We start from the raw sequence: 144179 nt of genomic DNA on the forward strand, positions 1-144179 counted from the left end.
GCTGTTGGAGGTGGTGAAAATGATGATTCAGGATGTGCAATGAAAAATGTTCGGTAAAACATTTGCCAACTGTGATGTGAGAAGCAGATCATGAAGCAGAAGTGAAGTGATGGCTCTAAGAGGAGGTGTGAGAAAGAAGGATGTTAATAGTGTGTTAATAGTGGCAGCATTTGATAGACTGTGATGGAAAAGAGATGAGCTCTGGGAAGACTTGGCCAGTTGAAATGCAGAAATAATGGAAGAACTCTGAGAAAGCCACTCGGCTCACAAAGAGAGTATGTCACCCAACTCCCATATCAGAAGTGGCCAAGAAGGGTAAATAAACATGGAAAAGGAAGACCCTCTCAGAGGACAGGCCCAGGGGACAAAGCGGACAAAGAACTAGGAAGCTCCCTGTACAGAGGGCAAAAGCAAGGCCTAGTCAGTGAATGGCCCCTCCTCAATAGGGGCCCCAGAATATTCCCCTCATTGGATGTCAGAGTTGTCAGTTCCTTCATTGTCCTTGCCACCGAGTAGTATTTATATGTGAATCTGCTTCTATTCCATGATCGCATATTGCCTTTTCAGTATTGACTTTCTTGAGTCTTCGAATCAAGAGAAAAACAAATGCTCGAACCTAATATAGGAACTGCCATTCATGCCCCTGATGTCATGGATGTTGACATACTTGGGGTAAATTGATGAGACTTTGGGTTTTCTACTGTGGACAGGAGGGTAAGGGCTTTCTGTGTGGGAACAAAAGTGAGGCAACCATTCGATGGCCAGAGGGCAGATGTTGTCAGAATTGCTAGAATTGACTGATATTTGGTCCTTTTCCCCTAAATGCACAGGGAATTCCATTTATCCTCCTTTCAGCTGAGGAGGGCCATGTGACTGTTTCTGACCAAGGAAACATGAGAAGTTAAAATTGTCACTCATTGGCTAAAGCCAGGCAAAGGCTGTGTGAAATTATCTAGTTGTTCCACTTCCACAAAGACCTGGGAAGGGAGCCTCTGAACAGGCACATCCTTGGGCTGATCAGGGTCCCCCTCAGACTTGGGTTGGACACGACAGGTGAGCAGACAAACATATCTTTGTTGTCATAAACCCTGGGGTTTCTGGGATTACTTTGTTACTACTGCATAATTCAAGACTACTTTGACAAACACAATGTCCTTTCCACAGGAATTTACAGAACAAAATCACTCATCCAACTCAGGCTTAACTGCCCAGTTCCACGTGGATTAAAAACTCTTTTTTTCTAGGCCCCTCTGCCTCTTGTTTCAGGTTGGCCAAGGGCAGCACAGACTATAGAGATTGTCACTGATGGTGAAGGATTGGCTTTTCTTTTCCAGGACTCTTCCATTTAACTAATCCAATCTGCTGGGCTAATCTTAAATCAGGAGATGCTGTGATATGAGTCATTAGTTTGTAATAGAGAAATATCAAGCAGGATCTGCCAAAACCCAGGAAACCGGCTGACTGAAACATAACTCTTTGGAAGGGATAAAGCAAATACCACTCCAATCAGAGTGAACTACAAAGAATACAATATTCCCTACTCCCTAGCAGTAGACAGAGAGACCTCAGAGAACTTAGAAGTGGCGCTGTTATCAGGGTGGGCATTGGGGGCATTTGAAAGGAAGGAATGGTTATGAAAATAAAGGAAAGGAAACTCAAGAACAACTTTATTGTCAGTGAAGCAATCACTTAGTCAATGTGCATTTATTACTTATTATGTGTCAGTAATAACAATATCAAGTGACTGAAATACATGATGTCAAGTTGTAAGGATTTTTTTCTGACTGAATTCAGAGGCCATTTTTAATCAGAGGAGAGAACTGTCTGCAAAAAAAAACCCAAAAAGCAAAAACAAAAAAAACCAAAACAAAACAAGCCCTTGATTATTTATTCAAAGAAGGGCAAAATTTTCCAGAGAAAAGAAATAGGATGGTTTCCTTCCAAGCTCAAAACTCACGCTGCCTGGAAGTTCTGAAAGTGATTTCAGGAACTTGTTGGAGATGGTGCCAGGTGGTCTCTTGACTTATCGGAGGTATTACTTTGTAAATTATGGAAATGTCTAACCACTAGGCTGTACGCCTGAAACTAATATAATATTGAATGTCAACTGTAACTAAAAAATTAAAACTTAAAAAGAACCTTTTAGGAAAAATAGGAGCAAAAGAATCAGGCCTTATTCAGGCTACATGCATTAGCAAAGGTCTGGACTTGCTTGAGTCAGGAATCATTCAAACTGGCAAAAATCCATATGAAAATGTGATTCTACCAATGAAGCTCTAGTTCCTTGTCCACAGCCTAAAAGGGGAACTGAAAAGCAGAGGCTTGCTACATCAAAGTCAGCGGGCCAATAGACACAGGGCAGCTGGGAGGCCGTTCCCTCAAGATCCCCACCACACAGTGGCCCATCCCTTCTGAGGCTGGGACCACATCCTAGGAAAACATTGCCTAGAGGAGTCACATACTTGCTGGATGAAGCCACTTTTGCAGACCGAACACCCACTCACAGATCAGGCCTTCACCGAGCACCTGCTAGGGTCCTGTCTCTACTCCAAATAGCAGAAAAGGGCACCAGCTTTCTACTCTGCAGGACACATGGGGAGAAAAGTCAGAAAGAGACATCCACTCTCCAGGGACAATCATACAATCATGTAGCAGTAAGGGAGAGGTCTGCTAGTACCGTTCTTATCCCCATAGCTACTGACTGTGGGTTTTAGTTCCCCTGTTCCTTAGTCCCAGCCCCAGAGTGTCTGCTCATGCTGGTCCCTCAGCATCCATTGCAGCCCCCACCCACATATGTATCAAAACCCCACTTGTCAAGTCATCGCCACACTCCATGCCATCCCCCTCGTCAGGATTCTCTGGACTTTCTCCTGCATTCTCTCTGCCTTTTACTGCTCTTGTGTGCCTCTGTCTAATCCCACCAGAATGTGAACTCCTTGGGGGAAGGGACAATAGGCTCTGTTTATATCATTTTTGTGTCCCAACTGCTGTTAACCAGAGCTCAACTAATGACTATTGACTGCACTTGTTATGAGGAAAGGAAGTGAATTTTTTCTTGGGGGAGGAGAGGAGGGACAAAAGGGTTTGAGGTTATCTAAGGCTCATGGGTGAGTGGGATCGCCAGGCCATGAGAGGTAAGACAGGATTGGGAAGGTAAGACAAAAGCGGCTATGATTGTGTGGCAGTCTCCGCTGTGGAGCTTTCACCAACGTGAGAGTGGGAATGAGAAGCGCATGCGGGGGCTGGAAAGGCAGGCTCTCAGATCTGAGCCGGGCTACTCCAGGCAAGTCAAAAGCAACAGGGTCAACGTGACCATCAAGCAGCTGACTCTGGAAGGCAGTGGTCCCAAAAGGTCCGCCATGTTTGACTCTGTGGCATTTTATAAGTCTGTGACAAAACATTGTCATTTCCTGAGCAAACTGTCAAGTGTCTATTCATTGGAAAGGGTTACAAATATATGCCCTTGGGGTAGACGTGCCCATGGGTCCTGAAACGGGGACCTGGGGTGCTGCTCAGTGTGTTCGGTGCAGGGGTTGCTGCCAGGCACTTGCTTCTCACCCAGAAGACCCTCCCACTACTCGACCCCACCTGGTGCCCATGCTAAGATCTCTAGGACCCATGTCACAGCATGATCTGCCCAGTCACATGAGCCGGCTTTATCGCCACACTCCCATGCCCACCCTGCTCTCATTCTTATGTGATTACTATTTACGTGATTACAAATTACAGTCATTTGACCACCCAAATATTTTGGGGACTTGCCTCCATGAACATAAAAAAAGAATACTTAGAGTACTTGTGGGTTCAGGGCTAAGTTTTACGTGGCATCTGTCTACTCCTTGATTAGCAATAAAGGCAGTTTTCTGTGGCTCTTTCAACACAAAGTGGGTAAGAGGTGGAATGATACGTGATAAAGGCATAAATACAGGTAGAGCTATCATCTATATCAAAGATCATACATGGATCCCAACCACCCTCTCCCCAGGCCGCCCCTTCCTCTGCACTAAGTTGTCTTCTGGCCGTCAATTGTCAAAACATTTCCCCGAGGCCTCCCCTCCAATCATTGCTGCCTGGTATGAGCAGGGCCCAAGGAGCCCACAGATTCCTATCATATTTCCTACCTAGGAGGTAAGCTAATACCAGGCAAGTTGTAAATGTGGTGCCAACCTGCCCACAGGGCCCCTTACACCTGGTCATGTATAAATAATTTTGGCTGGTCAAACCGGGCAGGGGCCTGGCCTGGAAATCATCAATAGCAACAAAATTCCTTGCTGATGCCAATTTGTCCCCACTAAATAAGCATTGGACAAATAGTTTTAAAATATTGCTTTGATGGGGAGCCCATTATTGGTTTCCCTAGAGAACCCATGGGTCTCAGTCTGGCCCTGGATGGAGGCTTCTTTCATAGAGATAATAAACAAGGTCACTGACAGCTCCCAGATGCCCCACTCGTCCGTCCCCCCCCATATGACTCTTTCCCTCTTGTTACCCGCTCTGAACACCTCCCGGCCCCTTTCCTCACTAGCCCTTCTCTCCACAGTTCTCTCCAGCCAGCGAGTTCTGAGCTGGAAGCAGGAGATGGATCACAGAGTCAGGGGGATGCATTTCTCAGGGAAGCCTAATGCTGGCTTGTCATTAGGAAGCTCAGATAACCTAGTGAAAGAGAGGTGTAGTGAAGCCAGGTGTTTCTATACTCTTAATTTAGTTCAACAAAATAGTTACTGAGTGCTTACAGTGTGCTAGGTACTGTTATGCTTTTTTGAAAACTATATCCTTCTTCCTGGACCTGGACTCTCTCATTTTCTAATGTTCCTAAAATTTCATTCAAACAAGTATTGCTTGATTGACTGTTCTGTGTCAGGCACTTTGCTGACATTTCCTCCCACACACGTATTATTCTATGTCCAAGGCAGGGTCAAACTCAGTTTATTGAACAGGTTTATAGCATCGCTTTGTGAGAAGCTGATTCTATTATTGAAAATGATTTCCTGGGTAAGTGACAGAACCCAGTTCAGCCAACCTAAGTTAAAAAAATTAAAGGACAGGGACAGAGTGGAAGAATTCTGGCATAGATTTCAGATCCAAATGAAACACAGCAGGAAGAAGAGCCGCTCTCAGAGCCTCCTGTTGGGGACTGAGCCCGAGACTGTTTTCCCTGACCGTGGGCTTCCTTTCCCCAGTCTCCTCTCTGTGGTAAGTAAGGTGTGTGACTATCAAGTTTAGTTCATACCTTTAGTTCGTCTCCACTAGTAGGCAGAGACACTCTGTAAGGGTCAGTGTGCCATGTCTCAGGGGAGGACTCTGATTGGGCTGTTTTGGTTACGTGTCCACCTGAACCATTCCGAGCACATTAATACAACCTGGTTCATGTGCCCTGTCAGAGGCACCAGGACAAGGTGGCAAGGGATCTGCCTGCCAGTCTACCATAGCCCCATGTTTGGAGTGGGAGAAGAGCAGTTCTCTGATAAGGTGGTTGGTTTTATGTGAGGCGTGCATTCCTATAACAAGGGGGAAATGTACAGTGTAGGCAAAATGTAACATGTGTCCACACACTGATTGTGTTAGCTAGGTCCTCTGAGAAACAGACCCCACAAGGAAGATCACTGTGCAAGAGATTTATAGAGAAAACTCCTATGAAGAAAAAGGGGAGAAAGAGCAGAGGTTTCTTCAGAGTAGGAGGTGGGTCTGACACCTGATCAAGAAGAGTAGGGACAAAGGGGGATGGTGTAGGAAACGCCTCAGGCTCCAGTCCAGTCTGAGTGTGCTGGCCAGGCAACAAGAAGCCCCAGCAGGCCTACTGCCCAACAGAGGATCCTGTGCTGGGCAGGACGGCCCTGCTCTGCACCCCGCTGCGCCCAGTTATGTCTGAGCATCCCAGGAACAGCGTGGGCTTGGCAAGAACGCTGTGGTGGGTCCTGACTGCCGCAGCTGAAGGTGTCAGCCAATCATCAATCCTCGCGGGAAGTTTTCTCCCGGAGGGAGATGTGAGTCCCACACACCACAGCGGTCACATCGATGCCCAGAGAAGTCCTGGCACTTCCTCAAGGTGAGTCACATCGTTAGCTCAGGGATGGGGCCGAGTCCTGACCCTAGTATTTTTCATTCTTCGAACTTCCCACTGCTCCGTATTTCCCAGAAGCTGGTGCTCTGTTGCCACGGGATCTGCTGCTTGTTCAGCCCTGGTATTGATGTGCTTTAAGGCCAAGCTGTATGCTGGGAAGGCTCCCATTCCCAAGAGAGAGAGACCTGTTCAAGAAACCAGAAGAGGAATGGATCCAGCCAGACCAGTAGGAACCATGGTAATTCCCCTTCAGCTGAAAGGTGACATGTGAGCAAGTTAAAAATGCATCGTTCTTTAGCCGGATGTTACCGTAAATCTTGAAATGTTTTCCAGCCAGTATGGACTATCCAGAACCATAAACCTGTGACACAAACAACTCAATACTATTCTCTTTAAAAGCCCCATAGGTATATTCTTCCTCGACACAAAACCTCCCATCTAACTTGTCTCCACCATAGGATTAGATTTATAAACTTTACATTACCAACTGGTCAGGCAGCAAGGAATACATCACAGATGACACAACCACCTGCAGAGCAGAACATTCTGGTATTTGCTCCTCCAGTGAAACAGGAGCTGCACGCTCCCCCACCCGTGGGCTGCCCCAGCCCTGCCTTTGCCTACCAGCAGGGGACCGCCATCAGGTTGGGCATGCCCATGTGTTGACAAGGAGAAATATCATCCTTCGTTTTATTAGTTGGAATCAAAAGCATGAGAAGAAATGCCTTTGCAGTGTCTAGGCAATCTGCTCCTCTGTAAATACACCTGAGACCTGGACTTTGTCACACAGGTAAATCAGAATATTGAAGTAGCTACTGACCCTGAAATTTACCCAGTTTACTGTGTTCCAACCATTATCTTGTGGTTCTTTGAGAAAATTTGTTGCCTTATGGACTGTGAATGGAAAGAAAAAATAATTATGGTAAGGGGAATAAAAGGAAGGCGATGTTAGTACCCGTGTTAACATACAACCAAAGCTTACTTATTAGGTGGACATATCCATTATCCAGAAAACAAAACTTTCCTGTTATCCAGATATAGTTATCATAAAAGTCAATTGGGAAAATAGATGCATTTAGAAGATAGACAGACCCATCTATTTAATACTATTTTGTACGTAACCCAAATAGTCTTGCACGGTATTGATTTCAAGTTCATAGTCAAACACAAAGTGCAGTCTAGAGGGAAACTTTAGGGGTAGGGAGTAGCTCATGGCTATAGCTGACTGGCTGGCAATGAAGGGAGAGGACAAAGCAAAGTGAAAAACCGACACAAGAGTTTAATAAGCAGTAAGATCTAGAATTTATAGCAGGAGATTAAATTCTGAGCATTCCAAAACTCTTTGGCATTTCTTATAGTGATGAAATTACCACTAGGAATACTACTAATTCTAGCAATAATTATAAAGCTGACATTTGCAGAGCCCCTACTATGTGTCAAGCATTATTCCCCAAACTCTTTTCATGTGTGAATTCATGCAATCCTCATAAGTTGGAGGAGTAGGTATATCAGTACCCTTGTTTTACCAATGAGGTAAGTGAGTGGAAGAAAGTTGAAGCGACTCTCCCAGGGTTGCAGGGTTCCTGGAAAAGCATATTACATTCAACCAACCTGACCTCAGCAGGAAACTAACTGTGCCAATTGCTTTAGATACATATCTACCCAAGATATTTTAAACTCATCCCTACACTCTCAGACTTTAGTTCACCTCGATAAACTGTTTTTAGAGTCCATGATCTGGGCCACACTCTTTGCCAGGCACCAGAGATTCACAGGTGTCTAAACTCAATTCCATTCCTCTCAAAGGTCATAATCCAGCTCAGCAATCTTCAGCCCGCGTGCTGCAAGAATTTTTAACACATGTAACACCTGACTATTTAATCAGGGGCACTGACCTCTTTTCTCTTAGACTGTCAAATAGAAAATGACAACAGCCAGCACAAAAATAGCCATTCAGTGTGAATGACTCAAAATTCTACCTTTTTTTTTTTGCCATATCAACTAAAAATATTTTGTTGGTGTGCCGTGGAATTTTAGTAAGTACTTTATGTGTGCTCTGAGATGACAAATGTTTAAAATAGCTGATCTAGTAGAATGTCTTCCATGAGCAGTGCGACCCATTGATATGGCCAAAGCACTCTGCACCCATGTGTATGTGTGTGTGCTGAACTTAATGCTTAGAGTGATATCATGATGGGCACCTGTGCTTATCTGTACTTTTTGTACATCTATATAGGTTAATTCTATCTCTTTCTTATATAGTACCCTATATTTTTATATGATACCTATGCAAAATTACAAGAAAATAAGACTGACTTCATGGAAGAAATGGGATTGAAAGAAACTTGAAGAGGCCCCCTAAGTCCACCCCTGAACTGAAAATGAGCAATAGGAAAAGCTGTTGCTCACTCTAAGTCAAGAAAGACTATACTGCGTGTGTGGCATGACCCAGAGCCTCGGTCCCAGCTGTGTATCCCTTAGGTGCGGTCTCTGCCGCAGGGTAAAGGACATGGGGGAAAAAGTAAAAGAAGCCATTGGAGTTGGAAGAAGGGGAGGAGTGAGTTACTTTCCCATTTCAGGACATATGCTTGGCCACATAAAAGCTACATCCACATGCACAGCCTGCACCTTTGACAAGAAGAAAGCTCACTGTCCCCGAACAATAGCATCTCTGAGGGCTGAAATAGGGGTTTCCACCTAGAGTCTATACTTTGCCCCAAGGGAATCATGGGCAGAATCAATGGATTCTTGAACTTCGTTGAGATTTTAAAAAAAACAACAAAGAAACCTCCATTTTTAATAAGTTTACTGGAAGTTAACATTTCTTTTCATTATAAATGCAGGCAGTAAGCCATAGGAGCATTAGCAGTACTTGTGACTTTTCACCCATAGAAATCAGGTATTGCCTCTTGCCTTATAGTTGTTGCAGATATTTCAAAATTCTCTTAAACCCTGGTCATTATTAGGTCACACATAATCACTGTCTTCTTGTGCAGTGTTGCCAGATGACTGTCAGGCAACCCAAGGCCAGGTATCATTCAGCCACCAACTACTGGTTACACAGACATCTGCAAAACATTCTCGATCTACAGTTGTTTGTGGATCAATATGTAGAAGGGGATGAGTCATTTTCATTATGTGTTACTGAACAGCATCTGATATAAACTGTATCAAAGATGTTGATCTAGCCAAGTATGAGCTCATTGATCACAAAATTAAAATCTTACTGCACTGGTATCTAACTCAAAAAATCCTTGGAGAATTTTGGTATTTCTTGAGAGAGGAGTATCCTGCCCTTGTAATACTATCTATGGAAGCTTTCATTCCAAATTCCTCAATTTATCTTTATGAATTGGTATTTCTACATTTGTAACCATCAAAACAAAAAACCCAAGTTGACTGAATGTCCAACATGACATGTGGGTGGCCTTGACAGAGACTGCCCCACAGTTTAATATCCAAGACAAACAATACTAGCCAGGCTTAATATTGATATATCTGTAAAAAATAAAAACCACTTCTAGCTTGCTTACATTTTTAACGTGTTGATTTGCTCTTTAACATGTGAATAACTATAATAAACTTTATTTTTTAATATTATGGTAACTGTTTCAATAAAATTTGTAATATGTTTCTTCTGTATTTGGGTTATTTTAAGCATTTAAAAATATTTTCTTCCAGAAGGTGTCCATAGGCTTCACCGGGCTGCCAAAGGTATCTGCAGCACAAGAAAAGTTATCCCCTCATGCTAAGCCATGTCACAGTGACTAGGAAGCCACAAGCCATGGGGGATCAAAGTAACCAGATGTTCTTGAGAAACACCGTGGAAATGGCTAATTTACCATTACCTCTTATATAACTGTATTAGTTAGTGAAATGTCAGCTGTGATAACAAATAGCCCCCCAAACTTCAATGACTTGGAACAGTAGAAGTGTTTCTTGGATATGTAGCTGTACTGGGAGGGGTGAACAGGTCAACAGGGAAACTGTCCTCTATGCCATTTGTTAGGGATTCAGGATGACAGAGTCTCTGCTGTTTTTAATACATGACTTCCAAGTTGTCCATGGGTGTTGACTCAGCCAACTTAAGGAGGAAAAAAGCACAGAGAAGTACAAACAGAAGGCTTTCATGGTTACATTACTTCCACTCACAGGCTAGAACTCCAACACACAGCCACAGGAAACTACAGGGGAGTTGAATGTTTTTGAAGTAGAGGAAGTAGGTTTGGTGATCAACGAGCCAGTGTCTGCCCCTTGGTCCTGCTAGGAGAAGGATGGGTTTCAGACATATTATAGTATACATACTATTTGTAAAGGTAGTACCGTCTTGCATTTGGGTATCTCACAAATTGTACATAAAATAGATTTGCACAGACCCCTTAGAATGAAGAGCTAAAAATATAAATGTTTAAAAAAATATAAATCCCAGATCTACTGAATAATAAACTCTCAGATATTTCTTAGGTACTCTAATAGAGAGTGATGAGGGAGATTAGATAACATATTTATTAGGAAATAACGTCACTAAAGGGAAGAAGGCAGGAGAGCCAAAGCAAGAACCTTACAAAGAAAATGACTCAAGTAATAGGAGGTTACAGGAATAAAAGAAGGAGTTCCAGGAAGGAGGCAATGGCCAAAGGCTTCAAATGCCTCAGAGAATGCAAATAAGATAAAGAATCTGCATAGTTCCGTGACTTCAATAAGCTGATCATTTCAAGCTGGGCTGTGTATTTTATTTGCTTTGAAAGACACCTGATATGGGTCAAGCCTTCAGGACAATAGCTCTGGAGTGACGCAGATATGGTTTGAGTTTTAAAAGACTGGGTGTGATGACCATTGACTAAGATACCAGGAAGGAGCAGATACGGCCTTTGGGAGAACGTGACAGGTCGGTTTTGAAAACATTGTGCTTGAGGTGTCTCTGAGGTAATGAGGTATAGTTACCTCTGCAGAAGAGATTAGAGCTCTCAAAGGAGATTGTATCTACAGGGCACAGGTTTGGTTTTATCATCCTACAGGTGGTGTTGCGCTAGGAGAATAAAATAAACAAGATTATCCAGAAAGAATGTGTGACTGGAGGGAAAAAGAGGGAACTGTCTGTGTGGTTCAAACAAATGTTTTTCATACAGAGTGAAGGTCCAAGCTGGTACCTAGACAACATGAAAAAGAATGGGACAATTAATCAACTGGGTGGGACCTTTCAAAACCTCTGTTTCAGATGTCTGCAGATATTGTCCAACTACTTGCTTTTTCTGCCCTTTTGATTTCAAAGAATCAACTAGAGATGCTTTGGGAAATGTTGGCTTGTATGTAAATCCCTTCCCACTAACAAGTAATTCTTTTCTTTTCTGACTTCATTTCTTAGTACAAAGCATCAGTTACACCGCAGGCAGTCCCTGCCATATTATTGTTTCTTTTCCTGGCTGTCTCACCTCCAGGTAAGAGTCAGTGTGCCCAGTGGACAATGGACCTGCCTTCACTCTCCCCATGGACATCTTCCTTTCCACCAGGGAGGCAGCCATGGAGGAGGGGCAAGTCTTGAGCAATCATGACAAACACATGACTTATTTTTAAACTAACAAACAATCTTTCTGACTCCCCAAGGAGACAAATTCTAATATTTCCCAAGGAGAGTCAATGCCACAACCTGGCTCCCTGGGATACACTGTAAATAGCCTCCAAATTAAGAGTCAAGAATGCATCTCGGTTGGAAGGAAAGAAGGCAAGACCCAAAGAAATGACCACATTGGCCTCTTAGTTTTCTGAATATGTCCACATTGGCACTGCTCAGCCTGAGGTCAGCAGAACACATTTATCACCTCCCACAGCCAGCCTCAGTCATGTAGAATCAGTTGACATCTGGGAGCTGTTGCAAGTTTCTCCCCTTTATCTCATTCAAGCATTTGGAGACATCAGTTATTAAACCAAGCACGAAGCAAGAAAGCACGGATGACTAGGTTATCTTCTATATTGCACTGCACATGGTAAAGCTCTCTTGAAACAATGAAACCATTCATTCATTCATTCACTCATTCGTACATGTATTTCTTATCTGTTTGAGTCTCATATGGAGGCTGGTCAGAGGGTTGCTCTTAAATTTTACTAAAAAGAAGAACTTAGACAGATCTGTGAAAATGTTCCGAATATCAGGTCTTGGGAATGTGATAGACAATGAGGTTTGTTTGCTTGGTTTTTAACCCCTTTCTCATGCCATGCCTGGGAGTGATAGGGGGGTTGTTATTAACCACTTCTTAATGTGATTATGTCGGGCAGGGGTCGGTGTGTAGAGTTGTGGATCTCCGAGCTAACAATGAAGGAGAGGAGGAAGTCCCATGTCTCTCACATGATCCAAGAGCCAGCCACGACGGTGGACAGTGATCTTTATAATAGCCATAGGTCCTTGTAGCATCATGGCTGGACTGCTAAGGAGGCCAATTCCTGATGCATAAACTTGTTTCAAGAATTTGAAGTTTAAGAGTAAGGCTGAAAATATCTGAGGGTCTATTTTGTTATTAGAAAATATCCACGTTTATAACCTTGAATCAAACATATCCTTTTTTTCGGTGCCTGACTGTCACTCCAGCTGAGATCTACCGGCTTTTTTTTTTTTTTTTTTCACTCACACCTAGAAAATTACATGATGCATTTCCTCCAAAAGCTATTTATCACTAATTTAATTCTTTTCAATCTTTTCCCTAACTCTACCCCAGTCATTTTCTAAGGATAACTTAGACTCCTCTTTTGCTAACATTGAGGCCCTCTGAGGGTGAGTTCCTTCTGCCTCTCTCTTCATATAACAGAAGTCTGTGTGGTTTCTCACACCTTCTTCCCTTCATCCTTGGAGGAAGCCATGGCCTGCCTTCAGACCATAGCCAGACCCTCCATTTTCCTATCACTTCCATCCTTTAGGGTCTTGCTCAAATAACTAATCCCTCCCTCCATTTGCCCCTTCCTGTATTAATTATGTTTCTAATTTTATGATATTTTGACAACTTGGGGACTTATCTGGTTGGGGAGAATCTGCTTCTCCCAGGCCTAGCTAATTCCTAGAGATAATAATAAAAAAAAAAAAAAAAAAAAAACTTGCCTGTAAAGAGGACTTTTACATGCAAACCAACCAATCCTGTGTCCAGACCCCCAGCCTTCTCCTTTACCTAACTCATACACAAAACCAATACTTCCCCCGCCCTAAATAAGCACAGGGCCGGGTGCCAACAGCTAGAGACCACTCATTTATCCCAGACTCACCATCACTGCTCCACTAGCCAGTCACCAACAGCTCCCCTGCCCCCCACCTGTCCCACCCTTCCCCGCCCCTCCCTGCCTGCCCTGCCCACAGACAGCCCAGAAGTGCTTCTCCTGGGCATACTCCTTCCTCACTGCTGCTTCTGCTTCCTGACCAATCCTGATACTTCCTCATGTGGCTCCTTGTCTCAAAAATTGTGAGTAATAAGCTTTACTTTCAAATGTCACTGACCACTCCGTGTCATCACTCTGTCACTGCCATAGATTAAAATGCCACAGGTGCATTTTAATATACCTCCCTTCTCTCCCTTCCCTCTTGTCCTTATCCTTCTCTTAACCCATTTTGTACATAGCATTTGAAAATGGCATTGTTTTGGCAAAAATGCCTTCAAAAGTTTAAAAATTGAAACAATGAAGAAAAATGCACCAGAAATCTTACAATCCAAAGAAAGACACTGGCAACATTTTGGTGAACATTTTCCTAGACTTATCTTGTATAGAAGAATATACATATGATAATACTACATACCTTCATGCAATAATATGCTGTTACCAGCTTTCTTCAGTTTTATTGAGATGTGATTGACCTACCGAACTGTTTAAGTTTAAGGTGTACAGCATAATGACTTAGCTTACAAATACTGTGAAATGATCCCCACTGTAAGTTTAGTTAATGTCCATTCATCACATACAGGCACAAAAAAAAAAGAAACAAAATTTGTAACAGCTTCAGTAATTCAAGGTCTATGTCATTAGTTTTAGTAGCTAAAGAAAGCTACAGTTATAGCACAATGTATTATTTCTTTCCAATTTAAATAATACTGCAATAAACATCTTTATCTACCTATATTTTCACATTTGTGTATTTATCTTCTTACGGTTAATTCCCAGAAGTGGGTTTGATAGGTCAGAGGACCTATCATTTTTATATACTGATATATATTACCAAGTTAAATACCAGAAAGACTGTCATATTTTATATTTTATCCCCACCGGCAATACATAAGAATGATCACTTCCTAATCCTTTGTTAAAACATTTTTTTTTAGTCTAATTGAACCTAGTAAGTACAAAATAAAAAATGCTTTATTTTATTTGAATGTGTTTGATAAAGATTTAATTTTCTTTTGTGTATTCATTATTTCTATTTCTTCTTTTATAAATTACTCATTCACATTCTTGGCCTATTTTTTTACTTGACTACTCATTTGTATTTTTAATTATTCTATAAGACTGCTTCCATATTCAGAAATCAACTCATGTCAGTCATATGATTGGCAAACTACTTTCTCTCCCAGTTGGCTATTTTTCTTCTGATCTTATTTATTATTTTGTGTCAAATAGAAGTTGTGACTTTGGATGCAGCCAAATTTATTAATATTTCCCTTGGTCTCTAGCTTCCCTGGAATTCTTAGATAGAATTTCTCAACTGCTGCATTATAAAACATCTCCAGTGGTTTTCAATTTACGGTTAAATATTTGATCCATCTGGAGCTTATTTTGAGGCACCAAGTGAGTAGTCACCTCCTCCCCTCCACTTCCCTTATTTTCCATCATGTGACTCTCCACCTTCAGAGTCATCCGGGTTCAAAAACCTGAGGTGCATCCGAGATTTTTCCCCCCGTGGGTCCCACACACTCAGGTAGTAACTGGAATAACCACAACGAGCTTCTGAGGGTTTCTCAGACTTAATGAGGTGTTTCCACATATATTACTCATCTGAGCCGTGCCAGAACCTGGGAGGGATTAGGTGAGCCATTCCCCCACATCGTGCCTTCCATAATAACACATGCGTGGGTGCTCTGCTGAGGATGAAGGAAGCAGGCACAGAAGTTGTGACCTAACTCCAAGAAGTTCTGAATGTGAGGAAGTTCATCCCAGAGCCTGCCAGATTCCAAAACCCATACTCCCTCTGCAATGACACCTGCCTTCTGAAACCTTACCGACCCCTCTGTTATACACCTCTGCGTATCCATGCTTCTCCATGCCAGTCCCTCTAGTGCAGGTTTTCATTCTCTGTCACTTGCATTTTTTCAGGGGTCACCGCTGTCCATTTATTCATGGTTCTAAATTAATCTTCCTAGATTACAGTTCTGTTCACATGCTCACAGTCCTTCAGCCAACTCAAAAAGCCTTTGCCAGGCACTTAAAGACCTTCAAGACATGGCCTAAGCCTGTCCCACCCGACTCTGTCTCCCTTTATTCCGCCGTAGGAACTATGTTTCTGGGTCACGGAGGATTTGCCAATAACATGCTTCGTGCTGCCCTATTCCCATGCCTTGTTTCAGATCACCGCTTTCTTCTGCAATATCCTCTCCTCGTTGTCAACATCCTATCCTTCCTGAAAGCTGAGCCCAAATTCTGTATCTATCCTTCATGAAACCTTTTCTGGAAACTTCCAGTGGGCATTTTTTTCTTTCCCCTTTAACTTTCCACAGTCCTTTACCTGTGACTCTCTCCTCATTCATAACTTTCTGCTTTGGATTTTGTTTGGGTGTCCCACTGTTCTCATTAGACTGTTGACTTGCCAAGTTAATGAACTGCCCCTTTTTCACATTTTTATCACCCATCTATCAGTGTGTCAAACAGACACTAACACGAATACTTGAAAAATGAAGTGATTAGTGACTGAATACATCGATGAAGAAATTTTCACCCTACCCAGAGAATGTCATGCGGCCCATTTATGACACTGATCTAGGTAAAATGTTGATGTCCCAAAAATCAGAGTTGCACATTTCTCAGAGAAATGCTCCACCATCTATGATGAATGAAGGACCTGAGAGCAGGAATTTTCCCCAAAGTCTGGGGGTACTTGCATGTGCAATAGAACAATGGCCCAGAAGGCTGCAGGAGTGGCCGCTGAAGGAAGAAATGGGCTGATTACAAGGAGCTGACCACTGAGACAAAGACCCAGCTGCTTTTCAGCTCTGGGGGGCTTTTACAGCCCTCTGGGTTCTCCATTTGATCCTTTCCTTCTTTATGTCACACTGCTCACCTGTGACAACCTGGCTGCCTTCCGGGCTGTGGCTCTGGGTCTACTGACTGCGCGGTGAAACAGCAGAGCATGTCACATATCCCTGCCTGCCACCCTTCTGCCCAAGGAAGTTGTCCCTGATAGCATGGTCATCTCTGAGATTAGAAGAGCAGTCATGTGACATGTATGCCCTGAAAGACAACTGACAAATAACACCTTCTTGCCCCAAACACAAGACATTACATGAGAGAGAGGGCTGAATGCCAGTTTGCTAGAATAGAATAAATCAGATTTCTAATGTTTAATAACAGATGTTCTGGCTACAACTCATGAAATCATTTAATATTGCTTTATGCTCCAGTAATAAAAAAAAAAAGTCATCTGGCTTCACTTGGCCCAGGTCACATATCTTCCTCAAAGGGTCGCAATGATTTGATGCAGCTCTTGGATCAAAAGGGCTGTTGCTCTCTGTATGTTTCAGGCTGTGGAGGGGGTTTGCTCAGAGGATAAGACAGATGCTGGCATAATACATACATTACCTCCAATGCCCCGAGGTGGGCGTTGGGCCCCCAAACTTGCCCTAGCTCTGGACCTCAGAGGATCAGAACACTCTCTGGGAGGCTCACACTTTCCACCCTTCACATATCTCCCATCTGGCAGTGCAAACATCTGAGGAAGGCTCACAGAGGTTGTCCAACCTCGCTGGATGGGGCTGGCAGGGTACCAGAGTTTTATCTCCGATTTGGCCCATTCAGAAAGAGCTTCGCAGATGCGTTTGTGTCTCTCTGCTGAGGTGGGGAGCAAGGGGACATGTGCCCCACAAAGCCTGATAACAAATCAAAAGAACTTGCAACAGGGCTAAATGGTAAAAATGCCAAGATGACTCAACTACCGAAATAGCCAAGTTAATCAAAAGATCTTCTAGAGATATGGCAGTCCCTCTTTTCTGGGGTTTCACTTTCCACAGTTTCAGTTACCTGTGGTCAACCATGGTCTGAAAATAAATTTCCCCAGCCATCAACAATGCCATCTGACCGTCGACATCGTCATGGGTCCGTGATCCAAGATTTCCTGAAATAGATGACCCTCCTGCCTGCCTATCACCAGAAGGCCAACAGCAGCCTAATACTTTGTCACGATGCCTACGTCTCTCCCCTCATTGCATCTTACCACGTAGGCATTGTATCGTGAGCACAGTACAATAAGATATTTTGAGAGAGAGAAAGAGACCACTTTTACATAACTTTTATTACAGTGTATTCTTTAAGTTATTTTATGTTATTATTAGTTATTGTTTTTAATCTCTTACTGTGCCCAGTTTATAAATTCAACTTTATCATAGGTAAGTATATATAGGAAAAAACATAGTATATATAGGATTCGGTACTACCTGCGCTTTCGGATATCCATTGGAAGTCTTGGAACATATCCCAGGTGGATAAAGGAGGGCTACTAGAATGACAAAATGAGGGGATTCCTTATCCTCAGAGAAAATCTAAGGGAAAAACTGAACAAATCAAGCTCAGAAGTCAAAGAGGGAGGTAGTGGGATAATCGGAGCATCATTCCAGAACTCAACGGAAGGGAAACAAAGGCGAATCTAAGGGCTATAAAGAAAGAACCTTGACTGCAGCTTCTCAAAGAGAGTGATACTTCCTTCCTGGGAAACATGGTGTCAAGACTTCATGAACACTGAGCTGTAACATCAACACCATGGAGGATAAAGAATTCTAGAGTAGTACTCCCCACAGACTCACGGAACCTGGAGACAAGGCCACCAGGTAACCCTCAAATTAACACATGTGCACATCCACACATGCACACACCAGGATCCCGCGAGAGGAAGGAGGAAGGCAAGCAATAGCGTAGAGGCCCCCTTCCTTCTTTCCACAGCAGTGGCCCTGTGATGCCTCCCCCGAGGAAGCCTCTTCTCGTCCTTTCCCACACAGGAAACCTCGAACTGAGGCACTCCTGAATTCCTGCCTCACAATGCCAGCCACGGCCACAGAGTCTTCGGACACAGGTACATCAGGTGCATCCTGGACTCACAAGCAGCTAGCAGCCTGGCTGGGGAAACCGCTGTGTAAAATAAAGGACTGCACACATGGGGGTCGAATTGTGTGTGAGGAGCAGTGAGACCCCAGAGGAACGAAGAAACTGGCGCAGGGGCTGGCTTTGCGGGAAGCACCTGGGAAGACACGCCCCTGCCCCTGAGGTCAGCCCGGTCTGGAGAGCTACGACAGGGAGCTAACCGGTGGTTCCCATTCCCAAGCTGCCGGATCAGGACATTTGTCAAGGCTGTGACAAGCATAGACGGAAAGATACTCAGTGGTCATCTGGGGAAAAGCACAGCGACCAGGTTTTCTGGAGCAAATGTCAGGGCACATTGCCTGAGAAAAGACTTCAGGCTGTTTCAAAGTTCCAGTGACACCGTGAACGGTGTAAAAATACTGTGATTCTCGGCGCATTTTGGTTTATGACAACAGAGTCAAAATGCAGTAAATAATCATGACACCCAAACTAGTAAGGAGAGCAATGTCTGAGAATCAGAATGTTAGGGCTGAGGATTAGAAATCATATCCAGTGAAACTCCCTGGGGAAACTGAGGCTCAGTGAGGAGAACAGCGTTGTCAAGGGGATGGTGCAGGCTGGTTGGTAGAAGAGGAAGTTAGATTCAATCTAGCCATATTACCTCTAAGAGGGAGTGAAATTCCATACCCACTTTTCAATTTCAGCAAACTTTGTAAGAGTTAGAGGAAACACAAGGGTACAACTTGCTCTGTTTCTCTAACGACGGTGTTTTGTGTTAAGAAAGCCTCCCATTTCTTCCCATTGAAACATCCTATTGTGGAACCTGCCGGGGGAGCTCTAATTCTCTTTGTGCCATTTTACGAGTCTTGAGGGAGCTGAAGCAACTTAGTTCACGGAAGAGCAAAAGCCAAAGAAGGAAACTTTGAGCTGAGCTGAAACGCTAGGAGTCAAGTCGAATCTGAGAGTGTTTCCAGTGCCAGATACTCAAGGAGAAAGACAGGCTTGTATCCGCCAGAAGATAAGGGATTCTACGGTGCCGAAAACCAACTCGATCACAGCCCGATCTAATTGCAGGCTGCAAGCTGATAACAATAGTGCAATAATGAAATCATTTGTTGGACACTCACCATCCTTCAACGACTTCAGTCAGCACCAATTAAGCACTCGGCAGCTTCCGCCTTCTCCTCACCTCTAAAATGCCCGGCCACCGGCGCTCTTGAGCCAGCCTTGAATCTGTCTGGCCTTCCATGTTCAGGGAGCTCAGGGAGGCATGGGGCGAGCTGTACTACAAGCTGGAAGAATGTCAGGGCTGCCCCAGAGCAGCAAGCGGGGCTGCCAGAGGAGGGCAGAGCTGCTTGGGGCCTGGCTCTGGGTATGGAGACTGGCTGACGAGCAAATAGGCATTGACTTAGAGACAGATGTGAGAGTCATCGGAGATCCCTGCATTCAAACTCTGGTTCTGCCATTAACCATGTGTGAGGTCGGACAAGTTCCTTACTATATTTCATCAGTTTTAAAGGCACACTTGTTCTATACTTTAAAATCTCTGAAATTCAGGCAATGGGTGGAGTCTTATAGTTATAATCACACCAGATTTTTATTTCCTTTGGTTGTAGTATATGAGGGAGTAACACCCAGTGAGATTGTAGATTTGATGACATTTGGTGTAGCATTTTCAATCTTCTGTTCATTTGTAAGATAGAGATATTAAAATCTCCTTTGATGTTTACTGCAAGGGTCATATTAGAGAATGTAAAGAAATCATTTAGGAAAGTATCCAATATTTAACAATTGCCTTGGATGGTAAATGTAAATATTGAGTGATAATTTCCTCTCCTGAGTCCCCTGTCCTTGGCTCAGAAAAAAAGTTTATCTGGCAAAACCAAGCAATAAACATAGCTAATATTGGTGGATTGTTTATTTGATGTCAGCACTGTGTAACATTTCACACACAGTTACAATGCTCTGAATACACAAAGATCCCCCTACTTGGAGACCATGATGCAGTTAATAGCAAAACCAGGACTTGGATCATGTGTCTACGACAGTGTCCCATGCTTTTCACCACAGAGTGGGTGAACAGGGTTCATTGCTGAGAACCCTAGGAGGCCCTCAAATTCTTCTATAGTCTGTATACCACACCCTTTCCTCTCGGTTCTAATGAAGGTGCATGATAGGCTTCCTATCCATCCTAAGAAACCGATGGGTATGTCGGAACAATGTTGCGAGCGGGGGGACAGCCACTTCAGGCATTACAGAGAAGAACCCTGCCAACCCACCTGCCCCTGACCACCGACATCATCGCCAGCTCCTCCCGGTGCAGAGCTCCGACCACGATGACCTCCACTTGAAGCAAAGGGGGCGGAGAGACACCATCAGAGTCTTGTTACAATGGTCTGAACTCAAACAATCTCCCGATGGCTTCTCTGGGCCAAGGCCAACCACACTGGTGTGCTCCTCACAAGTAGTCTTTTCCCATTTTGGGGACTCCCTGAGGTGTATTCAATAATGCTCTCCTCATTCTGAAGCAGATGGAAAAGTGTTTAAAAAGGTGCCAGGTTTATTTATGGAAGCATGAGATTGAATTTAAGAGATGCGCTTTGCCAATATGAAATGTGAACTCTCAAAACAGGAAGTGTGTTTTACTGCCTATTTATTTTATTGCCGTATCAGCTGCCCAGAGCTGAAGAATCCTTCCTCTGAGGAATTATTTATTTTCTAACTTCTGAACCAGAACATCTTGACCATCAGCCCTCGAGCTCCTGGCTGCCAGATTCCCAACTACAAACATGTGCCGTGCTGTCTTTCAGAGAGGAGCCACTGAGATTCCAGTGAAAAACATTTCGACTCTCATATTTTGCACTGAATCTTTTGTTTGTTTAACGTAAGTGGAGATGTTTCCAATAAATTGAATCAAAAGACAGTAAAAATTTCAAAATACCTCTTAGAAGAGTGGAGAAAATTCTTGAATTTTCTCGTCTATCTCAAGATGCCCAATAATCAATATCCTGTCATTACCATTTAATTGTAGAAAGAATTTAATGGGAGAAAATGAGTATCTAATCATATGTAGTTATCACTCTGCGACAGGTAACAATGAGGAAATGGACCATAATTTAGTGAATTGTTCAGTGTAGCATTCTCCTCCAGCACCAATATTTTCATAATTGCAGATCTGAAAGTTACTACTCGAGTCTTCATTAAAAGGCCAATAATAATTTGTCAGAAATAGCATTGGATTTTTGAAGAACTAGCTTAACGTATATGAAGCCACTGACCTGCAACTCAGAAAACTCCGGCCTTATTCCAGCTCTGTGGACCCCAGCACTGGCTCTCAGCCCTGAACAAACTCTTTTTATCCAAGTGCCAAGTCTTCCAGGTGGTGCTTGATACAGGTGAAAAAAAACAGGCTCTGGGAGGAAAATAATAATATAAAGAAAGACAGAGCTACCGTGTAAGAGTTCTTTCAGTTTTTAGGAAAATCTATTCTAGTCTAGTCCACTAGAATGACCTCGACCATTCTAGTCTGAATCCTTCAAAAAAGGTACATTTTACACGTGGACTTGACCCGCAAAGCTCAAGCTGCTGGGAGAAACTCTCAGGCAGAAGACGCGTTATCATGGCGCCACCTGCTGGATACCTATGAGGCACGTGTTCTCTCGTTTTTCTCCCACTCAGCTCCTCAATGGCTCCCTTATTGCTAACCGAAAAAACAATCTACAATTTCTGATGTTGAAGGCCTTACATAATCTAGCACAAGTTTATTTTCAGGTATCATCTCTCGACACTTTCTACATATGCACTTTGTGTCACTCCACAGTATAAATTCAGTTTCCTGCCTCCTCAATCTCAAACCCAGCATTCGCTCAGTGCAGGAAGCCAGAGGAGAATCACAGAGCAGCTGAGGGGGTTCAGGGTCAGAATCTCAGTGAGAAGAAAGCCATAAGGTATGGGGTGTCCCAATACCCGCATTAAGTGAAACACCAAGGGCTCGCAACAGCCTGGCAAAGGACTTGAGTACACACATAAAACATACCTGCTGTGTTAAAATGAATATAAGGGAACAGATGGCTAAATTCTCACTAATGATCAAGAAATGCAAATTAAAATCAAGGAATATCATGTTTTTACATCAAGTTTTAAGTGATCATTTTTAAAATGTGCTGTGCCTCACAGGTGAGCATCTAGAAAATAGATGATTCACCTGCTTTTGCAGGGCCACATTCGTGAATATTCATCACGAGCCTTAGAAATGTGTTTACACCTTAATCCAGAAATTCTACATTAGAAATTATCTCTAGGATAGTATTACAGTTTTGTGCTAAGATAAATCTACTAGAATGGTAATTATCACACATTACTTGTAATAAAATGTTGAAATAGTTACATGACTAACCATAGGATATTTGATATATTTATATGACAAATTTAAATAGTAATTACAATTGATAATGTGAAAAATGTTCATTATGTGCATGTTATTTATATTATATTATTTAGTGAAAAATAGAAGGTTGAAACCCAGTATGTTCCATTTGATCCTATTCTTGTCCTTAAAACATATGCATAAAACAATAATCAGAAATAATTACTCCAAAATATCAGCCCAGTCTTATTCTTTTATAATATAATATTTTTAAGAAAGAAAGTAATGATAAAAACTCAATAAAAGCAAGATCCATATTAGGTTGTATCTGCACATAATTTTCAATTTGGCTGAGTTTAATGTGTCCTAATTTGGGCTTTTGGTCTCTGCCTACTACAGTTTGATATCTCTGGGATGCCTAATATTTCCCTCTCTGCCAATGCAGTGTCAGTGTGGTGTAACAGTACCTAAAAAAGGCCAGGTAAATACCATAACATACACACCTCTATCCAGGGCCACAGAAATAGTCATGTGCTCCAACCTGATAATCCAATTAGAAGAGTTCCATCTTTATGACATACTTCTTTGAAAAAAGAAAAGTATTCATGCACAACAATGTTTATTGCTGAGTTATCATTCATAGTGAAAAGTTTGGAAACAATTTAAATATCCAGTTATAAATGGATTGTTAAGATACTTCTAGACCATACATTTAGTGGAAACTTAAGTAGTCATTAAAACACTCATGAAAACTACATGGCAGGATTTAAATGCCTGTGGCATAATGTTAAGTGAAAAATAAGTGGAATAACATGTAGCTGGCTTCTTGTGATTATGAGTGCATATAAAGTCTGCAAGCAAAGGAAGCAAAGAAGAAAATACGTAAAGAAAGATATTGCCATTAAAAGTCTTGATTTTCTTTGCTTTTTATTTGAAAGAAACGCAACCTATGCTCTTTTTAGGTTGCAAGTCCCCACCCAGGATGGGAGGCTGGGGTGCAAAATTCACAGTAGTCCAGTGTGATTTGAACCTGTGAGTATCTGAAGGTGTGAGCATAGCAGAAGCATGTCCTCTCCATAGACAGCTTCGTCGGCAAACCTGCTCATGGAAAACCGCATTCTCTGGTGGCTTTCTCAAAGGACGTGCCTTGTCTATACCCCCCACCCCACCACACACACACATACACACACACACACACACACACACACACACACACACAGCCTTTTTGCTCTCATGTCTCAGAGCAACATACATAGCTCTGACCTCTCAACTCTCACTCTGTATAACTCAATGACTACAGATTTTATAATGGGAACTTGGATCTTCAGTTTATGTAACTTAATCTGTTTGTAATTTTCTCTTACGTAGAGACACCCTATTTTGTCGAGCAGTAGACCAACTTTCCCTAAGTGGCCTGTAGCACCCAGTTCCAAACACGGCAAGAGAGATTTCAGAAAGAGACAAATTAGCCTTTAATTGAAGGAAGAAGGAGCCAGCTCAGGGCAGTGTTCTCCGGAGCGGCAGACCCTCTGAAGACATGCTTCTGCTCTCAAAGAGGTTGGCCTGGCAACTCGCTTACACACTCCACCTGGGGAAATTTCTTTTCAGCACTCGCCAAAATGCCGATCCAGGTCCTTTTGCCTAGCAGCCTTGAAAGCTTGCACACATTTAGAGAAAATACTTTCAAATGACTCTGGAGTTCTGCTTTATGTTTCATGTTCCTTTGAACTTATTACCTCTTTACAATGTCTTGGACTATTAGTTTGGGAACATTTAAAGTTAATGACTATATGGAAAGTAAAACAACACTTTGATGTTGCCCAAGTCATTCGTTTCTCTCTTTCATACACAGGAGGTTATAGAAGGCTGGGTGATGCCAGATCAAGTCATTTCAGGAATAAATAACTTATTTGGGGGTCTACATGGATTGTTGCTCAGGGGGAAAGGGGGATGGATCAGCTCTGGAATGTCTAAGGGAACCGGAGCCATGATTAATGGACATCAACTTAAAAACCTGAGCACACACAGATAGGATTACTTCATACAGAGAGCAGAGTCTGTCTGACCCAGGCTACCCCAGCACAGCCTCCTGAGGTACATTGCTCACAAATCTTGGTGGTTTCAGGGAGGCAGTGACAGCAAAAAAAGAGCTACGGAGAGGACCGTAAGTAGACAGAATCCAAAGTACCATAAAATGCATTGGTGATGGCCGTGAAAGAAAGCTGGCAATGTTTTTAGAAGGTCAAGATGGAAGCGTTTTGGTCTGGTATCTTTCCGTTAGGCACAGCATGCTCTTCCAGATAATCATCATGGCTATTACACTTGTTTCTTATTTCCATAGATAAGAGTTTGGAAGCTGCTTGTGGGATGGATTTCTCTGCAATGCATAAGAGACGTAGAGGTAGAAGCAGAACCAAGGAGAGAGAGGCAGAAAGATGAGGGGAACCAGTTTCTACTGGATTTTTCGGAGGTTGGCCCAATCTGAGCTTGCTGAAGAAGAAACTGAAACCATCCACGAGAAACTTTCTTATTTCACTGAGTAAATGGCAAAAAATAGACCAGGGAGAGAGCCTCCAGTCTTTGAGAGAGATTCAAAGGGTATTCAGCAAATATCCTAGTCTTCCACCAACTTCAGCCATTTATGATTTTTTCCCATATCAAATGTATTTTTATGTAATAATTTTTCCTTCAATTGAATTCTCCTCTTTTTTATTAAGTAATAATGTTTTAAAAAAAGAATTACCTTACCAAGTAATTGATGAACTGGAGCTCCTTGAACACTGCATTTAGTCACTTTAACTCCATCCACCACCTTACTCTTAAAACTGGAACTGGGCACATTTACTAGGACTCATTGCCCTGACCCAAACATTCTGTTAAATCATCTTAGTCTTTCCCAATTGATTGGAAGATCTATATAGAGAGAGGTGTGCATGTTTTCATTTGTTTTGCTCCTGTGTGGGCAAGCATGGGACAGAACCACATAGTTTTCATCTCTGTTGTCTTCATCCTTGTCTAACTCGGAGCCAGTAGCTTCGGGGACAGAGTGAGCCCTCAGCAAACGTCAGTCCAGCCAACGACTCTACATAAGTTATTTCATGGTCCAGATTTCTGGATTCCAACTTCTTGATCCCAATCTGTGGTAGATTGAATGGTGACTCCCCCAAAATATGTTCACCTTTAACTCATAACCATGACCTTCTTTGTAAAAAGAGGCTTAGAGATGTGATTTAATTAAGAATCCCAAGATGACATCATCCTGAATCATCTGGGTGGGCCCTAAATCCAAAGACAAGTGTCCTTACAAGAAGAGGAGAATATGGAGACAGAGAAGGTCATGTGAGGACAGAAACAGAGGTTGGGCTTACATTGTCACAAACCAAGGAACATCTGGAGCCACCAAAAGCCACCCAGAAGTGGGAAAAACCAGAAAGGATTACCTTGTAGGCCTGCTGACTCCTTGGTCTTGCACTTCTGGCCTCCAGAATGGAGACAATAAATTTCTTTCATTTTAGCCACCAATGTGATAACCTGTTATGGCAACCCAACGAAGCAAATACGCAGTCTTTATGCCCAGTTCAGTTAAGCTCTCAGTGAGGAGCTTCCTGCCCTTCTGGAGGGCTAGGACGAAGGTGAGGTGAGGGAGGTGCCTGGGCACAAAATTTAAGGAAACTCCAGCAAGCATCTGCATGTCTCCTAGTCCTGCAGCCTCATGGATTTTCCATGCTAGTTCCCAGAGGGAGTAGGCATTTAGAATTCAAGGCAAAGTTGCTCCTACACATACATTTTCAACCAAGAGAGTTAAGATATTCTGATTGGAGAATATCCAAACATTTTAGAATGCCCCCAGAAGTGTTTATAGTAGTCTCATTAGAGACAAGAAGCCCCCAAGAGAGTCCTTTCAGAGGGTTGGCTATGTTTTCTGAACATTCAGACACCTCATTCTGAGAGAAGAACAGAAGGAAACAATGTCAGGCTGAATGACATTTTTTTAACCATTCCCTTTGACTTCCTTGGGTGTGCCAGACTCAGGGAGGAGAGTGGAAGAAAGAGCAGGGATTTCTGAGTGTGAGAAAGAAAAGCTCAGAAAAGAGTAGGATGGAGAGAAATTCGTAGAGGGGAGCCCAGCAAATGCAGAGCATCCACAGCAAGCACGGTTATCAGTCCAAGTGGTGACTTAATCCTCATTTATTCTTTTCTACCATCTGCTCCCCAGTAAAATACAGTAACTGATTCCTGTTTAGACAAATTATTCAGACAAGCAAGCTTCTATTTCTTGATTTGAAGAAAGTCAGAAATTCTAATTTCCACGGACCTACAGTTGCTGTTGCTAAAACATTTGTGTTTTATTAACAATGAATTAAAAAAAAACCCACCCACATTTACTCCTGAAGAAGCAACCAGTTAAAAAGGCAGCAAAAGAAAACAATACATAAAGATCTTAATCTCTGATTAATTCATACAAAATTTTAAATGGCTAACATTTTCATATTTGACTTCCAAAGTGTCCCCAACTGGATGACTGAGAAGACTTGCTCTCTTTGCCCTTAATTCCATGATTAAGCAAAAGGCAGTCCCTTATCTTTTGCCTTCAGTTTATTTTTATGAGTTCTTGTTTTATGAGGAGAATGTGCACAAGTCACTATTGAGTGAAATCATTGTTGTCCAGCATGTGAGTTTTCTAGCTGGCAATGACTTCCAAGACCCTCAGTTGCTCATTAACAGAAGAGGTAACTGAGCCCCAGCATGAGACAATCACTTGCCATCAGCAAATTGGAGACAAGGAAGATTTGTTCGGCACTCCTTTTGCTAGCACTTTATTAAACATTTTATTGACTTTTTCTGTTGGAATTGCCTGATAGTCCTATGAGATGAGTAGCATTATTGTCATCTTAGGAGTTACAAGAACAAGATTTAGGGAAAGTATATCTTGCTTCATGTCCAGCCTCTTTCTTTGTGGTCCTTTCCTCCTCATCTATCCATCCATGTGCTCATCACATTGGAAATCAGAGCCTATGGAAAACAGATGTTAAGGAGGCCTCCTGGATTCTTGCCTTCTGGTATCCACAGCCTTATATAATGCCCTCCTCTTGAGTTTATGGGGGACCTGTGACTTGCTTCTAACCAGCAGAATATGGTAAAGGTGATGAGATGCTATGGATATGATTATGTCATGTTATATAAGAATCTATCATGCTAAAAGACTGACCCTAGAAATGTTCCCCCTCACTGCAATTAAAGAAGTAAACTGACATATAGCATTGTGAGATGATCTATGGAGAAGGCACAAGCCAGGAACTTGCAGACGGCCTCTTGGAGCTATGAGTGGCCCCTGGCTGACAAGACCACAATTCTACAATGATAGGAGATGAATTTAGCCAACAATAACATGAGTAAGTTCAGAAGAAGAATCTTTTCCCATTGATCCTTCAGATGAGATGCAGCCTGACCTACGTATTAATTGAGGCTGTTAAGACCCCGAAGAGTCCAGTTCAGCCATACCTTGACTTGACCCACAGAAACTGAGAAATAACAATAGACATTGTTCAAAGTAACTAAGTTTTTTATCATTGGTTACTCAGCATAGAAAATCAATATAGCATCAAAATATTATAACTCAGGTCCTGTGGTAGATGCTAGAGATTCCAAAATTTAATAGGACACAGCCTCAATGCTCAAGTTGGAGAGGGCATAAATGGGTAAATAATATACAGTTATAATGCAGGGTAACATGTTCCGTATATGGCAGTGAACAGAGAAGAGAACATGAGGAAGTTGTCCAACAGTGCTTCCTTCTCTCTCTCCAGGTCCACAGCCTCCTTTTTCCAAGACCCTTTATTCTCACTCATGACAAGCCAAACTAACACTTTTACTTTTAGTGAGATGCAGCAGAAAATATGCTCACCAGTGTCTATGAGTTCCCTCTCCTTGGACAGGCAGTATAGTAAGTTTTGCCAGCTCTTCAGACATTGATAGGCCATGTGACAGAGTTCTGGTCAATGGTGTGTTGGTGTGGTAGGGTACAGACAGCACTTCCTTGCCTGGCTCATGAAGTCCCCCACAAGGTCCTTCAGACAGATTGATTTCCAGAATGAATGAAGAGGATCTGGTAGAAGACTCCAGGGCTGTGGAAGATGAAAGGATCCTGGGTCCCTAAACTAGGTTGTGAAAGGGTACCTATAACACAGCCATCTCGCCTCGGTGTGAGCAAGGAATAAACATTTAGGGTGCTAATCCACAGAGATTTGTGCTGTTTATTACTGCAGTTAGTTTATAGGGGAATTGAATTTAACTGGTCTCAAAGATAATTAAAGGGACAGAATCAATGGATGAAGACCTTTTTCATTGTTACAGTTAGCTGTCTTTGAGATCATCAGGACCCTAAAATTAAACATCAGTTGACATACAAGGTCTGACCAGAAAGTATCCAGCCGTGTTATATGGAAAAATAGAGACATTTATTGAAGAAGATACAAGAAATGTTGTACATTGGACAATGATGCCTCAGTCCCTTTCAAAGTAGGCACCTTGGGACCTCACACAATTCTCCCATTTGCCATCAGCTATCCCATGATATTTTCCTGAATCTCATTGACAGTCTGAAAACTCTTCCCTTTCGAAGGTGATTTTAGTTTTGAGAAAAGCCAGAAGTCACAGGGCACCAAATCTGGGCTGTAGGGGGGCTGAGTTACCTGTGTGATTTGATGTTTCCCCCAAAAAGTTCTGTGATGTGCTTTTTGGGGAGACAAGATGTGATGCATGAGCAGGCACATTGTTGTGATGAAGCTGCCAATCACCAGCCTCCCATAGCTGTGACCTTCTGAATCATCCAAATAGGTTCCATGGAGGACTGTTCAAGCTTAATGCAAAATATGATGCAGATGCATTGCTTTACTTGCTCAGTCATTTTGAATACAAGGACCACACAGTGCACATGCTCACTCAATGGCATCTACCACCCCCACTGACTAGTACAGTGAAGTCATCATTGTTCATGCATGTGCATTTCAGTCCACTCTCCTTGGCTGCCAAGTTACATCAATGTCACACAAACCTTTCTCTTTATACTAACAATGGCTGGACTTTTTCTGGACAGACCTTATACATATCATGTGATGCTCTGAGAGTGGGGACAAGAGCATGAACTCCATAGATGTGAATAGCTCTTTGCAATCTCTTCCCAGGCAGTAACAGGACCAAAGGGGCCAACCTTGTTATCGGCACAGATTCTCCCTCCATCACAACTCTGCAGTCCAGACTTCCCAGTTCATTTCTAGATGATTTCTAGGACTATACTTGGGTGGGGTGTGAGGTGGGGGAAGGCCTTTTCCAAAGGCTATTATAAACCCTGGGAAAGGGGCCAGAATGTTTCATATTGTAATGGAAAATAATCCTTCCACCTTCAATCTGCACATTTTATTTAAGGTGTGAAAAATGTTTTTCCAGCTTCAGCCAGGAGCATTCGGGTCTCCACGGGGACCTGGGCTAAGAGGGGTGGGGGGCAATGATTAGGTGAGGGAGAGAACCCTCCCTGCAGCAGTTTCCAAGGGAGCAGCAAGTATGTAGTCAGAGGAAAATAAGACTTGACCTCCAGTCTGGTTCATATTACATGTTTCTGCCTCACCCTGGTGCCCAGAAGCTCCAGCTCACACTTGGCCTGGGACCAGGGGGAGATGAATGGAGGGAGACCCCTGCTGTGAACTTGGAGCTCAGAAGCCACAGTGCTGCCTTCAGAGGCTGACGCTCTCACCAGGCCAGGTGGGGGAAAAGGGACCAGGTACTGGTTAGTATTTGGAGACAGTAGACTCACACTCACAGATCCTCAAGGTGAGAGTTGTTAGGGAAGCTAAAATCAAGTCATTTGTCGAGGGGACAAAGAACAAAGTAATTGGCTGGTTGATGTGTGCATATATATAAAGTTTAATTCAGAGTTGTGGATCCTTATTCAATTATTTCATTATTTTATTTTCTTAGGTATTTGTGATTAATATATGATTTTAAGTAATGGTTTCCAGGTGACTAGATATAATAGTTAAAATTACAGAGTCCATCAGACATAATGCTGTGATATTGTGGAGGCATTAATATGATGATCCTCCTCTGGGTATTTTTAATATCTTTCAAAAATGTAAATAAATCATTAGCAAAGCTCTAAGAAATGAATACATTTTTATATATGATTTACTTCATAAACACTAATTTGCAACAGCTTTTTATTTTTCAGGTAACCTTAATATCTTCAAACATAATGACCTAAAGTTTTTTCATTGAATGTCTGTCTCCAGGTTACAGACTAACTGGTATAATCTTCATTTTGCTTATAAGACAACTGCACTTGAGAGAGTTTATTTCCCAAGTTTGAGGTCTACTAGGACATGGCAGATTTGGGATTATCTAACATAGCACACCTTAACTGACTTCAGGCAAGGTAGTTAAAACTTTAGGGCTTCTTATTTCTTACCAAAATGAGGTCTTACTCAAGTCTTCTACACACACCCCAACATTCACCTCAACATTCACCCTACCAAGAAATGTTTTCTCATCATGATCTACATTGATTTTCTTTCTTTCTTTCTTTCTTTTCTAACATGAGAAGGGCAACCCTCACCAGTTTCTGTCATTTGGCCATTTAATCAGATACTGCCCAATTGCTTCAGGAACATATCTTCATCTTGGTAGGGCTGATACCTACCAATAACATCCACTGACTATTTACAGTATGCCAAGCCCTCTGGAAGCCATTTTCCAGACCTTATGTAATTTGACCCTTACACTAATTTATGAAGAAAATAACATTAGCTTCACTTTGCAAGTGAGGAAATAGAGACTCAGAGAGATGCAGTTGCTTCCTGGAGGTCACATAACTAGAGAAAGTCCATACAGGACCCATCACCGCCACCCAGAGATTCAAGCCATTTGTTGCCTGTTCCAGTCCTTGGACCTACTAATCTCTGCATCTAATCCATCATCCAGTTCTGCTGGTTCTCTCTGAGAACAGATCCTGAATCTGGACGTGTCATGCCATCTTCTCTGTTAGGATCCAAATCCAAGCCACCTACATTTCTTGATGGAGTTAGACAACTCATTCTCCACACAGCAACCAGAATGATCTAATTTTAGAAGTCTTACTATAATGAACTTTCAATGGTTTCTTATTTCTCTTAAAATCCTAACTTTGTCTCATAGCCTATGATGTCTGATGACACAGCCCTTAACTAAATGCTACATATTATAATAGAAAATAATCCCCCTGCTCTCAATAGGCACATTTTATTTAAGGTATGTGGCTGAATTCTTAGGTTGAAGTCCTAACACCCAGTCCTTCAAAATGTGACTGTATATAGAGATAGAGTTTTTAACTAGGTAACTAAAGTAAAATGAGGCCATACTGGTGTTCCATAACCCAATATGACTGGTGTCCTTATAAGAGGAAATTAAGACACAGAGAACACAAATAGCAGAATGACCACGTTAGGACACAGAAAGAAGGCGGCCACCTGCAAGCGTAGGAAAGAGGCCTCAGAAAATAATCAAACCTACTTACACCTTGGTCTCAAGATCTGTGAGAAAATAAATTTCTGTCATTACAAGCCATCCAGTCCATGGTACTTTCTTATGGAAGCCTATATAGATCAGAGTTCACCATAGAAACAAAATCAATAGTAGATAGATAGATGGATAGATAGGTGTATGAATGGATGAATAGATGGATAACAGTCATTATAGGAATTGGCTCACATGTATTTGAAGGCTAAGTCTGATGGTCTGCTGTCTACCAGATGGAAAACTAGATAAGCCAGTGGTGTATTTCAGTCCAAGTCTGAAGGTCTGAGGTGAATGAAAAGGGGGAGAGGCCAATGGTCTGCATCCAAAAGCCTGAGAACCAGGAGCACTTATAGCTGCGGATGGGAGAAGATAGATGTCTCAGCTTGAGCAGAGAGTGTAATCTCACTCTTCCTGTACCTTCTTGTTGTGTCCCAGCCCCCAGCATAATGAATGATACCAACGGACATTGGTGAGAGCTATTTTCTTTACTCATTCTGATTCATATGTTAATCTCTTCCTGAAGTACTTTTACAGACACATCCAAAAAATAATTGTTTGACCTGGGCATCCTTTAGTCCAGTCAAGTCGATACATAAAATTCACTATCACACAGACCTAGCATATTGATACTATCTGAAATATGCTTACCCATCTTTAGCCAACAGCATTCAGGTGCCCATGGGGAAGTGGGCTAAGAGGATGGGGAGCAATAATTGGGTGAGTGGCAGAATCTGTTCCCTTGAAACATCCATCTTAACCAGCTTCCCTCCACCACAAATGTTCAGACTCCCCAGTTGCTTTTCTACTCTTGAGCTTGCCCAGACCATTTAGAAATTGTCTTTTTATGGAAGGTCCCTCTGGCTATAGAACTTGGCAGGAGTGTCTTCCTCTTTTAATTCAAGTACCAAAGAGATCTCTCCTCTAATCCAATCAGCTTCCCATCAATGTTTTACAAGTATGATTGATGTAGCTATTTGCTTAACTCTCTCCTCTGACCAGTTTCACCAGAGCAGTGCCTGATTCATAAGTAGAAACTCATTAAATCTTTGTGAAATGAATGAATAGATGGGTTAGACTCTAACTTTTTTACTGGCATATTGACAGTTTATTTATCTGTACTCCCATTCCTGAATGTAGAGCTGTCACAAAGTAGATTCTCAATAAAAGGCACATACATTAAACAGAATCATTAAAAAATACTGTGTGAATGGTGAATGAATGAAATGAAGAACATGTTATTTGTGTGTATATATATAGTACTTATGTCTCTTTCTTTATGGCTTTGAAGTTGGAAAGAAATATGTACGGAAAGGAAAAAAATCTGTTCTTAATCAACCAGAATATTGAATTTTTGCCCAGGGTGTCAGTAGATATGTGAGAAAGTGATCTGGAAGGTCACAGAGCCAAACGGAGGTCCTGTCTCCGTCCTTTCTCAGTCACCAACACCATCCCAGAACATTCCTAGAACAATTTGCTGATCTCTTTTTAAAATTGGAAATTGATTAATTCCTTATTTCCAGTATAAAAAAAGGAATCTGAACTCCAGAAAAGGCCATTGATGTGCTCAATTTCTTAATGCACCAGACTTAAGATAGGACTATATGCTGACTTTTGGGCTGTACCTGTATTCCCAGGCCACCTCAACTTCTGTGAGGGTTACTTCTTTGCTACTGACTTCAGTCTTTTAATTCTTTGTTATATTTAAATACTCATTTAATGTACACAAGTTTCAGAATAAAAAAAGTAGCTATAAAAGTTGTGATGGAGGCTGGGTAGATGATCACCAGTCATGCTTCTCCTTCTGGGCACACAGATAAATCATATCTCCTGGTTCTAATGTAGAAAAGATTAGGTATGTTATTAGTTTTTGATTATGGAATCTGAGTAGAAGTGTGTCACTTCAAGACTGAGACAGTCGAGAGCTTTGCAAAATTCTTCTTTCTCGCTTCCTTTTTCCATGGGGATTTTAGAGACCAAGTACAGATGAAAATATTCAATAGTTACATACAATGGAAGATATCTGGGTCCCAAAATGACTTCATGGAACACAAATGGTAGTCAGTAAATATTAGACTGTTACACATCAGCAAGGAAAACATTTCTATTATTTTAAGCCCCTGAGATTTTGGTATTTGTTATAGCAGTTTTGTGATAGTTGTTCTTACTAATAAAGTAACTTGAACTGAATTTCTTGGGTTGTTTGCTACTTATTGTCCAAAGTAAACCATATGGTCTAGGCATGTTGTCAGTTTGAGCACTACCAGAAGGCATGAATATTGAAAAAAATGAGAAGAAATTTGGATTATAATTATAATCAGCCCACAACAAGAACAACAATCACAAAAGTTCTTTACTCCAGGCATTGACTATATAAATGTCTTCAATTTCTTGTTTCATTTAAAAAAAATAAAAAAACTGAATATAATAAAAATATAGAAACAGTTTATCCAATACATGTGTGTGCATGTGTATAATGTAACATATTATATACAGTAATATAATATGTAATAAGTAACATAATATTAGTAATTTAAGATAATAATACCATCTCACAAAAAGCATAATTCAAACTGGGAAAATACATTCGCCAGACGTGAAAGACAGTGCTCTTCCTATGTAATGTGGCCTTACCAAACTTTTTTTCACATTTTCTGTATTTAGTTTTTAAAATTATGATAGTAATTCGTGGTTGTTGAAATAAGTGACACTATACAAATGCAACATAAATCATTTCTCTAACCCTCATGTTTACTGATGTATTAAAGTATTCCTGGTTGCTTCTTATTAAAATATAATTATACCATACATATTAGTTAGCAAATTACTTTTTCTACTTGACAATATATCATAGCTATTCCTACAAGTCAGTGATATGAAACAGTTATTTTTTTCTAAAATTTTATACACATACATTCATTTTATATAAATGGTACCATACACATGCAGAGTTCATTATTCATCTTATTTTATCTGGTGTGATCAAATATGTGATGTAAAGTTTACTACCCCACCATTTTTAAGTGTACAATTTAGCAGAAGGGGGCAGAGGTTAGGATGAGGGCAGGGCTGCTTTTGGTTAAAGCTGCAGTTGGTATCAGTGTTTGGGCAGTGTTTGCTGGATAGCCTTTAGTTCCAGAATGGACCCTATTAGAAGGATTTTGAAAAACAACAGGATTTTCTCATCGTTCTTAATTCTACTAATGCTTGTAGCTAATCGCTTGTTTTGAAGGAGGCAGAAACATGAGTCACCTGGAATAAGATCCACAGAGGGACAGTCTCAAAACACCAGCCACTTTGCAGTGTCAAACTCAGGAGACATCAGGAGGAAACTGTGCCTTTCTTTTCCTAAACTGGAGGCAGCTTTCAAGGCCCATGACTCACCTCTGTCAGTGAAAGCTTTCTGGCAAGTGTGTTTGCGTCGGGACGCGGGAATGAGGGATGCTGGGGCCCTTGGCTTCCCTCCCCTCAGTGACAAGTTATCCTCTTGAGATTATTTCATTTAAAGATGTTCTTTCTTATCATTTGCAGAAAGTTTTACAACAGCCAAGGAGAAAATGTCTTAGACTCAACATTCATCAATAGTTTGCTTACATGAAAAATTGTATTTTATAAAAGGTGACTCATGTGTTTATGGAACAATACGTGAGTTTTTACACTGTCCGAGGTGGCAGTTAATGATAAATCCTTTGAACAAATGTGTTTATGCATTTCTACACATGTAACACATCGAGTTGCAACTGAACTAATAATTTACATTTTTAGATGTTTCATCGTTCTAAGCTGATCGACTTCCTGAGCTGGGACTGTGCTGAAACCCACTGAGCCAAGTTCTCCCGGTGCCAAAGCAACTCCCCAGCGGGGTGAGACCCGTTTGGAAGTTGCATTAACATTTATTCAGGCTTCTAGGCAGTGACTGTTTCAAGAAGGGCTCAACGCTACATTAGAAAACTCAATACATCTTGAAATACGAATATTTTTGACTTGAAATAAAAACATGTGTTAAGTTTTCTTAAATGATGAACTGAGAACGCTCCTTTGATGTGGGGGGGAGAGAGAGAGAGAGAGAGGTTTGCTAAATTTTTCTAATATAGGCTAGACATTTGTGTGATTACCAAACTAGACAAGCTAATTGTAAAAGAAGCTAAAAAAAGAGGGGAGGTAATTAAAAATGTCCCCAGTCTATGGATGAAAGAAGGTGAAGGGATTAGCCAAAGAATACATCTGCATGACTCCTGGTCGCCCACAACTGGGGTGAGGATTGCCGGCGGGGGGCGGGGGCGGGGTGGGGAGCGGTTGCTGGGTAGAGGTGGGCAATGGGGGGCAAAGCAGGGATAACTGTAATAGCATAAACAGTAAAATATAATTTAAAAAAGGGAAAAAATGTTCCCAGTTCAATACCGTTGCTTTGAAATTTAAATACTCTTTTTTCCCCCCAAATAAGCAAACTCCCCCATAATACTAAGCTACTCAGCAAGTTCCTAAAGGACCCATATTAGCCACAGAATCAAGAAAAAACAACATGGAATAATGTAAGTGTGCATATTTTCTCAATAATTCTATGTCAAATTCCACTTTTACCATTTAGCAGCTATAATAGTGCTTTTGGGGAAATTTCTTAACTTCTCTGGGCCTCAACTTCCACAGCAGTAAAACAGGAATTGTATTTAGTGAAAAAATATGTGTAAAGAAATCATTGAACAGTAAATACTCAAAAAGCAGAAGCTATTTTGACATATCAATACTGACAAATGGAGTAGAGTGGCATATTTAAACTAGTTGTGAAAATCTCAGGCATCACAAACCCATTAGGAAATGCGTTGTTGTGTTGAGTAGGTGAGAGTTAATATTTTTAAGCACTCAAATTTTTTAAAAATATATTTCAAACTTAAATCTTTCTCAAAAATGTTTTATACATGTTTGTTCCTTCATAAGCAGAAGATACTGAAAAGAACCTAACATTTTCTTAGTGACTTTATAACTTGTTGGATACTGATACTTTCTAGGTCTTTCTGAGGTTTGCAATGCTGTGTTCCTGCACTAAAAATCCCTTACCCTGAAATTTAGGCAGTGAGTGCTTTATATTGTTTTAAAATGTTCTTATTAGTGGTAATGTGGCTTGAAAGAGTCCTTTTTTATTTCCAAAGCAGACAGTCTTGCATTGAGAGAATGTGATGGGCACAGGGACAAGCCTACAGTGTCATGTGATAAACTTGGGAAATTTGCTAATTAAATATATTTTGGAGGAAAAAAATGTCATAATAACGTCAGAGAGCTGAAATTCAAACTTTCCAAAGTTTAAATTATACTCCAATCTTTCACTTTAAAGAGAAAAGATCATTATCAAATGTTAATTGCTTTGAGTTACCACCATACATATTCCTCCAATAATGACTCAATATTTTACATTGATATGCATATTTAGAAACATGAGCCTAAAATACTTTCTATGTAATTAATCATTCCTTGAGATCATATAGGATGATGTACTTATAACCTAAAGAAAGAGTAAAATAATTTTTCACATTTTGTTTTGCTTTTCTAAGTATGAAATCCCTATAGATTTCTTATGATGAGAATCTGACCCAATAGAATTATTTCCAAAACGAGGAATTTTTCCTACATTTTCCAATGATTTAATCAGAGTACATTGGCATATTCACTCCTGCAAGAGCCAGGAAAACCTATATGGATTATTTCAGTGCCATAGAAATGAAAACTAGGAGGTACTTAGAACATTTCACAATGATTTACTCACTCTGTATGATAAAATTTTCCAACTTCAAGCTTAGCTAAAAGTAATTTAATTTCAACATTTTACTGAAATGCAAAGCCAGATTTTCTCAATGGCCAAAAGGCGCAGCCAGCTGGAATTCTGCAGCCCACAGAGGGTGCCTTAATACCCTCAGGCCACTAAGTTTTTGTTTAGAAAGTTTCCTGGTCTGTAAAACTAACCTCCTCCCTTCTAGCAAGTAGGCAAATCAAGCTAAGTTAGTGTTGAAGCATGAATTGGGCAAAGAACATTTTAGTCATCCTGAGAAACAGAACTCAATTTACTCCTCTTCAAGAAGATGGAATGTCACTGGACTGAAGGGGTCATAGGAACATCTAGTAATGTCTTGGATTAACTGGCTTTGTGTCTTTGCTTCAAGCCTATAGTCCTTGCTACTGGCCTGGGATTTGGTCCTAATGCCTCTTTGAACACTATGGAAGGGCAGAAATAAGAGCCTACGTCAGTCAAGATCCCACTGCAAGGCAGGAGCCACACTGTGGAATTTCAACAGGGAAAATTTAATATAAAGAATTAGTAGCTATAAAAAGAGATTGAAATAATGAAGAATTAGCTAATAAGAAGTAAAGAGAACTCAAAAGAATACAGGAATAAAGGACAGAAGCAGCAACCTTAGGACTTCAGCCTTAGGACTGAAACAAGGGGCCCAAGAAGAGCCTCCCACCCGCATCCCCCGGGCAGAGATCCATCCTTATTGGAGGTCACGGTCACGGCTCACAGGGTGGTACATTCCCATCTGCTCTCTAGAGAGCCAGGGAAAGCAGTTGTCAGCTGAGTCCTGCTGGCTGCTGGTGCACTGGTAGGGTCAGGTGCTGGAAAATCTGTGCGTATTATATTTTAGAAGAATCTATGCACTGAAAGTTCCAAGCACTGGGGGAATGTGTGCATTGCCGGAGCTAGGCATAGTGCAGGAGACTGCAGAGAGAACACACTAGAACCAGGAAGGGAACCCCCTTCTGCCTACAATATCTGACCAAGCTTAACATTATGCAAGTTAGCAAGAGAAAAAGCATTTCTCCATATTTTCACGAGAGACAGCGGAGGGTCAGTCTGGAGCCAATATGCAATAAACTGGTAATTGGCAAAGGACTCAGAGAGGAAGCTCCTTCTGATGTTGTGCCGGCAGCCAGGTGACCTGCACCGTGGGGAGGGGACACCCTGGAGTAAAGGAGACGGTAAGTGCAGGCAGCGTCAACAGTCGATGCTTGGAGGCTCTCTTTCTCTGTCCTTGCACCACTAAGTTATTGTCATGATTTTCTGTGGCTTCTTCTCTGCTCTTTTTTACAGAAAGGCCGGGACCTCTGTCAGGAATAACACATTCAGTGGTTCCCACTGCGGAAGGACCGTGCCCACGAGTGCTCTGATGGAGCTCCCTCCGCGGGCAGTGCAGCCACATCGTGCCTCCCTCATGTGTCAGGTGCTTTTTATGTCTCATGTTATTGTAACACCAAAGACTGCAGGTAGTTCATCCCCATCTTATCAATTAGCATAGTCAAGATTACTCAGCTATTAACAATATGTTTAATATTTAGAGTAAACATTTATTTCCATTTGTAAACTGTGTAACTTGTAATCCTTGGATGCCTCTGTTTCCTCTTTAGTATGGAAAGGTAGTACTGACCTCGTAAAATTGCTGTGAGGATTAAATTATATAATACCCAGTACAAAAATGCTTAAAACCACGCATGGCGTATGTTACGCACTCATTCCACAGGAGCAAGCAGCAGTGTCAGTGACGGTGGGCGGGGATGAGCAATCCCCAGACTTCCATCTGCAGAGCCCGTGGCCCTTCCCTCAGGCGTCGCTGACTTTCCCTGTTTTCCAAGAATCAGTTTCCCCAGGAACACTTGTTGTCTCTTGTGTTTTTGATGATAGTAAATGTGTAACTACCAGCATTCTGGAAAGCAAGCCTTGTTTTGTAGCATTTGCCACTTCTCATGGTGTAAATGCTTTCACCATGGCCAGTTTCAAGTCACCAATGTGACATGACTGAACACCGAGCTAAGAAAAGATGTGCCTTGTCCCTCCTTGTGGGCTCATGAGAGTCAACTCCACCACCCTGGCAGCAAGCATTCCCTGACTCATAGGGTACAAAAAAATTAGTGATTACTGTTATATTGTTCTATAGAATAAATATTTAAAGAAATCAGTAATAACTGATGGAATACAGATTTTTGACAAAAAGAGAAGACATTGTCTTTTCATAACCCTGAATTCCTCTTTTGGTTGGTTGGTATTGCTTTATGGATATTTGTTTTTCTATATAAGTACTAACATTCTGAAAGAAAACAGTGATAAAGAGATTTTAAACTTTGTCTAGTATATTTTGAATCCTCAGAAAACATGAGATGTAGTTTGCCCATGCGCATTTCTCATACACGCTTCTCCTGGAAATGTGCCAATAATTACCCACAAGACAAAAGCAAATAAAGGGAGAAAGGCCCTGAAGTCTTCAGACCGCAAGGAAACCACCTCTTGCAGCCTTCACTTTGCTGGCTTCTGAACGAGCCTTTCGATTTCTTCTGTTTACTCATCTTTCTGGATTACAGATTTGTTGAAGACAGACACACATGCAGGAGTCCGTGACATCTCTCCTGCGAGTACACAGTCCCTAGTCAGGCAGCACATCACCTTCAGAAATTTACCCTTCCATGGCTTTATCAGGGGAAATCATCTGCTTGAATCCATTTATTATTTTCCTTATAGTATGGTTTTTCATAATGTTCAAAGGCTGATATTTTTAAATTAAACACTCTCATCTATTTTCCACTCTCATGTTGGAAATGATCTTCACCAGTGGACTTTTTATTTTTGTCAGCCAAAGTTGAGCCTACAGAAAAAGCTGTTTCATCTTTGTTTTACACCTGTTCATCAAAGTTGGTTGGCATCTGCAGGTTTGTGATCACTGTGGCTCTTAAGAAAAATCATCACACTTGCTTGCAAAGGTAGCAGATTAAACAGCTTCCGTCTCTTGCACTGGAGGAGTTAGGCAGGTTGGGGGCGGGTTCTCCAGGAGGGGTAGGTGGACACTGAGTGGGCGTCCAGGCCTGCTTTGGGTGAGCCGGACTGAAGATTTCCCAGGAGACTGGCTCGAGCAGCGTCCTCCCGTGCAGAAGAGAAGACAGGAACACTTCCGGGCGCCTGCGGAGTGGGGGCGTTGTATGAGCGGCTGTCCCATGGCTGCCTCATTCATTCCTCATGCTAGCTGCATGCTGATGATAATATCATTGCAGCCTTATAAATGAAGTCACAGGTGAGAAGTCGCCCAGGGGCACAAAAGCTGAAAGTACCAAGCAAGGATTTCAATGCTGTTGTGTTAGAATTCAAAGTTCATTCTCTTTATGGCATACCATTCTTCCTAGTAGGCTAAAGAATCAAATCCCAGTTTTCTTTTTGTATTTAATTCCTAGGAAAAGGGTTGCAAAATTTCCCTTGGACCAAATAACTGTGAGAAAAATAAATTAAACATCGCCATGTTGGTACAAGTATACTGGAACGTACAAAGGTTCTTTCCCAGTAGGTTCTTTAGGTAAAAAGGAAAACATCTAAGGTTTTAAAAACTAAAACATCTCAAAGTTCTGATCAGATAAATTATTTAATTTAAAAAAATCTTGACTTGATTGACTATTCATATAGGTTTGCTTTAAATAACCAAATCTTGTAGCACATTAAAAATACTACCATTGATGTTACTGGCCTGGCCTGAGTGGGTCTGCCTGGGGCCAGCTGCAGTGTGTGGCTTCTTGACTTTGTGCAGGAAAGATTTCACCGCATGAGTCCAGGTGACTCTGAGGGTACAGTTATTAAAGCCGGGGACAGTGAAAAAGGAAGGGCTTAGTTTAGCATGGAGGAGGCAATAGGAGAGAGTCTAGGCTGGGCTGCCCTAGCTCACTGGGAAGTCAGAGAAAAAGGGGCTTTGGGGACAGGTTCTGGGAAATAGCCTGTGACAAGCTGCCAGAAGCCCATTGCCTTAGAGTTTAGGAGACATGTACCTGTGAAGAAAGAAGTGCGGGGTTGGGGGGAGCGGAGGGAAAGAGTTTGCACACTGGGTCCTTTGTCTTGAGGCTTGTATCTCTTTCTTGCAGGCAAGAATCTTAGGGGAGCTCTCGGGAGGGTTTCAGTAGAATATTCATCATTTCCCCAGCTATGTGTCCTTTCAGGGTCACGGCCTCTGCTTATTGGGCAGTGACAGGGCAGGGGGTCCTTAGTCATTGCTGTTGGTTCTGGCATCACCCCCCTGGTTTTGCTGCTTTTCTGGACCTGGAGCTGAGCTACATCTGAGGCCTAGATGTTATCACTAGGGAAGTGGATCTTTTGTATCTGGCCATAAATTGTTCAGCCACTGTGTTCAGATCTTTGTCACAGTTTCCCTATTCCATTTGCCAAGGAATTTTCCTGGCTTCTTGCTATCCTGTCTGCTTGACACAGTGTTGACTAGAACAGTTTTCGAAAAATAATGTTAACTGTGGAGAACACCGTGATAGGCATGTACCCATGTGCATGAAATTTCTCTATTAATTTGAAGAATACAGACTAATAGGTAATTTTAAATGCCATTTACAGTCCACTGTAAACACATAATAAATTTGACATGGATCTTGATTAACCTACTGATTCAATGATGAAGCTGGACCAGGTCAGGGTTTTGCAAACTGGTGTGAGCTGCAGAGGCCTGGGTAGGCTTGCTATGGGCAGCAACAATAAGCAAAGCTACCCTGGCTGGAAGGAAAAGGGGACACCGAGGGATGGACGCGGTAACCTCTGACATGCCAGGATTCTGTGCTTTGGGGAAGAGGAAGCTTGATCATGTAACCTCTACTCAAAATCTACCACAAGAGCTGCCGGAATCATGTTGTAACAAGAGCTGATCTTCAAATAACACTTGCCTAAGTGTGGCGGCCTTGCGGTGCCCATGCTCGGGAGCTGCCAGGCCAGGCCTTTGATGGAGCCCAGCGGACTAGTCATATGACAAGTATCTTATGACGTAGGTATATCCTCACATTTAATCCTCATGGATATTATACCCTCATTTTCTAGATAAGAAAACAGAAGCTCAGAGAGTTCAGGGAGGTCTTCAGTCACCAGGTAACTAATACAGGTCTTGGATTTGAAGCCAAACCTGTCTAACACCACAGTTCTTTTACTTTACCACAGAGCCTCTCCCCATAACGTCATTAATTTTATCACCTCAACACTGCCATTGCCCTGTTTTCCTAATGGCGCCGGCAATAAGTCCTATTTACATTCATGCTCCTGCTCAAACTAACCTCCTACAAAGCCTCCTCCTGTTCCTGCTACCACTCTTCTAAAAATTCCATATTTTCTTTAAGTCCTGCCTCCCCCAAAGATCCCATTTTGGCTACTTTAAACCGCAAGAATCTCTCATCTCTGGATTGGTTTGGTTCTATTGGTACCAAAAATTTAGTTTCATTTTTAATTCAAATTATTGATCTTCTTAGTCATTAAGTTTTTTCACTTTTAATCTTAACATGAATTATATATTTAACATGAAGTAATTTTTATATATTTTTGCATCCCCTGCTTTGAGGTGTATAACACACAGAGGGCCAAGAGGGAATATATTTGCTCAAGTGTCAAATAAACAGATGTTAAACAAATATTATGTAAGTATCAGTAAATATTCTTGGTTGCGAAATCATCCAAAGCACTCACTCAATGCAGACTTCATTAATTTAGTCACTGGTCCAAACAATGATGATTGAATGCCAGCCATGTGGCATACATTAGCACAGTGCTTCAATGTACAAGTTATAAGTAGGATGGGCAATTCCAGGCAGTTAAACTAGGTAACACATAATGCTGATCTGAACTGAGGCACCTGCCAGGGATGTGGTGAGGGGGGCACGGCGTGAGCAGCTTCCTAGACCTGATGAGTGTTTAGTGTGGAGCTTTAGACTACACTAACGTCATGGGAGCCATTCCCTGGGGACTGAGAGGAACAACAGGGTTAATGGATGGACCATTAGTTTAATTTAGGGTAGGACGCAAGGAATATCCAGATGGAGTTTGATATCCAGGAAGCAGGTAGATTTGTATAGCTGAAGCTCTGTGGAGAGGCAAGTCTGGAGATCAAGACTGAGGTCACAGATATACAGGTAGCAGTGAAAACTGGACATGAGGGTGAGATTATGCAGACAGAGTATGCATGACCAAAGAGAAGTGAGTCTATGAAGGGATCCAAGAGAACACTGTTACTTAAGGAACAGTTACCGATTATAATTCAATAAAGCTAGAGGATAAAGGAGGACACTCGAAGAAAGAATTGTCAGGGAAAGAGGCTAAGAAGAAATATTGCAGAGATAAAAGAAAAAAGTGTTCCTAGACATATCTTTCTTATACCACACGACAGATGTTTGAAATTTTGTCATTCTCTTCAACAGCGACACTACAGTCATACAACTCTAGGGGGCGCCATTCATGTAACATGCAACGTGAATGGACCCTGCAGGAGTAGGGCAGCCCTGCGATGGCTTCCCAAGCCCCTTTTCCATTGGATCTCATGCTCAGCACATAAACATTTTTCCTAAACCACAGAAAATATCCAGGACAAGTTCCTTGCTTCTACCTCCCTTTCATTTCACCTCAAAATCTCCAACCACCTTAACCAAGGGTTCCTTTGGGTCATCTGCACATCATGGAAGCCAGCTCCTCTATTTAATGCTGGCCTTTTGATATAGTCCAGTTCCACACTCAGTCTGAACAGAAATTTTCTATTTATAGAAATGGATTTAAAAAAAAGAAAAAGCAATGGCAATATACCCCAAACAGTCATTTCTACAAAGGTGTTTTGTCAATTTGTTTAGGATCTGACATGACTGGGGGCTATTTCATCTACTGTAATAATAAAATGTTCAAAAGTAGCATTAAATGGAGAACTCCGTGCGTGCTCCATATGAAAAGATGTTCCCTTAAAGATGCAGTTCTTAATGCACAGTGTAAAATGCTTGTAGCTTTTATTATGTCTTAGATGAAAAACATGTTTTACCGCATACCAGAGTAACAGACGTCAACTCACTTTTCAAATTGGGAACAGCTTTTCATTTTGTGCTATTCCACCATTTCTGGGTCCTGATTCAACCCTTCCCACCCTCTCTCCTACCTCCCACTACTATGCATGTGTCTTTGCTCTAGTAGGACAATGTCACAAACTGCCTTTTCAAATGGCAAGGACAATGTGTGCAAGGTGACAGGAGGAGGACTTTCGGGATAGGGACTGACCACGCTCTTTCCCCTTTTATTCAATAAGAATAAAAGAGGGGAGCTGTACGGTGAACTATTTACTACCTCAACATTGCTGACTGAACACAATCCACAGGAAACCCAGATGTCCAGGGTAGTAGATCAGAGAGGGGAAATCATGCAGCTGTGAAGCCAAATTTTGATTTCTATCCTCCTGTGTAAGGAAAAAAAAAAAAATGACCATCTGTTATGCTATTAGAACCCGACATAGAAGCGTCTATCACAACCCTCTTCCAAGGGACATTTCTTTATTTACTGATGAATAGTGAAACAAGTTCATTCTTTATACAGGTCAACTCTAGCTGAAAGTGTAGATATGATTTCTGATGATAAGTCACTGTTATAAAATTTTTTTCAGTATTAATACATTGGTAAGTTTTACGCCTTAGAGGGAAAAATTCTGACCTCATTTCGCTTTATAATTGAACACAAACTCTGGCCCAGTGTTAGTCATATTTGTTAAATAGGAAGTTCAGAGAGCCTAGAAAAGTTATATCATGAGCAGTCTCATCACCTGTGTTCTCTGCTAGTGAGCACAATATTTTTGGTTTTGTTTCAAAAGAGAGTGGAGCCGAGGGTCTGAACATAATTTTGAAGTCAGGAGATCTGAGTTCTAATCCTGATCCCCTATCTGGACAAGTCTGCCAACCTTCTGTACCATATTTAAAATAGGAAAGATGCACTACTTGCCGCCTATTGTTTCAAAGAGCTATTACCAGCAGAAGTGAGGTAATCGGTGTGAACGCACATTAACCTTTTCAAACAAAAGAATGGTGCAGAAAAGCAAGACAACAAAATTTTCTGAAAAAATGTATGATTTTTTTTCCTTCAGCTTTTTTTAGATAGCTAAGTTTAAAGTCAGTGGTGCCCATTTAAAAAGCAAAATCACAGAAACATGCAGGAAAATTTGGAATCAATTTATTTAAAGACATGTTCTTTGCAGCTGTTGTTCATTAGGATACTTTTATTGACGTGTCCAGAAATCTTTCCTAGTAGTTTAGGCACGCGGGGGCTTTGAGCCCTATGAAGTATAGCAAATTGCAGATGAATTGGTCCAGAAGTGTAGGTTTGTTTTTTTTTTTAAAAAAAGAAATGCTTCGTAAAATAGAATATTCTCAAGGGAGTGATTGGTGGGGGAAGGGAAGTATGTACTGACACTTAAAACATCCTTGACCTTCTGGAATGCACATCTAAACGACTTCTGCAACAGTAGCCCAAAAGAACTGAAACTCAGTGTTCAAAACTACTTAATAAAACCCGCTTTCTCCAAGGATTCCCAAACCAAATGAACCAGGGATAATTAGTTTATAACAAGGTGATGTTGGCTTTAAGAGAACTGCTTTACCAAAAAGCTTTTGTATTGGTGCATTACAAAGTCTCCAGGTCTCGGGAAGAATCAGAGTTTGCCAAGTGGACTTGGCAAAAGATGGATAAGGAAAAAGAGTAGATGGGATAGAATAGTCATGGCCATGGGGGATAAGAACACAAAGCAAGTTTGGAAGAACTATACACATTAATTTGTTCATTTATTTGTTCATTTCTTCTTTATTTTTAAAAAGGTAAGTAAAGCTCCTACTATAGGCTGGGTATCATTCTGGGTAATTAACAAGACCCATCTCTGGCATCAAGCAATTGACAGTCCAGTGAAGGTTACTGACATGCAAATAATTTGTTAAAAGTTTAGGAAGAGGGAGTGAGTCCTGTGGGAGCTCAGGAGTGCGGAGACAAAGAGACCGGGTGTTCTGTGGGGCAGGAGTAGTGGGAGGTAGTGTCAGCAAGGAAAGACTCTCCAGGAAAATGTACCACCTGAACCGAGTCCTGAAACACAAGGAGATGGTCACCGTAGGGGAACGGGGTTGAAATGGTCTTCCAGATTGAGAAGCAATCTGGGAAACTAGCCAAAAGCTAGAGAATATTTGGTGGTATGCAGAAACTGCAGGAAGTCCTGGCTGGAGTTCGGATTGTGTAGGAGGGGGCGGTAGGAGGCAGCAGAGGGAGAGGAGGTGTGATGATGAAGGAAGCAGATGAGATAGGTGGGAAGAGGGGACATTATGGAAGGCCTTGAATACCATGCTAAGCTAAAAAATTTGGGTTTGGAGTTCCATTGGAAGGTGAGGTGATTAGAGTACGGTGATCGTGTTAGCTTTTCAGGGGGGTCAGTCTCTGGAGGGTGGGGTATGGGCCCCAGAGAGGACAACCAATAAAGGCTGGTGTTCAGCTACTATATGGGAGCGACACGGAAGGGGAGACCGTGAGGCAAACGCATCCTTAGTGCCAAGAGCTTAGCTATGCTCCTTTGGGAAACCTCGCTGATTCCCACAAGGCTCTGTCCACCGTTCCCTGGGCACACACGGTCATAGCACACGTCTGCCTGCTTCTGTAAAGAGGGACTGTACCTTGGTCACCACTATGCTTCTAGGGCCAAGATTCTTCAAGGATAGTGGTTCAAAACAGGTGGAGGGAAGCTGTCACAGGTGGTATAAAGTGTGCGTGGAAGTCAGAAGCCTAACACACAATAGGTGGTCAGAAATGCCTGCTGAAGTCAACTGATGAATGCACTGTTAACCCTTCTCTTGCCAGGCATCCTCCTTTGGTAGCGAGGCTGCAAAAAAGCACGGACTTTGAAGAAACACAGGATCTTACTATTATTTAACCATGCTGAGACTGCATTTCTGTCAAGTGGAGGTAACAGCTGCCTTGTTGTTGGATTGTGATTTGGGTAATTAGATACAATATATGAATTGGACCTGAATACATTGTTGATCTTCATAAATAAAATAATGAGAAGAGATGATAAATCCCTTTAACCTCACTGTTGTGCAGATGAGTTGTTTTCAACTCTATTTCCAGTCTCCCTGCTTCGCCATCTCCCTCTTTCTTCTCCATGACCTGCCCCATATTCACTAACGATGAATGTTATTAGAGGTGTATTCATTTATACAACAACTTCTCACTCTCCTGTGTTCCTCTCTGTATTCCTGTCACCTTAGAAGTGTGCCTGTCCCCACACAAGGGGAACACTTTGACCTGTGTACCAGTTGGCTAATTAATCCAACTCCCCACTTGGCTAATTAATGTCTTTTCGGCAAATATTCTCTCCCTCCTGGACCATCAATTTCTCTTCACTACAGCGTCATCCTCATTCTTATGATCATACTGCAATTTCTCCCATCTTAAAAAAAAAAACCAAAACCCCAAGCTGTCTTTCACCTCCCTACCCCCATCCCATCTGCTCCAATTCACAACCATTTTACTTAACTGCATTTTCCACCTTCTTCCTCGCCTCATTTTACATCATTAAGCTCCTCTGATTGGGATCCTGCCCCACCATACCATGCAGGTTGCTTTTGTCAAAGTCACCAGTGACATGATGTCCATGCTGTCAAATCCAATAGTACCTTCCAGATTTTGTCTTACTTGACCTCTCCGAAGCACTCAGAAGAAATGAACTCCTTATTGAAACATTTCCCTCTCTTGTTCAGTGAAACCACTTTTTCCTGATTTTTCTTCTACCTCATTCCTTGTTCCTTGTCAGCATCTTTTGCCAGATTGTTCTCCTTCACCAAATCTTGAAATGAAGGATTGTCTCAATGCTAAGGGACCTGTTCTTTTCTCTATCTAAGCAACCTACCTAGTTGATCTCCTCCAGTCTATAGCTTGCAAAACTACCCATTTGCTGATAGTTTTCAAACTTATGTCTCCAGCAACGACCTCTCTCAACTACCATGTAGATGTACATGACATCTACACTTATATGTATAATGAGTATCTCAAAGTTTACATGTTCCAAGAACAGAAACAAAACAAACCTCTTTCATACACTGTTAAACCTAATTGTTATCTCAGGGAATGACCCCACCATATCTAGTTGATATCCAGCTCTATCTTTCACTCATTCTCTGCAACCACTCCTGGAGCATGGTTCCTGCTTGTTCATTACCATTCTCGCCTATGCCCCCACCACCTCCCCTCCGGACACCGGAAGCGCCTCGGAAGTAGCCTCCCCTTCACTCCCACTCGTGTCATCGTCCACTCCGTACAATTCCAAGGGTGATATTTTCAAAACTTAAATAGGGATCTGTCTCCTTTAAATGTCAAGTCTTCCGGGGACTTTCAATAGCATTTAGGATGAATCTCTTACTCTGGTGTAAATACCCAACATGATCTGGCCACAGACCAGCTCTTTTACGTCCTCTAGGACCACTTTCAACCTCGCCTCAATACCCAGGTCTGTTTCACTTCATGAAGTACCTCACACTCAGTGTCCCCAATGGTTTCCCCAGATGGAACACTTTCTGCCTGATCTGGACATGGCTGACTTGTAGCCTAAACATCACTCAGAGGCAGCCTTTCATGTTCTTCACACCCTCCTCTCATAAGTCTCCACACAGCAGCCATTACCATCCAATTGGTTTTATATTATTTGTCTGTATGTATGTCCATTTGCCCACTGTGCTCCCAACTAGAATATAATTTTCATCAGAGCAGGTTCTTTGCCCATCTTTTTTCAATGCAATATCCTCCTGACATTGAATAGCTCTGAGCACATAGTGGGAGCTCCAAAATAACTATTGAATGAATGAATTTGTCTCTTTATGATGCTGGAATATGAGATCACCCTAATCCAACATCCTGATTTTACATATGAGGAAACTGAGGCCCAGAGACATACAGTTATTTACTCAGAATCACTTAAATTAGCAGTAAGAAATATCATCTACATTGGTCCCTCAGAACCCCCTCTTTGTTTGAAATAATACCAGAGAACTGCATATAAAAACTCAGTATACATAAAATTCTACTCTATTTTCTGTGAGTACACAGACATAGCTGCAGGCTGATCTCAGGAATGAATTCTGATGGGATGTATGTCTCCCAGCAGATAATGTCTAGTATCTCAAGAAGTCCCACAGAATAAAAAGCTGGGCTTCTGGAAGCCTTGGGAAACCATAGGCTTCAAATAGGTAGTTCCCACATTTGTTTGAAGAAAGGACAAATGCTGAGTTTGGTTAGAGTGATAGAAAACACACGTGTTTTCTCACTTCATATCCCGGAGAAGTTAGCTGTCAAAGACTGAGTTTTTAGCTCCCATTTCTTCCACTCTTCAAAAACTAAATATGAGCCAACATGGCTGCATCCCAGACATTTGAGCAATATGAGGCTGGAGAATTGGGCTGGGCCAAAAAGAAAGGCCTTGGATGTCATTCGAAGGTACTTGGCTTTTTAAATTTCTTTTCTCTGAAGTCAATATTTCACCATTAAAAATTTTAAGCAGAAGAGTGACATGACCAGATCTATATTTCAAAGGGATCACGCTGGCTATATATGTAGAAGATGGATCAGAAGAGGACAAGATTGAGAATACAAACACCACCATATTTTGCTGTGCATAATGCATACTTTTTTGCCCAAATTTTTTAGGGAAAAATAGGGATGCACATTATACATGGGTAGTACTAATTCTATATTTTATATCTATATAAATATCTATGAAATATGGACATTTTATATAATATCTATATAAATGTTTTTAGTTCTCTTATTTATGCTTATGCATAAAAAGTATAACTCTAGAAAACAATAACAATATCTGTATGCAAAATAATACCTTGGAATATGATAATCAGTTTTATATATACTGTTAAATAAAAAATTGAATTAAAAAATTAAAACAAAAGGTTTTTTTCCTGAAAGTTTGGGTCAAAAACATAGGTGTGCATTATACACAGCAAAATACGGTAATTAGAAGGTTGTCACACTAATCTAGGCAAGAGATGTCAAGGGCCAGAAAGAAGGCAATGGCAGTAAGGATAGAGATAAGTGAATAGATCTGAGGTATAATCAACTGGTATAATCACATTAAGGACCTACGATTAACAGGACTTGACAGCTATTTTTCCTGTTGTTAGATGTGGCCATACGCTGATTTCCAAAATAAAGAAGTGACATGCACAACTTTCAGGTCGTCTCCTAGAAATTTCCACTCTGAGTTTCTCTCTTCCTCTCTGCTCTCTCTGCTTTTGGTAGCTATCTCTGATTAGGGCAATCTTAGAAACCGCATTGACAGGTAGGTAGGGCTTCCTTATTATTTCAAGATTTTTATATGAGAAGGAAATATCCCTCTATCTCACTTAAGTCTCTATAATTTTAGATTTCTTGTAGCACAGTAGCATTAATTCAACCCCAAGAATTGTGGGAAAGAACCTCTGCACAAATCCTGAAGAAATGGTGTTTAAGAAGGATTCGTGCAATAGCTTCCAAAGGCCAATGCACACAGGAGCCATCACACGACAAACCCCTGTGATGATTTCATCGAAGGAGTTTATATTGATGTTACATTCATATCCTTTGCTTCACTTGTATTATTCCAGCCAAAATAAAGAATCAAAAGTGTACAGAAAATTTTAGAGTATTATACTTTTTTTTGTATCAGCAAAAACAGGACATTAACATACATGTCTAGCAACATAACACTAAGTGATTAAATAAGTGATGGCACATTCAAAGAAACACAATAGTCAGTGTCCATGTGAATCATAATCCAGAAGAATATTCAAGGTCATGGGAAATACCTTACTGTATAATATTAAACAATATAAATGTCATTCTGATTTCTGTGTATTGATTATGCCAAAAAGAAAAACATTAAGTACATGCTTGGGTTGCCAAAAAGCAATGATTTTAAATAATCAACATTTCCCACTTTTGACTAATTATTGTTGCTGTCTCTTTAGTTTATTTTTATATTTTAATTTTTCTTTTCTATTGAATGTATTGGGGTGACAATGGACTTCAACTAAATCTGTTGTAGTTATTCTCTCAGTCAATATAGTGACAATCTCGCACGCCCCGCTGTTCAATGCAGTAGCCTTTAGCCCCATGTGGCTACTCACACTTAAAACTAATTAAAATGAAATAAAATAAAAAATTCAGTTCACGAGTCACACTAGTCACTTCAAGTGCTTAACTCACCACATGTGGCTAGTGGCTACCAAGTCAGTCACCACCAATATTCGCATTTCCATCACTGCAGCACTTCTAGTTGGCCACCTTGGTCTATGGTTCACCAGGCTCTGGGCAGAGTGCTAGGGGTTCAGCAAGGAAAACAGCACAGTGCTGTCCTCGGGGTTCTCTCGGCCAAGCAGCAGAGACAGGCACACAAACCCAGTTAGAGTGCCGTGTCCTACTGTGCTTGCACAGTGGGGGCCAGACCTAAGCCCTCGTGCCATCACTGACCGCCTACAGCTGGAGAGCTCTTGGGAAGAGCCTCCTGGGTCTCTAGGAATCAATGTCATAGAATTATCACTACACCATGGAAATAAATAAGCTATGATTGACCAAGATTCTCAGGGAATGGTTTGCATCCTAGAAAATTAATGTTATTTCTTCATTCATTCAGCAAGTGTGTATTGAGGGCCTGCTACGTACCAGGCGCGTTATAAGTAAGAGATATGAACTGATTAAGATGGCTAATGCCCCCACCTTTGTGGAGATTACATTCTTGGGGGCTGGGGTAAACAAAAGAGATAAAAACACATAAAATACCTGGAATATCAGATGGTGATGAGTGCTGTAGAGAAAACTGAGGTAGAACAAACTGGGGAGAAAGGTAAGGAATGCCCGGTTGTCAGGTGAGTTGGGGAGTGAAGAGGGAGGGGAATGTTGTTCTAAACAGGATGATCTTAGAAGGCGTCACTGATAAAGTGACACTTATGCAGAAATAGGAAAGGGGTGATTCTAATTGGAGCTTCCATTTGAAAAAGTCCTTTAGAAGTCTATGTATTAAGGAGTCAAGATAGTATAAACCTAATTTATAATCTCTACTAATTTACTAAAGATTTTATGCAGCTCATTATTCCTCTCTGGTCCTTAATTTCACCCTTTTCACACCAAATGTTGGAACTACATGGTATCTGAGGATGCTTCCAGTTCCTAAGGCTTCTAATCTGAGCACAGTACAATGTGGGAAGCAAAATTCCATGTGCTCCTACACTCATCCATTTGTTCAGCAAATACTAATTGAGAGCCAAATGTGTACTGGGCTTGTGGTTGACACCATAGATAACAAGGTGAGAAACCTGTTTTGCCCTTCAGGGTGCTCCCAGTGGAATGAGAGACAGGCAAGAATTGTCACTATGACTCGCAGGCACTGCCTACGCTTCTCTGCGGCTGGCCGGGCAGCGAGGGCTCCCAGCCCTCCACACCTCCCAGCCACGCTGCTCAGTAACACGGGAGAGGCACAGAGCCAGGGCCATCCATCACCAGAGGCTGTCCAAAGAGGGCTGGCCATCACCACATCCCCAGGAGAAATGTGCCCTAGGTGGGGGAGCCGTCTCCATGGATGTGATGATGATGATGGATGGCCCAAGGAGAGCATTTTTCATCTCCAAGTGGTACACGTGTGCATTCTCGCTCTGGGGCCAGGTTCTGGCTGCGATGCCTGCTGTTCTGTGTTTTCTTAGCTGTTGTCACCTTTTCCCCTTTACTGACAAATGGACCCATTTCACAGCCTGTGTGACTCTGGACTGCTTTAGGAAGACGAGATTAACTCAGGGTGGCATAGGAGGGAAAAAAAGACAATTATTTTTAACTCAAGATCTTAAAGCTCCATCTTCATCTCAGCGCACTCCTGCAGAAAAACCTATAAAAAGGTTTGTCTTGTCTGTGGGATGCAGTCCAAGGTCTATTTCCATCTGGCTCGGACACCAAATTCAACCTTCTCTCCACTACTAAATTATGCAGGCAGAATTCTCACTCACACATGCTATATCCACATCCATGTTACATGAAGTATTCCTACCACCCCTGGCCCAACTGTGTGGCCTCTAAGAAGCTGTCCGTGATTGTTCCAGGACATTGCACAACCTCTTGTCCTTTGAATGGGCATTCAGGACCAGCTGCCCAAAGACTGTGCATGTGAGCACTTTTGTTCACAGATGAAAGTCTGAAATTCCCTCTGACTTCTGGGTCCCAGGCGCCTTTTCCTAGCCACCCCCTCCTGTCCTACAGCACCAGGCTGAGCGCCCAGCACATGGAAGTCATTGTACAAAATCGAGCTAGCTGATTGATCCTTTCAGTGGCCCTCTCTAATGGGCTCTAATTCCATCAGCAAGTGGGCAGGAGACCAGGTTTCAGAGCTGAAGCCTTGATCAGCCTAAGAAGAAGCTGGGTTTTACCAACCTGAGAACGCAGCACATGCACAGCGGAGTCTGGACTACTAGGCCAATTTCGACCAACGACTCTGGGGGTCAGGCTTTACTGAATCAGAGAAAGCAACTTTGTAAACCAAAAATATCCCAATTATGGGCGTAATCAACAATTCAATTTTGCCTGTATAGATCTTCCTTCTGTAATATTTGGGTCTCTCTCATCTCTAGAACTCTACAAGCTGTGTAAAATAATTGTATTTATAACACACCATAAAAAGATTTTTAAGTAGGAGAATCTCCAATGTCTCTCTGCACCAGTGGTTCTCAAACTCTAGGGTGAGTCAGAATCAAGTGGGTGGCTTCACCTCCAGAGTTTCTGGCTAGGAGGCCAGAGGTGGGCCTGGGAATATGCTTTTTAATGAATCTCCAAGAGGTACAGTGCTGCTGGGCACACTTAGAGACCACAGCCCTCTCCTAGCACCTTCCTCTTGTTGATTCTTCCCAAACCTTTGTCCGCATAATGTCAGAATTTATATAGCTGTCCTCCTAGCATAGATTAAATTTATACATTTTCATTCTTTAATTTCTGAGTTAGCTCTGTTCCCTGTCTGTGATATAAACTTATAAGTTTGCATAACTCTGAGATAAAATTTCAGCAAGTAAAAGGACCTGGTGGAATTTGGGATGAGACGGTGCCCTAAGAACCATGGTAAGAATTGTTTAACTCTTGTGCAAGAATGGAGGGGTTAAGTGACTCAATCAGGAAATTAAGTAGATTTGGGGTTCAACTTCTTGTCTGTTCTGTTCATTTCTGTATCTTCAGCCCCTGCAACAATGGCTGGCACTAGAAGGCATTTGTTAAACACTTGTGGAATGAACAAAAAAATTTAACAAATGTTCCCTTCATATACTTGGTAATTCAGACATCTAGAATGGGTATAAGTGCAGGCAATTCTGGAAAGTTCCTGTAGCATTTGCTGAATACTTTCCTCAAAACAAGCCACTTAGCAAAGAAGAATCATAAACCAGCTGCAATAGGTTTTCATGTACTGCAAGAGATTTCTACCTGTACCCAGCATTTATGTACCCAGCAGGTACATGCTCCATTACCTCTGGAGAAAGAACCCAGCACCCAATGGTACACTCTGTGTGGTTCATGGGTCCACCCTAATGCTGGTCCACAAGGTTTTCTATTTTCAAGTAGAAACACTTCAGTGCATAGATAAGTTCAGGCTCAGAAGTTAGACGCAACATGGGAAAATTATGAGGGAGTCTGCTTCCTACTGTGTGTTACAGGAAAACACGCAGCCTTTTCTTTTAATGTCATTCCAATTAAAGCCAATAAGCTAAGCAATATTGTTGGCCAGCCCAGTGTGCTTTTACCAAAACAAAATAGGGTTCTCTGGGTACGTGGTTTTTAACATTTAATCAATAAACTGGAATGATTTGAGGGTCTGGCTGTCTTAATAAGGGGATTGTGAAAACACAGGGCAGTAAATTAGATTTAAGAAATTTTCTAAAATGAGGGAAAATTACATTATAAAGGTGATGTTAACATTCCAAAGCACTAAAACTTTGGGACTGCGGAGTCCCTGAGCCAAGCGGGGATCTACGCAGAGCACAGCCAACACCCAGGCCCCTCTTGTGATGTGGAGCCCCTTCCACAGGAATAGTGGCTTCACCCCAAGCCGCGGGAGAACTCTCTCTTTTCCACCACTGAGCAGTCGCTTTGACTAACGCCTTTGACAGATTCTGACAGCATTTTACCCCCTGCCATCCTTGGGCAAAGAGCCGCGGAGTGCGAGCTAACGTAGTGTTCTCTCCGCTACCTTAACGACCCACCCATGAAACTGCTTGCTGGGTGCCTTCTCTGGCGTGGTCATCACAATATTTCATTCTTTTTGCTTAATTTCAGGCAGTGCTTCCTCCATACATAAATATATCAAGCTATATAAAAACCAGAACTTCTATCTGCATAGTGGGCTTTGCAGAATTCGATTCTCTTGCTCTGTAGGACAAGAAAAATTGTTGTTTCCCTCTTTGATTTAGAGATGTGATTTATGCAGGTTTACCTTTCAAGCTTCTGTTTCAGTTGTGCTAACTCTCAGGTTTGGGGGCATTTGCTTGGATTTACTGACCCGAGTTTAATTCTTGATTTATAATCTGTAGGCTTCAGAGGAAAAATAAATTTTAAGTTAGAGAAACACATTCTCTATAGCTTATATTTTCCACTCAGAGTCAACTATTAGTTGGTTTTAGTACAACTGAATTATGACTCTTCCTAGAAAGCCCTTTTGGACAAAATTAAGATAGATTGAAAACCAAATATTTCCCACATAACTACATGAAATAGGGTTTCCTCTCCACCTAGGTTTCTCCCCAGGTCACCTGATTGGCGCTCAGACACTGGAGTCCTTGGCCCTTCCTTCGTGGTCATAGATTCATATCCTCATTCATTCATTTTCAAAAATATCTCCAAAGCTGCTTCACAGACTGACACATAACAGGATGAGCATACCCTTACCCTAAAAGTTCCCTTCCTTTCAATGCCTTAATGGATACCCAATGTTTTGAATTATCCAAAACAAGCAAGCAAACAGAAGACATCACATGCTAGTTTTGATGTGCATACTATTTAGTACACTCTTCTGCTTGGGTCGTGGGGATCTACAGTCTAAGCGTAGGCAGCTCTCAACACCCAGGTCGCGACAACGATCCGTTCTCCAGGCACACTGGGGTAGCAGGCGATGGTTCTCAAAGTGTTAAAAAATAAATACACCAACAAGTGAGGACTTCTCCCTTCTACCTCTTGCAACTGCATGTGAGCTGACAATTATTTCAAAATAAAGTAGTTTAAATTTTTTAAATGTATTCCTGTAAGCTCAACAGTCCATTGCCTAAAAATGGACGTCAAGCCAAACTAGTGTCCTGATAGCAGGTGGCTTGCTAGATTTCAATAATGGGGTAAATAAAAGTATTACTGGCCCCCATCCCCTCAACCTTAAAAATGTACGACGGTCAAACTTCAGAATGACATTATCCCCTTTTGAATATGCCGCAGGTAGATTAGACAAATAGGTCAAGTATTGGGTTGGCCAAAAAGTTCTTTTAGCTTTTTCCATACAATGGCTCTAGTGCTGCTTAGTTCTCTTTAACTTCATTCGAAACAATTTTGTTAGATTGTACTGTGACAGTTGTCATATCAGTGTGCCTTTAAAAAAATTATTGGAATTGGTGAATTTGTGTATACCCATTTTAACATTGAAAATGGACAAAGATACACATTTTCAACATATTATGCTTTTTATTATTTTAAGAAAGGTAACAACACAACTGAAACGCAAAAAAAAAAATTAAAAAAAGATTTGTACAGGGTATGGAGAAGGTGCTGTGACTGAGCGAGTGTGTCAAGAGTGGTTTGCTAAGTTTCTTGATACTATTGATATTTTGGTCAAATAATTCCTTGCTGTGGGGCTCACTTATGCAGTGGGAAATATTTAGCCACACCCCTGGCCTCTACCCACTAGAAGCCAATAGTGGGAGGTAGGAGGCAGCGGACATACTCAAAATATCCAAATCAAAAAAGTTGTTGGTGAAAATGAAAAATGAGCCTTTTATTTTATGGAAAAAGCTAAACGGACTCTTTGGCCGACCTGATATTATATTTGAGGAAACATGGAAGGCATTTCACATACTCGGTGTCATCTTCATAGAAGCTAAGAGACAGGAAGGATCTCAGTGAATTAGGGGCAGTGCCAGGAAGACGGCACTCCCTTAGATCATTTGGTAGAGACCGAGGTATCTGAAGAGACGTGGAGCTTTACAGGAATGGGCTGAATTACCAGACAGGCACATGCAAAGCAAGATCAAGTTAGTTATCAAGAAACAATGAAATAATGAAGATATACTTTCTTTGCATATTCAGTTACAACTGTGAGTATACAGCGTGGGGAAAAGATTGGTTTACAGTTGTGAGTATGCAAAACACAGAGTCTATCCTTATATTATTATTTGTTAATTATTGCATTATTTTCTAGATGGAAAACTATAAACCTATTTTTGCCCTACCCTGTACTTGTGGCTTGTTGTGATTACTTAAGTCACTAATCTCCGTGTATATATGTATTAAAGTGACTTATCAAAGTCACCCAGTACTCATAAGCTTTACTGAAAACTCTCAGGATCATTTTGTTGTAATTATGTATATATGATTTGTCATTACGGTATTTAATGACTTGATTTATTTGAACGTTCATTTTTACTCGGACCTTATATGTATTGCAAGTCAGCCTAGTCTTCCATTTACAGAAGAGAGAGATATTTTTCCTTTTAAAATAAATATACGTTTTAAAAAGTGGCTCATTTTTAGAATACTAAACAAAAAAATGGTGTAGTTGGATAGCATGGGCGGCAGAAATTGTAAAGTTGGTATCGGAATGTTTGCAGTTTGGGAAGCAATGCTCCAATGCAGATTCTCCACACGGGGAACTTGAGGAATAAACAGACATCCGGAAGCATCGAACTGGGCTGGGCACATTAAAAGAAGGCTGGATGGTTTAGAAAATAGCCAAAAGAATGCAGGAAACTCATTTCTTGGGCCCTTACTATGTGCCAGGTGCCTTGCATTTACTGTTCTGATTCAATCTTCACAGCAGCTCTGTTTTTAAATGAGTAACCAAAAGTCAGAGTTAAGAAATGTACCAAAGTTCATGCAGCTTGTCAACGGAAGAGCTGAAATCTGAACCCAAGTCTCACCTACTCCCCAAGAGCTGAGATAGGACTAAATCAAAGAGCCTGAAGGTGGTAATTGAGATTCATTTTAAAAACGGTCCACAAGTCAGGAGATTCGTTAAAAAGCTGTCCTAATTCTGTCTCCTTTGAAGTTTCCCAAACAGCAAGTGGATGGCGCTGCCCCATGAGAAGGGAAGGAAGGAAGATTCCCTGAGCCAGCGGCTGAAGGAGACACAGAGACCTAGACCTCTGAACCCAGGCCAGGGATCCGTAGTCAAGTCACCAGGAAACGGCGCCTCCCAGTGACGAACGGCCCGTGAGGGGCGCTTGTGTGGCCATCCTATGGCTGAACTGGAACCCTAGTACTGAGAGATGCAGTGACAGGGTCTTTCAGATTACACTTCACTGAAATACTTCAGTCCCATTCTTTGGGATAATCCAGGGGTAGATAGTTTCCCGAGTCTGTTACGGATTGCTCAAATGATGGGTTTCACAAGCAAATACTCCCCCCTAGTGGCACCTGCTGGTCATTGTATGTAGCTCCTTAAGGGACTCATCACCGCAGAACTCAAAGGAGTCAGCAGCTTGGGACCCCAACAATCCTCCCTCAGTCTCCTACCCCAGTCATTCCCCACCCAGCCATTGAAGTCAGAGAAAATACTCAGCGTGTTTCGAATTTTTTAAAGTTCATTTATATTTGCATATAATCTTTCTTGGTTAATGTTTGACATGCTTTTAAAAATAATGTATATCTCACTATTCTTGGTCTATTATCCTCTGAATATCATAAAGACAAAATGTTTGATGTGTTCTTCAGGGCTTCTAGAACCTTACTGATTTTCTGTCTTCTTGTTCCACCAAGAGAGATACCAAAAGCACAATGAGAAGGAAAAGCTTGTTTTATTTCAGTCTCTTCCTTTTCATCAGGGAAAACATCAGTTTGATTGGAAGACTTCTACTGACAGTTCATTAGCTGGATTGTGTGACGTGGCCACCCTTGTTGCGAGATAAGTGAGAAATGAGCTGGCACATTGCACTGTAAACAAGGAAGAATGGGAGAATGTGTACGCAGTGGGAGCCTGGAGGTTATCCCACACCCTGGAGTCACTAGAATAATAACAGTTGTAGATACATATTAACATGTTTTCTTACTCTGGGCCATGCACAGTGAAAAACTGGATATGATATAAATATGCAAATAGATCCGTTTCTCAGCCATTGCACTATTGATATCTGAAGCCAGATAATTTTCTCATGTGGGACAATCCTATACGTTATAGAACATTTAGCAGCATCCCTGGTCTCTACCCACTAGATGCCAACAGCAGCCTTCCCCCCCCCCTCCCCGCACCCCTGAGGCTACGACAACCTAATATGTCTCCAGACACTGTCAAATGCCCTCTTGGGTTGTGGGTGGGGAGTGTAAATCACTTTTAATTGAGAGCTACTCATATATATGTTAATACAGATGCAGATAGAGATATTCACATGCAAAGGCATATACAAACACAAGTGTGCACACAAAGATATGTAATAAAGATATAGTATATATAAAGATACATCTATTTATCTTTGTATGTATATACATAGTGAGATTTATGTATTCCTCATCCCTAATACTGAGGTTGTAACCGTTCAGGGTTCCAGATTTAAGTGGGTCTCTTACATAATTTTCATTTCAATAGTACGAAGAAGGTAATATTTTATTTTCCCATGTGCGTGGATGAGCAGACTGGAGCTCTCAGAGATTAAGTACCTCGCCTGATGCCACACAGCTAGTCAACCACAAAACTGGGGACATGGACAATCTCCAAGACTAACTTTATGTTTCTTTGATTCGGCTCAATCGTACCAGCTTTCCAGCTTGCCGTTGCCCTTCCCAACAATTACCTGTATGTCCAGAGTCTTCCTGTTGCAAAGATTGCTCGGCAGCATTCTGCCTCTGCCCCTTCAAGTCCCTCGCCTCTGTTTCCCTTCCTCTTTCGGAGCTCCTGTGCAAAGGCCCCCATCTCTTCAGGCTCAGCTCAGAAGACACCGAATCTACACAGAGAACATTCAGACCTCACACTGGAAGTGAAGCTCTCCCAACTAGAAATCAAAGAATTCTCAGATTCTGCCATCCTCTTACCAAGCAATCCTCAGTGAGCAGATCCCCTCTTCAGGGCCAAGGGACCTTGGCCTCAGCATCTGGAAACCTCAGCCGCTGATCATTTATAATGGTAAGCCTGGCAGGAATGACCTTTGGCTGTAGAGGGCTACATTGTCCAAGGTTACGCCCTTCACAAGGGGTAGCCTGTGGCCAATAGTTAGCCAATAGAGGGATGCAATGCCTCATCCCCCTTTACTCAACTTGGACAATTCTAGAAGGTATCTCAGCCTCAGACCTCCCAGAGCATTGCCCGAGGCCTGAGTGGTAACTGCATTATTGCTCTCACCGCCTCTCGCTGCCCAGTTCTGCCCACCTCTCGTCTCTGCAGGTGTGTCTCCGGAAAATGATCAAGAAACTTTCTGCGTGCAACTTTTGTCTGAGAGTGGTTTCCAGGTAATCACTCAAGATGGTTGGTGTCAGAAATGGATCTAAGAAGTGGGCCATGGAGAAAAGGGTGGGGCAGTGACAGTTTTCACTATAAAAAATATTAATAAGCACATCGGATTAACATTTTAAAATCTGGGTGGTGCTTTCTCATAGGGTATGTATTCTTGTGTTAACTAAAACTTCTTATCTAACATCTATAAAGTCCCTGGAACTTTCCAGAAATTCCTTCTCATGCCATGTGAGAATGTGCAAGTCTATATCACTTATGCCAGTGTCCTGAGCAAGAGCCAACCTTCCCCTCCTGACCTTTCCAGGCCTTTCCCTGGAGCTAAGTGCCTGGTGGCTGAAATCTTCCGAGGTGAAGCATGACTCCCACCTAACAGCAGAGGGCAGCATAGCCCACATTCTGATCCCAGCCAGGGATTCCCCCCGCCCCCCTCCCCCAGTCTTAGGTCTCTTAATTTCAGAGCACTTTGCCGCTGGAGACTAGATTCAATTAAGTCATTAGTCTAAAGTGAAGATTATAAATAATTAGTAAAAGAAACATTTACAAACATTGAGAATAATGACTCCTGGTATTACCAAGGTTAAACTCTGGGTGCGTTTTAGCTCTCCCACCTCAGTGCCTCAGTCTCTGAAATCTGTCTCTGAGCCAAGGAGCTACCTGCTTCTCCTGGAGGTGAGGCGGCTGCCTGCAAGGGCTTCTCCAGTCATCCTTTGCTCCTCTTCCACTCTTTGTTCAAAGGCTACTAGGAAGCAAAGACAGACCACAATCATGACTCCGGATGGCCTTAAGAAATAAGGAAAGGACACCAGGCTTTGTCATGGTGTAGAAACTTTATTTCTTTAATCTGACCTTTTTTCTTTTTGTTCCTTTTGATTCAGACTGACCTCATCCCACACCCTGACTCACCCGCCTCCTTCTCCCTTCTGTGACCACTGCCTTAAGCATTTAGCCCTCAGGGCAATGAACTTCTGATCAGTATCAAACAGTCTTAGGAACAAAGCCTCAGGTCTGTTGACCTTTGAGACAGTTTGGGTCAATCTAGAGATAGTGTCTAGGCCTCAGTTGTGTTTTAGCTTCAGGCCCAGAAAAGCAGTAAAACCAGACAGAGTGACGCCTTGGCTGGCCTCACGACCAGCCACACTGAACGCATTGATCGACTACCTGCCACCCTAGCACCGACCATTCAGTCGAGACCACAACTCTGATCAAGACATTAACCCCTTCAGTCACTGTGACTGACAATTTTTACCCTGTAAAATCCATTCCCTGAAAACGAACAAGGAGCCAGGTCTTTAAGCATAAGCTCGCCTGTGTCTTTGCACATGGGATACTTCCTAAAAATAAATCTTTACTTTCTTTGCTGAAAAATCCTATTTATGTCTTACTAGGGTTTGATATACACAGGCAAATGGACCCTTTTAGTCTAAAGGCAGGTTTTCCCTCCATCTACAGTTGGAGCCCGCAGTCTAAGGAAGGCTCACTAACTTAGGAGCCATTGAATGTGTAATAAGCTTAGAAGAGAAATTGGAAGCATACATCTTGCCTTACTGACCACTGGTGATCTAGTATGTCTACATCCATTTTGCAATGAGCCTAGCAGATTAATCACATAAAACAAAAACATGTGCTCAGAACAAGAGCTAAGAGAGTGGGCACAATCAAGGAGCAATAACATGTTTATTTGTGTCTAAGAAAAAGAAGCAAATAAAGAGAATTCTAAACATCAAAGCTCAAAGGCTCTTTGAGATTATCTCACCCAAACTCTCTAATTTTGCAAATGCAGATACAAATTTCAAAGGCCCAAAAGGTGAACCACTGACAAAAATAGACCGAGAAAAGAGCAGTTGCAGGATGTATTCATCCTAAAAATCTTGAGAAGGGGAGATCATCCTGGATGTATGGGTTAACCCAGTTTAATCACGTGATGCTTACCAACAGAAAAGAAGGCGGAAGGGGTGGGTCAGAGATATGGTGTTCAAAGGACTTTGCCCTACTGCTGCTGACTCTGAAATTGAAGCAAGGCACCATGAGCCAAAAAATGCAAGAAAGCTGGGAACAACAGGAAAACAGAGAGGTCAGAACTATCGCAACAGACTGCTGGAATCTCCCAGCAACCGGAGGGAGCAAGGAAAGCGGTCCTCCCCTGGGGATGGCGCTTTATTTTAGCCCAGCGAGACCGGCATCGGACTTCTGACCTTCAGAACTGTTCAGTGATAAACTCGTATTAGCTTCATCCACTTAATTTGTGGTAATTTATTTATTTTTTTAAAGTATATTTTATTGATTATGCTATTACGGTTGTCCATTTTTTTCTCTCCTTTATTCCCCTCTGCCCTGTACCCCACCCCCACCAGCATCACCCCCCGCCCCCCAGTTCACGTACAGGGGTCGTACATATAAGTTCTTTGGCTTCTCCATTTCCTATACTATTCTTAACCTCCCCCCATCTATTTTGTACCTACCATTTATGCTTCTTATTCCCTGTACTTTTTCACCCATTCTGCCCCCTCCCACTCCCAGCTGATACCCCTCCATGTGATCTCCATTTCTGTGATTCTGTTCCTGTTCCAGTTGTTTGCTTAGTTTGTTTGTTTTTTTTAGCTTCAGTTGTTGATAGTTGTGACTTTGTTGTCATTTTACTGTTCATATTTTTGATCTTCTTTGTCTTAGATAAGTCCCTTTAACATTTCATATAATAAGGGTTTGGTGACGATAAACTCCTTTAACTTTACCTTATCTGGGAAGCACTTTATCTGTCCATCCTTTCTAAATGATAGCTTTGCTGAATAGAGTAATCTTTGATGTAGGTCCTTGCCTTTCCTGAGTTTGAATACTTCTTTGCAGCCCCTTCTTACCTGTAGGGTTTCTTTTGAGAAGTCAGCTGATAGTGTTACAGGAACTCCTTTGTAAATAACTCTCCTTTTTCCTGCTGCTTTTAAGATTCCTTCCTTCCTTATCTTTAATTTTGGGTAATGTAATTATGATGTACCTTGGTGTGTGCTTCCTTGGGTCTAATTTCTTTGGAACTCTCTGAGCTTCCTGGACTTCCTGGAAGTCTATTTCCTTCACCAGATTAGGGAAGTTCTCCATTATTTTTTCAAATAAATTTTCAATATCTCACTCTTCCTCTTCTCCTTTGGGCAACCCAATGATTCAGACGTTGGAATGTTTAAAGTTGTCCCAGAGGTTCCTAAGCCTCTCCTCATGTTTTTGAATTCTTTTTTCCTCATTCTGTTCCAATTGAATGTTTGTCTCTTCCTTCTGCTCTGAGTCATTGATCTGAGTCCCAATTTCCTTTCCTTCACTGTTGGTTCCCTGTATATTTTTCTTTATTTCACTTTGCATAGCCTTCACTTTTTCTTCTACTTTGTGACCATATTCAACCATTTCTATGAGCATCCTGATTACCAGTGTTTTGAACTCTGTATCTGATAGGTTGGCTGTCTCCTTGTTGCTCAGCTCTATTTTTGGAGTTTTGATTTGTTCTTTCATTTGGCCCATACTTCTTTGTCTCAGCGCACCTGTTACATTGTGAGGGGTGGAGCCTTAGGTGTAAGCCAGGGTGGGGCACCCCACTTCACTGCATTGTGGCACTGTATGTGGGGGAGAGGTCAGAGGGGGAAAAAACGCCACTTACTTTGCTCTCACTAGGCTTTCAGCCACTTCGCCCACTACCCACAAGCGAATCACGCCCTTCTGGGGCTGATTTCAGGCTGGGAGTTTCTCCCGCTGCCACATCCCCCACCAATTTTTACAGCCAGAGATTTTAACGCTTTCTTGTCCTGTCCTAGAACCCTGGGTTGCATGACCTGTCTCACTCACTTATTGTTCCTCCCGGTTTATCCGCATGCAAATGTGGGATATCTACACATGAACGTAGGGTCACCAGCCACAATCTCAGCTGCCCAGTCCTCCAGCCATGCCTTGACGCATGTCCTCTCTGCCTCGGTTGCCCGTCTCCACCCCTCCAACCAGTCTGGATGAATGTTTCTTCTTTAACTACTTGGTTGTCAAACTTCCATACAGTTTGATTTTCTGGCAGTTTAAGTTGTTTTTTGTTTTCAAATTTGTTGTTGTTCTTCTTTTGGTAGTGCGAGGAGGCAAAGTGTATCTACCTATGTCTCTATCTTGGCCAGAGTGTGGTAATTAATTTCATCAGCAATTAAAAACTAATACAGTTGGCAAATCACAGTAATAGATTTTCTATTTTGAATCACCCTTATATGTCACACTTGGAGTTTCAACTCACACAAGCACTAGTTAGTATTCAGCTAAAGACTCCAAAGAACTCCTTTGTAGATTTCTGGAACTCTTATTTACGTATCTTCCTCTTCTATACTTTTCCAAAAACTGCATTCTTTTGTCTTATTCACTCAGTGAAAACACACATCCTGCCTGCAGTCCAGTCCCTACACTATCATCCAGAAAGTGCAATCCTTTCAAGGATGACATTCCTACACTCTCCGTTTCCCCATGTCTAAAAATAATGGTATTTTCAAATTTCTTGTTATCTATACCAGGAAGGTAAATCAGTTCCCACTTACGGCATTTTTGCATTGTATTATGGTCCCTTTTCATTTTTTTTTTCAACTTTAGAATTATGCATAGACCTCAGGAGGATATATTTCTACTTAATTATCTTTTAACACTCAGCCAGCTTTTGGGCACCCCTGTGATTCAGATGTTAGAATGCTTAAAGTTGTCCCAGAGGTTCCTAAGGCTCTCCTCATTTTTTTGAATTCTTGTTCAATTAAAACTCAGCCAGCCTTTTCCCCCAAAATAGTATAGGATGCCTACTCCCCTGCCATCCTGGATCTTAGGATGAATATTCTTGACTCTCTTCCTTATTTACTCAAAAAGTCACTAGAGTCTCCTCCCTTAGATATTCGGCAAAAAATTGACTGCTGGGTGAAAAATTTACCTGAGTGAGATTACTGGGGCTTGGAGAATATTCAACCATGGAATTATTTTTCTGAGTTTCTCTGTAAATGCAGAAACATCTTCACTGTTTTTATAGCATATACTTTATTCTTGCAAGGATGGGGAGTACCTAGTCTTGGTTTCATCCCATAGCTACAGGTCAGTTACCCATTTGGGTGAGAAGCTGGAAAGGAACAAACTTTCTCCTCCTTTGACTTAATGGATAGACGTATAGTCTCTCCTGAATTGGTCCTCATGATGGAAAGCTGGCTTATGTCCATAGACCATCTTCCCTGTTTGGAAGCTGGACTAGAAGACAATGGTCAAGTATGGCCATGCAGTTTCTCTTCTTGCTCCACCATCTCTGCTAATTGACAGAACTGGAATGAACTAAAAAAAAATTTTCTCTTCCTTTATGTTGCCTATTTGTATTCCAATCTTATTACCTCCAAGTATGAAGATATTAGCAGGGGGCATCAGGATTCCTTTTCCTTTTTCCACACCGATTTCACCTTTATCTTTAAAAAGAGCTGTTCTTTATCTTAAAAAGAGCTATTCACATGAGTTTCAATTTTATAGAAGTAAAATTGTACCTAACAGATACTTTTCAGAGACTGTAATATGAGGTTAGGGGCCTTCCTTAATTGTAGCATAGTTAAGATTTTTTGTTTCATTTCAATATGATGGACAGCAGAGCTTTATGTAAATGTGCAGTTAGTTACTTCATTGCATTTGCTGGACAGAAAGCAAAGCCTTCCAAAATTCTCAAAGAAAAAAAAAATCCAAGAAAGCAAATTCTTTTTTTCCCTCTTCTCATCGCTGCAGCAAGTTGGGACACAGGACACTTCTCTTCCCCCTCAGATCTTCGGTTCTGGGTTCCTCTGGGGTAACTGGTCTTTTTCTGTAATTAAGTTAACACGATTATCCTCTGGCAGAATTTTCAAGGTTATCGCTGCTGTAACATAGGTTTTTCCAAAGAGACTGTATTGTAAGGGAAATGGTCTTTAAACAGACTGGAGACACTTAACTGAGATTCATTGTACATATTAAAATGCAAATGTTTATGGTGTTCATGGTAAGAAAGCACACAACTACAGAACGTAGTGTTTAACAAGCCCCGCAGCTATGGCCTCAGCACAGTGCAATTAAGAGCACATTTTAGAGGAATGCACGTTTCACCAGGATAGAAGATATTCCTGATTAGGAAGGGAAGGGAAAACCCTGGTTTAGTGTGGTTAATTATAAATGCATTCTTATAATTGATTCATTATGGGAAGTTCAAATAAGAGAGGAATCTCTCTGAGTGGTCTGAAAATTCATTCCCTTCCTACACAACATGAATAGGATGTCAAAATACTCTTTCTACCTACAATTGCATAGAGTTCAAGGATTAACACCTAAAATTCAGAATATGCTTTGTGTTCTTCCATCAATTATTTTACATTCACTAAAAAAAAAATAAAATGATACTTTAGAAATACATGCGCTTCAGCCTAGTTTAAAGTTGTATAGTATTATACAAAGTGGTATAGTATTATTTGAAAGATAAAGATGTAAATTATATGTATATTATAAAATCTAAAATAACCACCAAAATAATGCAACAAGCATTGTAACTAACATGCTAAACAGAAAATAAAATTCTAAAATATACTTAATTTAAAAAAATATGCAGGAAAAGAGGACAATAGAGCAAAGAATATATGGGACAAACAGGAAACAATTCCAATGACTACGTTCTAAAAAAAAAAAAATAGATGATTGTGCGGTAGAGGCTAGGGTTGTTGTTGATGTAGCTGGTGAGAGACAATGTCAAAGGGCAGAGAGCTTAGGCAAAGCAGAAGAGTAATAGCTTGGAAATAGTAATAAAGAGTCTAAAGAAATGTCAGCCCTATTTCTGGGACTAAATATGACTAGGTGTTGAGTTGGTAGAGATTAGGAGACCTCCTGGATCTTAGTTGGGGTACATTCTGGAAATAGTTCCTAATATTTTTAAACTAAAACACAAATTTGATAATATTTTTTGCACAACAGTTTCAAGAAACAAGCCTCCAATCATGAATCCATCGGGCTCTGAGCCCGCAGTGGTGGGACCAGGGAGAATAAAGCCATCAGAAGGACTGTATTGGCACTGGCTGGGTATGGCCTGGTCCTCCACTGGAATCCTGGATGTTGCAGCCAGGAGGGTTTCCGTGTCCAAAGGACCTGCTTGTGAATGCTTCGCATGTCCTTCTCCTGGCCTGGCCTTACTCTGGGAACACGAGCTGTCGACTCTCCGCAGAACGGTGGACGGGAGCGCAATGATCAATCAGCCTGTGCTGGCAGCTTGCACCGCACTCTGAGAGACAAACGTCACATGTGGCTTTCATGTGATCCTTGTGCTGCAGGGCTCGGGCTATGGGGGAACAGTGTGTCTTCCAGATATTTTAATTCAGAGCCCTGTGTGTGATGAGGTCGACTCTTTCAAAATCTGTAGCTAAGTCAAGCCCCCCATATCATCCTGAACCCACATTCTCGCATTCTAATGTTCCACAGGGGAGCTGCTTTCTTTTTGATCATGTCTCTAAGTCCTTTGAAACCAAAAGGAGGATGTCATACCTGAGTGGGAGTTTAGAGTACAACACCATGATTTTATAAAGGGAATTGGAGGCGCAGAGGAGTGAGCGCCTTGCTAAAGGCACCTAAGGGATGATAACAGGCTAAAAGCAGAACTCCCTGACTTCTAGGTCAATGCTATATCTACTCTCCTGGCCATTTAGAAAACCATACAATTGCTCATGACCTTGAGACTATGAACTTTATCCAGGGAGCCTTTCAAGAGGGTCCCTACCTGAATCTCAAAGACTTCTTGAGATTGCCTAGGATCCCTGTGGGTCGGGTATGGCACGTCCCCAAATTGTAATTGCACTAAACACAGTTCTCATTATGGCTGAAGCAAACATACATTCCCTGTTATTGGTCTCTGTAACCTTTTAGGAATCTGAAATGATAAATGCCACTGGCTATGGGAGGTAACTGATAGGCGGGAGGCTCTTGGAGGGTTGTCACAGGATGATTGGCAGCTGAGGACCTGTAACCTTTTTCCTTCAAAATAGAACGATGGGGAAAAGGAAACAAACAAACAAACAAACGAAAAAACGTTGCCTGAAGTATATCAGTGTATCTGTGATTCAGAGCAGCGAGGTCAGCACTTGGAGACTATGGACTTGGAGGGAGAGATATGCATCAAGTCAGGTGGAATCAGGGGGCACCGGTGTGAGGGTCCCCTTATGCTGGCACCGCGGTGGGGGGTTGTGAGATGGCAAGACATACACAAGGTGCTCCAGCATCAGTACAGACCTGGACCTGGTTCTTGCTGTCCATGCAATTCCCTTTAGGTCCATGAAAAAAAATGACTTAAAATTCTAAGGGATGCAGGTGATATAATCAGTCCTCTAGTTAATTTCAAAATATTAGTTGCAGGTTTGTGCTAGGTGTTCGGGAACAATAATGACTGAGACAAACACACAAATATGGTCTCTACCCTCATAGAGATTACTTTAGCTAAGTGTATGTGTGCATGTGTGTACATACATATATCTTTACAAACATAGCGTGTTTAGTACACATATACATTGCATAGTTTTTTCCACCTGATGTGCTGGAGAATGATTCTAAAGAAGGAAAGAACCTTCCCTCTCCACAGAGGGAGAAGTAATTTATAATCCATTTTACTACCTGGAAGGACCCACGTAGCTTTACATAAGGGCTCCTAGTGCCTTTATAGGTACTTTTTTCCCCCTAGAGAACATTTTAATATAGCCAGAGTAAATAACATCGATCACATGGCTAATATAATCATTATTGGACTGGGTCTTTGATTGATTTTTAAATATTGTTTTCTATGCTGAGGGCGGCATAGGGTGTTAGGAATAACATTGGTCTAAAAAACAGAAGTTTTTTTTGTTCTAAGTCTGATTTCTTTAATGATAAGCTCGCTGTCACCCCAAGCCACCGCCCCTTCAGGTTCCTGTCTGTATAGAATGTCTTTCTCCCTGAAAGGTCAGGAGAGAGACTTGGAATAAAGTGTGGGCTCTGAGGCAGCTGCCAGGATTGGAGGCCTCCGTTCCAGCTCTGTGATGTTGGGGACATTAGGGAACCTAATCTATGAATGATAACCACAATGAAACATAGATGAGGCCTGTCCAGAAAGTATCCATCCACACATTGTGAAAAATACACATTTATTGAAGAAGATACAAGAAACATTGTACATAGGACAAGGATGCCTCAGTCCCCTTCCAAGTAGGCACCTTGGGACCTCACACAGTTCTCCCATTTGCCATTAGCTGCCTCATCATATTTTCTTGATCTCTTCGATGGTCTGAAATCTCCTCCCTTTCAAAGGTGGTTTTAGTTTTGAGAAAAGCCAGAAGACACAGCACACCAAATCTGGGCTGTAGTAGGGCTGAGTCACCTGGGTGATTTGATGTTTCACAAAAAAACTCTGCAAGAGACATGATGCATGAGTGGGCACGTTTTTGTGATGAAGCTGCCAGTCACTAGTTGCCTGTAGCTGCAGCCTTCTGAATCATCTGAGTAGTCTTCATGGAGGAATGTTCAAGCCTAATGCAAAATTGGATGCAGATTCATTGCTCTACTTGCTTAGTCATTTTGAGTGTAAAAGCCATAGAGTACACATGCTCACTCAATGGTGTCTGCCTCCTCCATTGATGAGTATAGTAAAATTGTCATTGTTCACACACATACATTCCAGTCCACTCTCTTCGGCTGCCAGGTTACATCAGTGTAGTACAAACCATTCTTGTTGTATTAACAATGGCTGGACTCTTTTTAGACCGATCTGGTACCTCCCTGGTATGTGGTATGTGGTAAGGATTCAATGAGCACATTCAAAAAGTTCTTTGAAGAGCATCTGCCTCAGGGTAGCAGCCCAAAATGTTAGCATTTATTATCATTGCATCCCCACTTTCATTCTCAAGTGTCCAGTGCACACTTAGCAAACTCTCACTAATCCTTCAATTTTCAGCTGAAAACTTTCCTCCTGGAAGAAGTCTTCACTGACGATCCCCTGCCTCTTCCTAAACAGAGTTGATACTTCCCTCTCTGATCTCTGAGGCACTTAGTTTATCCATTCAGTTAAGAAATATTTATAGAGCTGACTGTGTGCCAGACGCTGCTAATACAGAGCAGTGGGTGAAAAAGCCCCAGTCTCCAAGTCTAGGAAGACAGGACAAGAGCTGTAATAAGGCAGCATGGCAACAGAAGGGAGGGTTTTTTGCTCAGAGATCAGTTATTTCTTTGACTAGATAAAACCAGAGGCCGTGTCTGAGACCATATGAGCTATGCCTAGCTTTTCTTCTCTTCTTTTTCTCCATCGTTTCATTCCCCATCTTTTCATTTTATTTTCTGGCTTCCTCTTCTTTCTTCTCTCAACTTTATTAACTCTCTCCTGAGTTTTTTCCTCTCTTTATCCTTCTCTCATTTTCTCTCTTTGGATGTGGGCTGCACACAGGAGTAGGCAAGCACTTGCAGAAACCTTCCTAGAGGAGAGGGGGCGCATGCTGTGTTTAGATAAAGAATTAGGAGTGTGTCGTGGGGAGAGGTACAGGGGGACTATAAATAAAACAGGAGGCACCTCAAACATGAGATCCCTGAGAAGAAAGAACAAAGAAAACCAGGGGTGTGGACGGTAGAGGCTGAAAAGTTCAGGGAGGTCAGCAGGTTTGGGATGCCCCGAAGCTGAAGTGTGAAGGGCGGGAGAGAGGAGCATCAGTACGGCCATTCTACAGTCAGGCTGGGTTGTGTTCTCCGGGATACATTCTAAGTGGAGGTTCTAAAGAAGGTAATACAGTTTGATGTGCATGTTGGAAAGATTGTTCCTTCTGGGTGCAGGATGGCTTGAAGGAAACTAGCTAGAGAAGGGGTGTTAAGTTAGCTACTCAAACAGTCCAAGCAAGAGATGTTGAAACTTCAAGGATGTTGGCAAAATGGTGCAGTGGTTAAGCATGAAAGCTCTGCTTAGTTATTGGGTCATTATTCTGGTTCTGTCATTCACAGGTGACAAGAAAAAAAGGAGACTGCAGGCGCCTGACTCCCCACCAAATGTCTTAGCACTTCAAAAACAGGCTTTTTGTTCAGGTGGCCAACTCTTTACCCTAAGAAAACAAAGAATCAGAAATCTGCACAGAAGTTTACCATCATACATCACAGATAACAAACATATTTACTTATTCATTTGTTGATTCAACGTGCTTTTACTAAAAGCCTGGTTGGTGTCAGGCACTGGGTGAGAGGGCCTGATCAGAGCGCAAGACGGACCAAGCTCCTGCCCTCTTCGAGTCTGCATTAGTGAGGATAAAGCACATGAGAAACACATGCTATAAAAAAAATGAAGTGAGTTTGGCAAATGTATTTAGGATGGACAGGGAAGGCCTCTATAAGAAGGAAAATTTGATCTTGACTGAATTGAGAGAGAGAAGCAGGCAGATGTTGGGGGAAGAGTGTTTCAGGCTGAGGAAGATTGGTGCGGACGGCCTAAAGCAGGAGGCCCATGAGGAGACCAGCATGGCTGGAGCAGAAGGGGTGGGAGACAGTGTCTCAGAAGGTGAGTCCCTGTGATATATGCTGGGTCATGGGGAGAGGACCGTATAGATCAGTGGCCCGGATTTATTTTTTAAATGTGACAGGAAGATGTGAAAGCAAAAAAATGAAAACAAAACAAAAACCAACAACAACTGCCATGATTTGAAAGAGCTAATGATGGTTGTTGTTGTATGGAAAACATACTAGCAAAGCAGGATGAAAGAGGGAACCCCAATAGGAGGTCATTGTACTAGTCAAGGGGGAAGCTGGTGGACTGGACGAGGGCTGTGTGTAGAAACAGTGAGGAGGGGTAGGATTCTAGATGTATGTCGAAGGTAGAACTGACAGAATTTGCTAATAGCACTGATGTGGAGTGGGAGACAGAGAGGGAAGAATCAAGGATAACCCCAGAGTTGGTCCTCAGCAGCTGGGTAAAAACAGTGGTGCTACAAGTCTAAGGGGGGGAATAAAAAGAGAGCAGAGTTTTGGACATGGTAAATCTGAGATGTTTAGAAGATACCTGAGTACGATATTGGTAGGAAGACAAGCATATGAATTTGGGGCTCAATAGAAAGGTTAGAAATGTGGATATAAATTTGGGAATCATTAACAAATATCAGTCTTGGCATTGAATGTGAACACAGATGAAGAAATTCTAAGAACTGAATCCTGTGCTATTTCAATAGTTAGATGTTAGAAAAAAAGCTAGCAAAGACAACCAGGAAAAAGCAGCTGGCAACTGAAGTGGGCAGAGAGGAGAGAGAAGAAAGAGTTTCAAGAAAAGGGTAGGTTTTAAAAATGTTAGTGTGAAATCAGCCTCTTCCCTCTCCTATCATAAATCAACTAGGAGGAGAAACAGAAAGCTATAAACCACATCTTTCACGGAACGAGCAGAGACAGCCCTAACCTCAAAAGATGCACAAAGCAGAAGAATATTGAACGGGGCAGTGGGAGGAAGCAGAAATGTGAAACCAATGACTGGGTGTCTCAGAGAGAGCAATCAAAGCACTTCCTGGGGGAGGGAGCCACGTTGAAGTACATGCACAGGTGCTCGTGTGCCCCCCGCCATGCTTACGATCAAGAAGCACAGGGGACAGGATTAAATAAGAAATCCCACAAGGAACATAGAGGAGAAGGAGGGTTTTACATTTTGAGCCTCCCTAGGGTTGCCTACGGATGCCCATCTGTAGTATGGGAGGAAACAAAGGCTAAAATTACTCAAAATCATCACACTACGCCATCAGAAAATTCCTGTAACCCTTGAGTATTTCTCTGTTCCTTCACCACTAGAAGGTCCTCCAAACAGCCGGTCCAGGAGAAAGTTAGTTGTTTAAGATAAATAAGCAAAAAGGAACCAGAGCGAGCACTATATAAGTACTAGAAGAAATGAACAAGCAGACAACTACAAAAGGATGAGAGAAATAGAGAACACACATGGTATATAAAGACTATTCATTAGAAAAATATAGCCACAGAGAAAGTGAAAATTGTGATGGAACATTTTGTTATACTGTGATGGATACTACAGACTGGCTAATTCAATATCCACTTCAACTCCCTTCAAGCTTTACTGGTTGCCTGGGAAACACCAAGTGTCATTTCTCAGACTGCCCTGTAGCCAGAGTTCTGCCTATGACAAAAATCCTAAGAAAAATCACTCACCTACGATTTCTAGAAGGAAGCCAATAATGGGACCCACGTGTGGAAAAGCTGACCTGTGGCAAGCACAGGGACAGGGTCACGGGTTCTGGGCCACCAGAGCAGAGTTTCCAGTGTGAGATCATTTAGTATAAAAACAAAAAGATAGTAAACAACTACTTAATACATGCACAAAGCAAAATACACAAAAGTTAAGGAATAGACAATGATACACGAAGAGATTAAACATGTGCCGCAAAGATCAAGGAGAAGGAAAAAACATAAACGAAGGTAAAACTTGGTATAAAATATATCTATATACAGACATAATTATGTATTATATATTATATATAAATTAATTTATATAATATGCAACATATTTATATATAAATATAAATTATGTATGTTATATAATACATTATTGTAGATAATTATAAATAATGTATTAAATTATATATATATATGTAATATATCGCATTTTATCCATTTATCTATTACTGGACATTTAGATTGTTTTCATGTCTTGGCTTTTGTGAATAATGTCATAAATGAAAACAGGATACACTATCTCTTAGAGACAGTGATTTCATTTCCTCCAGATATACACCCAGAAGTGGAATTGTTGGATCACATGGTAGTTCTATTTTTAATTTTTTGAGGAATTGCTGTACTGTTTTCCATAGTGGCTGCACCAATTTACATCACTGTCAATAGTGTATGAGGGTTTCTTTTCTCCATAGCCTTGCCAAAACTTGTCATCTCTTGTCTTTTTGATACTTGTCATTCTAATAGCTGTGAAGTGATATTTCATTCTGATCTGAGTTTGTGATCTGGGTTTCCTAATGATTAGTGATGTTGAATATCTTTTCATGGATCTGTTGGTCATTTGCATGTCTCCATTCAAATTGTTTCACCACTTTTAAAATAAATTGTTTCACCATTTTTAAAATGAATTGTTTGTTTGTATGTTGTTTGGTAGTGAGTTGTTCATTTTTGCTTTTCTTGTTGTCACTTTTGGTATCATATCCAAAAAAAAAAAAAAAAACTGTTGCAAGACCGATCTCAAAAATATTTTTACTGTATTTTTCTAGAATTTTATAGTTTCAGGCCTTATATATTTAACTCTTTAATCTATTTTGAGTTAATTTTTTTAGTGGTGTAAAATAGGGGTCCAATTTTATTATTTTGCATGTGATTACCTGGTTTTCCCAAGACCATTTATTGAAGATACTATACTTTTCTCACTAAGTCCCTTGGCTCTCTTTTCAGGTACTGGTTTTCCACAAATATGAGGGCTTATTTCTAGGTTCTTTTTTTTAAAATTTATTTATTTTTTCAAATACATTTGTCTCCGACTACCCCTCACAACTTTCCCCTGCCCCTCTCCCTAGGTTCTTGATTCTATACCTTTGGTTCATGTGTGTGTTTTTATCCCAGTACCATACTATTTTGGTTCCTATAGCTTTATAATATAGTTTGAAATCAGGCTGTGGGATGCTTCCACATTTGTTCTTTCCCAGGTTTGCCTTTTGCCTAGGATTGCTTTAGCTACTCTGGGTCTATTGTGTTTCTATATAAATTTTAAGGTTGTTATTTCTACTGCCATAAAAAATGCCACTGAAATTTTGTTGGAGCTTGCATAGAATCTATAGATGGTTTTGGTTAGTATGGACATTTTAACAATATTAATTCTTCTGATCCATCAATATATAATATCTTTCCAATTATGTGTGTTTTCCTCCATTTCTTTTTTTAAATTTCATTTTCTTCTTTTTTTATTTTTAAATCATGTTTATTCTATTACAGTTGTCTCAATTTTTCCCCCTTCGTTCTCCTCCACCCATTCCACCCTGCCCCGCTCTCCCACAGTCTATTCCCACGCTGTTGTCCATCTCAAGGGGTCATTCATACATGTTCTTTGTCTAGTCCCTTCTCCTTCTTTTCACCATTATCCTCCATCCCCATCCCCTCTGGGCACTTTCAGCCTGCTCCATGTTTCCTCGCCTGTGGTTTATTTTGTTTGTTAGTTTATTTTGTTGAATAGATTCCACTTATAGGTGAGATCATAGGGTATTTGTCTTTCACCGACTGGCTTATTTCACTTAGCATAATATTTTCCAATTCCATCCATGTTGTCGCAAAAGGTAGAAGTTCCTTCTTTTTTTCTTTTTTTAAATTGTTTTCTTCAATTTCTTTATCAAAGTCTGATAGTTTTCAGTATAAAGATCTTTCATATCCTTGGTTAAATTTATTCATAATATTTTAGTGCTTTGATGCTGCTGTTGATGGTACTTTTTTATTTATTTATTGCTCGAATATTTTGTTATTAAAGTATAGAAACACAAGTGATTTTATATGCTGCGTATGTAACATATAACATATTTTATATGTTAATTTTGTATGCTGCAACTTTACTGAAATTGTTGATTAGTTGTAACTTTGTATGTTTGTCTCTGTGTGTGTAGAGTCTTTAGGATTTCCTACACATAAGATAATATATAAACAGAGACAGTTTTACTTTCTTCTGTCTGATTTGGATGCCTTTTATTTCTTTTTATTGCCTGATTTCTCTGGCCAAGACTTCTATTACTGTGTTGAAGAGGAGTGGTAAGAGTGGGCAGCCTTGTCTTATTTCTGATGCTCAAGGAAATGCTTTCAGCTTTCACTACTGAGTGTGATGTTAGCTGTGGGCTTGTCCTATATGGCCTTTATTTTGTAGAGCGATGTTCCTTCTATATAATTTGTTGAAATTTTTAATCATGAAAGGATGCTATTTTGTCAATATTTATTTTGAATTAGCTTAGGCAATAAAGAGAGTTTATGTGTTCATGTAATCAAGTGTCAGGTGAATGCTAGGAACTTCTTCTGGGATAACAGGATCTGTGGACTTAAACGCTCTCATCTTACATCACAAATTTACGATTTGTCTATGGAATAGAGAGGAAATTTAAGTGCAGTGTTCATGGAGAATCTGGTAGTAGTAGAAAATTTACAACTTTGAAAGTGATATTTGTTCTTCTTGACTTCTAACTTGGTAGATCAATAAAATTTAACATCCAACCTTTGATTTATAGACCAAGAACATGTTCTTGATTTAAGGACAATTGTCATTGCAGGTAAAAAATAAACACCACCATAGATTGCCTGGCAGAGTCTATGTTGTAAAACGGCTCTGGTTTTGTTTCTGTTCAGTTCAGATTGTTGGAGATGTGGCATTTATCTACCAGAGGGTCACTCCCGGTTGCGATAGCAGGAGGCCATATGATTTATTTAAAATCCCTGCAGTTGTTAGTTGGTATCCCCTTGATACTCAAAAGTTGAATACCAGAGAGAAAGCAGTGCTTTAAATAGAACCTTACTGTTCTGCAGGCACAATGACAGATAGGAAGACTTGAGTATGGAATCATCAGACCTGTGAGAAAGTTTTAATTTACTCACCACTATTTACCTTTTGAAAAGGAAACTCAAATCTGAATCTTAATTTCCTCCTCTGTAAAACTGGTATAATGACATCCACCTATGGTAGCTGTGAGGTTGAAATAAAGTCATGGAAAGAAAGTCCAGTACACAGAGGAAGTCAGATAAGCGGTAGTTATTATTCAGACTCAATCATACAAAATTTGCCTAGCCTGTGTTGAATCTTCATTAGACTGTGTAGATCTCACGGTAGCTGGTGCCGGAGAAGAGGTATGCTTATGGTAATAGCAGGAGGTGATGGACAAACTGCAGAAATCAGTTCATGCTTTCTTTGTATCTCAAATCTAGATGAATCTCAAGAAAGAAGGTAAATAAATATAGCCAATAAGCAATGCAATTCATTTTTTCAGGTTGTTAAAATCAACTTGTTCATCAAAAAGTAAATTCAATCATAACTTTGTAAAGTCATTAGCTATGATCTTTTTATTTGATCTTTGAAAGCAAACTTCATATGTTCCAATGAAAGCTGAGAAAACTAAATCCCTTTTGCACAGTGGTAAACTGAGAATCATGGGAGGGGCTATGTAGACTTTAAGAGCATTGAGTCAAATTTCCTTCAAAACAGCTTACAGGTGCTCGATATCACTAGTTATAAGAGAAATGTAAATCAAAACCACAGTGACATACCAACGTATACCTATTAAATGGCTATTATCAATAGGACAAGAAACAACACATATTGGCGAGGATGTGGAGAAAAAGAAACCTTCATTCACTGCTGGTTGGAAAGTAAATTGGTGCAGCTACTATGAAGAACAGTATGGAGGTTCCTTAAAAAATTCAGAAGAGAGCTACCTATGACCCAGCAATCCCCCTCCTGGGTATTTACCTGAACAATTTGAAAACAATTATTCATGAAGATATACGTACCTCCATGTTCAGTGCTGCATTATTTACAATAGCCAAGACATGGAAACAACCTAAGTGTCTTTCAGCAATAAAGATATGGTACATATACAGGGTGGGGCAATAGTAGTTGTACAGTTGTTTGTATGGAAAATATTACAATGATTAATAAATAATACAAGAATAAACTCATGTTTAATGTACTCACAATGGCAAACCTACTTTTGCCCCACCCTGTATACAAAGACTACTACTCAGCCATAGGAAAAGATGAAACATTGCCATTTCTGACAACATGGATAAATCTTGAGAATATCATGCTAAGTGAAATGAGTCAGATAATAAAGGACAAGAACCATGTGATTTCACTCATATGTGGGATATAAAACAAAAGGCAACAAACAAATAAACAAAACAACAGAATGATAGTTACCAGTGGGAAAAGGGGTTGGGGGAAGGGTGAAGATATTAAAAGGGGTCGACTATATGGTGATTGAAAGAGACCAGACTTTGGGGGGTGAGCACACAATGCAGTATACAGATGTTGTATTATGTAGTTGAACAACTGAAATTTTAAAATGTTATTAACCATTGTCACCCCAATTTATTTAATGTAAAAGACAACTTCCAAAGTTTTAATTAGCCATACTCAAGCCTAGAAAAATTCTTTTTAATTGAATAAAGTAGATATTCATAAACTCTGCTTCAATAACTATAAGCAGAATTACTATATAAACAGGAAAAGCTTTTTTTCTCATATTAAATGAATCTTACGTCTACATTAATATGTCAATAAATTCTACATGAGATTTAAATTTATAAACATCTACCAGGTTTCTCAGAGAACTTTATTACCAATTTAAAGAAACTAAATTATACTGCTGCTGTAGAGTATTCTCTGATTTCCCACAATAGTGCCACTTTTTCCAAATCACAATAAAGGTACAATCCCATGGCTTTTCATTTCTTTGTGGGTTATATAGGAGGCCTACATTTTTAGTTTATGCTTAGACAATTCAATATGAATCATATATAAGATAGGCGTTTTCTCCATAATACAAGAATTTTGCTGGTAAATATTTACATTTGTTTCTGTCTCCAATAAAACCTATAAACACTTGGGCAGAGTATTAAACAGATCTCAGCTTCGTTCTATACTTTGTTTTGCAATGCAGAAAATGTCAAAGGAACTTGCATAGTTCTTCTTTTAGAGGAAAATGGAATTTTTAAATTGTTACTACAACAATAATATGTGCTCATTGTAAAAATAACCAAACTCTAGAGAGGGGTGTAAAGTAAACCCAGTCCGTTCTCCCTGCTTCCACTCTCGCTTCGGCCAGAGGTAGCCGCTGTCCAGACATTTGTATAAAATGCCCAACTGTAAACATATTTGCATCAATTTTATGATTTGCCTTTTTCCCTGACTTTTAATTTCTGTCAAGTCAACATTTGTAGTCTTACAACAGTCTTTTAATGATTGTGGGTTTTTTTCATTGAATAGCAGCACTGCTTATTTAATCAATTCCTTATAAGGAACATCTGTATATTTTCCAGTTTAGTTTTAGTAATGTAAACAATGTTGGTCTGTTCTTTCAATTTGTACAAATTACATTTTATTTTGCCAAACAAGTACACAAGGAAACTCAAAGTTTAATGTGTATAATTTTTTTTGGCCTATGACCAATTCTGGCATTTTAAGTGGTCACCATAATGATCAAAAACTTTTTTTGTAACATTATATAACCATTTATCACATAATTGTCTGTATAGATTTTGTGAGGACATGTCTCATGTCTCATGGATGTTTTCATCTGTATTTTCTTCCAAAAAATAAAAATCAAGACATTTAAACTGCCGCTCTTATGTTCCAAGATATTTAGATCATTGGAATACAAGTGCAATGGATTCCCTTTTTATATTTATTTTTTAATCCTCACCTGAGGATATGTTTATTGATTTGAGAAAGAGAGAAGAGAGACATTGATCAGTTGCCTCCCATACACACCCAGACTGGGGACCAAATCTGCAACCTAGTTATATGCCCCGACCAGGGGTCAAACCCACTACCATTTTTTTTTTTTTTTGGTTTACAGAATGATGCTCCAACCAATTAAACCACCCGGTCAGGGCTGAAACACACTTTTGATCCAAAGTTAACCACACTTACCCTAGACAGTAAGCTTTCAAATGCAAAGGTAAAGGTTTTTTTTAACACTGTTGACTCTAAACACCAAGTAGCATGTTTGACACAGAGTAAAAGTACTATTCAGCAAATGAATATCAATTCACACACAAAAGAAAAATGCCAAGTAATTTGCAAGCTTCCATTGATGACCACAATATAATTTCATGTATGTTTTTTGAACTTCTGGTAGTTAATCAATGCTGTTTAAGTCCACCCCATGCTCTACTTCATTTCCTCCAAAATAAATTATAAAAATTAAAATTCAATCAGAGGTAAGATCTCCAACCATAATCCCATTAATCTTAATCATCATCATCATCATCTTTAGAATGTACTCTTCAGGGCTTTAAATAAGAATTATAGGACAAACAAACTAATAGAAGGTAGAGATCTATAAAAATGCATTAGGAAATATTTAAAAGTGCTTAAAAATTCTGAAATTTAAAAGAGCAAAAACCTTACTCTTTAAATGCCATTGCAACCAGTTATAAATCAAAATGTAAAAATCAGAGTTAAAGCTTCTATTCTTAATCCCAATAGTAAAAATAAATGATTGGTTTAGCTATGCCCTTCATAAACATATGCCCATGACCAAACTAATTCAATTCAGGAAATAGGTCCATGTGATTGAACATCTATATATATTACAAAGTAAAGAGTTTAAAACTCTTCTTGTATTCTGATACTGAAGAGTTCATAAATTATAAAAAGAAAGTTACTAACAGAAGAAAAATTACCCAGGTTTATTCAAGAGCCATGTTTATCACCAGCAATGCAAGCTTCTTTGAAGGCCAAGTTTGTCATTAATTTTTATGCAGTAAAACAATAATATTCATTTCTTAGTTACAAAACAGAAAACAAAATTCTTTGTAACTACAGAAGTCTGTCTCAAGGGTAATCACCAAAGCCTCAGTTAACTAAATTCCAGTTACACTGAGCTTTGAACTAAACTGAATTTTCATTTCACTGCACTTTATTTTCAAGAGAAAGCTGCTATAGATACAACAACAAATGGAGAGGGGAGATTTATTTTAGTGTTTGATTTAAGCAACTTCTAAGTATTCAACAAACACTTATTTTGGACATTTACTATATACAAGATAATTTACTACAAATGAGAGAGGACAAGATAATAAAAGAACCATTCTCTACCCCCAGGAATCTTGTGATTGAGAACTTCTACTTCTGATCAAGATGGAATTACATAGGGTGGATTCACTTTCTTTCTGGAAACAACCAAATAGACCAAAAAAATATAGGAAGCAATGGATTTTTGGACAGTGGCCATAAGGCTATGAAAGACTGTTTAAAATTAATAAATAAATAATCCTGCTTTTAAAAAGACACCATTAAGATTAATAGGCAAACAACTGCCTGGAAGAAAATATTTGCAAAGCATATATCTGATATATGATTTGTACCCAGAATATATAAAGTACATTCAAAATTTAATAATAATAAATCAAACAGCCTAATTTTAAAAGTGGGCAAAAAAGTAGACATTTTACTAAAGAAGATATATGAATGAAAAATAAGAACATTAAGAAGTTCAGCTTCATTAGTTTGGGGGATATGCAAATTAAGACCACAATGAGATTTTATTACACATCTATTAGAATGGCTGAGAGTGAAGGCTGAGCATAGTAAGTGTTGGCAAGGGAATGGAGGAAATGCAGTTCTCATACATGGATGGTGAAAATGGACAAAAGGTAAAATCAGTTTGGAAAACTGTATAGCAGTTGGGGAAGGAGGGTAGGAGGAGGTGGAAGAGGGTATGGGGAGATAAATGGTAAATGGGAAAAATACAATAAAAATGAACTATTAAATATGAACTATTAAAAATGAAAAAATTAAACACACCTACCATATGATCTAGATATTCTATTCCTAGGAATTTACCACGAAGAAATGAAAGCACACATGCATACAAAGTCTTGAACATAAAAATTCATAGCAGCTTAATTCATAACAGCTGAAAAATAGAAACAACCCATATATCCCTTACTTGAATGAATAAACAAACAATGGCATATCCAGACATTGACATACCACTTAGCAATAAAATGAATAAGTTATTGGTACATATAACAACATGGATGAATCTCAACATAATCATGCCAAGGGGAAAAGCCAGAGTAAAGAGTGTATGCTGCATTATTGCATTTGTTTTACAAAATTCTAGAGAATTCAAACTAATCTACAGTGACAAATAGTCACTCACTGATTGCCTGAGGAAGAAAGCATGGGAGAAGGGGGGAGAGCGCCATTACAAAGGGGCACAATGAAACATTTGGGGGTGATGACTATGTTCATTATCTTCATTACCATGTTGATTTCATGTGTGCATACATATGTAAAAACTTGTCAAATTGTACACTTTAAATGTCCATATGTCAATTATGCTTTAATAAAACCATTTAAAAACATTTTTAAGACGAGTGCTGCATAGGGTAGGCCTGTGGGTGGAGATAGAAGAGGGTATGGGGGGGTTAAATGGTGATAGAAAAATTAAATTAAATTAAAAACAAAAAGAAGGGTGCACACACAAAAGAAGGTTACGGTCTTGTGTCACAGTCAACACGTAAGCACAGAACTTTGTATTGAGAAACAAAATACACTGAAGAGGTAAAGAATAATTGTAGCTAAGCACTTAAGTTACGAGGGAGGAGTTCAGCTGGGCTTTGAAGGACGAGGAGACATGAGATGAGGGAAGGACACTGAAGATGGAAAAATAAATGTTAAGAAACCAAACTGCAGAGGCAGGAATATGCAGATGGGATTTTGGAAACTAAAGATTTGCGCAAATGTGTCTAGAACACAATGGGATGGTAGATAGTACCTCACTGTGGAAAACTTAGACTAATAGTTCAAGGTAATATTGCAAGGGTCATAAATCTCCCTAACTATAGAGCCACGTTCATCACCAACAAATTCTGCTCATACATAGGTGACAGGGACAGCTCTGCTCTATGTTCTGCCACTGCATAACAAGTTTTCTTCCTTCTCCAGTGGGCAGTAACCTGCCCCTCACTTCCTTCCAGATCATCACCGGCCATGGTCCCCAAGTCCAGATTTCTACTAACAGTGGGTTCAACGCACTTTTGTCTTTTTCCATCAGAAGCCTCAATATCCTTCCAGCCTCTGGCCCCTGCCCAGTTCCAAAGCCACACCCACATTTTTAGGTATCTTTACAGCGGGGCTCCACTTTCAGGTACCAAAGTCTGTATTCATTTTCTATTGCTGTGTAATAAATTACCATGACCTCTGGGGCTTAAGACAACACACACTTATTTCTCAAGTTTCCATGGGCTGGGAGCCTGGACAAGACTTTGCAGGGTCTGCCGCAGGGCCGCGCGGAGCTATAGTCACAGAGTTTTCCACCAGGCCGCACGTTCCACTGGAGGCTTGGTTGAGGAAGAATCCGCTTCTATGTCCATCTGCGTTTTTGACAGGATTCATTTCTTCGTGGCTGTATGTCTGTGGGTCCCTGCTTTCTTCTGATTTGAGGAAAGAGACCACCCTTCTCCCCTAGGTGCTGTGTAAAGGTCTTTGTCATGCGTGCCTCTCCAACATGGCCAATTACTTTATCATCCAGCAAGGAAGGCTCCTAAGCAAAGACTTACACAATATAAAGTAATCATGGAAGTGACTTCCCATCACCTTTTGCCATATTCTGTTGCTTGCAAGCAAGTCACAGTTCTAGTCAGCACACGCAGAGAGCATTTTATGCAAAGTCATGACCTCCAGCAGGTGGGGATCTTTAGGGGTGACCTTAGGATCTGTCCACCACAGGACTCCTATCCTGGTTCCAACACTTTCCCGCTGGATGACTTGGATAAGGCCTTATGCTATGACTCAGTTTCCTCATTTAAAGAATGGGAAGAAAAATACTCACATATTTTTTTGTCCAAATTAAGTGACATAACTCATAAAGTTATTGAAAATGCCTGGCACATATCTAGATTTAATATATTGTATCAATTATTCTCATACAATATGTATAAGTAAAAAGGGATCATCAAAGGGTTTTGAGTGTGGGATAATATGATCAAAGATGGGCTTTAGGAAAATAGATGGCTCACATTATCAGTATGCATTTGAGATAAGGTATAAGAAAGCTTCTGGTTTGGAGCAGAATCCTTGTGTTGTTCAACTCTAGAGGGGACTTTCCATACAGAATACAAAGTGACTGCTGCTTTCTGTAGTTGAGCAATGCAGCAGCCCAGCTGGAGCCTCTAGCTATAGTCAAAGTTAAGGTAAAAAAAAGAGTCTTCCCAATGTCCATCAACTGATGAACAGATAAACAAAATATGGTGCAGCCATAAAATTCAGGCATAAAAAGGAATGAAATACTCACATGCTGCAGCATGAATGAACCTTGAAAACATTATGCCACATGAAAGAAGCCAGATACAAAAGGTCACATATTGTATGATTCCATTTATACGAAATATCCAGAATAAATGAACCCATAGAGACAGAAGGCAGAACAGTAGTTTCCTGAGACTAGGGGGAAGGAGAAATGGGGAGTGACTGCTAATGAGCATAGAGATTCCTCTTGGGTGTGATAGAAATGTTTTCAAAGTAGACAGAGATGGTAGTTGTACAACACTCTGACTGGGCTGAATGCCACTGGATTGTACACCTGAAAATGGTTAACGTTAAGTGAATTTTACCTCAATTTAAAAAAATGGAGGCCTGAACTTGGGTATTAGCCATGGGAATGGGTGGAGGGAATACATAAAATGTATACGACAGGGATGAAAACAAGACAATCTAAGAAGTCATTTGATAGAGGAGCAGATACAAGTAAGAAAGAGAAGCTGGAGGTGACTTTGAGATTTAGGGCTATGTATCTAAGATGGATCAATGTGTCAGCCATTAACAACAAAGCCTAAAGTCACAGAGCTCTAGGGTTGAAAAAGGAGCCTTTAGAATTCAATCCACAGTTATCTGATATTTGAAATCAATACCAAGTAACCATCTAATTTATACCAGGAAAAACAGATTTTTAAAAAGTGGGATTGGGGCCAAATACCACATAAGAATGGAAGATGCAGTTGGAAAAAGAGAAGAGAGATAGCTATTAATTACATATTATTTATAAGCCAGCCACTTTACTCAGTATTTTGAATTTATCACCTCATTAAGCCTTATATCCAACAATCAACAATCAACTTGTAAGGACTGTGTAATAGACATTTCCTTCTTTTCTGCTCCTATTTGTCTTGCTATTGAGGATCTAAGTCACTTCCATTTTAACTCCATGTGATTAAGGCAGGACGAAGTCTCTCCCAACCCACTTTCAGACCAGGCGAGGGACCTAGGTCAGGCCAGAGCACCTAACTGCACCCCTCCACCTGGCCACAGTGACTGATACCTTGTAGATGGCTCTGGCTTCCTGCCAGAAGTTTTCCATTGAGTGTTCACCAGCTTGGTGGGTAAAAGACATGCCCTTTCCTCTAGGGCTGTTGGCTCAAAAGGCATAATAAAACTAGGCTTATGCCAATAGTTGTCGCTCCTACCATATCAGGAAGGTCTGCTTGAGAATAAAATAAACTTACAGGGAAGCACAGCCAAGAGATGAAAGCTCTCTACAGAATTCTAATGACATTGTGTCATCCTCAGTGCCCAACCAGCCTGAAGCCAGATCATGCCCCGACTCATAAATCAATTATCTGTCCCTCTTAATTCTGCTAATTTTATTTTTTTTCCTTGCAGACTTGTGTCTCAAGAACTGGACTCCTAGCCGGTTCTTTGAGGCAGGGAGTCAGCAAAGACAAAGGAAGACAGACCTTTTCCTCCTGGCCAGAGTTCTAGCACTAACAAAATGCTTTTCACCTCTTCCTGCTATTCCCATTTCCTGTTGCCAGTACCACAACCACTACTTCTAAAACACTATAGTTATGACTACAACTATGACTGCTAAAATTATACAACTGTCACTACTAATTATACTACTATTGTAAATAATCATAGCATCCTGTGTTAAAAATGGGAATCATGGTGCCACCCACTTCTATCTGTAATTCTTAAAGGAGCCCTGAGATATTGTCACTACCCTGATTACAGATGAGAAAACTAGCACTTAAGAAAATTAAGACTTAAGAGGCCAGGTTCACAAGAATGAGTATTTCAAGCCTGCGTTGATTGACTTGCTATCCTTCAGGTTGCTGACTATGTATTGGTCCTTCTAAGGGAACTGGCCACACACATCCCTGCCAAATGACAGAGAGGGACTGGAAGAACATGGGTAGCCATAGACCTGTGCTCTACCACCCAACTATGATTGATTAACTCAAGGATGGACACCTAACTCAAGGACGGAAATTCATCAACTACTTAGAAACATAAGGCCTGGCACAAAAAGTATCAGTGGGGGCTTTATCAGAAATTTACACAGTGAAATTGTTGGAAAGCCTTTAGCTTGGTGGTGGAGTCAGAAACGGAAAGGAAGCCAAGAGTAAAGTTAGGATAAAGGCAAGCCATTTGCAGGGAGAAGTGAGAAGGAAGCAAAAAATCTAAGTAGAGGGCACTAGCCAGTAGAGAGAAGAGAACTAAATTGCTTCACAATGAGAAGTAGAGACACTCTAAGAAACCAAAAGATTAAGACCCCTGAGGGAAGTGAGCTGGCCCTTGAAATTGCTGTGGTTTCTGATGGCTGCTGTTTTGGGGGTAATTCACGTATTTTTATAATATGGGGTGTTTGAAGGAGATCACTCCTCTTACAACTGAACAATTTGATTAGAACTCCGGGCTACAAGATGGAGCACTGGACACAGGAAAAACAAATCACAGAGACATTAATAAAGATTTTGCTTTAATGCTGGCTGGAAACTCCCACCCAATTACCTATCACAGGGAACAGTATCCTGAGCACAGCCAGCTGTGGGCTAAGTATACAGGGGTCAGGTAGGTCTTAGCTTTTAAAGCTGTGGGGAAAGAAAGCCACACGAGGTATGTGCATGTTGCAACGACCTTCCAAACACTGCCTTCAGAGCTCCTATGTGATGAGAAGTAATGTTTACAAGATTCTACCAGATTTTCACCTGGAAAATGTATACCAGTCTCTCTATAAAGCTGAAAATGAACATTTAAAAAGATTGCAATAAACAAGTCTTAAAGAGTATTATTACACCAGTAACTCAGAAACAACAAACACCCGGAAGGTGTGTAGACCCCCACACCCTACCTTCCATGGAGTTTTACTGGATGCACATTAAGCTCGAGGCTGTGCCAAAGAACAAACTGAAATCACTCAAGACGGTGACATTGTGGAAAGGCAGGAGCAGACTTATATATTCCAAAGGGACTCCAGCTCCAAAGAGCTCCGTGCCTCAGGTTATTAACCTCCGCTGAGTCATTTATACACCGCAGGCCCCATTCTAAGTTTTGTAAAGGGAAACCTTTCCATTAAAGTTCAGTGTGTCTTACTTCTTTCTCCTTTCCATTTACAGATACTGCCTCCAGGGAAGAGTTAGTTGAAAATGGCTTTACTCCCCAAGCATATGCTGCGGAAAGAAATGGGCAATATTCAGGACAGCTGAGTGTTCTGCTGTAACACAGAGATCGTCTGGGTGAAGCAAGGATCGGTTTCCTTGAGACCAGAGTGGTCCCCAAACAGAACTTCACTATATTAAAAGAGCAACGCATTCTCCTGTGAGCATCTAGACCAGAGAAGGACACTGTTGCCATGGTATCAAAAATACTAGACAAAGGAATACATGCTTTGTGAAAGATATGACACCTACATGGCAAACAAATTTCCCAAAATTCTTTGTGTAATGTGAGCATAAAGTTACAATAAAAACAGAAGAAGTAATGGATGAGAAAGCATTCTCTTCCCATAATTTTTCATTATTTCTCTATCAACTTTTTTTTTAAAAAACAAAACAGTCTGTGTGGCATGTCTTTATAACTCTCTTTTTTATGTACATCTCCTTTACATAGCTTTATCTAAGTGCTTAAATGTGCAGATTCTAGAATAAAACAACAAGACTCACAAAATTGTATTACCCCATTCTCTGTTAGAGTAGAGTTCAAGTGTAACTTAAGTCAGTTCTAGGCATGCCTGTAGTAAACACAGGGTCTGGCACAAATAACGCTCCTTTTTTTTATTACGAACTCTTTTACTACAAAATCTTTTTTTACAAAATCATAAGCATATAATTCTGTAACATAACATCACACTCAAGCACACAATATGACATTTTCGGTGAAATGTTCAAGTTAAAACTATGAGCTATTACACTCATATTATTGCCCTACCAACCACACTCAAGCAGGCCTTACTTCTGCCAGACTATATTTTGCTTTTCAACGCAAAGTTCTTTTGGTCCGCACCCAAGTCTCAAACACACTGGGGTAAAACAGTCCAGCAAGCATGGTTTCTAGGGAACATCTCCAGGACAGAAAGCGATTGTTGAAGTCTCACTTCATCCCCATGAGGAGTGCAGGTAAGATGCAGGGGGGTAATTACAGCTCTACTTTAACAGAAGCTTCATTCACTAGAAAACACTGTCTTCATTAAGAAATAATGTAAGAAGGCCCCATTGTTGCAGTCATTCAAGTGAGAAAGAAAACACCTTCTTTTGGAAGAGGCAAACCAGGGACTTTTAATTCCCAAATTTGTTAAAAGCTGAGAGAGCCCCAGGGCTTAAAACACGGGGGAGGAAGAGAAACAGGAACATGTCATTAGCAGAGCTAATGCTTTTTGATTGCCCTCATTGTATCTCTCTCTCATTTCTGCTATTCTATTAAGAACTTTAAGAAGGGTAGCTTAGCAAAGTGGGCCAACCCTCTCTATCTAGTTAGCCCACTAATAATTTCAGTAAATAATAATAAAAACGGTAAGTTTACTCACTGAACTGCCAGGCACTGAGTTGTTTGACTTATTCAAACAGAAGTCTACACACTAAGGAAGATTATACCCATTTTAAAGTTTTCAGCCTTGTGATGACTCCACTACAAGTGTGAAGAATATATAAGGTGGAACGCATTGTCCCTGATCTCAAAGAACACACAATATAATAAAGAAAAAATGATACACACATATCATAGAGAACAATTAAAAGTACAATCAAGAATAAAATTCTGCAGCATGATACGTAATTAGAGGACAATAACATGAGGATACAAGAGAACTCCATTCATTCTTGAGTTGCCAAAACCCAGCTCAGACCTGTTGGCTGGCCAGCTACCTCACCCTCCCCACATCTCCACACAATTCATTAGGTGGCTAATGAATTGAAATACCCTTCCTCAGCATCTTGGATTGTTGCTTTCAGCAGCGTGCATTATCTGCATTTTGTTATACATTTATCAGATGATTGATTTACTGTGTGGTTGGTGACCTCAAATTCAATCCTGAAAAGTCATCATGCTTTCCCTTGCTATTAAATAGATTAATCAAAGTAAGTAAAGTTTGGTTTTACCTGATAGTCTAAATTTCCTTACTTCACTTTAATACTACTTAATTAATGCTAAAACCAAAATGCCCTGTAAATTTCATTTTAGGACTTCTGAATGTACCATCTCAGAATGCTAGGAACCTTACAGAATATCTAGCCCCCAAGTTTTATTTTATGCATTTGAAATTGATGACAGCCTAATAAAGACCACAGCCATGAGCCTCGATGTCTTAAATTACCACGTTAGCCTCAATTCAGTTCAGCCAACTCAGTGTCTGTTAGGTACTTGGAACTGTGTGAAGGGCTGAGAATATGGTGGTGACAAGACATAGCTTAGTGGAAATTGTCCAGCAAGAAATCTCCAGCACAAAACTTCACAAACCATGTTTAATATGTTTAATCAGTCACAGCACCTTCTCCATACACTGCGCAAATCTTCTTTTGCGTTTCAGTTGCGCTTTAATCTTTCCTGAAATAATAAAGCATAATATGCCAAAAATGTTGCTTATTTTCTTCCATCTTCAATATTACAATGATTACACAAAAATTCACAAATTTTGATAACTTTTTTTTAAGTGCATACTGATAGGACAGCTGTCACAATACAAGCTAACAAAATTGCTTCAAATGAAGTCAAAGGCAACTAACTGCTAGTAGGACCATCTTTCGGAAATAACCAAACAAACCTTTTGTCCGATCCAAGCCATAACTCTTTCTACTGCACTACACTTCTCAGATCTTTTTCTTAATTCTATATTTCCAAACTTCCCATGGATATTGATAAATAAAAAATATCCAAACTAGGTATACGGTAAAAATCAATGATTCTAATGATTTAGCTTGAAAAGCATAACAATAAATACTCTGTTTTGAGATGTACTGGTCACTAGGCAGTTTTGAAAACTGCAAGTGATTATAACGTTGAGCCGGAGGAGTGAACATGAGGAGGATCTTATTTCTTCCTTAAAACAAACGGCATCATTATTTAATGTAAAGGACATGGACTCTGAAGTCACACAAAATTTGGTTTTAAGTTTCAATTTTGCTCTTCTCTTATTTTATAGTCTTGGCCATGTATCTCAAAAATTTATAGCCAATGTGCTCTTATGTATCAAAATGTAGCTTATACCCCTTAATCAAGAGGACTTTGGTGGGGTTTGAATAAAATCGGATATGTAAGGTACCTAATATAAAGGCAAGTATAGTGGGCATTTATACATGTGCACTCCCTGAAAGGAGTAAATTTTAAAATAAGGGACTATGGAAGATGGTCTGCTCTGAAAAGGAGGCTGCCCCAGGAGGCTGCCCCAGGAGGCAGGAGAAGTGTCTTCTGAATACCCGTCTCCCTCCTCAGGAGAACAACGGGCCTGACAGAAGAAAGGCACAGGAGAGTGAACTTCCCTCTTGGATGGAAACATTTGCATCCTTCCAATAAGTAAAGAAATGCCCCGTTCTGTCTTTTAAAAGAAACAGAAGAGAAGAAACATTTACAAATGTGACAGAGGACCTTTCCCAGCACCCTTGAAATCACCAGCCTAGATGTCCAGTCACCCCCCCCCACATCACCCCCAAACATGTGGCTGGCCTGCTCAGAGTGTGGAAACAGCCCCGGCTCTGAGAGCCTGGTGTAGACAGGGGCTGGAAAGAGAAATATCCGCAACCCAGGATGTCTTCTGGCACAGCATCTTCTTTCTTAGAAGCAAAGACGAGTCCACATTAGAACAGCATAGTGATCTTGCTGTTCACAGGCTTTCAGAAGCCCAATACATCTGAGCTTCAAGCGCTCAGGTGGCTAGAGAGCTGCCCCCTTAGGTACAAGATTTGGGTGCAAGATGGGCATTTAGCCTTAAAAGAAAGGACAGAAAATAGTCTATGTAGGATAAATTGGGGTTCACCTCGGTGCCCACACAGCATCTCCTTACTCCAGGGCGCTCATTCTCAGGGGACATTGGCAATATTTCCAAGAGTGATCATTTAACCAGAGACATTATATGAGCCAAATGTGAATTCCCTGAACCACACATCAACTCTGCAGAGGAGACGTTATTTTCAATGAGGAAACAAAACCTCGGAGAACTTAAGTAAACAACTCAAGTAAAGAAACTAATAAAGGGAAAGTTGAATTTGGAACCCAAGTCTCTACAAGGCCCACGCAGAGTCAACCTAGACTCCTCAACAGGCGAAAAGTTTAGATACTTGATAGATTCAGCTGAGAGACCCCAGAGCCCAATAGAGTTGACATGAATTCTTGCAGATTAATTTAAGCACTCAAGAGAGTGGGAAATGACAGACAATGGAGCTGGGCTGAGCAGAAGCAAGAGCTGAAGCAGGCACCCTGTTCCTGTCACAAAATGCTGAATATCACAGCATTTTTTCATTATTTTCTATTCCAGCAATAACAGGGGTTCCTCATGGACTTATTAACACAGAACTTGCTTAAACCTTTGATGAAATTCAAAACTGAAATGAGAAGTTAGACAATGCATTTTCCAGGTTGAAAAAAATGCATTTTGGGGGAACATCCTGTTAATGAAAATGTCCATTCTCTCAAAAATCCCTATGTATACATATCCAATATGATTAAAAGAAGTTTGGAGAACAAAGGCAACATCTTTAAATATTTAAATGATTAAAATGAAAATTAAAAATAGATTTCCTTTCAATGAAAGCTTTTTAATTGAATCCATAAACCATGTTGATTTCTAAAGCTAGCAGGAATGCATGTTAAGTATTAAAGATGTTTAACGTGAAAATGTGTATTCAATAAAAAATAGATGATTCATTTTTATATGCAGTTTCCAATTTATTTTGTTGGACCCAATCTCCCATTGGAAATATAAGCTAATATCCTTAAGTTTGCAAGATCAATGAGTAATAGTAAGTTCTATCATTTTTACAAGAGAAAGGAACCTGTTTCAATATATTATTTGTCAGGTACAATAAGTTTTAAAAATCAGCCAACAAGTAATTCTTGGCAGTTACTCTGAGTTGTGCTCCATGCCAAGTGTTGTGAACACCACTGAAGAAGATGGAGGAGATGCTGTTTCCTTTAGGGGTCTGTACCTTCGGTGACTAGAAGCGACATGAGATCTGAGCCCCGTGCCATAATAAACACGACTTTGGGAGCCCAGAAAAGGGACTTTGCCATGAGGTGATCTTGTCAGAGTAGCTGCTGTGAGGTAAGAGGATGTTGGCTATAGAAGCCACGTGGAGGAAAATGAAGACTTGAAAAGAGGCATTTGAGCCACCTGGTCTCCCTGCACAAGGGCAGCTAACATGGAAACAGGTGCTTAATTATGAAGAAATCATGGGAGGCAGAGCAGCAGCATCTTCAGCGACGTAGGTGCTGTGCAAGAGTTCATTGCATCTCCAAAGAGCCTTCAGCCATATGAGTGCCTACTTTTGTGCAGGCAGGTACACAACTGCTCAACCTAAAAACATTGGGCACTGTGTGAACATACAAAGGAAGCCTGGTTTAAAGCTCAGGGCCCTAATAGTGTTTTCCTTTGGAAGGGTTAGAAGAAAACTTGGAATTATTTCATGACTCACCTACAGGCGCACATGTATGTGGGCAGCGCACACATATACAGATTCACAAGTATGTACCCAAAACACAAGGACATCTCCTAACTAGTGATATTTGACACACTTGTGCAAATGTAAATAACACCATGGAAAATTGCTTAAAAACACACACAAAGATTCCTAGTTCAGTAGCTGCAGAGTGGCGGTTTGGAATTTGCACATTTTATTGAAGATCCCGAGGTGGTTGGGAAGCAGCGAAGGGGAGGACTCACTGCTCTACTTCTCCCCAGGTAAACACTCACTTCTCTTGGTGTAAGTGATTCTATTAATGGAGATCGACGACCTCACATGGTAATTTTGTCGGACCATTCTGAATACATCAAAGAGTGCGAAATAAGTCAGTCGCAGAAGGGCAGGTCCACTTGTGTAAGAATACTGCATGAGTCCACTTACACAAGGTATTTGTAATAGCAAACTCACAGGAGCAGCGAAGAAAAGAGTGGCTTCCAGGGGTTTGGAGGTGGAGGAAATAGGGTGCTGTTGTTCACTGGGTATAAAGCTCCAGTTATGCTAAATGAGTAAGTTCTAGAGATTTGCTGTACAGCACACTACCTATAGGTGACAATGTGATACTGCACACTTCTAAACATGTTAAGAGTCTAGATCTCGTATTTTCTTACCACAAGCACAAAAACAGAGGAACACAAGGGAACTCCAGGAGGCACTGGGTATGTCTATTACCCTGATCTTGGCGATGATATTACAGGTGTTTGCATATATCCAGGCTCACTAAATTGTACACATTAAATATATGTAGTTCTTTGTATATCAACTATACCTCAATAAAGCTGTTCTGAAAAAGCGTTTCCATGTATAAGACCTAATTCTGGAACTTTTACCCAGCAGCCTAATGTTAGGTTCATGAAAAAGCCTCTGAGTTGTTCTGCAAAAACAGTTATGGTTACTATATAATCATTCCAATATTTGTATAGTCTCCCCGATTCTTCTCTTCATAAATGAAACAGCTCCAGTTATTTCAAAAGGTCTTTGTGTTAAACAGCAACCTGGGGCTTCATCCTTCTAACCCCTGAGGTTTATCAGCATCTTCCCTCCACTCCCTCTCACACTCCCCGGGGGGTTGCCTGCTTACGCACCGCCTCCCTGCCGATGGCTCGCATGTAGCTATTTCCATCCCCCCCCACTTCTCACACCATAAATGCCTGCTAGGTGTCATCTCGGCTACAGCGAACTCATCACGTCTAATTCTGGACTCACTGTTTTCCCCCACACTCAGCCCTCCTCCTCCTTCATTATCTCCACCTCTTCCTCCTTCACCTCAGCCTTTCCCTCTGCCTCCTCTACCTCCTCCTCCTCTTCTTCCTCTTCCTCCTTCTTCCCTACCTGCTCCTTTTTTTCTGTTTCTTATTCAGAAACTAGACCTTTTATCCCCCTTGTTGTGTGTCAGGTCCCAGAGGCCTCCACGACTTTCTCTCTGTCTGTCTGCCTGTCTGTCTTTATGCAACAGGTAATCAAATTCCATTGATTCTATCAACTAAATACCTTTGAATCACTATACTTCACGTTACCCCCATTTTTCACTTAAGTCGGGGCCCCAGAGATAATATGTTAAATATTCTTCCCACCACCATGCTGGTCACGCTACTAATCAATTCCTCACGCAGATACCGGGGATCTTTCTGAAATGCAAGTGTGCTCACGGCACTCCTGCCTTCACAGCTGCATGGGAATCGCCATCGCCTTCTAGGTAAAGCCTGTGTCCTCGGGTGGCAAGCAGGGCCTCGGGCTCCAGCCCAACCTTCCCCATCACAGACACACTCGGGCTTCAGAAATACTGAACTGCTTTTAGGAGTTTCCTGTTTTTTTCTAGTTTCTCCCTCTTTTATCACACTGTTTCCTCTGTGCCTCCCCATCTTCACTTGGTCAGTGAAACTTCTACTCACCCTCCAGAACCCAGGTCAGGCATCGCCTCCCCCAGGAATCCTTTCCTTCGCTTCCCATCCACTCTGAGTCAGGTCATCCGCCGCAGGTCCCCATGGGACTCCATTGCTACTGCCCATAGCTTTATCACAATTCATATGCCCATGGCTCCCACTAAATTGTGAACTTCCTGAGATCAAGGACTACTTTATATTCATTCTTGTATCTCCATTTACAGAGATCAGTAAGTTGCCTAGCACATAATAGGTGTTCAGTAACGCCTGAATTTCATGGAGTGAATTTCATTGATGAAAGATGGATATTGAGGCTCATCTCTTAAATCCCACTGCTTAGTTCTTCTACCTCCACCAGACTGGGAAGATCTCTAGGATTAATAACTACATCCACTTGAAAGATTAACAACTCAACAGTTACAAGACAGGAACTAGAGGAATTTCCAAAAGCTTAAACAATGTAAACACCAGTAAGTTTGTGTGTCGAGAGGAATATCCAATAGAGAGTTTCAGAAGCATGAATTTGCTACCCGCAAGCTAGAGCTGCCACCTGCTGAGGTCTGTTCTGGGAGGAGACCGTCCTCAGCACAGATGCTGTTCAGACCCAGGAGAGTGTGCAAGGGGCTGGCCCTGACAGATCGTTGACAAAGGGACTGTTAGCTGGAGTCAATCACCATGCAGCAGTATTGCTCGCTGCCCGGATATGCCACAGGTTAGATTTTACCCCACAGAGCGGGGTCTGCTCTCTACCTGCAGGAATGCAGGTCCCTGGGCAGAATGGGATCATTCATCAAGTTGGCAGATGGTTCAGCAGAAGCACAGCAAAAAGCTTGCTCCAGGGCCTTCAATAAAACAACATTTATTAAGTTACACTTGTAATGAGTTCCAAAACAGTGAGTTAAAGACCATTCATTTAAAGTTAATGTTTAAACTCACCGATATGGAATAATAGATACTGGTTTTAAAAAGCAATTAAATTCGTTTTTAAAAAACTTTTATAAATCTAAAGATCAAAGGTATCCCTGTATTAAATTGTTTTCTTTTACTCAGTATTCCTATTCAGAAGAAGTAGGAAAAACCCTGCAAAATAAAAATTGTTCTGTAATGGGAGTCAGTCAACAGACTTTCCACTGAGCATCAATTAATTATGTTACATTAAACAAATTGCCTCCCTTTTCTATGCCTCAATTTTCTCATTTCTGACATGGGAGACCTGAGCTATAGTTACTCTCACACTACACAATTTAAGATTGTGTTTATATATTTAAAGTGAACTTATAACAGCTGACATTTATTGAATGCAGTCTATGTTCCAGAAAATGTTCTGAGTATTTAAATACATTATCTCCATTAATCCATATAAAAACAATTATCATTATTTCACAGCTGAGTAAATTGAGGCAGAGGGAAAATACATATCTGTTTCCCTGGCTAGGGTGTGGCTGGGCTGGGCTTTGATACTGGACTCTTTCCCTGGAGAGCCCATACGCTTTCTTAGCCAACACCCTCTCCACTTGCTTCTGGTAACTCTAAAAACCAAAGCAAGCTGCTCAAAGCAAACACAAGGGCAGCTATGATTGGCTGCTTTGCTAATACCCCGTCTATTGGCATATTGGCCTATGTCAAAACCCTAACACACTAAACACAACTGTCTTGGGATGATTCTATTCATTTCCTTCTTCCACAACTTGTATTCACACTCTGAAACTAACAGGGCAAGAGACTCACCTACTTCACTAGGCTATAGCCCAGATGTCATAGGAAAATAATTTTTTTCAATGATGACATTTTAAAGTCTAACTTCTGTTTCCTTTGCGGGGTAACTGATTTCTTAGGGACATTGCCAACTAATAAATCCCAACCAAATTAGTCATAACTGAGAAAATAAAAATTATTTGATTGTTTCTGGGACACTCCATGAAATATTTCAAGACATCAGAAAGCAAATTTAAATTTAATCACTTTACACCTGAGTAGCTCATACCTTTAAGGGAAACAATGTAAATGTGAGAAAATTAACTTTTCCTGATGAGTCAAAACAAACATTTTTTCATCTTTTTTGCCAAAAGGTAGTTTCCATGTTTTAAACAAATTAACAAAGAAAGTTATAAATGTCAACTGCGCTTGACAATAGGAGGTACATAAAAATGTCATGTCTACCCTTCCTCTACTGGGCTGATCTTGCAGATGACCTCGTGTGACATTTTGTAGATTAAGGAAGAAGCATATTATGATAGAAAGGACACCTGATTAGGAGTCCTAAGACTAGGAGTCTAGACTATTTCTGAAGATATCTAAAGAACAATCAGACATCATGAGTTTAATTGACATCATCTTGCTGACTCTAGGGGCAGGTTTATAATGTAGCTCTCTGACCCTCTTGATTTTTACTGAACACTTCCATCAGCCTCAGCCCTCACCCAGCTTTCAAGGCCACAATACCAAAAATGGCCTTATGGAAGTCCAAGCAGAAGACTTCTTGGCCAGTGAGAAGAGAAACCCTCAAAGACATCATTACGACAATAGTAAGTGTCCATTTCAAAAATGCCTTTGTCCTGTTAGCCACCAATGAGACTTACTCGGCTGCTTTGACCTGTGAGATTTTAGAACTTGTACACTGAAAATATGTGTTCCTCTGAGATGATCTGTGAAACAGTAAAACATGATCACATGCATACAGCGTGTGCAGGAGAATTATTCAAACATCAGTATCTTCCTGTGCGCAGTTATCAATGACCGCTGTATTGTGTAAGTTTTTTAATCCTGTCAAGTCAGTGTTAATATTGTCCTCAACTTATAAATGAAGCAGCTGGGTAATAAGAGAATAAAAAAAACATTTCCTGGTCCATGGCCAGAGTGCATGCAAGCAGCAGAAACAGGATTTGAACCCAGACAGTTTGAATGTAGAGTTCTTGCTTTTTAACTTCCGCTCTATGTCTAATCTACACGGTAAGTGTTCAACATGTATTGCTAAACAAAGGAATGAAGGTGGCAATAAATTAATTAAAACCTTTCAATAGCATGCTCTCCTATGCAGAATAAAGTCCAAACTCTTCATCAGGGCACATATGAGTCTGTGAAATCCAGCCTTGCTTGCCTCCAGCATCAGCTCATCTCTCAGCAACAGGGACCCTGAGCCCCAGATGACAACCATCTGGCCTTCCTGAGTTTCTCAGTGTTCTTCCTCTTTCTGGGATGTCCTATGACAGCCTGGCCTACTCCCACTTGACTTGGCACGGGTCTGGCCTCTTCGGGGGAAGTCTGGATTAGAATGCCTTCTCCTGCGCATTCTGATCTGCTATGCATTCCTCTCTCCTAACACTCACTGCAGCATACTGTGAATGTCCTTGCCCTTACCTACCTCCTACAAAAGACCAGGAGCTTCTCAGGGGCAGGACTATATCTGACCTGTTCCTTCTGGTCCCTGGCCTGCTGCCTGGCACTGAGAGGCTTATTGCATGGATGAAGTGAATGGGGTTTCGTGTTTTATTTTCATTCTTACTTTGTATGTCTACCTTTAAATAGCTCAATACTCGGGGGGTCGCACCGTCGCTCATCATCACATAGTTGTAATTAAGTCCTGAAAGAGGCCTTTTCTAGGCCTCCCCGCTCTCTGTCCTGTGCACCCTGGAGGGCTGCCCATCAGAGCAGAACCAGGGAGCAGTGATCTTGCTGCTGAGGGGGGCAGAGGTGAAGAGCAGAGGAAGAAACAGCCTAGAGGCCAGCGATGTCCTTAGGCTACTTAGGAGGTGAGCTCTGAGTATTGCGCTGGAGGGGCATTTGCTCTGGGCACAGGCAAACACTTTCTTGAGTATCTATATTTGAAGAGCAAGAGAAAGAGACACCTGGCCTAAAACAATTATTCCTAGAACTTTCCATGATGATGATAATAGCCCTGACTGAGAACAAAACATCCCTTAGAAAGATTTAAAAAAAGTAAAGCTGAATATATTACGTGAGAAGCAATTCAATCGCTTACTAATTCATAGTGAATAACAATGTTTGCTGGAAAATTGCCATCTATAAACCAAATTATAATATCACAGGGACTGTGCCAGGCAATTTACCAACCTAATCTTATTCAAACACCCATTCCTCAAGATAAGGGTCATGACCCCGTTGTCTCAGGTGAGGGAATGAGGCTCGGTGCCCTGCCTTTGTGGCGTGGCAAGCCAGGCCTGCCCACCCCCACAGCCCAAGCTCTTTCTGCTGAACCAGCTACCAGACATTGTGCAGAGGCTTCTGTGAGAAGCACTGAGAGCACAAAGCCACTGACCTGTTGGGAACGGCAGAGAGGGAAGACTCAGACACAGGGGTGGTGTTTCAAATTAAAATTATACTGAGTTGACAGTTTTACTACAAAGGCACTTAGCACCCAGGCTCTCCAGGTCCCCAACGATTCCTTCAGGAGTTGGGCCAATAAAACATCTCAAGCCAAGGCACGGAGAGAGATGTCCAGCTTCATCCCTAGGTGCCCAGGTTGACGTGAATGGTTAACAGAAGCAGGGAGGCTGCTCCTCACCATCTTCTTTGGTCTTGTGATCCCACCAGGTTGAATTTTCTTGTTTCTGGTCCTGGGAAAGTCTTCAAGGAGCTCAGGCCACCCCATGAAACTGTCTTGACAGATACATCCTGCCCAGCAAGGACCACCTTGCATGGAGTGGCCCTTCTGTGATGATGGATGACTGGTCTACCCATGTGGATATGGAAAGGCATAGAGAAACCGAGGAGTAAACAGGAGATGTCTGAGTAGCCCCTCAGCCACGTTGGGGCCCTGAACCCACACATGCTACATGGGCTACATAGAGCAAGGGTCCAAGACCATATCTCCAAGCCATGCAGTAAAGGAGAAAACCATACATTAAGGTCATATCAAGTTTTTCTACTTATCATGACCTGAGGGAAGACACCTAACCTCTCTATTTTAGCCACTCAATTGTAAAATTATTATTTGCAGAATAGTCACACACTGCAGACACAGAAAAGGTTTCAGGTGTTATATGTTATTTCCTGGCCCAGAAAAATCCCAGCAGAACAGAGGTGCTCAGTCACTCTTTTGAGAATGTTTAAAGGAAAAGAGCTGGCATGCCAGAGTCTCCACTATCAGACCTAACAGATGGCATTCATAATTAATTACATATCAGCCTATCTCACACACTAAACCGGGAATTCTCTACAGTTATGAGCTGTGCATATCTGTGTTTTGGGACCCTGCAGGGAGCCCAGCATAATGTAGATGTTTAGCAAATGATTGATATGTGAATGCACGAATGAACCAAACATCCAGTGATGCAATCTGGACCACAGCAGGTCTATGTCAGACTTTGAGTCCAGATTTTGAGTGCCCATCTTTGCCCTTCTGAAGGAACAATTGGGCTGTACTGATTGGCTCACTAAAAGACATCTCTCTCCAGTGAAGCACATGCTTGTCCTCTTTTATTTCACACTGTGTTTACTTATTCATAGCCCATAAAAAGCTCTCAGCTAAAAACGTTCACGTTTTCTCATTACATTCCCCAAAGTGGAAGGTTCTGTTCCCTTCATGTAGCATTCTTTTCAGTGTGCGAAAATCTTTGGCCTCAAAGAACACTTGCGGGAGCTCATGACTGAATTTCAAATCATCCAATAGCAGCAGAAAGTTCCTGTAGCCCATGAGCACCTCAGAGAACAGTGTGAGCTCATAGGACCCTCTGGAAAATAGGGGATCTGACTGCCAAATCCAGGAAGGTCCTAAGAGGCCACCCAGACCAGCCTCTTCCTCCCATAAATGGAGAATAAGGAAAGAGCTAGCCCCCTTCCCAACCCTCTTATCAATGATGAAAATCCAAAACACTTTGCAACTGATTTTTGTTTTCTCGATTTGCTCTCCAAACCTGACACGTTTCCTGTTTCCCACACGCACTTTCCCCCACACTCACACCCTGGCTGCCCCAGTCACAGACCAGGAAGCCTCCTTCACATCCGCTTTGTCGTCAGCCCCGACTGTCGGGCCCCTTCACTGTGTCTTGGATCTCCCCAAAGTCTGCAATGTACTGTCACTTTCCTCCATCCAGAGGGTAATGGGAACATCTGTTCATATCACAGATTTTACAAATTTCCCACCTGCATGACCTTTTCATTCCCTCTGGGCAGCTTCCCTCATATGGACCATTGAAACAGGCATGTCTGGCCGCCTCTGATCTAGACTCACATTTCTCCAAGATCGCCCACCTAAAACATGGATGTGATCAGACCTTGGTCTATGCAGAAAACTCTAATGATCTCTCATGCCCGATAGCTAAATCCCAACCAAACTTTCTGACATGGCATCTAGCATACTTTCAAACCTGGCAACAGCCTAATGCTATTTTTAACTCCTACCACTTCCCTCCACAGGCCTTTACTAGTATTTGTCTGCTTCATACCTTTGCACATTGTTTCCCTTCCTGCAACCCAGCTCAGCCTGCCTGGTCCAGGACAGACACCATCTCCCATTTCAGTTCATTTTTTAAATTTTTTAAAAGACTTCAGTTATTTTCAGAGAGGAGAAGGGATGGAGAAGAGAGGGAGAGAAACATCCATGTGTGGCTGCCTCTCGCCTGCCCCTACTGGGGACCTGGCCTGAAACCCAGACATGTGCCCTGACTGGGAATCAAACTGGCGACCTTTTGGTTTGCAGGCCAGTGCTCAATCCACTGCGCCACACCAGCCAGGGCTTCATTTTTAATCTTCATGCAAGTGATCAGTTAAGATGCCACTACTCAAACTAGGTTATTTAATTCCAAATTCCATATTCTTTGTACTATTTCACAGTGATTTCTGAGCAGCCACTTTGAGGGTAAAAAGTGGATCTCAATACAGATCATTTATATTTTTCTAAAAATTTTAAGTGTTGACCAGATTAATGGATACCATACTTAAGATTGAATGCTTGTGTTTGGAGGGAAGTGCTTATTATTATTTAGCTTAAAATGTATAATTAGCATAAGGAGGTAAGAGGGACTGGACTGGCTGTTGTATCAGGTGGTCAGGAATCAGAGAATGCAAGGCAAGATGGACTTGCCTTCAGACTGCGGCTTTTCCACTTAGACTGGCTTGTCTGCTTCCATATGACAAGCTCCTGGCCATAGATGCTTTGAGAGGAAAGGACTAATAGTTTAGTCAGCTTCTTCCTGGGCCTGTGGCCCTCTGACAAGATCACTTCTTACTCTCAGTCCTAGAAGAGGGGGCCCCGTGAGCCCAGTAGGACATACAAAGAGAGGCTGCCTTCTAGTCTAGCTTCACAGGTATCCCCACCACATCTTTTCCTGCTGCTTCTCCCATTGAACCTTGTCAACAGTGCACTCACAGGCAAAATGTGTCCTTTACGGGGGAACACAGCACTTTCATTCAGGTTAGTTTGGAAGGTTTGGCTGCTCCTTGTGGACTTGCAGCACATTGCAATATGTCAAATATTGTTGAGGAAGGCAGGGAAGAAAACTAAGGAGGGAAAAAAAAGCTAACATTTACAGAGAGGGGATAGTTCAGGTATTTAAAGATTATATATCGTATATGTTGCCTGGAAGCCATATGGATGTTTATCTATTTTTTTTTAGAAATTTGTGCATAGTTTTATACACATCCAGCTTGAAATTAAGTTTTTATTACTCTAATTTTTGGTCTGAACATATGCCATGGATCATAAAATATTTATTCTATAAACATATGGTACTCTTGTAAAAGTGAATAAACATTCAGATTAGAACCCAGTTCATCTCTGCAACCTGCACTAGAGGGCTGGTTTTATGTGTTCTCATTCATGTATTACAGGTTTCAGCATCTCCTGGCTAAGCTGTGTCCAGGTATATCATCCAGGTTGGCCTCTAGCCTGCAATCTGACCTCCAGCTGGTGGGTTTGAGAAGGAGCTGACACAGCCAAAATGGTTAGCTTTAGACTGAGCTCACATAGCTGACTACACAAACATCATTTTGTAAAATGTCCACTAATTGATATATAGTCAACAAAAATATCATCAAATGCCCAAGGGAAGTTTTCTTCTGAAGAACTTCAAGCAACTGGCAGAAAAATATATCTTGATCTGAGCTCCTGAATTCTTTAAAAATGTTTTTATGGTGCCTTCTTAGTAACCATTAAATTTGTTAGACCTTTATTATAAAAAAGCAGTAATAATGATAACAATAATAGAAAATAAAATATTTATTATTATTATTACTATTAACAACTGTTTTAACCTTTCTTGTTTAGAATTTGAAAAAAATCCTGGTGACTGGGCCTTAATTTTCCTCCCTTAATGGGACAGGATTTAGTGACTGGTGCCTAATGAACAGAGTAAAGACAGAGAAAAATAATTACTGTACTTACAGTTACTGTGAAACCTGACATGTAGACAATGGAAATTATTCACTGCTAAAATCAGTAAGAGAGCTATTGAGCCAATAAAAGACATGCAGGAAACTTAAATGCATATTACTGAGTAAAAGAAGCCAAAATGAAAAGGCTACATACTGTATGATTCCAGCTGTCTGACATACTGGAAAAGCCAAAACATTAAAAAGATCAGTTTCCAGGGTTAAGGGGGATGGAGGGATGAATAAGCAGAACACAGAGGATGTTTAGGGCAGTTTATCTATTCTGTAGGATGCAATAATGGTGGTACATATCCTTATACATTTTTCCAAACCCATAGAATGTACACCACCAAGTATAAGCTCTAATGCAAACTATAGACTTTGGGTAATAATAATGTGGCGACGTAGTTTCATTGATTGTAACAACCATACCACCCTGGTGGGGGATGTTGATAATGAGGGTGCTGGGTGAATGGGTGGGGGCGATATGGGGTTCTCTATACTTTCAGCTCAATATCTCTGCCTGAAGGCCATAAACAATTCAACAGCAATGTGCCCCAAACTAAAGGTATCATCTACCACTCACCAGTCTTGCTCCTTATACATTTATGATTTTCATTAATGGCCTAATAATCTACCTGTTCCAAAATTAATTTTCCATTCCTTCTCCTTTATGCCTCAAATCTATCAGTTACAATATTCTGTTGATTTCGTTCTTGTGTCTCCCTTTCAAATCAACCTCCTTATTTCTGTTTTCTTGGCACTGTGCTTAAAGCAGTCTTCACTTTTATCCTCCGATATGCCCTTGACCTGGCCCCTGGAAAGGCCTTGGGAAAAGCAGTCTCATTACACTTCTCTCTCCCACAGCCCCCAGGCACGTTTTACTGCTCACAGATCAGATCCCGGGGCAGGACCATGACCCCCACTAAGCCTTTGTTGCAGCCCCATTGAGCTTAATATGAGTTCCTGCAAATGCCAGGCCCATTCGAACCTCCTGCCTTTGCTCCTGCTCATCTCAGTCCCGAATGAGTGCCCTTCCTCTCCTCCTACAGGCACAGCCCTGTCTTCCAAGCCAAAGCTCAGATCTCCCTTCTCTGGAGTCTTCCCTTAGAGGCTCTCATTTCCCATAGAATGTGGAGGGGATGGCTTCCTCGGCTGCATGAAGTATTTTGTTGGCACTTGCAAGAACACTGTATGAAATTTAACTAGGCTCATTGATGTGCCTACCCCATGAAACCATGAGCTCCTTAACAGCAAGGCCCTGTCTTATTTAACCTTGCATAGTCCAATGGCTGTCATTGATTTAGGACTAATGCTTCAGTATTTGCACTAAACATTTTATCACTCAGAAGCTGAATGCCTTCACACAGAGCAGCATCCTATGCGTAGACAGCAGAACATGGCCTATGTGGTGTGAGTTCAGGGGCAGCATCATACACCGAGGTCGATATACATCTTTTAGCTGCAGTTTACCCATGTCACTGCTGGTATATATCATCCTTCCCTTATTCATTCTGATTCATTCATTCTTCCATTCATTTGTTCACATTTGTGTTAGACAAAAATGATGGATCTTAAATAAGTAGTACACTTTTTCAAAAACTAACTGTAGGTAAATTTGACTCTATCTGTAGGTCCTTCCCTGGACACAAATTCCTAGGTGAATGATCACAAAAGTTATGCTTGTGAAAGCAATGAGGGAATCAGAGGTTTAGACCATTCTTGGTCAGTTTGAGAACTGTGTCTTTCCATAAAGAGTGAATCATTGTTGATGGTGGATAACCATCCTAAAGGAGAGGATTTTTCATAATGCAAGTATTGCATTATGTTATTTGTATTTCTTGACAGAAGAATTTACAATGCCTCATTTAATGAGAAATTGAACAGAAGATAAGTATGAAAAATTAATCCATTTTAATAACTTACAGCACCGATACAGGCCATCTCGGCAGGGCTTATACCTATAAACCAAGGGACCATGAATACCAATTACTGTAAAAAGAATAAGATATGTATTGTTTTGCTAAGAAAATTACTTTTAAAAATATGCATTCTGGCATTTTCAAGATTAATTACACAATTACACAGTCTCAAAGTGTAATCAGCAAAATTTTAAACAGTATTGAGAGTGAGCATTTAGATTTACTAAAAACTCAAATCCTGACTTGTAATAAAACTAGCTTTACAAAACCACTGAAGTTGAGAGAATATAGCTTTTCAATAAAGATATTTATCAATGTTCTATCTAACAAAGTCTTGGGATTAAGGATGATTTAACAGCAGTAAAGAAATAATGATTGGAACATTGTAAAATATACTGAGTCCAAACAAAGGCTGAACACTAAAAGAAAAAAAACAAAACAAAAAAAAACCCCCAAGGCTGTCCCATAAAAGAAGGTTGGAAGAAAAGTCATTTCTGGAAATGGTTTTACATTGCTTCCTCAAAGTGCTGCTTTCAAAAGGCAGGCATTAATGTGAATAAAGAGGGGTAGAAATCAGGTGAGAAGTGAGCTTTGAGGTTCAGAAGTTGCCCACTCAGACCCCATAGGTCTAAAACTCCAAGCCAAAAAGTTGCAGAACACACAGCGCAAGTAGGTTAAGTGTCTCGGGGTGCCCCTGATGCCCATGTGACCCCTATACTGTCCCAGTGAGTGAGTGATTATCTCTCTTCCACCATACTGAGGTCTAACCCAAAGTCAGGGAGCTCTGATGACCAAAAAGTTTTCATTACATTAGGCAGAAACAAAGCTCCTCTGCCCTTTGTAATCACTGGTCCTAATTCCAGCCCTTGGAACCACGAGAAGACCCTTTTGTCCAAAACTGCTCTGACATGACTTGAAGACAGCCACCAAGCTCCCCTTCCCTCCTGAACTCCCAGACTCTTATTCTCCAAGCTAGAGAACTCCAACTGTTTACTTCAATACATTTTTTCACATCCCCCACAGTACTAAAACTCCTAGGAACTAAGGCCTTGTCTTATTCATCCAGCTTTCACCAAACCAGTGTCTGACATATAGTAGCCTTCCTTCCAATAAACGTTGTTCAGATGAAGTTCTATATCCTCTTAATATCTGAGTCCCTCTCCTCTGATTACGCACTTCATTAAACAAGGTTCATTAATATTTTTCTGTCCATACTTCAACTTCAGGCTTAGATGAAAGGTTTTTAAGGCCTAAAGGGTCCACACCGGCTTCCTAAATGTAGGCTGAGAGAGGTGCAGAGTCTGGTGAATGTAGTAAAGAATCTCACTCCCAAGAGAGTCAAAGCAACCATTGATCTCGCGGAAGGCGTCAGGTGTGAAAAAAGGACCAATAGAGCTCAGTAAGCCCTTGGGAAGAACTTGGTAACACACTTCCCTGTGTCTATAATTTTTTACTATGTGTTTTCCCACAAAAGTAAACCCTTGGAATAAACTCCCTAAAGGTGTATCAGTCTGAGAAGAAAGGAAAAAGCCAAGAAGAGGCTTGCATTTCATTCTGCTTGCTGGCTTCAGAGAGGAGAAAATCCTTTCCCCAGGGATAAAGGAGGTTTGGGTGCTCAGTGAAAATGAAGGATGGGGCTTCCCCAGGCTTGGGATGAAGAAACTAGATGGTATAAAAGCCATGTATCATATCACAGTATTAGGTACAGATTTCATGGGTTTCTAATTGGGATCATAGTGTTTGTTTTAGATCAGTTTATTGTAGCTCATCCTCATGGTCTTTCAGAAGTATTGATAGAGGCTGGTGCCCAAAAAAGTCCAGGACAAACTTTGGCCTTTCTCTTAGCTGACCCATCTCAGAAGTGAGGCTGCTCTCCCCCTCAACCTCCCTTTTATATTGACTGATGATAGAGAGGCTTCCCTGTTCTAGCAGCAAAATCTCGGAGGCCCAAACGATGAAAGCTCCCTTGCAGAACATTCTTCCTGGTGCGAGGCCTAGAACTCCAAAGGCAGTGATCTGTGCCTCACCTAATCACTCCACATAAATAGTGAGTACCTCAAGGTGGGCATTGAATCTTATCCTACACTTGTGTCATTCCTGGAACATAGACTACTCATCAGCACTCAGCTCTAACACATAATTCTTTAAGATTCTCTAATCAAAGTAAGACGGCATAACTAAAACACACAACACATTGTAACCATTGGACATAACTGCCTCTGCATACTGAATTATTATAAAATTAATTGCATTCTATACGATTGATGCCTACGTACAAAGAACCTATGCTACTAATTTACATGCATTTAGCATTAAATATTTATTCATGTATTAAAAAGATCATGAAACATCAGAATCTATTTTGTGCATGTGACTTTACTGAAAAAAAGGTAAGCAGTAAGCAAAATCATAGTTATGCCTCAATAAATGTACACTATTGCTGCTCACAACAGTGATGCAACCTTAACTGCCACAAAGGAGAATGGCTTTGTTTCACACATTCTGTTAGTTTTATAAGTATGTTTCTGAATAGATCTATTACAGGTATTTTTTAAAATACTGTTAAACCAGTGATACATAAGATATCATGTGCTCTACTTAGATCACACATCAACTGGGGTCTGCAATGAATATATGCAAATAAAGTATTTTGTATATATTTAAAATAGGCAAAAATAATTTAAACTTTTTATTCATGCCATGGTCATATGGAAAAATTGGTGGTTAGAAGACCGTGAATGGCTTGATAAATGTAACTTGCTATCCATTCTAGATCAGAGTTGTGAACATCTGGATAAAACTATGTTTAGCTTGAAAATGAGTCACAGAATATAAAAATATCAAAAAAACATATTTATTCACCACCTGTACTATTGTGGGGAGGGATGGGGAAGAAATATTATTGCTGATATTAGCATAATAATTTTAAAACTTTATGGAGAAGTGAAAGAATGGTCGAAATTGAGGTTACAATGGCTGCAGGCTTCCCTACAATAATATTTTCAACATAGTTTTCTTGAAAACCCCAACCAACCTCATAAAATAGCCTACATTTCTTGAAAATCCAAAATACCAAACATTCCAGTTATGGGTGGCCCTGGGAATAAAGATCTTTGGAAGTCTTGAGAGTGATAACCATAGCTAATGACCTTGCTTAGAGGTGGTTTAACCTCATGTTGAACAGCTGCCCTTGGGGTTGAAAGGTCATATTTCTTTAATGGCTGATCATCTATCTTGTGTGCTTTGCTGAAAGTGAACCAAGACATTAGACAGAAACTCACGAGACAGAGAGTATGATTTAACAGCTTTAACCACAGGTCAATGATATGAAGTCAAACATGGATGCCAGAAATGGGTTCTGATTGATCGTAAGGGTCCATGTGACGTGAGCCAGGTCTTCTAGTACCCTATCATGGTCCAAGGCACTGGGGTTGGAAGAAATCAAGATGGGGACTAAGAATTGATCCATTCTAAGTTTTTATCTTGGCTGATACCAAGAAGTTCTTTAATATTGACAAGTCAACTCATTTTACTGTGTCTCAGTCTTCCAAAAAAGTGGAACATCTTCTTTCTTGAATCACTAAGTTTTTGTAAACTCAATCAACAATGTAGATAAAGTATTGTGCCCCAGTGATATAAAACTGTGCAACATAAAACAATGGTCTATGATTCTAAATAAGACCATCAGTTTTCCAGAACTATGAATCAGTTGTAGTCATCTACAGAGGAAAGCAGAAAAAGGTATGAGAAGCCCATTCTCCAATATTGCTGCAGGGGAATTGCTACAGTGTGTGAGGTTTCAACGTTCAGATTCTAGAAGGGGTATTACAGTTGCTGTTCTTCAATTTACAAGGCATTTATTTTCCTTCAGTTTCTTTTTTAAACATTGTTTATTGATTGGTTTTTTAGAAAGAGAGAGGGAGGGAGATAGAGAGAGACCTTGATTTATTGTTCCACTTATTTATGTATTCATTGGCTGATTCTTGTCTGTGCCCTGACCAGGGGTCAAACCTCCAACCTTGGCCTATTAGGACAATGCTCTAACCAACAGACCTACCCAGCTGGGGCCCTTTCTTCAGTTTCATGAAGTCACATTTAGGTAAATCAGATCTTCTTTCTTGGGATGAAACTGGTCTAAATCTCTCTTTCCTTAATGCTTTACAGGATACTTCCCCTAAAATACTGTCACACGCAACGATTTGCCACATGCCAAAATGTGCAGGACACAGAACAAGGATTATTATTTACACTCCACACATGAGGAAATTTCAATTCCATTCATTTAAATCAATTACAATTAAATACCTTATTATCTTCTGTGTACATATATTACAGGATGGTAACAGATGTTAAAGCAGCACAATGATGCCTATGACCACAGTCCAGTCTTTGCTGTACAGTGACTCACTAAGTTCCTGGTGCATGATTCAGAAAGGTAACATACCTAGCTAGAAGCTGTGCAGAACAAGGACGGCTACTTCACACAGAGTTAGTGTTCACTCCATCTTTAGCAGACGGTTCCACAGCTATCCATTTTACACTGAAGAGATCCATTGCAGATCATAAAATTGGATAATCCAAAAGCTAAGTCTTCATCAAGAGTACTAGATATGTGAAAATTTTTTAAGTTTTATTTTTCTAATTAAATCAGTAGTAATCACTGATGGCCAATCACAAATAAGGCTATGGCTGAGACCTTGAAGGATGAGTGTGATTTTCTACAGGCAATGGAATTTTGGGGAAGAGCACATTGGAAAATTATGAAGCACATTTGGGGGTCACATTTGCACTGGTATTAAGTTTTAAAAAAATGAATGCTTGGCCTGTTGCTCATTCCTAAATATGTGCGCATGCCTACATGTGGTGATATATAGGCTTCATAAAATATGCATAAGCTGCCACCTAATTTCCTAACAGCTATTATGCAACTGTTTCAAAGATATTGATCAGGCATTCTAACAGAATTTATTCTTACATGGCCTATATTTGTTTCATGAGCTTTCAAGTATAATTTTTTTGATGGACTACCCTAGAATCAATTTCCTTTACTTTATTTTACTATTGTATTCATTTTTTATTCATCCCAAAACAACACTGTCTTCATTTATTCGGTGTGAATTCAGAAAGTTTAGTTTGAATCATTTTTCTTTTCCTTTGTAAAAGTACAGTCCTGAGGACAAGACACACCTTGAGCAGCACCAAAGACATCAAAACCCCACCATTCCAATAAAGGACCCACAGACATGGACAACAGGGGATTGACTATGGGAGCAGGGGACGGGGTGGCAGGCGGGGCATGGGAGAGGAATGGGAGAAAAATTGGGACAACCATAATTAAACAACAATAAAAAAAACACCACCTTTCTAGAAATTACCCTCCAGTTTGAATAAAGGTTGACAAAAGCAGACAGACTTCCACTGTCTGTCTTATAGCTTCCTAACTTCCTGGCTCATAACTTCCTGACTTCCTGGTTCATAACTTCCTAGTCTCAAGAGGTATCCTAAACTGGGCCAGGGTCATTTTGAGAAAATACAGCTTTAATATATATAAATATATACATGTTATAAAGCCAAGTATTTTAAACAACTAAACAGAGTTACTAATAAGCTACTTTTCTCAGTAATGTCTCTCCTCCATTTTCTATAAAAATGCACTTCTTTTTAATTTTGGTAAAATTGCATGATTATTTTTGGTTATGCAGATTCAACCTTTCCCTTTTTTCTGCATATTTCTGCTTCTATGGATAGAAAGGCAAAGACATTTGAAGTTATAACTGGGACTGAATCTCTTACTAATGGTGTGACCTTGAGAAAGTTACTTTAAGCCTTTACTTTCTCATGTATAAACATACATTGAAATTGTAAAAATATTTTATACTTATACATGTGTGTATACCTATGTATACACACATATATCACATATATGAATAACAATACTGAACACATATTTGTTGGGAGGATTAAAAACGATAGTATACTGGGTTGTTCAATAAGTCTTAGCCTTCCTTCTCAACTCTGAAATGTACACTGATCAATACAATTGATCAATTGAACAAATATATAACTTATTTTAATATTATAGAAATCTTTACTAGTAAAATTTTTGTCCTTGTTACTGTTTAATATCAAATCAACACCTATGTCATTTTTAATGGAAATTGCTGTCCTTGACCCTGAATGTTCAACATTATGATTAATAACATGAATTGTAGAATTGTATCCAAAAAGAGAACAAAGGTTAAGAGGATTAAATGTAATCTTATTAAACAATGTTACTCCAATATTTTAATAATATATATGAAGATAAGTGAATGTATGCATATAAAGGTTTTCTATAGACCCAACTCACAACTCTGTAACTCTCAATACAAAGGTCAATATAATGAAATTCCACATCAATAGCTATAAGTACTCATATTATATCATTACTTCCTTCTGAGAATGAAAAACTTACTACTCACCACAGCAGCTCATTACATTGTTGACCATATATAATTATTACAAAATACTTTTCACTGAGCCCTATAATCTTATTCAGAAGTCCTTTGGGGGTCCATTAGCTCAATTCATGCTTCATTAGGTCATTTAAATATATTTTTGGTAAGGCTCATTATTAGGTTTCTTGATAAGAACATGAGCAAGGCAGATGCAGAAAGATGAGGCATGAAATTATGACTATGAAAAAATTTTCAAAGGCTATATAATTTTACTATGTGTGTGAGAAGGAAAACAAAATACAGACACATAGAGACAGAGAAGAGGAATTTAATAGAAACTTGTAATAAATCAAAACCATTTTCATATGTTAACTCCATGTCTATCACTCTCTCCTCTGATTTCCTCCTGAATTTTTAACATTTTCCTTCCATGTGCTTATTACTTGGTATTCTTGTAAGCTATTTCTCTCTCTTTCACTATACTGTTACTGTCTCCAGAATGGAGGCAGCATCTTATTTTTTCCTTTGTACATACTCCAAAGCATAAACATGCCTGACACACAGTAGGCATTCAATGTTGTTTGAATAAATGAATTAGATTCTCAGATAGGGAACTGTTGGTATAGACATGGGACACCTATGTGTTATAATATCGATTGCATATGCTGGAAATGCCAGACAGGGGTTTACATCTAATGAGGGGGGCTGGGTGCACACCTTCTCCAGCCCTTTTGATTCTGATATGCTCAGGATCAAGACACTAATATAATCATATATGTTTCTATCCAATTTCTCAATACACTTCTTGAGTCTAAGCCATCCCACTAATAGAAACTGCCACAAAAAAGAAATATTACAACAATTCCACTGTATGAAATGGAAAAGTGTACACTTAAGCAACGAATTCTATTGCAGAAAGACTAGCACTCCATAACATTTTTTTCTTCCTTAGATTAGGCTACATTTACTCCTACAACATGGCTCTGTTTCTTTGAGGTAGTTCAAAGCATCCTTCAATCTTCTATGAGTCTCTCCTTTGCCTGTCTAGAATTGCTGCATCAGTGTCGAATGGGTCTCTAGTTGTTAACTGATATCTTAGTTAAATATATTTTTTCTTCTTTAGATATTTGTGACAAATATATTTGTTTGTCAAATACCTCTCTATTTTTTACTTTTAACATGTTGAAGAAGAGATAGGTAGGTAGGTAGGTAGGTAGGTAGGTAGATAATCTCCAATATGTGTATGGATGCACATATGTATGCAAATATATTTCTTTTTATATATACATATATATCCAAACCTCAAACACTACATAGAACAAAATAGAACTAAATAGAACAAAAAGGAAAATATCTTTATATAATAATATATTTTAAATATCTTACTATTTTATTCATTAAAAAGTAAATAGAACTGATGAAGAATTATAATGAGTCACTCAAGGAAAGAGAAACAATAATAGAAACAACAGGTGGATTATAATAACTCCATTTCTTAAATGGAAAAGGATACAGCTGAGCAATAAACTCTATTGTAGAAAGCTCAGGACCTTCATTTTAAAGTTGTTTTCTTCTTTCTTTTCCCAGCAGGACACTGCTCACATTTATGAGTTGATTACTTCTAATTGCAAAATCCCCATGCTGTGTGTCACGTAGACACCTATCCTTATTTCCAACACAATAGTTTTTAAAGACTGCAGATTCATTAGGGGGCAGTAATTTTGATGAAGCAGATAAGAAATCAATATAAATTTACATGTATTATTAATGGTTTTGCTCACATATGGGCGATTAATTTCTTAAATTACACAGAGAAACGTTGTGCCTGTATGTTATTTCTATTCTACACATGATGGTTTGTCAAGCAGAATACTGAGGAAATGCTAAACTTAAGGCTGATATGGAAGACACAACATTTTGGAGCAAATATAGTGTTTAAAACTGTATTTAAAAAACTATATTTAAACATAGTTTAATATAGTTTTAAATTAGGACCCATGAGGATCCTAAAATGTTTTATGTAAATAAAATTCTGTTTTCTATCGACTTACATGGTCATCTCAAGGCTCATGATCCTCACGCTTTTCAAGGCAGCACCAATGAGCCTTAAACTACCATGGAGCGGGGCAAGGGGACAAGGTTAGCTTCAAACTAGTAAGTGAAATTTTCATTATGAGCACAAGAAGCCCCTGGAGGAGCCTTCTGTGGTCCTTTAAAGATGACAAGGTTTGAGTGTTGGGAGAGGCGTTAGTATATGGCCTCCCATCATAAACAATGGTAGATGGGGATTGGAGTCAACCCATTAGTCTCCCTGTAGCAAATAAAACAGTTGCAGCTGTGCTAAGAGACTCAGTTAAAGCAAAGAGAATAAGAGCTTGAAAAAATGGGAAAGATAATTTGTTCAAAGATCTGGGTACCTCTGGAAGCTTCACAGCAGGCTGTCACCATAGATAGGCCACTTCCTCTCTTAGCACCTTTCTCCCAACCACAAAAAAAAAAAAAAAAAAAAAAAAAAAAAAATTCCTAGATGGTGCTTAAGTTACCTTACAATTCTAACAGCATGTGAGTTAGAAATCATGCTCAAAATACATTATGCTGACAGCAATTTTTCTTTACATACATGTAAAGAAAACTTTTATCATCACTTGTGGCCATGTATCGCAAAGAACTGAGTACAGATGAACAACTTCAAGCATAAAAACTGCATGAAGAAAATTATAGAAATGTGAGCTTTTCCTTTGAAAATGTAACAAAATCAATTTATTTAAACTAAAAAGTAAGTGGAGTCAGGGGCACAAAAGGGAAGTGTCTGAATGTTACTGGCTTTTGAGATACAAAGCTTATGTAAATTGTAAGAGAATGTGAAGGAACAAGGAACACTAACATTTCTCACAGCTGCTATAGACCATTCTCCCAGAGAGAAACACCCTTCTTCACACTCAGGTTGGTGGCCTGTTGATGGACCTTTCCAATGTCTTGCAAATTTTAATTATCTAGCAGCAATGTCCTATTTTTAGTACTTCATCAAATGCTTGACACACCAACAGGAGCACTATCCTGTCCAGATATGAATTCTGACTCTGCTTGGCACCAACTCTATAGCCTTCATTGACTTATCTGCATATCTGTTAACTGCATAGTGGCAGTTGCTTGCACCAATTTTGTGAGAAACAGAAATAATGTGTGTGAAATCTCCCCAGCCCCCAGTACAATGCTGGGCACTTAAGAAAATGATTAGGAGCTCTGATTTTTTAATTGCTACCAGCAACCAACCTTAGAGTCAGCAAAATATATGCCTCAAATAATTTATCTCTGTTGTTATTATTCTTTAAGTGACATGATGAATTAAACTACCCACAGATGATAGATTCCATTGGTAAAGGGCTGTTTTGACATAAACAGCAATTTGGTTATTGACTTACTCTGATCAAAAATAATCTAATTCAACTTTAACTTCATTTCATGTTTATATAGCAGTTCACAGATTCAAGAATATTGTCTCACATGAAAAAACAAGAAGATAGAGCTGGTACTGATATCTCTAGGTTATAGTCAACTAAATAAGGATTCAGAAATGATGATTCACTCAAGATCACATGGGAAGAGAGAAGCCGGGATGGAGCTAAAACCTAGGTTTCCGGACTCCAGTAGAGCACTTATTTATTTATTTTTTACTATTTTTTTTTGTTTTTATTTTTTATTGCTTGTTATGAATTTATTTTTATGGTTGTTCAAGTACAGTTATAGCATTTATTGTTTTGCATTATGGTACCTAATTTTCTGGGCTAATGCTCACCTTTCTTGTTCTTGCCTGTATGTATAAAAAAAGATTAATTGTAACAACCATCTTCCCCAATGTGCAAAATAATGGCCTGGACTCAACAAATTAGTTCACATCAATAAATTGCCACACACACACACACACACACACACACACAACTTTAATACAGCAAGATAATAAGAAATTTAGTTATTTTAATCTAGATTTTCATTTGATGATATTTGTTAAAACATAAAAGTGATTTTTTGCATGATATCTTACTCCAATGCCAAATGACAGGGAGTTTATTAGTGACATTTTATAAGACATGCACTCATTTGCATTGGAAGCTGCTACAGCCCGAGCAAAATTGGAAGTAGAATATATCTTCCATTAAAAGAAAGGTCAAAACTGGCTATTCACCAGAAAGAGGGATTTAAATTTTTAAATACCATAGCACAGCCAAGGTGACAATGGAATGTTACAGCTGGGAAAAACAAATAATTCATTTTACCAAGCAGAATTTAGAAAGCAAATGAGCAAATAGGTCTGTGGTAAATTGAGAGGGGTATATCACTCCTCCTCATTAAGTAAAATAAGTTATTATTCATGCTGAATTTTATAGTTCTCAAAATCTAGCAGCCAGTACAGTTGCTGACAGCAAAACTAGAAAGTGAGACTGAAGATAACTGACTATTACAGTATAAATCGTTTTGGAACACAGATGATTTTTTCCTGTTTTTGTTTTAGGTTATTAGTTAAGACACAAGGCATTATGATAATTTTACAAAATTTATTTCTTTGATGTTCCTTCCATATAATATCTTAGTCAGAGAGTAAAGGTTATTTTCCTTAAAAGAATGGGCTTAGAAACATTTTTTTTTCAGTTGCTGTGCATTTGTTTTGTTTCTGTGTTATACCATGTATTACAAATACATGGTCAAAAGCAGTCTGCAGAGAGTGATAGCAAAGGTGCTTCAGGCTAACGAGGCATGCCAGCAGGTGCGTGCGCTCCTCCGTCGAGCCACTAAGCAGATTAGATGCAAAGGCTTGGACTCTATTTATAGACTTTTCTATGAGGGCTATTCTGCTACAAAAAAGAGGAATGCAAAGTCCTATAAATGAACCTACTTCCATCCAGCCCACAGAGAATTTGCTTGAAAATGACTGGTGATGGTTCAAAGTTGTTGACCATTTTAGAGGTTCAAAGTTACTGTCTTATAAGTTTTGGGCTTATAATCAATGTCTGCAAAGAATGTTCCCCTTCTCCTCATCTACAAGAGAAACACAGAAAGTAAAGATGATGTGAATCTATAAACACAATCATATACATACCCATAAATATATCCCATGAGACAAGAAGAGTACATTTTTAGTAACTATGATTTATAGCTATATTTTGTCTATGAGCTTCTGGTAACAGATGGTGAGAGGAAATAGGAAATTAGTGTGTAGATACATTTTTTTAAAGGAGAAATGACATGAAATCAAGGAAGACAGAATGAGTGGCCCATTTTAGATGTACTCATCTAGGTTTCTATGGGGGTATGTTCATTAAAATAATACATCTTTCCTAAGAGAAAAAAATGGCATGACTTTAGTGAGATCCTCAGTGGTGAGATTATTTATCCTTAACTGAAAGAAATATGAACTCTGGGAACCAACCTGAAAAATCTTTCTGCATCTCTCCAGCCCATTCCTGCCGCCTTCAGTCCCTTTATGATCATGGACTCTCGTACAGGTGCTCACACTTCAGTGGCTTGTCTGTAACCTGGGGATCACTGGTCTTCCATCATTGCCAAGGTTGCACACATCCCTACTAGATGTGATGTACTGCTTCACCATGATCAGCTCCTAAATCCTCAGAATCATTTCCAATGAAAGCACTACACATTGTGTAGGACTGCGAAGTAAACCGGTATGCCTTACAAAGCCGGTCTGCTGTCTCTGTTTTACTAGAAATTAATTACATATTTTTATTTATCTGTTAATAAACTAATATTTGTTTTTATTAGTTTATTAATAAAACTAATAAAACTAATAAAAAAACTGATATATTGTAAAAACAAATATATCAGTTTCAGTTAAAACAAAGTCCAGAAAAGATAGGGAATTTGAATTATTTCTCCTCTCTTATGATGTTTCAAAACATCATTTTTCAAAAGCCATGTTAATGATTTGAAAATTCAAATATACAATCTATAAGAGGATAAAATGTTGGAGATATATATATATATATATATTCAGGAACTATTGACAAAAGTTATTCAAAATGTGTCTATCTGCAAAATTAAATACACTAATAAGGACCATTGGTGGAAAGGGAACCAGGCTGAGCAAGAGCTGTGTATTGAGCAGAAATGGGCCAACTGTGGAGTGTTCACCATCAGACAAGACAAGGATCAAGATGGAAAGGCTCAATCTACACAATAGTTGGGTCCCTTTCTCTTTCTCCCTCTCTCAGTAATGAAGATGCATAAGTTACATATTTTCCTCCCCCAGATCCAAGAGGAACCAAGATAAGATCAAGATAAAACTACTAAACCATAAGGTGTGTAGTATGATGGAAGAAATTGAAAATAGCAAGGAAGAAAGCTTTCCCAGAGGCCCAAGAGGAAATTAAATCTGCACAAGCCTCCCTGGATATCAGCTGGACCACGTGGGTATATTTCAAAGCTGAACTCGACCTTTGCCAAGGCTGGTGTGGGTTCGTAAACTGATGGTATTAATGCCCTGACACATTCCACAAAGGACTCAGCATCTGAGTCAGTGTCACTGCTTAAAACCAGGCAGTGCTTGGTGCCTCCCACGGTTAAAAGCAGGTGATAAAAAAACTACTGTCAAACACAAGTGAGGCTGTACCTTTGCACAAGCTGCCCGGTGACCAGGAATGAACTATGCCTGCCACTCAGGCTGTGATCTCAATGTCACTAACATGGCATTAGAAGACCTAAGCCTGGACAAGGGCTCAGAGACCCAGCAGAGGCAGACATAAAATTGCTAGATGGCAATCACTGAGGAAGAGGAAGGTAAAAAATAAAAAATTCTTAATCCTACGCAAAATTAGTTTATAAATAAAAAGTGAGAAAAATTAAACATAGGAAAGATAGACAACATCAACATTTGGAACATTATTTCAGAGGCAGTAAATTGTATGGCATAATCTAATGAATACTATGAAACAAACATTTAGAATGCTTCCTTAAATAGAACAAAAAAGCATGAAAGAAAAACAGACAGAAATAAAACAAGAACACGTGGATAAATAACCACTTAGTGAGCTAAGAAATGGAAAATATGCATGTAAACAAAACTCAGTAAATGAGGAAAGCTGTAGACTGCCCACAGGGAATGAGTGAAGGGAAGGCAGGGCTAACGGACACATCCAGATGGACATGGAGTCACCGATGGAGGGAGCCGAGTGCAGCGTCTTCTCTAGTTCCGCTGAGGATCCTTGGGGACCTTGGTGGTGCTGTTTCCTCAACTTGTGTGACAGCTCTCACTTTACCTCTCCTCCTTCCCACCTCCACAGCTCTCACTTTGTCCCGACCAAACTCACATCTAATGCATGAAGACTGAAGAGCCCAAAGAAGGGAAAAAATATCCTTTGCGTTTCACACATGCTCCATCTAGAAGATTCTAGCAGGGAGTGTGTGTCAGTGTGGATGCCCAAGCTGAGCACGGGGAGAGAGAGAAGTCCCTGTTGCATCACAGAGGAGAATCCTGGGCTCCTTGGGACTGGGTGGGAGTGGGAACCTGAGGGGACACTGCGTCCAGCATCTAGCATTTGCACCTTCTCACTGGGTGCTTTAAAGTTAAGGTAGGCAAAGGCGATGGTGTGCCATGGGGGGGTGAGAGGTGAGAAAAGGGGTTCACTATGTCCCTAAAATGCTTCCAGGTTCTATGTCCTTTCCTTAATGTGCTTTCACACATATCCTGTTTCTTATCCCAGAGCTAACCCACTCAAGTCTCACTCTGGGAGACACCATCAGGCATCCATTTGACAAAGGGACCCAAAGAGAGTGAAGGGTCTGAGTGACAAGGCACTCTAATCTGGAAGCAGATAAGGAAGTCCCCGAATCCCTCCTCCTCTTCTTGGCACGGGTTGCAGGGAGCCTCTGGAACATTGTCAGAACATCGGCAGTTTGGGGATTTACCACTGGCCAGACTTCAATAAGCCTGTTGTCATTCTGTTCCATGAGGCTGCCAGGTTTCAGAACAAAGACTGAGTGTGTGCTGATGGTCACGAGTCCTGAGCTCTCTCCCAGCTCCAGTGCACACCCCAGGGACACAGTGGTGGAGTCACTTCTGCCGCTGAGACTCATTTCCCTGCTCTGTGAAATGAACAATGGATTAAGTCATCCTAATGATCTCTCGACCAGCTCCCTCAGGCTTCACCGATTAAATAATAATGTCCATCGACTGAACACCTTTGCTGTTACATTATTCAATTAATCTCTGCGTGTGCAACTGAAATGGCGATAATAACATCTTTCTCATAAAATGGAAGTGTTACTATTTATGCTTGTTAATGATAAAGAAAAGTAAAATTTCTTTTTAAAATGTTGTGGCAGAGTTCTTTCCAACCATTTCAAAAAAAGGAGGTATTTTACATTGCCCAGGAAGTCTGACATTGAAGACAGATCATGATTACCAAAGCCTGAGTGGGGAGGGCAGCATGGACACTTGGCTCGGGTTCAAAAAGCTGTGCAGGGGCCACTGAACTAAGGATCACAGGTACACTCTAGAGGGAGAGGGGAAGATCAGCCCCTCCAGGGCTGAAATTTCTAGGCTTCCTAGAAAGAATGTTTCTGTATTGTCTGTCTATCCATCGTATCTCTATTTCTCCTAGTATGTGTGTATATGTACCCATATTTATATAAACATGTTTATTGTATATAATATAAATACACTACTCATTAATACAAATATATAATTTTCCTTTCTCTGTCTTCAACTTTTCAAGATTTCTAACTGACTCTGATGTTTCTAAGTCCAGTTTCTCTTTCAGCGCTGATCTGGCTGAGTTCTTTAGCTCCAGTCCATGGATAAGAGTGAAATAAATGAGTACAGCTATGTTAGCAAGTCATTTTACAACGATCAAGCAGCACTTTTCCTCAAATCTCTCTCTACAACCCTATCTCCTGCCAAAGAAAAGCAGCAGAGCACATACAAAACCTCATGCCTCACTTTGGTAAAAATAGAAATAGACTTCACAATAATTTTGCATAGTAAATTGCCTTAGATTTGTGATTTATATATTGTGCTGGGAATGTTCTTTGAATAGTCAAATAAATACAATTTTTGTACTGACCTCTTCATTCGTCCCACCAAAAACAGGAGTGATTGAGTCTGGATTACACAACAGACCCTGTGAGCCAACTCATTGTATGTGCAGGCCAAGCATAAGAAATACAGGCCACACGGGGTGTCCACTCAAAACAGTGAGATATCTGAGAGGCCAAGGACTACAAACCTTCTGGAGAGTGAACACCGGCCTGCTGCTGTGGTGTGCCATGGTGAGCCGTGGCGTGCCGTGGTGTGCTGTGGCAGGCCTCGGACAATTTCCTTTGGCTATAGTTTAGACTTTCCTGGTAGGGAAGTGATCACATTGCATCATATTCCAGGCACTAAAAGATGAGAGAACATCTGTTCATTCTTATGGTTCAGTCCTATTTGGGTGCAAACTGTTTCCCACAAGCAGCTAGCTATACTTATCAGTCAAATCTTTTTCCTGAAATTGACACAACTCATAAACATCCCATAAGAGGTTCATTTAGTTCCTGCTGAGGCTACTAAGGGCACAGTGTGCATTAATTGGCTTCATTAATTGAACAATCATGGTAATAGATTGCCCATAACTCACACACAGGCTTTGTGGAATAGAATTATTGCTGAATGCTGGATATCTCTATTTTTCTTCCTCATTGCAGACAGAAATAAAACACATTTGTAGTCTGTGAATCCAATTTTGCAAACTGTCCCAGGAGAATCCAAGTTTGGAAAAAAATACCTTATTCCAGCAAGTATTAGGCTTTATCAACAACCACAAAAAAAAAAAAGTTTATGGGTTTGGAGCCAATTAGGCTGAAAAATCATTATCTAATAGATGTAAATGTATTCACCCTATGTGTATACAAACAAAATGCCACTTGAGTAGTGTGAAAGATCTTGTCCAATGTCAATATTTATAGGGTTATCTAAAGATGAGAAAAATACTCAAGCAAGCTGTCCAATTAAATGTTTGTGAGCCCTGGGCACAGAAAGTCAAAGACATGGAGTGGAGGTTGAAGCAGAAATTCCGAGCATCTAGCATTGCGGGGCCCCAGGGAACAGGTCTGTTCATGCACAATGTAAGCCAAAGTTCAAGGCTGAAAGTCTCGGGAGAGATTGCCGCATTGTTTCAAAATAAGAAAAGACAATCCTCCCTGGCACCTGTGATATCCAGCAGAGGGAAAGAACACTAAGCACATGTGACCACGTAGGAGGAGGAGAAAAGGCGAAGAGAGAGGAAATGGCTAACGGGATCACCGAGGGCGGCGGGGACAGTGCCTGGGAGGGGATGAGCGTAGCCGCGTCACCCCCGTCCCCGGGCAGAGACGCAGGGACTGCCGTCGCCCTCTTTCCAGTCCACGGGGGCCAGGCTCTGTAGTTGTCCATTGGCAGGGGCAGAACTGAGGTCTGGAGAGTGGGCTGAATGAAGGGTCATTCTCTACCCAGAGAGATCTGTCAACACAGCCAGAGGCCTGGTCATGGTCATGATGTGCTCTTTCATTGAACAATCCTGACTGACCAGCTTGCGTGGTCAATGCACCAGGCAATGAACACCCTAGATGCTGAGTTAGAACTGCTTCCTATTCAGCTTCCTAAAACCAGATGCTCAGACATATGGAGATTAATCAACGTTATTGTCATCAGATCTGTATGTCACAGATACTGTTTGTGGCCTTAGCTTAATAAAAAACATCATAGACTCATGTTTACAAGATGGATCAAGAACTTGTTTCTATTAAAACACTTTAATCCACAAGAAAAGCAAAGTTAATCAAGAGTTGGAAATGAGTAAAAAGTTATATCTTCCTTATATAAATATATTAGGTTTTAGTATTTAATTTAAATACATTTAATATTTAAATAGATTATAAAGGATATTTTAAATTATTTGTTGACTTTAACAGGTTAAATGACTCTTCTTCCAGTCAGAAAAAGAAAGATAAAGCTTTATTCCAAGAGATAGGAAATAAATATAGAATAAATCCAAGACACTTAATAAACAAATAAGTTAAGAGTCTCATTCATTGCTATCTGACACAGAATAGATATGATGCATGGGAAAGACAAGCAAAAAGAGATAAAAAGGAGAAGGTAAGTAGGAATAAAGTACAGAACTAGGAATCAGTAGAGAAAAAAGAGACAATAGGAAAGAAAGAGGAGAAATTGGGAAGCTTAGGAACTTAGGAAGAAAAACAGCAAGATAATTTAGATGACATCATGCAGAGTAAAAAATATGTACCCAAAAGAAGAGGGAGAAATATAGAGCAAGCGATAAAGAGACAAAAAATTAGATTGCTAATACAATAAATTCCTGCTTTTCATCATAAGCACATTGCTCACTTGCACTACAAATCTTTAAATACTTTGGCACCTTCACTACGCTATGAAAGAAATATTATAGGGATTTGACTTATTATTTATACATGCAACAAATAATAATTAAAGTCTCATGGATGAGGCATTGTTCCAGGCTCTGGGCTGAACAAGATAATGCTAATGCCTCATGTAGTTTATGTCCTAGGGTGAGCAAAATCCAATCCCTGTGGAGCATGGTAAGCAATAACAATATAGTTGGGAATCCCACCAAACACAGTGAAGCAAGAGCAGTTCCCCAAAGGAAATAATATATGGTTCTATATATTAGGTCAGGAGAATGTACAATGCTGATCAGAATAACAGGGGCCCAATATTTACTTTATAAAAACAAACAAACAAACTTGAAGCATATTATCTATATGATTTGGCTACTATGATGCCTAAACAGAATTTCAACCAAGATATGTCTAATACAGTCAATTTCATACCATCAGAGTCTCATATTGGAAGAACAATGGCTGAAAATTTCCCAAATTTGGAGAAAGACATAAATCTAAATATTTTAGAAAGCTAAGAGGACCTCAAGTAGGATAAATCCAAATAAATCCATGCCAAGATGCATTATAATTTAACTTCTGAAAAATGAAAGCAACAATACCTTAAAAGAAGCCAGAAATACCAATTTGAATTACAGAGATTTCTCATCTGAAACAACAGAGGACAAAGAGAAGTGGTACAACTATTTTCCAAGTGCTGAAAGAAAAGAACTGTTAACTGCAAATTCCATCTTTTGCAAAGCTTCTTCAGGAATGAAGAGAAAATAAAAATATTCTCAAATTAAGGAAAACTATGAGAATTTGGTACTTAACAGATCTACTCAAAGAATGGTGAAAGGAAATTCTTTAAACAGAAAGAAAATAATGAAAGATAAAAGTCTTAGAACATCAAGAAGAAAAATTATAACAACGAAAAAACCCCAAAATATGGCTAATAATTATTAGCCAAGAATAGCTTACAATAGACTATTTCTCCTGCTGAATTTTCTAAATCTTATCTGAGAATTGAAACAAAAATTATAATGCCATCTGTAATGATCAGCTTGGACTGCCGTAACAAAACACCATAGACTGAGTGGCTTAAACAAATGTATTTTCTCACATTTCTGGAGGCTGGAAAGTCCAAAATCAAGTTTCCAGCAGGCTTTCTGGTAAAGACTCTTTCCGGCTTGCAGAAGTTCCCCTTCTTGTAATGTCCTCACATGGCCTTTTCTTGGCGCATGCTTGCGTGGGTGGCTGGGGGATAGGTGCTGGAAAGGGAAGGGGGAAGAGAGACAAAGCTCTCTCACGACTCTTCTTATAAGGACACTGATCCTATCTGATCAAAACTCCACTTTTATGAACCCATTTAACCTTAATTACCTCCTTAGAGGCTCTCTCTCCACACGCAGCCACACTGGGAGATAGGGCTTCACATATGAACTCTCTGGGGACGCACATATTCTGTCCATCTAAAACTCAAGACAATGATATTTCAATACTGGGGATGGCAAAGGGTCCTAAGTGAAAGGTGTCTGTGCTACACTCAAAGCAGTGTAATATCGATACCAGCAGAGTATAATAATTCATATGCGTATATTGTTATACCAACAGCAACCACTAAGAAAACTATACAAAGTACACAACACTACAAACACATCCAAGTGGAATCCTAAAAAATGTTCAAGTAACAACAGTAAGACAAGAAAAAAGAAACAGAGGAAACAAAAAGAAAACAAATAACAAAATGGTTGGCTAAAGTCCTAATGTATTAATTTAATGTAAATAGTATAAATATACCAATTAAAAAGGGGGGAGTCCTTAGCGGGGAGATAATAACAAAGGTTAAAAATAAAAACATGGATCTAATTCAATCTGTGCTATAACCTCTACCTTGTACTACCTCTCCAAAATCAATCTGATTATGCTTTGTGCTCTTTACAATGGGGATATCAAATAAGGGCCCAACCTACAACTTGGACAATTTGTACTCTGTTGCCTCAAATGGTAGTGATGTTCCAAGAAGTGAAGACTGAATGTCCAGGCTGCTCATAGATGACATCCAAGCATTCCACAGTAAGACAGTAAGGCGAAACATGAGGCAGTTGTCTGATTGACATGATCTTTAAACACAACTGATCTGACAGTAATTTTCCCTCAACTTCCCTGAAACTGTGATTATTTCAGAGTCTGGCAAATTCAGCCTCCAAGGCCATATTCCCCTCTTCTCTCAAATAAGGTGCCACATATCTAAGAATGCACACCTGCTCCCTGAGCACACATCAGCCTCTGGGAACCTCACAGCGGCGGCCAGCACGCCTGCCGGGGGCGACAGGAAAGAGACACGTGGGAGATAATAGTGGAACCAAGGCACTCAAGAGACTTCCCAGTGTACAAGTGAATTTTCCCTATTTTGAAATTTAAAAAAAGTTATAATTATTACCCAAGCAGTCAACAAAAAGAAAACTAACCATTACTGTAATGATTTCACGCCTTTGGAGCTTGTTGTAGCTTTCCAAGAACATTTAAAATACACAGATTTGGAGTATTCCAAAAGAAGTAGGAGAATTTTTCATACCACATCTGTACACTTTTCCGGAAGAAAACTGTTAACTTCTTGCACTCTTAAGAAAAGGCGATGATCTAGAAGCTGTAAAAGGGGCTTATAGACATAGAAGTTGTGTAATGAAGTAATAAAGTACTGCAAGGGGGATTCAAAAATGAAAGTACTTGTTGTAGAGTCTCATGCTTCCATCTTAGCTCCTCCTGTAACTCACTGCGAAACACTGGGCAAATCCCTTGTTCTTCTAGACCATGAAGAAGTTAGTGGTAAGAGCATTCTGAAAAATCAATGGATGGAAATGACTTTAGAAACACCAGGAAAAAATGCCTTTCAAAGCATTTATAGTTTTATAAGAGAAGCAAAACAAAAATAGATATCTTTTATCCAAAGATTCCCAGGGCCAAAAAAATAAATCGTTTTATAACAGCAAAGCAGGTTGAAATGTGCAAGGTCAGGTTTCCAGATGAGCTGAGAAATGACACGGAAATAGAGCCCTAGAAGTTTCTCACACGACGTCAGCCACTGTGTACTAGGGGAGGTGAATTTCCAGAAGTTTATATTGTTTGACAACAGAACAGGTGGTTCTCTTCATCTACAATGAATTGATGCAACACAATTAGAATATAAAAATCATGTGCTTCTCCCTTGTTCCTGCATCAGGGTTTCTCTCTCTGAAACTTTATGGTTTTCTGAAGACTAAAGAAAAAGTCTGTGTCTAAAAAATCAGATTAAAAAGCAAGGGTATGCTTTCACATTTTCATTCCAGGGTTGAGCCAGTTATAGCATGTTCAGAAGTGGAACACTGAAAAATAATAATAATATATCAATTATACCTCAATAAAAATAAAAAGATTAATTACAGCAAGGCTGAATTCTTCATCATCTGTCATTGACAAAGGTGTGTCTTTTCATGTTTCTCTAAAGTCAAAAGATTGTCCTTTCTCCAGAGAAATTGGGGATGTTTGTTAGGGCTCTGATCAAATCTGTTAAAGCAGAAATTAGTCATTTATTACCTTGTATCATCTTTCAGAGGCTGTTTTTGACCTTGACAGTTATGATCATGTCTGTCCTAAGATAGAAGGAAAACAATCAGTGTGATCGGGAGGTGGTTCTGGTTGCACCTCCACTATCCACGAGCTGAGTGACCTTGACCACTCTCTTAGTTCTTCAGAGTAACACACATGGTAGCTTTGGTGAAGTAGGGGCTGTGGGAGAGTCCACCTGGGAATTGTGAGAGGCACAGTTTAAATGACAACGTGAGAAGTAAAACAGGTTGACGTGGAATAATGAAGAGCCTTACTAGTCATGCCAATTGTCTTAAAAGAAAAAGAAACTCAGGTCAGTACTTTTATTTATACCCCTCGTATTTCAAAAAAGAAGTTTTTACAATGATTTTTTAGAAACCTAAACATCACGATTTTTAATGTTGGAATACTATCCCACCATTCGAATTATTAAAAGAACTAAAAACAAATAAAATAATACAATGATCAAGAAAAACAAGAACTAGAAAGAAAACCTGAAAATCAGAAAGTAAGGGCAAAATGATTAGAGTATCTTCTGCTAAGGGCCTTGTTTGGTCACCTAAGACTGCCTTATTTTATTCCCAGGGAAGATAGATCATAATGAAAATGGATTGGTGTTTGCTTTGTTGACTATTTTGCTGTTATTGTTTTTGCAAACATGTCAGCAATTACAATAGTATAAGTGAAATCTATTTTAAAAATACATTATGTTACGTTTAATTAAAAATCACATTGCTTATAAGAGACACTTGAAATTTATGAGAGAAACATAAAATACAAGTATAGATGTGCAAAAGCAAATATAAGAAAGACAGTGGTAAACAAGTTTCAATAGAATTTAAGATATAAAGCCATAGAGGAGAGAGAACAAGTTAATACTAATCACTGGTTCAATTTACAACAAAGATATGAATCATAAGCTATGTGAGAAACAGCATAGTTTTAAAAGACATATAGTAGCTCTTTAGAATTTTAAGGAAAAAATTAACTAAAGCACAGCATTAAGGAAGAATTGTACATGCTATTCACAGTGCATAACATGGTCATCAATAATGAAGTACAAAATGAGATTTAGTCAATAGGTACCTATTGAATGCTGTACTTTACAAAAAATATACATCCTTTTCAAGTGTCCATGGAATATTTATAAAAATTGATTGAATACTAACTGGAAAGCAAAGAGACCTCAATAAACTGCTAAAGACAGATATTGTTGAGACCACATTCTAACAACGCCATCAAACAAATTTTAAATTAAAAATCCAAATGCTGAGAAATATTAAAATATCCCTCTGAGTTATATTAGGCCAAAGAGGAATTCAATAGAATAATAAATAATTCAGAAAAATAAAAAAAATAATATTACCCATCTAAATTTAAAGGCTAGAACGTAAGCTATATTTATAGGTAAACATATCAGAAACAGTGAGAGAGAAAGGAGGGAGGGAGAGGAGGAAAGAAAAGAAGGGAGGAAAGAGATGCTACATGTTAAATTTAAGAATCAGTAAATAAATAAGTAAAATCCTAAGGGGAAAAAATTTAAATAAGATACAATTAAGAAATTAAAATATTAAAGTTTATTTTTAAAAACCTAAGAACTTGTTCTTTGAAAAATAACAAAAATAAATACATAGCTCTGGCAAATATAACTCAGGAAAAGGGGTGCTGATTAAAATAAAATTTGATAAAAAGTCAAAAAACAAATATGGAAGCAGAATCAGGACCTGTCATATAAACCATGGTGCCCAACCAGATTACAGATTACTTGAGAGGGTGCCATTTTTAACATATCTCTTTACTTTTCACATAAGACTAAACAGCTTTAAAAAATAAAACAAACAAAACCCTGTGTTGCAGATCTTTTTTAAGAACACAAAACAGAAATTTTTATAAGAATCTACTTTTGCTAACTGCAAAGATAATGCCAGCTTTTACTAATACACTTAGCAATTGAGAAATCTTCTAGTTCCCTACAATTATCAGGATTGTACAATCCCTTCGGAGGATCTTACTCTAAGAGCCGTATTTGGCTGCCTAAGACTCTGCCTATTTTACTCCCAGGGAAGACAGATCATAATCAATAATGGATCAGTATTCACTTTTTTGGCGTTTTGTTGTTGTTGTTTTTTGCATAACATACTGCCTATCTTTTCTAAAGGAACTCTTTTCAGAAAAAATACCTCCGATCAAGTTACTTCCCAGGGACGGCTAAGAAGTGCCTTCAGCCATGGCAATAAATATTGCAATCTGGCTTGGAAAACTAGGCCTGATGGAAAGCTACAAGGTGCGTCCTACTGCTCATTCTTTGATTCACCTGTGTGGGGGTAAAGTTAAAAATCAGTACAGCTTTTACAGAGAAAGGAGCAGGGCTGCACCCTTAGAGGAAAGTGCGCGAGTTTCCCAACCCAGGCCCACCTGGATTGTTTGCACATCTAACTGTAATGCCTCTTGTAACACCCGTACCAGCTTGGCCCTTTGCATGGTGCTCCAAACACAGGTCATGATTCAACCTATTCTCCTCTCCCCCCACCCCCAAAATAGTAGACAACTCAATAAATGTGGAAAAATCAAGTGTGTTCCAATTTAAACCAAAACAAAACATTAGAATTTAGTCAGGCTTTGAGAGGATTAAAATTTTTCAAATGCATATCTTGAATACTTCTTTTAATAAATAATCATTTCAATGACTGAATTATTGACAGTATGAAAACCTAACATGTGATAAATCATTCAGTTGGTAAAATGGATTTAGATCCTGAGACTTGAAAGCAGAAATAAGCGCCCAAATCATTACCTCTATCAACTGATACCATCTAGACAAATCAATCACTGTTTCTAAAGTGGTTTGCTTGTTAGTTTGTTTGGGGGTTTTTTGTTTGCCTAGTTTTTTTATCCGAGAATTATCTTCAGATATAGCAGAGGCCAGGAACTAGAAACAGTCAGCTCAGAGGAATTCTGAATTTGGCAGCTTATGTTGCCTTTAATTCCTTGTGAAAGGGTAAGCAGGATTCACAAAGATGACCTATTATTCCTGGACGCTGCTTTCAATGAAAGGATTATTAGTATGGACCATTAATAATTCTGCCAAAAAATCCAGAAATTAATCAATCCTTTCTGTGTTGTCCAATATGGTAGCCACTAGCCATATGTGCCTGTGTAAACAAATTCGGAATAATCAAAAAGTCAAAATTCAGTTCCTGTAGCCCATTAGCCACACTTCAATGGCTCATGGTTACCATATCGGGCAGCATGGATATAAAATATTTCAGTCATCACAGAATATTCCATTAGAAATCTGCTTTAGATGTAGAAATGAAGGTAGAACCGGACTTTCTAAAAACAAAAATTGACCAGAACTTCACTTACAATGTTGTGTCCCCACTTTTCCAAAAAGGGATGATTACCAATTAGAGAGATGGCACTGTTACATGCCAGGTCTCATTCTGCTTTTCCTCCAACCCTCCCCCAGCCCAGAACGCCCCCCCCAATCTACCCATCATTCTAAACCATTTTAGGGCCTGTCTCTTCCCAAAGCCTTTCCTGACACTTTACTTCATTGCTTTATCTCTTGCAAAATGCTATGACATTTTCATCTATAGAAGATAGCATATTTTGTTTCTTCCAAACGTAGGAGGACTCACAAATAGGAAATTACATACTGAGTCTTCATTCCCACTCTTCTTTTTTTCTCTCCTTATATTGACATGTGAACTTGCTATTTCACATCAAGATGGAACAATCGATTTTTCTGGGTGGATTATCAATATTACTTTTTGGAAAAAGCTGCCAATGCCCCCATACAAAGGTCATGTTGATCTACAACTTAGCAGTTGGTTTTCCCGTAGTCACTGAGGCTTTCTGTGACTTGAGCCTGTCTCCCCAGCCATCCTGTGAGATCCTTATGGCAGAGATCAAGGCTCTAACTCCATCTCCATTCCCCAACACGGAGCCAGGGCAGAAGCTCTACAAACGCATTTTGCTTGATATAAACCTATTTTCACCTCTACTCCCATTCCCTTAAAAAAGAAAATCCACTTTTCAGTGGTTCTCATTCTCCCTGCCAAGAGTTTGTTCTCTATAATGAACTTGCTCACCTATTATCAGACTGTAGATGGCTAACTTCTTACATATGAGTGCATAAATTTGGCAAAGTAACATGAAAGCTAGGTCCACTAACAAAAATTCATGATTTTCTCCACCCTTGTCCCTCTGTGCCTACACACACACACACACACACACACACACGCACATACACACACACAAAATATCTGTCTTAGACTTATGTAAGTGATAAATTAATGAAATGCCTTGGAATGCATGCAACAGCATCTCCAGGACCCGGACCATCTTATATCTAGTATTTCTATTCCCACTACGACAACAATAGTACCAAAGCCTTATCAGGTGATGAGCACCAGGCACAAACCTACTGGATTAGATCTATTGATTCAGAGCATTGAAGGAGGGCAATCCAGTGGACCCATACAACGCCTCTTGAAAAGAAAGAAAGCATCCTTTGTAACACTTGGGTTCCTGATGGAAGACTTGGAGGAAAATCTAAAGGCAATAGAGACTGGGTCTGGCTTGGTTGCTTTTGCTGAGGCTATATTAGAAAAAGCAGAGATTAACTAATAGTCAGGTCTTGAGGTGAAAATGAGTTCACAATTGATATCCCTGGTAATATACGGGAACAGTAGAGAGGGTCCAGTGAGCCATGGGTAAGAAAGCAGTATGCACTCGACGAGGCAGCCATATGGGATTTAATAGCGGCTGCTTAACGCAGGGAGACAGAGTTTCCCGTTATCTTTGCAGCTGGCTTTTTCTGGGTCAGTCTTCCTAGACCCTTTAACAGCCTGAGCTAATCTTCACCATTTTCATCTTGAAAAGCTCTCTACTCTTTCAAGAGTTAAGCCTCCTAAAAGTTAACTATGTGCTGGGCACTATTAAAGGAGCCTCTTATTTAATCCTCACCACATTCAATGACGTCGGTACTATTACAGCCCACTCCCCAATCTAAATAAGGAAAAAACCGAGGTTCAGAGTAGTGAAGTAACTTGCCCATGGTTGTCCCGCCAGAATAGGCAGGCTAGGGTTCAGACAAGCAATGTGTTCTCAGAGTCTATGTCATCAAGCACAATGCCACACTGACACAAACTCTTGTACAGCACCACTCAGGGAGAGGGGGCAAAACGCCAGAAAACATGAAAGGAAATTTGAAGCCCTTTCCATTTTTTTTCCATACCCAAATTGTCAGACAGTTTATTTACTTATTTATTTTATTGTTCAAATACATTTGTCTCCATTTTCCCACCACCACGTTCCCCTGCCCCACCCACCCCCACCTCCCACCCTCAATCCTTCCCCACTTTGGCTTTGTCTGTGGGTCCCAACCAGTTTATTTTGAAATGATTAACTCTAAAAGTATTTTTTGACAGTATGCTAAGACCTTCTAGATGAATTCATAGATCCACAGACCCTTTGGCCTACTGCTTCGGGTTTCTGAATGATCAAGTCAGGCTGCCTCAGGGAAGCCAAGAAAGACCAGGATCCCCAGTGATACCGTCCAGATTTATGGAAAACAAAAGGTGTGTGCCGCGGTTTTTGTTTCACAATTCCAGAGTGAGGCTATTTTATATTTCTACTTTGCTGCCCTTGAGAATAAATGAATCTGAAATCAGAGGTTTAGAACATACTAAAACTGCCTGGTTTTCTCAGCATGATGAAGGTCACTCTGTTCTGACCTCGTGGAGCTCGGGACACTCTCATTGTACTGGTTTGGCAATGCCTCAGTTCCGAGTAGTCTGTGTTCATTGTGTTTATCTGTTTTTCAGCCGCTGGATGTGGCCAGGGCTTCATCTAGGTGTTTATTTGTATCCTTTGACCCTTATCCGGGATGACCACAAGCTCCTGAGCCCCTGCCACAGGTCAGTCGCCTACAGGCTGACCATAAAACTCTCCACACTCTGGTAGAGACGTTTGAATTCAGGTCTGCTGAACTCGTGGTGGCAGCCCCAGACCCCAGCTGATGTCCTGCTTCTCTGTCTTTCCCAAAGGGAAGGCTTGGAGGCCCTACCTTCACAGAATGCAGTTACCAGTCCTCAGCAACCCTTAGTGCCCGAGATTCATGTGCAAATTAAATCCCAACTTTGCAGCCCTATCCCAGGCTGCAAATATGACAAAACCAAAAACTGTCAAGTCTAGGTGTTTGCATAGGAACAGATTTTGGAAAATACCTGGTTCATCTTATCCCCAATTTAAATATGAAAAAAAAGACTCAAACCTTACCAACTTTTTTTTGATAATTTTATATGTTTTACTAGCTGCATGTCTTCTCTTCATCAGTAACAACGAAAACAATACAGCACTGATTCAAGACATTACACTTCCCAGCATGCTTTTGCGTGTACTTTTAAAATGTTTTTCTAAAAAGTAGGAATCCCGTGAATTTCATAGAATGTTTTCTTATTTTTTCCCAATGTAATCTGTGAGCAGACTGAGACCTAACCTAATTAACCATTTTCTGTAGTGATTATATTTTTGATGTTTAATATGACTAGTATTTCATGTGATTCTGGAGGCAGTAGACTCTCCTTCCATGTAATATTCTAAACAATGCATGACCAAAGCGAAAGCTTTACGTGTTAATGTTGGCTTTTCATATTCACAATTAAGATAGCCTTTATTTGTACTAATAATCCCATATGACAGCTCCCTAACAACCCTACGGAGAAAGCACCGCAGTGACAAGTTGCCCTGTTTCATCCCATATGTCTGTGTTTTAACAATTCCATAGTTTTAATTGGTTCCCTGCAGAATAACATTTATAAGCATATGGTATGGAAAATTCTGACTGTTTTTGTTATCTCATATTTTAGTAGCTGTGAGGGCCCATTTTCACTTAGCCCTTGAATGTGATTATGAGGTGATTTAATGCACTTTATGGTATACTTTTGATTAAGGTCGCAATGTATGTTAGAAGGATAAGAACTAGAACTCTATTTTCTAGACCTCTTACCAACAGAACCATGAGAAATGGTTAAAAAATAATAGTGTTGTTACTTCCTCCCTAGAGAGTGGGTTATTTTGTACTCTATATTTGAAATGCATATGTTTGTATTATATATTTGTACTATATATATATATAAAATATATATACACACATATATATAAAATACTATATTTTTTTATATTTTTACCAACAACTAAAGCCTCCTGGTATTTGTTTTAGTTTTCTGCACCTCTGCCAATTTGTTAGTTTGCTTCAATTGCTTTTTTTCTTAATGCTGATTAAAAAAGCTGACAAAGCAACTCCACAAAAGAAACCACTGCTTTTCCTCTACAATGGTATTGCCTGCTCAAAAACCTCTTAATGATCTGGATTCGTTTTGCAATATTCTGCCCTGGTGAAGTTCCCATACATCTGTTTACACAGCAACTTGGGTTCACTGCCGCCTCATTCTTATGATTTTGGCTGCTTGTACTGAAGGATATATGTAGCATTCCGCCCCCTGAGGAGGTGAGAGGATTGGGGGAGTGTGAGGGTGACTCAGTTGCTTTGTACAGGAACTAAGGTTGGAAGATTCCTTTCCTGTAGTAGGTGCCTCCAGTCTCGAGGCTTGGCCTAAGTTGTGTTGTAAGATGAATCATTCCACTAGCTGGGGACTTTAAAAAAAACAAAAAAATCAATACCTGAACTCAACCTCAAACCAATTAAGGAAAAATACCTAGCAGTGAGCCTGGGAGTTAGCATATTTACCCACGTGATTGTAATGAGAAGTCAGCCCTGAGAACTATTGCAGAGCAGGTCAGGCTGTGCTCAGAGGGTGCTGGCATCCCATAGGAATGCCAAGGCTCACGTAGGCCTGTCCTGACCAGGACAACTGGGGGTTGCATTGCTGCAACCAGAACCAAGGAGCCTTTTTAAGAGGGACCTCTTCATAGCCTTGTCTCGTCTTCTCCTACAATGAAGAGGGCTGACTTGTATAACCAATACTATAATGCAGAAATGAAGCATGTGGAATGATTGTAATTCTGCTACCAAAATCTACTGCTGCAGTGACCACTACAGGGTAGGGCAAAAGTAGATTTACCATTGTGTATATTGAAAATAATACAATAATTAATAATAACACAAGAATAAACTCTGGGTTCCATGTGCTCACAACTGTAAACCTATATTTTCCCAACCCTTTATTACTACACAGATATCTTGTCAGACTTGTACAAATAATTTGGTAAGAAAAAACTCCTAAAATGGGTTTTCTGAATCAAAGAGCATGGAAATTTTTAATTTTAATATACACTGCCAAATTGTCCTCTAGAAAAATGTAATAACATATTCATACTATCTATGTGGACAATGTTTGGTTCCTCATATTCTGATTAAAACTTGGTATGACCAACCTTTTTAATCATTGCTAATTGGGTAAGCAAAAATTTGTATGTCCTTTTTATGTACATTCCTCATTATTGATATTGAACTTGTGTTTTTACTAATATAAAATTAATTCTGTACCCTTTGCTCACTTTCTATTTGAGTATTTTCTTTAATTGATCTGTAGATAGATTTTGTATATTATAGATATTATTCTTTTATCTACTATATATTTTCAGAAATCTTTCCTTGTTTGAAATTAGTTTTTCACTTTATTATGGTTTGCTCTGTCACATGCAGTGGTTTTATTTTACTTTTTGTAGTATAACTGGACGCATTTTTCTTTTATAGTTTCCAGTTTTGTTATGTTTGTGAAAATGCTCTCTATGTCTAATAAAGCACACATATTCACTGGTATTTTCTTCCAGCTTTCTCATGTTTTCATTTTTATATTTTAATATTTGATCTATTATAAATTTGTTTTTCATGCAATATGAGAAATCTTTTTCCTCAAAAACAGTTAACCAGGAAGACATTATATTATTTAGCACCATAAGCAATAAATATGCACAACTCTACTGCCATGCTTACATCATATAACATCTGATAGCATATGACTCCTGACACATCATTTTAAGATTATTTAAGATAATTTTTGAATGATAATACTGTGAGTTTATAATAAAGCTATTATTTACTGAAGGCTTCCTATGTCCCAAGCATTGTTCTAAACATTTCGTATAGAGCATCACTTTCAAATTTCACAATCCCTTTAAGAAGGTGCTATTATTCTCATTTTACAGATTAGGAAAATGTGTACAGTGTCACGGGGCTGAGGTTCGCACATCATTTATTTAATAGATAAAAAATCGAGGTTTAGAGGAGTTCTGACCAGGCCAAGGGTACACAGCTGGTCAGAGTACAGTCAAGAGTTAGCCCCTCTCTGTCTCTCTCTCTCTCTCTCTCTCTCTCTCTCTCTCACACACACACACACACACACACACACACACACACACACACAGGGATATTTTAACTTCTAGATCATTACTCTTTCCAGTCATTTGATGCCTATTGTTTAAAACAATAAGGCTTCTAAAATTTAGGGAAAGCATATATTTTAATTTTCATAAACAATATTGCTAGAACATTGTAATATATCTGTCATACACATGTATATATGATCTGCCCAGAAAGTATCCAGCCATGTAATACGAAAAAGAGAGACATTTATTGAAGAAGATACAAGGTACAAGAAACATTGAACATAGGACAATGACATCTCAGTCCCCTTCAAAGTAGGCACCTTGGCACCTCATACAGTTCTGTCAGCTGCCATCAACTGCCCTATCATATTTTCCCAAATCTCATCAGTGTTCTCAAATCTCTTCCCTTTCAAAGGCGATTTTAGTTTTGGAAAAAGCCAGAAGTCACAGGGCACCAAATCTGGGCTTTAGGGTGCTGAGCCACCTGGCTGATTTGATGTTTCACAAAAAACTCTGCACAAGATGAGATGCATGAGAGGGTGCATTGCCATGATGAAGCTGCCAGTCACTAGTTGCCTGTAGCTGCAGCCTTCTGAATCATTTGAATAGTTTCCATGGAGGAATGTTCAAGCTAATGCAAAATTTGATGCAGATTTTTTGCTCTCCTCATTCAGTTGTTTTGGATGCAATGACCACACAGTACACATACTCACTCAATGGCATCTACTGCCCCACTGACTAGTACAGTGAAGTCATCATTGTTCACACACGTGCATTCCAGTGCTCCCTCCTTGGCTTCCAGGTTACATGGATGTCATGCAAACTGTTCTTGTTGTATTAACAATGACTGGATGTTTTCTGGGCAGACCTCATAGATCACCTATTATATGTTTATCTATCTATCTATCTATCTAAAGAGAAGCTTGTGGGCATCAAATAGAAGAATCTAAGGGAAGAGAAATGATGTACCTTCTCAGGAAATCTCTACTTAACGCTAAATCCACAAGAAGGTCCCACATTGGCATAGATGGTCTCTGAAGCTCTGAGTAGCAATCCACAGGATTATTTTGTAGTCTCATCACATACATGCACACAGACTTCCAGAGACACATCATACAAACATACACTTGCCATTTGCTGACTATCCAAGATGGCAGGGACACCATGCCCTTTGCACTAGTAAATGGGTCTTTGTATATTTGTAACAATAGCGATAAATTATTTCATAAGCCTCAGTTTCTGATATGACACATGCAATTTCAACCTTTGGATACTTTCTTCATTCCATCCTGTCTATCATACCAAACAAGGTTCCCAAGGCACCAGCCCATCCTGGAGCTTTCTTGCTGCCTCTAGACCAGGCAGCAACTTGCATTAACAGCTACTTTTGCTTACCAGTGGCTAAGGAAGGAATGATAATGCAGAATACATTCTGATTGATAAATTTGAATTCTACAGAAAATATATGCTTGGCTCATGCGTGTTGGAGACCTGAAACCATATGTCAACTCATTAAGAAAGTGTCAGTCTCATATGTGCTTCTATAGGTGCTCTCTGGGGGTCAGGTGCTTGACCCAGGTGGGCAACACAGCTGTGTCCAAAGGGAAAGCGCAAGGGGTGGCAGGAAGTAGCAGCTAAAATCTTTTTTTTCCTCTAACATATTCATGATAAATATGTTTTAATAAGTATATTTTGTATTTAAAATAAAAAACTTTTTTCCTGTTCAAGTGATAATGGTTACGGTTGTGACTTTTGCTTTAGATGGTCTATAAAGGGGTTAAGTGTAGCCCCATAAGAAAAAGGGATGCTTGCTTTTGGACAGAGAATCCCCACAGAGATAGGAATGCAGGGAGAGAAAATACCAGCTCTGTATTTCCGTTTCTGGTGGTCTCCTAGGAGAGAAGAATTGAGCTGGCAATATGAAAAAAGCTTTTGGCTGAAATGACTCTTTGCTGGGCCTGTCTCTCCCTCTTTCCTCCCCCCTCAGAGTGTGTATGGTCTTGCTGCTCTTGTTTATTGCCCTTCCCATCCCCCCACAGGCCAGCTTGCAGAGAGGTCCCTGCTTATATGACAGAGCAGATGCAGGCCCAGTTGTTCCCACTGAAGATTTTCTGCTAGGAGTTGAGCCTGGAAGCTATCAGGCAGCGTGTTATGTAGAACTCATTGTAGAAAATGGTACCAAAGATGTTTACATCAGAATATCTACAACACCACCTCTACCTGTCAGACACAAGCTGCACATAGAGCTCCTCATAAGGGCTCCCATGGGGTTCTATCAGAATAGACCTGTGTATTATTTTTTAATACATAAGTTCTGTTACTATTTCTGTAAGCATGGACTTTTCTGTAGAGCAAGAACCCGAATAAGTCTTAAATGCCTTAAAGAAAAATTGGTCTATGACAAGGTACTACATTTTAGCTCATTTAAATATTATTAATGATAATAGTCCATGAATAATCCTGTAACTCTGAAAGAGAAGCTAACAAATGTGGAAACTGAAAAAAGGCTTCATTAAAGCTGGTTCTCTTAGCAACTGACATAATTTAGCACAAATGAATTAGACAACTGATACTTTAAAGCATTCAAAGGATCCAATTCAGAAGATAAAAATCAATGATTATCACAAAGAGGCTGCTAACCCAGTTGTATACTAGTAGAATATTAATGGAAAATAAGGTACACAAATTGTAATCAACTTAGAATAGACACCTGTAAGTTTTGAGCACATGAATACCTAACTCAATAATGTTACCACTGCTTAACCACATTACCATAGACTTGGGAGTTAATACCCATTTATCATCTCAGTTTCTGTGGGCTGAGGCTCAGGCAGGCTTAACCTCTGCTTCTACAATAAGCTGTTGGGTTGAAGTCGCAGAAAGATCAACTCAGAAAGGACCTGCTTCCAGTCTCACTCAGGCTGTCGGTAGAATTCTTTCCTCGAGGGCAGAGAGACCGAGCCCTCGCTGCCATCAGTCGGAGGCGCCCTCAGCTCCTCCTCACCCGGCCCTCCCCAACAAGGCAGCCCACCACCCCAGAGCCATGGAGACAGACAGCTGGCAAGACAGGTTACAGTTCCTTAAAACTTAATAATGGAAGTGATGTCCCTTCATGAGAAGCACATCGCCAGAACAGTCCACACCCTAGGGGAGTATTACTCAAGGTCTTGGTGACCTTGAATATAAGTTCATGAGGCAGATCCTGGAGGGTCATGAGAGAAGCTGCCGCCACACCCTCTTTCCCAGTCATTTACAGCCCATTATCTGCTTGATCTTCTTTATTGCTCTTCGCAATTACATTATGAATTTATTTGTGCACTTATTTCTTATCTGTCTGCTACCACTAGACTGTTAGTACCTTAAGACATGAATCTTTCTTTGGGGTTTACTGCTACATCCCCTGTGCCCAGAATAGCATTGGGCAACACAGTTAAATAGTTATAATTCGCCTGCTCTCAAGTCTGCATGTAGGTATTAAATGACCACCATGGAATTGGGGAACATCTGGGCGCGTGACACCATCCTATAGCATTGAAATTCAACTCCCTGAAGGGCAGCCAGTAGCATGACTATCCTACTAAAGGGTAAAGCAAAGTCAGAAGACCCCAGGTGCAAGAGAGAACACAGAGCACACTGTCCCTCTTAGGATCACACTAACACTGTAAAGGAATAAAAAGATACGAGTCAACACTTACAATTAAGAGAATGGGGAAACGTCAACAAAGGAGATATTTTAATACATTCCTGGAACACAGAAAGCATGTTAAACATATTGCCTGACGAAACAGAGCAGCACCAGCCACAGCCTAGAGACCTACAGTGAATATGGCAGCAGGTACGGTGGCAGGTGGGTACTGGAAGTATCGAGGGGAACGCGATGTAAAGTATATGATTGTCTAACCACTAAGCTGTATACCTGAGGCCAATACCAAACAATGCTGACAGTAAACTATAATTGAAAAATAAAGTAATCAAAAGGATGAATGCCCTATGAGGAGAACCCTGGAGGAAGTGTGGGCATGAAAACAAGAGCGGGGGAGGTAAAAGGAGTTGAAAGAGTGGCAAATTAAAATTCTTAGGAGTTGACTGCCCCTTTCACCACCGTCCTAAACGCCCTAAGTAGAGAATGAAACAGAGCCAGGTGTTTACCCCAAGGCAACAAAAAAAAATCTTTCTCACCTAGCCTCCCAACCCCTCCCCCTCTGGCAGCTACAGAATAGTCATGGGGAAGCACAGCAAAGGAAATCTAGTCAAAAACATTGTAATAACTATGTGTGGTACCAGGTGGGTACTGAAAATAGGGGAAGCACTTTTTGTAAAGTATATGATTGTCTAACCGCTATGCTGTACACCTGAAACTAATACAAAATAATACTGAATGTAAACCGTGATTGAAAAAAAATCAAAAAAATTAACACAAATTTTTAAAAACCTCTTTTTTGGGGGGAGGGCGGTAACTGAAAACAAACCACCTAGAGAGAGGTGTGGTATGTATAACTGTTCTCCAGAGTTTAGATACTTCAAACACACACACACAAGATAAATAAATGACTGAAGGAAACATACAATTCAGAATACAGAAAATTAGAAACAACTTCAAATTAGTACCCTCACATTATCTCTTAGGCCAGGTCCATGGGAAACAGACTGAGAGAGATTTGCATGCTCCCCGTGAAGGGAGTGAGGCCGTGGGGAAGCAGGATCGGGCGGGAGACGTTGACATGTGTTCAATTACACAATTACACAGGCAACTCAGGCAGTCCCGGGGTGCTCCAGAACTGGGATTGTCCTGCCAATACTTCTAGAATTGAAGCAAGAGGCCAGCTGTGCATACATCCCAATCCCACTCTACCCCCACCTCCACTGATTAGTTATTGGACACAGGTCGCCTTGCAGAGGGGACTGCGTAACGCCCACAGGGGACTGAGTGCAGAGAGTGGAGGAATGAGTGATTCCATGCTGGGCGACGTGACAGAGCATCCCTACACACAAATTTCGGAAGCCACTGTTTTGTAAAATAAAAAAAGTAATGACAAATCGCTGTAATAAAAAAAATCAACATTTTTTCTATTTAAAACAGCAGTGTTTGCCAAGTAAAAACAATATCCCATAGAAACATGTATGTATAAAGCCAAGAAATCTCAAATGAAGAAAAAAGGGACCAAACTACAAGTAAAAATGATCAAAGACAAAGATGTATACATCAAGAGTACCAGTATTTGAGAAATAAAGAAAAGAGAAAATGAAGGAAGTTAACAAATGTTGATAGAATAGAATTTGCAAAAATGAACAAAGCAAATTAAAGGGGCCCACCAAGTACTTACCAAGATTTTCAAAACAAAATTCATACTCAGATATGCTCGTGAAATTTCAGAACCCCAAGAATAAAGAGAAGATTGTGAAACTCGGGACGGGGGCACATGGAAAGAAAAATAAACAGCTTGCAGAAGAAAAGAATCATCCCCCTGGCATCTGATTTATCACCAGCAATTACTTTTACATTCTTAAAGAAAAATTACTTTCAATCTAGAATTTCATCCTAGACAATGCATGTATGAATCAAAAGTGAGCTCAAAGTAAAGACATTTTTAGACATGAAAAAGTTCAGAAAATGTTCCTCTCACAAATTCCTTATTAGACGTTTGCTTAAAAATATGCTCCAGTGAAATGAGACTATAAATCAAGAAAGAGAGGGAATGAAGACTCAGGAATAAAATTCACAATCCAACCTAGGAGAGCAGTAAAAGAGAGAAAACAGGCTTAAGAAGGAGTCAGTGTAGGATAAAGTAGGGAAACATCAGAAGCAAGACCTCCTGCCAAGAGGGGAGTTCCTAGATTAGAGAGTATTTGTGATGTTGGAAAAATGTAATATTCTTTTAGAGGTAAACAATGCTAGACTTTTTTTTAAAGGCCATTGGAAACAACAGGGTGAAAATAAACTGTTACAGGAGAAACAAATTAAGTCATAGTACTCAGGCTCCTCAGTGAACACTTTTACTTAGTCAATAAAATAAATGCATTTTATTGATCTTAAACTTTTCAAATGGCCCTCTAGACAAAGCACAGAAAGAAGACTTAATTAAGGTTATAAATAAAAATGTAAAGGTTGAAAATTTAAAAATAAAGTTAAAGAGAAGAGGTGATATCTGCATTTCACCAGGTGAGGGGTCAAGAGATATTCTCAACAAATGACAAGACAAGAAAGCCACAGAGTTTTTAAAATATTAAAATACAAAATTAACCAACACAAACTAAAAATATTGATATAAATATCTAAGGATTGTATATTATATAAAGATTACGGCAATGAATAAAATCCTCATCAGGAAGTCAATAGTTCATGCCAACAGTTATTGTGTTAATGACTATATATGAATATTGTCTAAAATATTGCAGAAACTCCAGGAGAACTCAAAACAGAAAACGTTTAAAGTATTTATTTCTGAAAAACACACTTTGGGACAGGTCACGATGTGTCAGAAGACTCATTTGTAAGTCCTAATATACCTGTTTGACCCTGTAAATATACTGCTTTCAAAAAGTAGCAGATAGCTAAATGAGATAATAAGGATAGATAGAGAGAGAGAGAGAGAGAAGGAAGGAAGGGAAGAAAAGGAGGGAAAGAGGGATGTGGGAGGGAGAGAGAAAGGAAGAAGGAAAGAAGGAAGGAAGGAGGGAGAGGAGGAAGGAAGAAAGGGAGAAAAGATAAGAAAGAAAAGCTAGGGGAAGAAGAGCAACCCTAGCAATCCTATCTGCAATGAGAGAGAACTAGAAACATGAGGAATACCACTAACAAGCACCACAGTGGATGCAGAAATGGTGAGAGTTATAATCAAGGTAGACCTTTAGGAAAACAATTTTATTTGTCATAATAAATTCAAAAGCATAGTCTTATGTATTAGGCAAAAAAAAATTTTCTTCCATTAAA

The sequence above is a fragment of the Pteronotus mesoamericanus genome, unplaced genomic scaffold (assembly GCF_021234165.1).
Source record: "Pteronotus mesoamericanus isolate MK-2021 breed Mesoamerican mustached bat unplaced genomic scaffold, CSHL_Meso_final contig_101, whole genome shotgun sequence".
NCBI lineage: Eukaryota > Metazoa > Chordata > Mammalia > Chiroptera > Mormoopidae > Pteronotus > Pteronotus mesoamericanus.